This window comes from Spodoptera frugiperda, chromosome 27 (genome assembly GCF_023101765.2).
Source record: "Spodoptera frugiperda isolate SF20-4 chromosome 27, AGI-APGP_CSIRO_Sfru_2.0, whole genome shotgun sequence".
Lineage (NCBI taxonomy): Eukaryota > Metazoa > Arthropoda > Insecta > Lepidoptera > Noctuidae > Spodoptera > Spodoptera frugiperda.
The window spans coordinates 11,837,930-11,944,577 of NC_064238.1; the positions used below are offsets into that span (position 1 = coordinate 11,837,930).

At 34.2% G+C, this 106,648-nt stretch overlaps 3 protein-coding genes across 54 annotated transcripts in view; all 3 read left to right on the plus strand.

The window, feature by feature from the left end:
- LOC118263930 (mucin-17) overlaps positions 1–13,357 on the plus strand; it is a 135,261-nt gene extending 121,904 nt beyond the window's left edge. For 12 of the 45 annotated variants that reach the window (XM_050705517.1, XM_050705549.1, XM_050705540.1 and 9 more), the window contains 2 exons: positions 9,792–9,911; positions 10,711–13,357. In XM_050705517.1, the coding sequence (XP_050561474.1) occupies positions 9,792–9,911; positions 10,711–10,800 (210 nt within the window). In that variant the 3' untranslated portion in view covers positions 10,801–13,357. Of the gene's footprint in view, positions 1–233; positions 345–768; positions 916–1,493; positions 3,630–4,230; positions 4,465–4,759; positions 6,407–6,585; positions 7,027–7,269; positions 7,316–7,539; positions 7,740–7,987; positions 8,648–9,791; positions 9,912–10,710 lie in introns of those variants that run through there. The other 33 variants (XM_050705555.1, XM_050705559.1, XM_050705545.1 and 30 more) reach the window with 21 other exon arrangements.
- A 15,401-nt stretch (positions 13,358–28,758) lies between these two features.
- Positions 28,759–71,047, plus strand: LOC118263273 (DNA-binding protein D-ETS-4). 8 transcript variants are annotated; one of them, XM_035575159.2, is made up of 7 exons: positions 28,759–29,027; positions 59,192–59,975; positions 60,643–60,797; positions 63,543–63,669; positions 63,819–63,857; positions 66,479–66,628; positions 69,847–71,047. In XM_035575159.2, exons 1-7 carry the CDS (start codon positions 28,989–28,991, stop codon positions 70,035–70,037), a joined length of 1,485 nt encoding a protein of 494 aa, XP_035431052.1. In that variant the 5' UTR covers positions 28,759–28,988; the 3' UTR covers positions 70,038–71,047. The 8 variants fall into 8 exon arrangements, with proteins under 8 accessions (XP_035431052.1, XP_050561537.1, XP_035431051.1 ...); XM_035575158.2 differs by lacking the exon at positions 28,759–29,027 and adding an exon at positions 47,937–48,231; XM_035575160.2 differs by lacking the exon at positions 28,759–29,027 and adding an exon at positions 50,378–50,630.
- A 7,621-nt stretch (positions 71,048–78,668) lies between these two features.
- Positions 78,669–86,443, plus strand: LOC118263863 (uncharacterized). The gene is made up of 6 exons (XM_035576060.2): positions 78,669–79,519; positions 79,981–80,215; positions 80,590–80,836; positions 81,100–81,333; positions 81,856–82,036; positions 82,671–86,443. The coding sequence occupies exons 1-6, from the start codon at positions 79,013–79,015 to the stop codon at positions 82,836–82,838; spliced, it is 1,572 nt and encodes a 523-aa protein (XP_035431953.1). The 5' UTR covers positions 78,669–79,012; the 3' UTR covers positions 82,839–86,443.
- Positions 86,444–106,648: the final 20,205 nt, after the last annotated feature.

Sequence of the window (106,648 nt, forward strand, 5' to 3'; positions counted from 1 at the left end):
TGTGAGAAATCTACAAACAAGAAAGTATGGACGTAGTCGAGTCAAATCTAAAGATGGTAAATCAGATGTTGTTGTTACTTCTCCGAAACCTAGAGAAAGAAGTATAAGAAAGTTCAGCGAATCCTTCTCTAAGACGACTGAGGCTTCAACCAACGGGGTAAGTAGCACTATTCTATTTTACGTAGACAGAAAATGTTACAGATGATTTTCATTATTGTTACCAAACTTTACAGATAACGCCTGAACCTGATAAATCTAAGAGTAGGTTCAGTTCTAAATACAGAGCTTCGTATCTTGATAAACCATTTTACAAACCCACTGTACCTACCATTACATCATCAACTGTAAGTAACACATTACAAAGATTAACATATTAACTACAGTATGTTTTCAAAATTATCTCAATAAAATTTATCCAGAACCCTCAGAGTAAAAAAGTTATTTCTAACAAAGCCCCTTTATCGAATTGGCGTTAAGATATCAAAATTTTAATTCGTTTTCATATTAATATTCATCATGGCACTTGATAATACTACCATCATCACCGTTTGGAACTAAAAAGCGTTATTTCTGATTGTTTAGATTTTCATGATCATTATTCTGAGCACCATTTTGAGTTAACAATAACCTAACTTGTTCTGAAATCTAAAATACTTCTACAATCAGAAATGACTCTTATCTGATTGTCATACAATTTAAAACTCAATGTTAAGCATCAGCGTGATATGTGTCATTTTAACATTAATGAGAAATTTCTTATTGCTAAAGGCTTGGCTGAAATTCTACGTCACTGACCACCTGTTGACAAAGTCTGTAGAAGAGCCTAATTGGTTCGAAGGAGACATATACACTACCGAGTCGATATCAAGACAGAACAACACAACGCCATACTTTCATGAATCATCCATTGAACTGGTTAATGGAATCATATAGTTAACATATACATCATTGTCACGATCATTGCTCATTTCATTCACCCTGTTGTAAATGGATTTGATTTAGTTTTAAAGAGATGTAGATTTTAAGACAATCAATTTGTAATGTTAAGTTCATAATAGATATTTTCACTATTTTTACCTAAAATCTCTTTAAAGCAAAATTTTACTTACAAGTTTTTGCGTTAAAATCATCAATATATCGCACAATTAATGACTTAAAGCATTTAAACAGACGCAAAAACTTAACAAACTAATGTACGTATGTGTAGAATAGCATTCACTAACATACTATTAATATAAGACATTAAATAATGTATACATGTGACATCTTGTTTTAATACATAACATCATCTATGGCTAACTTTCATCTAACACTAACCTCTAAACATCTGACTTTTATCTTAATTCCAAAATACGTAAAGAGGCTTTGGTCTTTGCACGAGTTTCTACTCGGGTTACCACTACATGCAAAATTTTCTTTTCAATATCAAGCATTCTTATTACACCAAAATTCTACTTTTCTGTTTTTATGGGTGAGATTACTTCTTATTTCAGGTTGAGGGAGAAGAAATACAATTAGGGCCAGACCTGAACGCTATTTCCTTTACTCAAACACGAAGGACACTGTCCTCGGCAGACCTAAGATTGTCCGAGAGTCTGGTGAAGCCGCCACTCGTGATGAACGTTGAGGCGTCACACCACTCGCCGTCAGTTACAGTATCTATATTTGATGCTTTAGCTGAAATACTCACGTCAACACCCAAACCACGAATCTCGACAACAACCGAAGTACCGAAAATACAAAAACTTAATACTGACGTTAAACAAGTACTCGACGGCGTGAGTAGCAACAATAATGTAAATAGTGTCCAAGACTTAGCGGGTCAGGACACATTTATGTCAACCAACGCCGATGTAAGCACTAGTACTAAATCTGTACAGCCCACTGTTCAAGGCACACCAAATGTGATTAACAGTATTTTGGTCGGGGGAACTGTTACACAGTCACTAAACACAGAAGACGGAAGTAAAATTCCTGTGAATACACCACCACCCACTACTCCCATTCCCACTCCCACAACTCCCATTTCCGCAAGGAAACCATTTGCCATTAGAGTGTTGTACTCTGAAACAGAACCGCCAAAAGACAAAACCACGACTGCATCCACACCAACTCAGGGATCGACTGACCGTCCGAAAATGGTATATAACACTGTGTCTGATCTTTTGTTGTCCAATAACAATTTAGTATCTTCTGAACTAACTAGCATGTTGTCAAATAACATTATAAATATTATAGAAAACATGGATGAAGATAGTAGATCGAAACTAAAGAGTTTAGATATGGCTAAAGTATTAAAAAGTTTGATTCCCAGAGCTTTAGATGGACTTGCGACTGTACTTGACAATGCCGATTCAATCCCAAACACAACGCCTTACAGTTTGGAGGATATTAGGGATACCGCGAAAATTGTTATTGATGGTGTAGAATATGATAATTCCCTCCAAAGTGTAAGCACTGGCGGTAATGTAAATATCACTGTAGATAATAGAAATGTACCCATTAGTGTCACACAAAATCCTACTACTGTAAATAGTCCTGTTACACCGGCAACTGTAGAAAGCACAAGGCCTGTATCTAGTAGCCAGGGGACTACAGCTGCTTCAACTTCTACGACAACTGCTAATGCAATAAGAGCTACGGCTGCTGCAACACCAACCACAGCGGCTGCTACGTCTCCTGTCTCCTCAGAAACGGCCTCATTAAATGTAGATATTGTAAGTGATACACCAAGTGACTTTACTAACAAGAATGTTCCTTTACCTTTTCTCACAAACTTCCAAAGCAATGACTTCACTGTTGATGAATCCGATAAACTATTCGGTGCTGCAACTACAGCTATTCTAAAACCCTTAAGTCTATCCATTGTATCTTCTTCTGTATCACCACCACAGCGTGATATTGAAGAAATACAGGATCCTAGTCAAGTATCGCGGTTACAGTTATGGGTACTATCAAAGAAAGCTAGAGTATTGAAAATGATTGAAGACATTATAAGACAACACAATGATGAGTTAGCAACACTACCGCCTTTGACTGATTTTGTTAGCCCTTCTGGCAATATCAACTTGTCGGAACGTTTGACAAACATTATGAATACCATGATAGCCTCGACTGAAACTGTGACGACTCGTGATACCGAAACTACTTCTCCTATGACTACCCCATCCTTTGTAATTAATCCTCTTTCCACCAATGTATTCGAAGCAACTACGACAGCCAGCCCCCCAACTGTCCTTACGACCACGACGGAGGCAGTATCATCAAGTAGTGTGCCATCTACTAATGAGACTGTCTCTATATCTTCACGTTCGGGTCGCACCCAAGCAATCGATGGCACAACGGGTTCGTCTTCTGTCACTACTACAGTTACAACTGATACTACTGAAATGATCAATGATGTTACAAGTACCATGCCGGCACCGACTACTGATCAAAAGGTCGAAATATTAAGTCGACTTCAAGAAGCTCCTATCACAACTACAACGATTGCTAGTTCAGAAACAATGGAAACTACAACAGTAGTAGCTGACACCGAGACAACGACACAAAATGTAGAAACGACTACATTCAACATAGACACCACTACTTCTACCGACGCTTCAGACAACAACACTTCACAAACAACAGTTAGTACTTTGAGTGTTGGAACACCAGCTATTCCGAAAAAGACTATGTCATATTCGGAATATTACCTAACAATACAGTGGTACGTAAAAATCCTAACGAAGACATATTGGAACAATTAACAGAGGCGAGCCCATATATCGTTTACGGTGTACTACCCAATAACACAGTAATACGTAAATTCCCGAACGGGACCAGAGTGCCACGAGTTATGCAAAAAATTGACATTCTGCCAATCAGCCCGTGGAGTTTAAGAAATCCATACAGCCCCATCCATAATAATCCGGCCATTGTCAGACCGCAGCCTAACCCCATCCGAGAATCCACTAATACTGCGACATCCACAGACACATCAAATAACGGAACGGAAAGATTAACCAACGACACTGTAAATAACCAACAACGGATGGTATTGACTTTATGTTATTTAGCTTAACGCTCGGCTTGGTGCTTTCTTTCTCACTAGCAGGCGCAATGTCTCTGGAGCGGTCGGCGCATGCGGAACGGACGACGGGTCTTGAGGTGTTCGTAAGCTGTGCATGCCTGTAGCACGATAACCGCTTCTAATAACTTCGGCGGTAACATTTTATTTCGATATTGCAGATTACTCCATCGGCACTTAATATTAAAAGCAGTAACGGTATAACTACCACCATTATGCCAGAAAAAAGCACTGCCTCGCATGTATTGAGTTTACGCACAACTACAATGCTACCTTCTATTGATGAGATTCTGCTTAATAGTATATCTTCGGCCGCTATACAGGAGATGGTCATATCGGAAATGACGAGCTCTACTCGCGAACCAAGAATATTAACACTGGATATTGATCCGGAGGTATAATTATATTATTTATATACGTTAGACGTTTCCTTATTTATATATTTTTTTTTTTATTACTGTGGTCACTAATCTTCACTATAATTTATCACACATTTTCATATGCAATCATAACCCTTGGACTTGGTATATTAATATAATCTAGTAGTAATAAGTTGATTTTTAAAAAGGTAAGTGGTGAAGGTTCACCTTATAAGTAGTTTGGCAATTACCTGTGTAAATACAACTGCTGTTAAAACTTTTATAAGACAAAGTGATGATACCAAATTAACCTCAAACAAAACAATTACAGACGAAACAAATACGTACGGAAAAGCCAGGGGAAGGTGATGGAAGTGCGGTATTTAAATTCATACCAATTGATGAAGTTACGGTCGCACCGCAAAACTCGAACGTATTGAAACTGGCTTCGACTAAAACACCACCATCGACAAATTCCGTACAAACTGAGACACAAACTATGTCGACATCGTCTGTTACTGAGATGAGTACGCAGACACCACAAGTACAAACACAAGAAACAACAATGAACGAGGCAACAACGACTCAGAGAACAACTATTATGCCTGAAATAACGGTTATGTCGTCTGCATTCACTAATGCTCCCGGAACTGTGCCAACCACCACGAGCCAGCCGACTACTCTACCTCCTACGACTACTACTACGCCTGCACCTATCACTACGACAACGGAGCCAACAACGACTACGACAACGACAACGACAACAACACCAGCGCCAACAACAACAACAACAACAACTACTACTACTACAACCACGACTACTCCAGCTCCAACAACAACTACTCCAGCTCCAACAACTACTACAGCGGCTCCAACGACAACACAGGCAACAACGGTAGTTCAATCCACTACTATTAGCGTAGAAGAAGAGTTAAGGAGATATAGAGAAGACGTCCAATTGTTACAAACATTACTGCAAGCTACGGGTCGTGATCCAAAGAATCTTAATTTAAATGCATTGTCACTAGGTGATCTAACCACTACAGCAAGACCTACCACCACAACTACAGCACCTACTACAACTAGGCCACCTACAACTACTAGAGCACCAACGACAACTCAGACCACTGACCCTGTAAAGTTATTGCAGGCATTGTTTACTAATCCTACTACATTATCTATTCCAAATCTGGGTGGCAACTTACGGGTATCAACTGGTCAACAAGCAACAACAACAACACGATCCATAGAAGATGATATTAAACAATTCGAGGAAGACACGAAATTATTACAAGCGCTTTTACAGGCTACTGGACAAAACCCTGCTTCTCTAAACATACCCGCATTAGATAGTCTAACAACTGTAAGAATCCCAATTACACAAACAACTAATATTCCAACTACAACAGCTATACCAACCACAACAACAACAACAACTACTACTACAGTTAGACCAACAACAACAACAACTAGGCCGACAACAACTAGGCCGACAACAACCAGTAGGCCAACAACAACACAAAACATTGAAGACGACATCAAACAATTCCAAGAAGACACGAAACTTTTACAGGCTCTGTTACAGGCGACTGGTCAAAACCCAAGTACTTTAAATATTCCAGTAATATCTGGTATAACATCCAATGTGAGGATAGCTTCTAATCCTCAAACAACATCGTTGGGATCAAACCCAACAACACCGTTGAATATTAGACCCGTGTTTGCAACAACTAATGGTCCAGTATTCCAAACATTCGCACCTAGAACTGTTTCAACTACGTTACAGCCTGTGACTGATGTTGGGATTTCCACGACTTTCACGCCTTTCAACCGAGAAAGGTTGACGACAACAATAAGGAGTGCTCCAACTACATTGACTGGTCGACGTGCTCCATTCACTGGATTCACTTCAACTACAGAAATGCCCAGTTCTTCTACGTTCTCCGTTGAAGAGGATTTGGCTTTCTTGAAGAATTTGGTAAGTAGTTGATTTTTTTATTGAAAAGATAAAAAATTATCGTAATTTTAGTTAGCTTTTTAATTGCCTCTACAAAATATAATTGTTCAATGATGTTACTTGTGACATTTCAAAGACAAACTGAAAATTTAAATGTATAGGATTTTTATGCATTAATTGTGCCGAATTTCTGTTTACAGAAAACAGTGCTGAAAACAAACCCTAATAATGAAGATCCTGAAGCAGCTCTAGCGAATCGTATCATAGCACTAGCTGTAGAAAGGAGTCTCAATGAAATACAAACGGGCACGGGCGAAACAGTCCGCTCAGGGAAAAATATAGCTGTCAGTGGAAACAATTTGATACCTTCCACAAATAGACCTGCACCCACAACTACCACACCTTTACCAACAACAACAACAACAACTACTACTACTACGACAACTACAACAACACCACGTCCAACAACAACGACACAAAGGCCAACAACCACACAGAGACCAACAACAACTGTCAATGGACCGTCTATCGAAGATGATATCAGACAATTCCAAGAAGACACTAAGCTACTTCAAGCACTACTTAAAGCCACTGGACAAGATCCATCCAAACTCAATTTGCCTACACTACCAAACTTAAATGTGAGTCCCAATCTACCAAATGGTGTCAGTGATGATCTGAAACTGCTCTCAAATCTACTAGCTTCGCCATCACCATTGAACGAACCGTTCGATTCGCTAACGCCGAAGCCAACTATTAACTCTAATGTTAAGGAAGTAAAGCCTAAAACGGCTTTGCCGTACGGAGCAAAAATAGCTGTTAAGGATAGTTTGAAAAGTGATCAGGATGATGAGAAGTTGTTACAAACTTTGATCAAATTACAGGGCGCACAGGAGACTACGACTCAAAGGAGTAAACTCACTATCACTGGTAAGTTGGTTTGTTAACATATTTTGAAGTAAGTATCTATGTATATATCTAATTTCATTAAACTACGGCAATAATAGTCAATACGTTTGACATATTATTACGATTAAAATTTAAGTTATTTTATTACAGTGATTTAAAATTTAAAATGTGACAATTTGTCCTTGAAAGCAACATGCATGTTGGTCCTAAAAGTCGCTTCAAATAATCCGTTTATAATGTTCCAGGACAATCTTCCGACGAAGCCCTTAAGAAACTGATTCAGCAGACTCAACCGACAGGAATGGTGTCCGAAGCAACGCGAGCGCCTATCTCTCTTAGCACCGAGTATGGCAAGAGCAACGACGCGTTGCTGGCAGCTTTGCTGAAGGAGCAAGGTTTCGGTCCAACCACGGCAAGTTCTTTGGATGAGCAACTTCGACTCGCTGTTAGTCCTAACTTTTCTTACTTCACCTAATACATTGGAAGAACATTAGTTCTTCCAAAGCCCATTCATTATACATTTAAAATTTAAACTTTCATAATATCACTGATGCAAACAACTCGTAACTTCACTTCGCTTCCTGCACCATTATCTCGATATCTCTCATCTGTCTCTTCATATATTTCATTGGCTCTATTTCAGTATTTATATCTAATTCATTAGGAACTCTAGAATTAACTGTAACCTCGTAGGCTTTACTCAACCAAGTGGTAGTGACGCCGAAGGCAAGACGGACAACGACGCCGCCACCTCCACCGCCAGCACCTCGAAGGCCAATCTTAGACGGATTGGCCTGGCTCTGGCAGCAGTGGAGGGAGACTGCTCCGGGACCAGGAGCGCCGAGGCCGAACAGAAGGCCTGAGCCTGCGCCCTCAGCCAGGCCCGCCCCAACAGTATCGTCAGCACCGACGAGCAATAGGGGCAACTGGTTTGGCTCTGGACCCTTCGTTGGCAACGCTGATGATAGACCAGCAAATAGAGTGGGTTTTGCATCGTTACTACTTAAACTATGTGATTGGGGATGAGGTGTTGGGTACAGACTTTAGATTAAATATGCAGATTTAACTACGAATTTATTTTTTAATTTTTCGCGATCTTTTTAGTGAGTTGTTCCTATTTAATCTAAGTCTGGTGTTGTATAGATATTTGTATAGTAATGGAGATTTGGTGGGATGTACATAGTGAGAAATGAATTAAGATAATTTTAATATTTTTCTTAGATCTTTTTTTGTAATATTTGTGTTTTTATTAGTTAAATTATTTATTAAACATTGGCTTCATTGGCTTGTACATACAACATTGTGCCGTTACGCAGCGCGTTTATTTTTTGTATAATAAAATGTTTTAATTTACTGTTGTGTTTGTGTGTTGTATTAAATGTTAATAATAATTTACCCTTCCACATTCCATCCATTTGTACACCTACTGTAAATAACGTATTCGTAGAAAAGTGAACTGGACTTTTGTACAGTGATATCAGAAATATATCAGAAATAACATAGCTTGTGAAGGTCCAAGAACATTATACAATTTTACCAATAATAAATGTACCAAAGTCCAGTTCAATTACTCCCATTCCTGAACCAGGAGAATCCACTGTGATCAAAACCCATACCACATTTCCAAAAGATTGACTAACGACCTTAGTTGTGATCCTTTCTTGACATGAATGCGTAGAACTTGATGTAACTAATTTAGTTGATGTAGTGTTAATAACTATTAATAATAGAACCTTATTATTAATGTCCTTTGAATGTGTGTAGATTGAACATTAATTCTAAGAGTGTTTCCTAAATCTATAAAAGTGTTTGTGAAGTGTAACATAATTGTTCGGTGAGTAAATAAAAAGGATTGGCCTTAATAATAACAAAATTATAATTTGTCTAAATTAAAATAATTCTGCTGAATGCTTGCCTATTAAAATTACTGATGATTTTAATATCTTACTAAAGAAATACCATTTGTACCTTGTGAAATTAATGTGATTGACGAATTTGACCCTTATTAAAATGTTAATACAGGTTACCTATAAAATGTACCTACAGCATGTTTTGACTAACCTTCAGCACTCTTCCTTTCCCTTTGTATTATATTACCTATTCTCTGTACCTATATACTTATCTGTAAATATCTGTGTATACGTATTTGTACATTTCTGTATAGTATTTGTTTTCTATTTTCATACTTTTGTCCTACACTTTTATACTTTACTATATTTTCCATATCATTTCCACTTTCAAACATTGCACCGTCACGATTCACATTCTATCAAAAAATTACAATAAATATGAAGATTTTTACACATGTTTTTATAATTTAAATATTACAATACATTAACTAAATGAATATTAATTAAAAAACTAATATTTCTAATCACATTTTAATAAAAAAAAATCTTCATACAAATCGCACAGCTCACTGCCTAAGCATTACCATACATGCTATAACCATTTTCATTTTTAGTTCTAATACCTAACAGTAATACTTAATACCTAGATACCCCTGGAGCCTCCTAGAGCCGTGACGGCCCAGCAAGAACCTGGACGAGGTCAGCTCGTGTCAGCAGCCATTAATGTGACCAGAGCATTCTCACAGTTCTTAGGAGCTGCGATACAGGTAATTTTAATCGTAATAATGTGTTTGTTCAGTCAGAAGTGTAATTAATCAGTTGTCATATTACTGTCATGTTCAATATGACATTTGATAAAAACCTTAAAGAAAAGTTTCTTGTACGTTTCTGTATCGTTATCACGATGTTATATCAAAGTTTAAAATTTTAGTAAAGTTTTATTTTTGTATTTAATTTGTTGTTAAAAAGTTTTTGGTCATTTTGAACTGTGTTCAAACACTGAATTGAAAAACTGAGTTTATTTTTCAGGGCAACAATTATTTTGAAGAAGTTTCGCAAGTTTGTAACTAACTTAGTTAACGCATAATCAATTAACTTGATCTCTTATCATACTCGTATTCACAAATTTGCATTTTTAAAATTATTTTGTTAACACGAAATTGAATTATCATAACAATGTTCGTATTAACTACGTCATGTTTTCAAATATTTTAATTCAACCATGTTTTACTTACATTTTATCAGTAACTCTCATGATTAATGATTAACAATAATTGATCCAGCGTATATTAAAATCACTGGATGCCAATTTTATCTTTGATATACTTTTTTTTCATTGATGATACCTACGTATTTGAATTAAGTTATTTATTAGATAAATGTTTATTACAATTTATAAGATTATGTCCAGATTTGGTATTTGTAAAGTTCATTAAGTAAAATGTAATTGTCCATAATTTTATCAATCTTCTTGTACCTTCGTATCAAAAGCCAAAATATTAAGTTAACTTAATTATTCTACCTTGATTATACCAAATACTAAAACTTTATTTCGTCTCATTCCAGGGTGCTGCCCAAACCGTCCAGAGTGTGATCCGGGCCGGTCAGCGAGCCGCAACAGACGTCTACATGAACGGATCCGGTGGTTCCGGATAACCGTACCTCAAATGAGACTCCAATGCGGACTCAAAACTTTTGCGAAAGTGTCATAGTACGCACTATGTGTTGCAAGTGCTCAAATGTATATAGTCGGTTGTAATATTTTTTTATAGTTATTTCGTAGCGTTGATTTGAAAATGTAATTAAATAGTTCGATAAAGTCCTCTCGTAGTTAGGGATTCAAATGTATCAAGTTACTTTGTCATATTATATTGTTTAATTTACAAAACAGGGTCTAGAGATGTTGTAAATTTTAACACATTAACGCCATGAAGGACAAAAGTAGCGGAAGATTTGCCTTCAACATAATATTTTTGCTGGCAGTCAAAGTCTTAAAATTGTTATATTATAATATTTTTCATGATGTATGAGTACCTTCATACGTTTCAATACAGCTTGATCCCTTAAAAGTTCCTAAGCAGAGGTATTGAACGTTTTCAATCAATGTCTACGAATCAAAATCATAAGGACTTTTTGTAAAATACCTAAATAAATATGTAATGTTAAGTTAATGACAAATCAAGCATAACATCTGTTAGGTTTGTAACCTAAACGTCTGAATCTAGACTTAGGCAAACAATGTGATGTTAGCACTACTTTAGATTGTATTATTTAATTTTATAATAATTATCTCTTCAACTTTCTACCTGCGATTTCACTACATGACAAACGATTTTTAATGTAAGAAGCCTTAATGGTTTGTGATACAAATGTATGACTAGGTTTCTATGACATTCACTTTTTGTCATTTACGCTGAGATAATAATATACAATGAATTAATCTCTTCAATTTATTACGCTTAGCAATTTATAGGGTTTGAACTTTGGTAGCTTTTATATGCTATAATTATATTTTTTAATTGGAAAGGTAATTCTTAATAAGTACTTAAATTCATTTAATATGAAATCATTGAATTTATTCCCAAGTAATACTCAAGAATTGATTAAGTTACGAATTATTTAATTTCTCGTTATTTGCGTTTACAAATGAATTAAAAATTAATATTTTTTCTGATTTATAAAACTGTTCCAGTTCACTAAAAACTATCAATCACAAAAGTTTAATCCTTTGTCATATTTTAGACAATGTAATATAATAAGCATAATTAATCTTCTGTCATATTGAATATGACAGTTGATTTTATTTAGACGTGTTTAGTTTGTAAGTGTCTTTGTAATCTTAAGCCTAACATGTGCCATTTGCACGTGCTTGATGTACTCGCTTCTACAATCTTCAGCTTTTATTTATTTATTTAAGAAAAATCTTTGTTCTACATTCGTGGAAGAATGTTACACAGATTTGGGTTTCATAGTCAGGCGAATAGTAGTTTGGTTACTACTAAATACAATAACTTATAAGGAACGAAAATTTGAATTTCGATGTCGGTCGTTGATATTGAAAAGGGCTCTCTCAAGCAGCATTTAATCGAAATAAAATGAAAAGTAATGAAATAAAATGTTTAGTCTTTTTATTCTCTATTTGTAAATATATTTTGAGCTATTGTAATAAACTGCTTCCAGCAATGATATATTGATTATAAATGTAGTAGAGCTTATATCTTATGTAGTTGCTGTAACTAAACTTACTAACAAACCTGACTTGTAAAACTGAGGATGTTTTAATTCGCGATAACCAAGCCGTTTAGCTTTCACTGCCTTTAGTTGTAAAATTTATATATATTAAGTAAGGATCGGGTACTGTAGAATTAATGCTGCTAGATCATTTTACAATTGATTTATCTAATGTAGATTGAAAAACCATTTATAATTGTGGTTTTGGTAAAACAATGCTCTGTATTTTATATTTATATTGCAGTCTCATTTTATTGAAGGTAAAATGATAAAGACAGGCAAGATTTACTGAGCGTTTATTAATCATTAATTATAAGTAATCAAATCAATCGTTATTGATAGAAATCAATTGTAAAATTGGTAAAGCATTGAATTTTTTTGTACCAGTAAATTTATCGGTCACTGCCAAGTTTTGGACTTATTAATTTTAAATTTGGAGGATTTTTTATACTTTTATAATAAAAAAAATATGGGTGTAAATTAATGGCTGATTAAAAAGTAGCCATGAAATCTCTGGGCACTTACTCTTGAAATCAATGTCAATGCAATTTCATTTCTCTTTAATATCAATAATTGTTCAATGTCAAAACTATACAACCACAATCGTAGCTGTTAAAATTACATTCGAGGACGGAATATAAAGCCAAACTCAATATCAGTTAGTTCATTCAATACTAACGCAATACGGATGCAATGGACGCTATTGTTGCAATTCAAGAGTACGATATATTACAATATCAATGTCGATCGATCGGGATTAGATTCAAGAGTAAGCCCCCAGGTGAACTTATGTATTGTTTATGTAGTAAAATGCTATTGTAACTAATAGACTTATTCCTAAAATTATTAGCTTGATGCTAACTACCTACTATTTAATTTTAACAAATCGAATTTATAATGCCTTTACTAGAATCTGGGCTTCGTAATCAAATGTATAGTATCTTTGGGAGGATAATAGGAAAATAAATTATTTTGTAAATTATTTTATTGTTTCATTTTATCTAGTATACTAATCTCTTGTACGTATCCCCTGCTGAACACAGGCCTTTTTTGAGGGGAAAAAATCATCCAATCACTTCTCCCGCCTTGGGTGGGGCGAGATGTAGTGTCAGACTTCTACTGACTAAAAACCATCCCGTTCCTGCTCCTTGCTTACTATTTTACTTGTTTTATAAATCCCTGATCGCCGGTAGGGAGGAAATTTAGAAAATTTACTTTATTATTACATTTTTTTCATGAATGATCTCGCACTAAAATTTTCTCTAAAGTCAATGGATTGGTTCCTATAAAATAGTAACTTGGATTAATTGAAATCGGTTGTACCTTGTGTCATAAGTTTAATTCTAGTTTTAATTTTGGTATTTATTGAACGGAGATATTGCCTTATGGATTTGTTTTTCATTTCTCGGGCCATTTATTTTGTCCTCTACGGACCACTGGTGGCCCACGAACCACCGGTTGGAAACCACTGATCGAGCGAAAGCGTATTATTAGAACAGCTCTTTATTGCACAGCAACGTACAAGTTTGAAAAATATGACTCAGGTTTTTATAGTAGGCGTTCAATGACGTTTATGTTTTTATGTCCAACAAAGAATATAGGGGACAATTTAGAGATAAATGGTTTTACGTGTTTTTCAAGGCACTAGACTGAAACATGTCAATTACTTTTGTTATGTCATAGAGGAGGAGGGGGGAGGGCTTTATGCTATAGTATTGGGCACAGTTTGAAACTCTGTACTGCAACTGAGAATTTTACTATAGAAGATCTGAAAGTATATATTAAAAGGGTACTAAGTACCGTGTTTTATTAATTATAAATTTATTGTCATGGAAGCGCTTCATGCCCACTTGCATGAGGCCGTGGTTTTGAAACCTACCAACGGCAAGTACTATTGTGACTATTTCTGAGTTACATGTACTTTTTAAGATTATTTAGACACCACTGATAAACTGTGAGGAAAAACATCGTGAAGATACCTGAACTTAAATTTTTAACTAAAAGTTTGAAATCGCCAACCCGCATCGAGCAAGCGTAGTGATCAATGTTCAAACCATTTCCGTATGAAAAATGTCCTATGGTCAGCAGTGGCCACTTATAGGCTGTTGATTTCGATATTGATGTATTAATTTAAACACATATTTAATGATTTGTCATTATGATTAAGGAATAATACAATATCTACATTGTACTAAATACGTACCAAAGTGATAATGTTGATAAGTAGTAGAAGTGGGTACATACTTAGTACTATTTGTCACACTTGCGAGAAATTGGATTGTAATAGTGACTATTAAAATTCAATTTTGATTGAACAATAACATTTTATTACTTGTAAATTGAATGATTAGGCGATAAGTACTTCCTTAAAAATACAATACAAGTTGCTAAGTCTAAATATGGCCTGAGGACGAAAGAATATTTGAGTCAGAATTTAGTTTTGAGTACATACTTTACATTGCTATAATAAAATTATAGGTTCAAGCCTGCATTGGATTTCAGATTTTTGCTGCAATTTCCATATCAAATTAAAATGGGATTAAAGTAGCTTAAAAGCGGAGTTCATTATAACAGTAGAGTGAGACGTGGGCGTAACGCACTAGCACATATTAAACAGCAAAATGAGCAGAAAATCATAAACGTAAATTCTCTATTGCAACGTCACGCCTTTTATCCCCGAAGGGGTAGGCAGAGGTGTAATACAGCAGTATTACACCTCTCTATACAATGTACACCCACTTTTCACCATGTGTTACAAGTCCCATGTAATAGGGGGTGAGCCTGTTGCCATATACTGGACACAATTCCAGTCTCCGTGCTACTACTGAGAAATTGTTGAAAACCCAGTAATAAGGCCAGTAATACTTTTCCCGACCCGAGAATCTAACTCGAAACCCCTTCTGTTAGGCAGTCTATAATTTTAATCAAAGCCTCAAACTCCAACGAACAAAGTCCCTAAGCAACAATCCATACTTAAAATATAAACACAAGAAAACGCAAATAAATTACAATATAAATATAGCTAATCAATTCGAACGCACAAACGAAAACACGTTTGTATAATCACGATTAGACTTTAGTGTTTTTCGACCTTGGTCTGAGTGACAGATGACTTTATAGTAGCTTTTTGTGAGCACCTGGTAGCTATGTGGCTAATAATAACTAAAGGCTTGTTCAGAGGATGTTTGGTAAACCTTTTAAGGGTTTTATGTATGACTATTGTGTTTTAAAAACTAAAGTAGAAAATAAATAAAAATTTTTTTTATGGGATAAACCGGTAAACGAGCACATGGATCATCTGATGGTAAGCAATCGGCGCCGTCTATGGACATCTGAAACACCAGAGGAACTAAACTAAAAGTTTTGGAGGTTGGGAATTTGAGAAATGTTCGGTATTTCGAATTTTGGTTATTGAACCTACGGTAACCTCGCTCAAATGATGAAATACAATGCGAGTTAATATTTTATTCTCATCAACTTAGCGTAGTAAGTTCATCTCAGGTAAAAAAGCAACCTCAGGGTTGTGAATGTCTTATATAGTGCATGCAAATAGATAGCTGAAGGAAGCTTACTTTTTATGTACGTGAATGCATACTGCATACTACGAGTATAGTTCCCTGAATACATCACATTTTCGATTAAGCTCATTTTTTGTCCACTGTAAGTATTAAGACAGTATTTATAACGGTAAAATTAAGTATCAATTGATATAATTGAGCTCAATGTGTCTCAGACCATGAACATTGGACATTGGACAACCTTGGAAGTTGGAATTTTCAAAACGAAATGATTTCCGTGATATCATGGCCAAAGAATGTTGTTACTCTCTCACTTTCGCTAGAAAATTTATTATTTCGATTGCAATATTGGCGAATTTATTGATAAATATTGGACTAGACTGTCATGTAAATAAGTACCTATTGAGCAAATATTGTTCGGATCTGAATTTTTAGAGTAATGCTAATGCGTAATAAAGATTTTTTTTTATTACCGGTAAACAAGTTGACGGTTTACCTGATGGTAAGCAATCGCCGCCGCCCATAGTGCGTTGCCGGCTTTTTGGGGATTAGGAATTTAAGGGTTGTTGGGGAATTGGGCCTCCGGTAACCTCACTTACACAACGAAACAAAACGTAAGCGTGGTTCTACGTCAGTTTTTTGGCCGTGGTATAACTCCGGTTGGGCTGGCCCATTCGTACCAAAGCATGGCTTTTTCTCACTTAATTTTTATATTAGTGAAATGTATTACCTGGAATACCTGACTGGAACGTCTTATGTGTATCACACTCTGACTTTATATTATTACTTTAGTTTCGTCCCTTCTGTATAAGCTCTTAGATTAGTTAGGCTTAGAAAATATACGGTAAAGTAATGTGAGCCGGCCCGAGCGTCCTGCATATTGATGAACTTAAATGTTAATGCTAGATATAGTCGAACATTTGTATGTTTAGAACTTCTTATTCAAATAAATCAGTAGAAGGAGCAATGAACTGGGAGGGTGGCTTTTTGATTGAATATAGTAGCGATAGACAAAAATACTAAGTTGTAAAAACAACTTAAGTAGTACTGTTAAGACGAACTGGTTAATTAAAATTTAATCGTTAAATTATTCCTTAGTATCAATTTTGTTCTTTTTTCATACCACGCCGGACCAAGAAAGCACACGGCCCACGGTAAGTGGTTACCATTGCCTATGAACGCTTGCAAAACATGCGTTTTGCCGAGCCTTTTTTCTAAATGCTAATGAGGAGATCCAGAAAGAGAAGAACCAAATTTATAAATGCAATTAGGATATGTAAGCTGGAATGATAATAAGTTACTATCATTAACTAATGTGTTGCAAAGAACGTTTATAACTATGTAATACTTAGATACAACTTCTCATTTTTTCTAGTCAAAGTAAATAAGCGAGAGCGTATCCTTTATTATAGATTGTTTGATGATATATCATAGTAAAATTATAGTATGTGTTTACTCTTCGACGTGTAAAATCATCCTTGAAAATGAGCCTTATGTTTTCATTCTCTAAGTATACTATTAAATTACTCGATTATTACAAACTAAATTGATACCTATTTGTTACAAAGGGACACCCTTTATATTATAATATGAATTTGATAGAGGCGGTAATTATTCCTTTGTATATTAAGTTCGTAGATAATTAAATTTGTATGATTGTGCATAATTTTGAAATCTACCAAGGTTGATCAAGGTTGACAATAAATTAAAAAGTATTTTAGTTTAAGAACGTTTTCTTAAATGATAAATGACATTTAAGGCTTGTTTCACAAAGCCTGGATAGCTGTTATGTACCTGAAAATACATAGAACGTAATTGATATGTAACTATTCTCTCTAAACTTTTTAGAGACATCTATTTATTTATTTCCTCTTTTACAATATCCTTACATATTATGAGTAGGTGGTAAAACAGCCACTTCGTTTGAAACAGACATAAACTTGGCTTAAATTTGTAACAGTATCTTTAAGATAGTTTTGAAGGTCAAATCAAGGAAAAAAACGCTATAATTTCTAAAGCCATTATGAAACCACATTCGGCCGGTCGGTGCCAGTCTCCCCCATGGACCAATGCATTTTCCTGAAGCGATTCTTGTTATTTTATTATCACAACACTTTTGTATAAATATTGGGTTTTTTGTACAATATTGCAATCACATCCTAGTTCTATAATTGTTTTCTTCAAGGTAGGAAAACATTTTATTTGGACTAACAGTTTTTTAGTGTATACGTTCTGATTTTCCTTGTTAGATCGGAAGTTGGATATAACTCTGAAGTCGCCCGGAGGTGAAGGCGTACGTACAACGTACAGTCCACATCTTTATAATAATAATATTATCTAGTGAAGTAATCGCTTAAAGTTTCAGTTCTATGGTAAATTATGTAATTAAGTATTGTTTAAAGATTTCGTTCACTATCAAGTAAGTTAAGGGATTTTAATTTCACTTGTTTTTTCTGTTAAAAAGCATAATTATGTACCGCTCATCAGATTTGTTGCAATTATAACTGATAGTTCACAACAGATTAACTTAAAAGTATCTAAAGGTATTTAAAATTCCCTTGCACTAAACTTATTTCGTATTCTATCTATTATTTTTCTTTTGCATTATCGTAACAAAATCAAAGCATTTTCAAAGTACCTAGTTTATGTAATACTAGCTTCTGCCAGCGGCTTCACTCGCGTTCCCGTGAGATAAAATTATATCACTCAAGTCAGCTATCCTGTCCTATACCATGTCTGTATACCAAATTTCATCAAAATCCGTTCAGTAGTTTCAGCATGATTGTCGGAAAACATACAAACACATTAACATTTATTAATATCAGTGTGATAGAATGTGCCTGTTGTTGACGTCGAGTGTACCAAGAGAATATTACCCCCAATGATCTGGTCTAGACGTGATATTGATGGCTCCCATTAGATCATACTTAGGTGACATTAGTCGCTAGTAGCTAACTGATATTTTTGTATGTCTATCACTTATCATGGTAAAATGTGACTCTCAGGGTTTTTTTAAATGACATTTCTGTATTCCTCGAAGGCTTATTTAGAAGTTCGCATACACAATGCTTAATTATAGGGAAAAATTAGGAGTAACTTGTTGACGATCACTTTACCGAAGAGTGCCCGTTGAATTTGATAGATACTATAAGTTAGGTAGATAGATACTTTAATCGCGTGGCACGAGATTCTTTGAACGTAGCTGTTTTTTTTTAATTGAGAAATCCTCTTATATTTTATTATTTTAAAAGTGTTGTAGGTACTTTAAAGCTATAGTGTATCTTTAGGCAATAACGGTGAATATGTCATTCATTTTATCCTTCTCAAAGCATTTAGTTTTTTACTAATATCAATTGCTGTTCTTTGGTCTCGCTTAAAACTCGAGAACGTCTGGACCGATACCAAATTTTGGTCTTGAATTATATGTGGAAGTCCAGAGCAGGTCAAAATTTGTCAGTCAACATTTTTTTTTGTGGTGTTACTAAGTTTGCCTAGTCAGCTAGTTCTCCTATAGAAATATACAACAGTTTAATCAAAAGAGCTGGTTTTATTTTGGCCACCTGCATCAGATAATTAGATATTTAAATGTCTGTTTTGTTATAAACACATTATAGATGCGCATAATTATATCTTATATTTAATTTATAACATGTTTTGGTTCGTATAAAAAAATGCTATCTGTAAAAGTAGTCAGTTCTGTCTGGTTTTTACATTAGGTAGGTATAAGGAAAGATTATTTGTTAAAAAACGACATGTTTTAAAACCAATTTCGTTAACAGATTTGTATTTTTATATCTTTTTCGAAATTCTAGAAGAATTTTTGTTTCGACATTTTCCTTTGGTCAATTGAGATTTTCTGTTGAAGAGATTGGGAAGGGGGGTAATTGTACCTCCTCACACAACGAAACACAACGTAAGCATTGTTTCACGTCGGTTTTTGTGAGACTGTGGTATCACTCCGGTCGAACCGGCTCATTTGTAACGAAGCAAGGCAGAGTGTGGGGACACTCTGTATAGGGGTAGTGACATATTGTATTCTGTCCTACTCTAACTACCTATTGAACTCAAGTACAAGACAATGGTTCTGGTTAGAAACTAATCTCCTGATTTACAATCTCACAAGTTCACCATGATTAGTTCGTTCCACGTACTGCTTATTTCAATACGGATGTCTTGGCATTAACTACTTAATTCGGCAAAATGACTGTTACCATTGTATGTATGTATTTATTTATTTACAAAAATGAACCTTAAACACACGTGATTAGGTATGTTTGTAGCATCCTCGTTGATAGGGTTGGGCTGGTGGCTGTTGCTATGGCAACGAAATAACATGCTGCGTAATGTCATGGGTTTTGGTCGGCTCTTGGTCACCTCTGCTTATTATCCTTGGTTTCAAAGAGTAACTTTGAATTAATCACATCCATTTATTGTTCTGGTTCTAGAAGAGTAACTTTAAATTTAGAAATTTTAATGACGTAATATAAAAATATAATATTATGACGTAATATAATCCGCTTCATTTCTCTGCACTACCCTATGGTTGACTGTTAGAGTAAGTTAAGTTAAGTCCGCCATTCACTGTATTTGTGATGAAGTTTAAAATAAATAAATAAATAAATAATACAAGGTTATACGATCGATATACTACCAATTTCAATATCCATAATCCAAAATCCTTGGATCGATCTTGATTGTTGACAGAAACTCTATAGAACTAATAACAAAAATCTATCACAATCTAAATATCAAGATTAATTATTGATATTGGCAGATAATTATATACTTTTATAAAAACATTGTCACATTAAATTATTTTATTTTATTAATATTAATAGGTAACATACTGCCTACCTTTTCTAGGAATAATGACGATAGATCCATTAAAACTTTACGCTACACAGGGTTGAACCTTCAGATACTTCACACTTTCAAACTGATATGATTCACAAGGAGTAAATACCGTTAAAGTTGACATGCCAACCCTATGACTATTAAAGAGACTGTATAAAGATGACTAAATAAGTATTCTATAAATAGCACCTCTCCATACAGTTTGGGGATTTCCAACTGTAGTCTATAAAAGATACCAATATTATATGCGAGTGACTGGGCCTATATATTATTGTAGTTAGGGTTTCTGTGTGCAAAAGTGTAGGGTAGGGTTTTATGCTGGTTTTGGTATAAACCGGTGGTATTTACTCAACCACTGCAACTGCGCCACTTGACTGTATGTTTGTTGCAGTGGTTGAGCAAGAGCAACTAGTTGCCGTGCAATGGGTATCAATTCGTATCGTCACGTCTTTTATTCTCGAAGAGGTAGATATCTCACACATTACATGCAAAGAGTATGAATTGTGATCTACAAAATTGTTTTTTTTTTTTGGTCTGGGTATGATGTGTATGGCAAATGATGTGCCATGAAATATGAGAAAATTTAATTCGAACAGGTTTCCAAGATTTACAGTAATTAAACAACAAAGCAGTAATGTCCAATCCCTTTACTTTTTTAACCTTACTTGTAGAAATACTTACTATACCTATATATGCAACAATGCTACGGAACCTTCAGTGTGTGAGTCACTCTACATCATGTTTTTGTTTACTTTTTAGTAGATTGTACTAAATGTTTACTGAACTGGTTCTGAGGGAAAAACATGCAACGATACATGCATTAATAATTGATTATTAATTCCGTAGGTATAAGGTTCAATATGACCTTTTCACGGACTATTTTTTGTTACAGCTTTATTAATAGTGAGTTTTATACAGACATGCAGTCTGATTTTTTCCTTAAACATTTTTTTTATGTAAAACGTTTCTATATAAAACTTATGCATTTGGAAAAAAATATGAAATCTTATAAGTCAAACAAAATTAAAAGTGTGGGAGAGCCATGCTTCGGCACGAATGGGCCAGCCCGACTGGAATCACCACGGCCTCGCAGAAAACCGACGTAAAACTACGTTTGTGTCGTGTTACGTTGTGTGAGTTAGGTTACCGGAGGTCTAATTACCCTAATTTACTCAATCTTCAAAGAGCCGGCAACTCACTTGTAACGCCTCTGATGTTTCGGGTGTCCATGAGTGGCGCCGATTGCTTTCCATCAGGTGTTCCGTCTGCTTGTTTACCGGCTATACTCATAAGAACATATGACGTTTCTTAGTAACCTACTCAGTATCCTATACATAGTCTTATGTCATAATTAGCAAATAACACTTTACCCGACCCGGACATCGAGTCCGTTACCAGCTCAGCCTAGTGCATCTTAACCACCGTTTCGAGTAAAACAAGTGTTATATAATGATTTATGTAATACATATGTAAGATATTTATATCTGTATAACACCTATTCCAAGTATAATTTTAAAATAAATTTATGATGTCTATAAAATGTTAAAAATTACTTTTTGATTTAGATTTAATTTGATTCTGTTAACAGCTTCGGGACAGTTCTGAGGGTAACTAGTTTGTTGTTTTATGTATAGGTATCATATACATGAAATATTGTTCGGATTCACTTAGTAGTTTTTCGTGAAAGAGTATAAAATATACACACGGAGATACATCCTCACAAAATTTCCTATATATATTAGTCCGATTGAATTATTACTCAGTAACAGTTGAAAAAGATCGAGTTTTGGAAATTAGGTTTATCCCTCATTGCACGGAGTAATAACATAATATTTTGACTAACTGACTGACTGACTGCGTGACTGACTGGATTACTGACTAACTGACTGACTGACTGACTGACTGACTGACTGACTGACTGACCAACTGACTGACTGACTGACTGACTGGATTACTGACAAAGCACAGCCAAAATTACTGCACCTAGGAAGCCGAAATCTTGGCATATACGTATGTTACTTAAAGCTTATTTTCTGCCTATCAATAAATTGATTCTCACAGACTTCATCGATAGTCTAACTTGTAACTCCGCCATCAATAACACAGGCATATTTGTAGCTAATTTTAGAAAATATTATGCATTATGCTAGCACTGGTCCATAAATATGTTATATCTAAGTTCTACGCACGTTCAATACAAGACTATGCACTACGTGAGCCGACTTCTGGTTCGATGGAGAAAACTAAGTATTATTGTATGTGGAACTTATTTGTCCATTAAGTTGCAATCTTAGGAGAAAATTCTTTGAATATGTATGTATGTATGTAGTTGTAGAAATTCTAGTACTAGATAGATTCTGTAAATAGATAGGACTCGTATTCAAAGTACTCACTTGCTTAAGTAATTTTTCTAAAAATAACATTATATTAATAGATGGACATATTTTTTAGTTCCAGAGGGCTTAGTACGAGTTTGTTTTACGTTTGACGAGATTGAAACGTTACCGCGTTTAACCCTCTGATTGGTTGGTTCATTGGAGCAGGCCAATCAGACCGCCAAAACCTCGCTAAATGTAAAATAAACTCGTACTAAGCCTTTTGATGTGTTTTAAGTTTATTTGAAGAAAATGAATTGTGTTCATCATAATTTATTCACAGCCCGCGATAATCCACTCACTTATTATGAGGCTACTTTATATAACAAGGTATCTCAGTTTAAAAAGTTCTGATTACTTAAAATACGGTTCCTGGCTAGTCTTTTTCAAATGTGTAGGTAGTAGTCCGGTAGTATAGAATTAGCACCCTTAGCTACAGATTGCCTAGCGGGTTACCGGGGCTGGGCTGGCTCGAAAAGCAGGAGTAGGAACTGAGTAGTTTTTAGTCAGTAAAACTCTGACACTATCGCCCGCATTACCCAAGGCTAAAGAAGACTTAGGATGATTTTCCTCCCTGAAAAAAAAGTAGAATTAGCATGGAATTGTTTCTAAGTATCTTAAATCGAACTGGAGCCTATGTATTCCACAGTGAAACTAACCACGAGTTAGTCTATCCAGAAAAGTAGTATGTGCGTGCGTGTGTGACGTCAAAACGGAAAAGAAAAAAAAGAGATATCACGATCCTAACTTCATGCGTTGTGATACAAATCTTGATCTATAAGATAAAATGGTTCGCATCACATTGTGTCCTGCGTGTTAGTTACTACTTGACATATCGTGACAAAGGAAAAAACTAATTCGAGTATCGTTTATTAGGCGCACCACACATGAAAACTATTGTGTATAAGTTGGACTATTTGTTTGTCCGGTCTAAAGGAGTTCAACATTTGAATAAGTAATAAGAATGTTAAAGATACTTATTTATTTTATTTTCTGCCATAATCGTCTCACTAGAGGGCAAAGGCCTCCCTACACTTCTTCCACCCTTCTCTGTGCAGAGCATTCTGCATCCAATCCTTATCATACATAGATGTCAAGTTCGTCCCACCATCTCCTTCTTGGGATGCCGTGATGACTCTTGACTGTAACAAAACATTTTTATTCAAATGCTCTAAAAAGCTAGAATGTTCCATTATATACCAGGTATAATAAACCTGGTCACTACCAGCCTCCAAAAAGTTTAAATTTTTACCTGGAGTTTACCAGGTTTATACTTGGTTTTTACCTAGTAATCTCTCTGAAGTACCTTGAAAACTGAGGTAATGAATAAACCTCTATAATATTTTACTTAACCCGAAGATAGAACTCGTAACTTTATAAGTATACTCAGCAGCTATACCAGAACTTCTTGATACAAGATCATAATGAACTTAATTAATACAAGGTAATTATTGTCCAATTAAATTAAGATCCGTTACCGCACTGTATTGGAAAAATGCGAGTGATTTTTAAAACGGTTCATATACAATGAAATGATAAATATTCATTGTGGTGGGCTTTTCCTATGAAGTACATGAGTTTTTTAGTATCAAGGATCAAGTTGCGGATGTTTAGAATTTGATTTTGATTTCGTAGGTGGGTACCTACTGTTGGAACTCGAATGAAAATTTAATATGCGAGTTAGTTGTAATATTCATTAGACATTAGACCTTAAGTTGGGTTGGTACTTAATTGTTACCCACATTTTATTAAAGAACTAAGTGTATCATATTAAGGAAAGCAATAAATTATTTGAATTTATTTTAGTCTTACAATCTGCCAAATAATCGAGCTTATACGATGATAGTAGTTACTCAGATTTAGTGTGGTGAATGTAGCATTTATTTAGGTTTGTTACTCAGAGACAAACATATTTTTCTCCAAATCTCAACATTTTCTATTGGAATTTGGTTTAGTTTTGTTTGTTTTATTGATTCAATAGAAATAAACTTTCCTGTTGTTACCATAATGGGTGTAAATGTCATGAATAGAATATTTTTCCTTTAACAAAATTGGATAACATTGAAAAAATGGTAAAAAACCTAGTTCAAACTTTCCTCGTTCTTTCGTTATTTTATTTATACTTAAACTCCTATTATCGCCATCGTCGTCATCATAAGCTTATAACTGTCCCATTGTTAAACAAAAAGTATCTTCTTATAGAGCTCGAGGCGGATTGGCAATTAAAAACCTATAATTTGAAATTATAAGTCTAGTTTTCTTCACAATGTTTATTTTAATCGTATGCCAATGATTTCTAAACGAAGAAGGTACCTACTTACATATAATTAAAAAGTAGATTAGATTTTCATCGAGACAAGACGTTAATCGTTTACCATCTAGAGATGTGTCTGCTCATTTGCTCCCATTTCATAACCAAAGAGCGCGTCACCTTCGGGTCACTACGGCAACCTTACTCCGATCCAACAACAAATGACAATATAGTGACTTTTCATAGTACAACAGAGACTCTGTCGCTCATTGATACTATCTCGATCGATCACAGTTTTGACGTAAGGGGTCGGCGCCAGTTTCTCAGAACAGAATTAGTTACGACTCAGAACTGATGTTCCGTGAATTTTGGTTGCAAGTTCGTACGCAAACAAGTTGTTTCGTCACTGATTACATGATAATTCGGACACGAAACTATAAAGTAGGTGGTGGCTGATTGTTGTTTATTTTTGGACTGTGTGCCGCAATGCATGTATATTATGTATAGTTAACCAGATTGTGGGGTAAACCCAGCTGCAAGGCTGCAATTATATTGAACGCGTAACTAGATTCCGGTAATTATTTTTTGACTGTTTGCGGTTTTAGTCAAAAAATAACTATTAAAGTTGTGTTTGCGAATTCACTTTTAATGGTAAACGAACAGACGGATCATCTGATTGTAAGCAATCGCCCTGTATCACCATTAGCGTTACAAGCGTGCGTTGCCAGCCTTTTGGGGGTTAGGAATTGAAGTGTTGTTGGGGGAATCGGGATTAGGAAGATTGGGAAAGGGGGTAATTGGGCCTCCGGTAAACTCACTCACACAACGAAATAGTACAACGCAAGCGTTTTCACGTCGGCTTTCTATGAGACCGTGGTATCACTCCGGTCGAGCCGGCCCATTTGTGCTGAAGCATGACTCTCCCACACTTAAAACAACTCTGTTTAGATTCTATAGATTCCTTTTAGAGAGAGTTCTGCCGAAGCAATCTCTGCAATTATTTGGAATAGATTTGGGAAAATTTTGTATTTTTTTTCCTTGTACCATCATAATTTTATCGAGCATATCCAACGTAAATTTTTATGAGGTCATATCGATGTCAGATTTTGTAACAGGTAAAATACAAAAGGAATATTACGTCATTACATGACATTACGTCAAAGACACGGTAATTTTTATTTATTTTTTTTTAATATTATATTAGTTACAAATGTATCTAGTACACCTAATTTAGACAGATCACCTCATCATCACGACTATAAGAGCCCACTGCTGAGCAAAGGCCTCTTCTTACACGGACAAGGTGTGAGCATTTATCACCACGCTTGCTCAAAGCGGGTTGGCCAAACTTATAATTAGATATTATAACCCCAGGGTTCCTCACGATATTTTCCTTCACCGTTTTTCAGAGGATATATAACTCGGGAAAAGTCACATTGGTACTTGTCGTTGGTTGGTTTGAACCCGCACCCTCATGCATGAGAAGCGAATGTCTTATACCTCCAGGCCACTACAATATTGATGTGTAAAAGTGTTATTTTATAATCTATTTACAGAAATAAATATCATTTATCATTTATTTATCATTAGATTTAGACAGATCAGCCCATACTAATCACCCCAATTTTAAGAAATAGGGGAAGAACATCACTGGTTACATATCGGATCTCCCACAGAACCCGATTATAAAAACATATTCTGAAAGTCATTGTAATCTGAATCACGAGAGGGATCTAAGAAAACCACAACTGTGTGAAGTCAATATTACGTCACGCATTAAGTTTCCGAAGCCCTTTCAAATTAATTTGACGTAAGTATGTTCAGTAAGTTTGTATGCCCAAGGTCACAGGAGCATGCTGGATTGCAGATCACTTCCAACCGGCTGATCTGGAAGACATTCAGAAGACCTATTTTTGCAGTCTTGTTGGTAATGTGATGATGATGATGACGATGCTAAGTTTCAAGTTAATGTAATATCGAATTTTGGTCACTTAAGTTATGACTTCTCGGAGCCGCAGAAGACCACACGGGTACTGGGATTCCGGCTTGAAGAGCAGGACTAGGAACAGGGTGGTTTTTAGTCAGTAAGAGTCTGACTCTACCTTTCGCCTCACTCAAGGCGAGAGAAGTTATTGGAAGATTTGATCCCCGCAAAAAGAAGATATGAGTTCTACATTATAAGGGTGATATTGGCCCTGCCTTATACAGGGTACCTATTATGCTATTGTCGTACATAGGGCAGGTAATTTGTGTAGTTCTGTATTACATAGATAATTTCTAAACCAGATCAGCACACAATAATGACTGACACGTAACTTTATCAGCTATTATCGACAGAAGTACATACGAGCCATGTTTGATCGTGGGACAATGGTGTCAATTATCTTGTCAACCAAGTAAACAATAGTAAACATCATCTATTGCTATCTTTTACTAACAGTATAAGTAGGAAAGAGAGAGCAGTTACATTATTATAGTCATAGTCTTCTTCATAAAAAGTAATAACAACACATACTCATCATGTCTTTATTCCAGAAAAGGTTAATTTTTCACAAAAATATGACTGTTTGGAAGTTTGATCGTCAATCACGCCGAAACTACTGATCGGGTTTTGATGAAATTTTGTACACAGACAGGGTATGAGCTACCTTGGCTGATAGCATACTTCTTATACCACGGGAACGCGAGCGAAGTCGCTGGCAGAAGCTAGTTTTTACTATTTATACAATTGACCAAAAATTTGTATGTTGTTGGTCTTTTGTCCATTCGACAGACAGAAGTTTTAGTATATAATTCAAAAACGCAGGTAAATAAAGTGAACAAATGGAAATGTATATTATTACTATGTTGCAAAACGTTTTGTAATTAAGTAATTCTTACTCTCTTTGCATGACACATGATTTCGAAGATTTGAAAGTGTATCATACATTGTTGTGAAATTAACGCTCATACTTTTTTTACTTTTAGGGGTAAACGCCCATTGTCACTTAGTATCTTTTGGGTAGACTTAAAACTGTTTTGGCAACATCAAAATTAGCTAATTACATTTTAAATTTCCATGGAACCAGGTAAACCGGTTAGTATAAAAATAAAGTAAAAAGGACCAAAATATCACATCGAGCGTTTTGACCTCTAATAATTCTCTGAGTTCTTAATAGATAATAGAGATTAGAAGGAAAACGTCAATATCTTTTATACTTAAGAAAAAAGCATTATAACATTTTTTGCTAAGTTAACCAGACCACCTATGTACATAACAAGTACTACACGAGCAGCATTTCATCGGAAAATGCGAAAAAAATCGCCGTTCGACCACAACGTTTCGAAGTAGAACAAAGTAGGTCGGCTAACTTCGTCGTCACTCGGACAGCTTCGTGCGTCCTCGGAGATCGGTGCTCGCGCACACAGCATCGAGACACCGCCCCGGTCGCAGTCGCGCTCGTGCTTTGTAAAAGTTTCTCTAAATAATTACGTCACGGGATGCAAGCTTCCTTTACACAAGCTCATTGCACCGATGTGGACTGATATTTGACGACGAATAAACGTTTATTTGAAAAACTTTTTCTACGTTATACATTTTTTTGTGGCCGTGTTGAACTGTTTGTACGAATAAACATGTTGTGGGAGACTGGTTTTATCGAGGAGTCAGATACAGTGAGTATTATTTTATCGAATTTTTTTTTTTAATAATATTATTTGAACTGCATGCAATGTAATTTATTAATGTTTTAAATTATGAAACCGTGCCCGTTTGCACGCAAACACTGGCTGGCACGTACGTACACTGTGTTTGTGTATGTGTGCGTAAACTTTCTAGTTTTCGCTCGACGCTTGAATGTATTTACATAAAACGTGAACAGTTTTTCATAATATAATCCACATGGAAGCATTTAAGGTGTATTTTAGCGTGTAAATATTCATCGTGCACGTCCCAGCTGTGACGAGATTAGGAATAGCTTTATTTAATGCAAATAAAATGCTCATTTTGACGTTATGCTGGGTGCGGACTAAAATGACGCTTCTGAGAAGTTGTTGCGTTTCGGAATGCTGTGGCATTTTAGGTACCATTGTTAGTATGGGGAAAAATATTTTGTATTGTATACAAAATGTGGTCACCTGAACATGTGTTGTAATTGTTATACAATTTGCGTACAAATATTTTTGTTTACACAACAAAGATAAAGTAATCTTTAATGATAAAAGCAATTAACCCATTCACACGATATCTCAAAGAAAATAATTAGCGTACCCATCGCAGGTTTTTACAACAACATTTTAGCCAAAAACCTAAAGCTTTTCTTAATACAAAAAAGGACTCTATAGTCATACAAATACCTTTTCTTATTGTGTGGATCGAGGCGTTATTTAATTTAATCATGAGTTCTTTTTTACCTGAGGAATATCACGTCATCGCAATGAAGTCAATACATACCACATAAGTACATAAACACACAGAAGTCTTACATCAATACTATTTATATACCAATACATTTTCTAATGAAAATGTAAGGAAATACTTATTAGAATGCCCTTCGTAATTACATAAACAAATTTGCAAAGAGGCACCCATTTTTTCTTAGAAGAAAATTTGTATAAGTATTTAGTTGTCTTCTTGTATATAATCTATATAAGATTACTACCAACCAATTTCTCATACACGAGGGTTCGAAACCTACCGACGGAAAGTACCAATGTAACTTTTTCTGAGCTATATGTATGTATTTTCTAAGATTACTAGCGGACCCGACAGACGTTGTCCTGTCTACACGTCTTTAATTTGAAAATTTTAAACTTTTTTTAAAAAGCTAAAACATTCTGGACCATATTGATGAAAATTATTATTCAAATGTGACAATATCTAACGTCATTAATATTTGACACTGCGATGATAGCGCCGTCTGTCGGATCCTATGTAAAACATTCCAAAATCAACAACTACTAATAAATTAAAAATTAATTAAAAAATCATTGTCCAGCGGACAAAATTGTGAATCTAAACCATTCTCAAATCCCCTTGAGAATTTTATCATACACAAAAAAAATCATCAAAATCGGTCCAGTCGTTTGAGAAGTTCAGTGACATACACACTTACAGAAGAATTATATATATAAAGATTTAGACGCCACTGACAAACGGTCGAGAAAAACGACCGAATTATATGTTTGAAATCGCCAATTGAGTAAGCGTGGTGATTAATGCTCAAACCTTCTCCATGTGAGAAGTGGCCTTTGGTCAGCAGTGGCCACTTAATGGGTGTTAATGATGATGATTAATAAAAACTTTAGAGTAAAAGGACCAAAGCATAGTATACAAGTATCTATTAGGTTTCTACTCCTTCATAAGTAATCCTTCGTAAACTACTAGTTCTACTATCTAGCCCACATAAGGCAATAACCTAAGGGTTTATAGAGGCTCCAGCTCGAAAAGTAGGGATAGGAATTTTAGTCAGTAAGAGTCTGACACTCACCTCGCCCAAGGGGGAAGAAGTCAATGGATGATTTTCCCTCTAAAAAAGTTATTCATATTCCATCCACAAATATTGCTGTAATCCAATTATTTGGTCTATATCTTTATACTTGCTTTTAATCTCTAGATAGAGTAAATCCAGTTAATCTACCATAGAATCATAAATGAATAAAATAAAATGATGAAATACTATTCACACTTTAAGAAATTCACTACGCAGTAACAAAAATTAAAAAGCTATGTCTATCTAAAATGAGTAAAAAGGACAGAGCGATATGAATCTAGTATGCAACAAAGAGATAGAAGATATCAAACTTGTTCAACATCAAAGTTTATTGACTAATATCAAGTTATCGGAATTAAGGAGATTAGATCAAATAATCGGTTAATTAGTATTCAGAGGCCCTTGATCGACATTGATAATAAAAATGTAAATTGATGTCATTGATAATATAATTATAATATCTTAGTCTTAAGGCATGAGGTTCGAATCCCAGATAAAACACCTGAAACGTGGTGACGTGGAGTTAAAAAAGTTAAAATCCTTTTTTGAATCTTGTGTCAGTAGCAAAAATGTCGCCGAACAAGAAGAAAAAACACCGCATCAAAATCGGTTCAGCCAAACGCGAGATAATCGCGCACAAACATACATACATACATGTCAAACTGAGAACTCTTCTTTGGAGTCGGTTAAAATTACATTTTTAGAAGCCTAAGTAACGGGTTTAATCTACCGATAGATTTTTATACTGGTCATTAGAAACATGAAGTTTAAAAAATATTATTTGTTTAGAAAAAGTCTTTGCTTACTTATAGAAAGAAAATTAACGAAGACTTGTATGAGTTTATTGATACGAAATTACAGGATTTTGAACTTTAAATCAAGATATATAAAGTCTACAGCTTAGTAACACGTTAAATAATGTTTATATTAAATTCAGAACCAGTATGACAAGTTTTAGTCCTTACCTGACTTGATTTTAATCTTACAAAGGATTTTAGTTTCCTTAAACCGCGTTTATTTTAAAGGATTTGAAGGCTTTGCATTTTGATCTTGAAAAAGCATTAAAACTCTGCAAAGGATTTTATCTTTAATTCAGTTTGGACGTGTTTGTGATGGGAGGTTATAGTTATGGGCATTGTGGATCTTTTTGACCATTGTAAATGATAAAATGGTACTGCACGGTTGGTACGGTGCCTGGGCAACCGGCTACCGAGCAACGTATAGCGCACGGAGCAAATGCGGGAATCGAACCCTGACTATGTTATCCGTGAGGCAAAGAGCATATATTTTACTTGTGTGTTTGCAAGAGTGGTGATTACACAGCTGAAACCTAGTGCGAGGCAAAGAGCATAATTATACATTTACCCGTGTGAGAAAAGGCAGTGCCTTTTCTCACACGGAGGTTGTGAAAAGTATCAGCAATAGCCATTTATAGGCTGTTGATATGTGATATGAGAAAAATATCTTTTATTGCTTTATCTACAGCAAAATACTTTGTTCTTTTGATCATACATTTACGGCCATTTTGTCACTTAATTAAATTGTATTTAAAAGTTCTTGAACTTGCACAATGGGTAGCATAAAACTGAAAAAAGTAGACAGTGCAGTGACTAAATAGAAAGACGACAATAAAGTGTAATTGAAGAGTTATATATCTAGCAAAAGACGTAAACAATCTGATGATTCATTCACGATCAATCTGAATTCGGAGCGCGTTCGGTGCTCTGATTGGTTGGTTCATTCGAGCCGGCCAATCAGAGCGCCGAACACGCTCTCTTTTCGTTTTCGTTCAACGTAAACTCATACTAATGGTACAGATATTTAGAGGACAAAAAGAAGGTACTCAAGACAAAGGCGGAGCTATTATAGTAACAAAAGACTATCAAATAATGAGAGTATGACTAATGATTTAGTACCTACTACAAAATATGGATTAAGTACCTCCATACATAGATTAATATGATAACAACCGCGGTATGTTTGAATGTAGGTATGTCTGTCTAAAAATCATGTGATATCTGAATGAAAATCTTTGATAAAATTCATTAATCAAAGTCCGAGAAATTTCTGAATGATGATTTCATCATTGATTGAAATAAAGGTTTCAATAATGCATATCGAAATATTGGAATGCAAATTTTGTTAAGGGATTTACTTTAGATTACTGTCTTTGACTATTTTTGTTCACCCATTTTTTTAGTTTGATTTCTTTAGTGCTTTCTTCTCTGGCTCTAAAGAAATACTATTTCAATAGATTCTTTGAATTTTCAGTTAAAGTGCAGTACTTAATAAAACTGCGCAACAAAAACATTATCGTTTAGCAAATAGGTCGCATATGATGATGCAACGTCACGCCTTTTATCCTCGAAAGGGTAGGCAGAGTTGCAATTTACGGCACGTAAATAGGCGCGTAGGTTGCATTTCTAATACCAATTGCATAACACAAATGCAACGTTACTTTAGTCTGACTCTGAAAAATAAGAGTTTTGATAATCAAAGAGTCAAGTCAAAACAATACGCATTTTCATTAAAAGAAAATTAAAATAATGACCACACCCAAACAGTACTGCCTTTATTTAATACCTAGAACAAATCAGTTTATAACCCGTCGCGCGACGGCACGGGGCCTCATTGTCACAGTACAGTAAAAAAAGCATGCAAAAAGAATACACGTGTCAAGTCGATGTTGTTAAGTAACTCGATAGAAGAGCTTCAATGCTTCTAACTATTAAAATGTAATCTGCAGTTATGGGCGATAAAAGTTCACATCTTCAAAGATTGCAACCGAATCATTAGCTAAATTAGTACGTGTTAAGTATTTTTTTATTCTTTGACGCGTATTGAAAGACCGTTGGCGGTATAGTGTTACTGAACATTATGACTTGGGCTAGGTGCTCATGTCAGTTAGTTTTAAATTACAAAATTCATTAGTTAATTAAACGGTTGTAAGCACGCTTTATGATAGGATATACATTATCAAAATCTTCAGTAATTGTATGTTTTTTAGAATAATACCCCGCTTATAGCAGACAGAGAATGGATTGCAGGACTTTCTGTCAAACATAACACATTAAAATTACGATCTGCAACCAACCTCTCGAACGAGAAAGTTATTGCAAACCCTCTAAAGCAGAGGAGAGTAAAAGAGACGAGACTTTGAACTCAGCAGTGGATAGAGATGGGCGATTATTCGAATAAATACTCAAAGTGGTATACGAAAAATCACCATCATCTTTAGTAGTGGACTGTCACGGGCTAATAAATGATGGTAAAATGAGAATAAAGTCAAACATCATTACAGGCATGAGGCACAACACGTGACACGGTCACAACTACTTTCCAACTATACTTAACCCTATACAAGCACAATGTCTCTAGTTTTACAACGACCTTAACCAGCTTAAAGTCCAAATTTGACGGCCATTGTCAGCACGAGTGATCTCAGATCATGTTTTGGGCGAAGTCGGAAGTATAAGTGAATGATCTTATCGTAGTGCGTTGTAGTATGAGTATGTAGTAGCAATGACTTATTATAATTGCGTTATACATAATACATATATTAGTTATATGATCTGTTGTACCTTGTTCATTGATTAAATGAAGGTGAGAATATTGCCTTCATTTTTGTGAATCATTCAGTTATGTTGGTATATGTGGACGTTTTATTTTGTTTTTAAAAGGAAAATGAATGAGATGTAGGTATCTGTTATGACGTTAGTATCTATATGATTACGTAAACAAGAAGATTTTTAGGTATGCATAATGTATCTGCTCTATAACTATTAGGAAGGAAATATATTAGATTTTTGAACAAAAAGTTATTAATTCGTTTTAAAAAGCTTAAAATTGCAACTACATTTATAGTTCGCAGATAGATAGAAATGATACAAATTCAACTAAACTAATTAATGTAATTACATTCCATACAAGACAAATAAAACATGTAAATCCCAAGGACTATAGGCATATCAATAACTAATTAGCGAGATTGATGTAAACACTATTAACACGTAATTTTGTTTACTACACAACTTTGATAAAGAGGTCGGACTGACAGACAGATATATTAATATATTTATCATCTTACTATGCATACTCTTCCTAGTATCATGACGGATATTTTTTTTAACTTGTTAACAAATGTCGGAACTGTTTTGTTTGTAAGAAATCTTGATTATGAATAATGGAATGCACGATTGTCGGTCTAAAGTGTACATACGTGAGCGGCAGAAGGGTTGATTTTTATGCAGTATATTTTTTTATATTGTACTTTATTTTAATTGTGGATGTTAATAAAACATGAAGCCAATTTGATGGGCAAAATGTTGCGTATGAATATGAGCTCCTGGCGTGGTTCGAAACTAGTCCAGTTCGTCGTCATACAGTTACGTGGATTAAGCTAAAAACCATAATAATTAATTTGATGGGTATAATGGATAGGAGAGGCCTATGTCCAGCAGTGGACGAGATCAGGCTGATGATGATCATGTACTATGAATGCCTGACTAATAAAAAATATAATAGAAATACAAGTGCCTTTTAGATTAGTATCGTTTGTGCTTCTTGCGCAACTACGAGTATCTCAATGTTTTAGAAAAAAATGTGGTCTAAACATAAGAAGAAAAAAACCAGTCATAATAAAATTCGTCTACGAACACAAACTTGCTTTTAATCTGTCAGTAAAATCATTTACCCGTACAAAATAGATTAACATAATAAGTAAAATGTCTGCACAACACATTCTTGCAGCTTGTTTGGCCAGATTATACCAAGCTTTGATCTTTAAGAACTCGGAAGCATTCCCTGTGAAGGTCGATTGTGGCGCAATTTTAAAAGAAAATTACAAGCCACACTACCAACGTAAATTGCACTCTAATCGTCTAGATATACAGCACAATTCACATCACGAACCAACTGTTTATTTTTTACATATTTCATTAAATTGTACCAGTTTTCAACTCAGGTGCAAGTCTGGTTTCTTATGTTAGTCATGTTTTATTTTAAACTTTATTGCGTTTGGAAGAAGATAAAGAATTGAGTGTAGTTAGCTAGTAGGTACACTTGTTGAAAGTATAATTGGTGAACTAGGTACTTTTTAAAGTACTTTTTGACCTTAAATTTTGTCGGGACTATAATTTAATATTCATTATGTGAATAATTATTGTTGTTATTGCAATTATTTTCATTGAACGAATTATATTGATGATAATGAATTACTATCAATGACTTTTTAATACGGGTACATCTTACTGATATTATAAATGTAAATGTTTGTGAGTTTATGTGTTTTTGTGTATGTTTGTAACTCAATCACATCAAAACGGCTGAAGGGATCGGGATGGAATTTGGAACAGGGGTAGATTATGGTCTGGAATAACGCATAGAATACTTTTTATCCCACGTGAAAGCGGGCGAAGTCGCTGGCAGAAGCTAGTTAATAATAATCCCATTCTTTAGATATTTGTCAAGTTTGACAAAACAAATGGAATTTATGTAGCCCTTGAGGCTTTTTATGCCAACAAATGTTTGTTTAGGAATTTTCTTTGACTTAAAATATATTCATATAATTATACGATAACTTATATTATTAACTAAAGTTATACATATATTTTGAGTAAAAAATAAGTAGCTCATATACAGCGTCACGTGCCTCCCTATCGCAATATTTATTCGTTTCTTATATTTAAGTATATTTTATTTATATGAACAGAGATAAAAACAAGTGGAACTAATTTGACAGAGGCCTAAAGATATTAAAATAGAATAGTTTATTGTTATTTGTACTCTTTGACCGATTATATACGGTCTAAATTTGGACCACGCTTTGTTATTCGTAGCCACAGTATTGTTAGGCCGGTATATTAAATTGATGTTTTTATTTCTTAAAATAAAAATAATAAGTGATTGTATCACCACCTTCATATAAGTGCCCGATAAACTTATGTGACAGATAGTTCATACAAATTACGTTCTTAATTCAAAGTTATCTGATACTTAGCGGCTATCCAGATATTGTGAATACCCGCGCCTCAAAGAGCCATCAGACCACCACAGATTGGGCCCAGTAAGGGCTGATGCCTGATCCGGAGCTGCGGACTACCTAGCGGGTTTGCCGAGGCTCCGGCTCGAAAAGCAGGAGAAGGAACGGGGTGGTTTTTAGTCTGTAAGAGTCTGACACTCCCTCTCGCCTCGCCCAAGGCGGGAGAAGACAGTGAATGATATCCCCCCTCAAAAAAAAAAAAAAAAAGATATTGTGAATAAGCCCTAAAAGAACTATAATTTCATATTAGTTAGAGGTTTGAATGTGTTTTGGTGATGCGTTATCAGTTATTGGTAACTGTTTATATTGACTTGACCTATAACTATGTTTAAATTGGGTCTTTGTAAAGAAGTTCCAAGAATTCAATAAATATTATTGCTGAATATAAAGAAATCACTGTTTTTATAATAACTATCATGAGATATTAGTAAATTAACTAGATTCACGGAGCCTACGCTGCGCACGGTGCTTATAATCCCCAGAGTTAGGAATCCCTCTGTAACTCGAAATTAGTAGAGCATTCTTCATTAATTTATGTGAGTAAACTCTGATTTTTAGTTAAATCAGTAGTATAACTAGTCTAAAATTGTGGAATATAGCAATAAGATAACACAAATAATAAAAAGTGGGTGTACATTGTACAGTGGCATTACGTGCCATACAAGTACTCCTCTGTCTACCCCTTTTGGGAAAAAGGCGTGCTGTTACAAAACACCCCACTTATCACACATCAAACAACTAAGTCACATTCAAGAAAATTCTGGAAAACTTTCGAATTTTCCACGCACACACGCACACACATACACACACAGGTACACACTCACACATACAACGACCGTAATTAACCCTTGAATGATGAGAGGTGATTTAGATGTTTGGAAAACCATGAACATTGTATGGACATACCAGTCCACATAGGCTAAGGCAGTTCCATACTTTCTTCAAAGAATTATATCTATAGGAAAGATTGTATGTGTTTTTTTTTTAGTTTACTGTATTTTGTGACGTTGTAATGCAGCTGTATTTGCTAGTTTACTGTATTTTGTAACGTTTTAATGCAGCTGTATTTGGTGCAACGTTTTCTTGAATGAAGTTGAGTTTTTAAAATGTATTATTTTAGTAAAAGAAATGTGTTAGGGGAATCTGGATCTCAATATTTAAGTATTGGACATAAAATTATGTGTTTGTCCTTTTTATTAGGTACTTGAAAGTGTAACTGGAAAGTTTTTCATGATTTTTTTGTATTCATTAATAGCAGTCAACATTAAACTAATTCAAAAAAACTATTATAGAATATATTTTCTGTTTATATTTACAGCTGTCTTGAATTATTAAAATTAAAAAATTAATCGATACAACAAAAAAGTAATAAATAAACATTTTTTGCTATAATACTCGTAGACAAAAAAAAACTATGATCAAAAACCAGTTAAAACCAGATTTCCACACCTTATATACAAACTAAGAAAAAAAAGATACAACATTTATGTACCACACCGAATTTTGAATTTTATGACATATGACTAATAACTTAAAATGCATAACGTATGAATAATACTTTACAAACGTGCTTCTTTTAAAAATGACATAAACAAAGTATTTTGTAACTTAACATAATTGAACAAAAGGTACAATGTCCTCTAAAATAGACAATTTTAGTATACATTGCTATAGTTGAAGAATGGAAGTTCCATATTTGAATTGCGATTTTCACTTCTGCCAATTTTAGGTCGAGGGCACATTTGTGACGTCACTTTAGTTGACCATGCTTCACGTGTATCGAAATTTAAATAAAAGAAAATATTTTCTCATTCATTTCACGGGTTAATTGCCTTAGTTTTTGTTCTGTGTTCCGATTTTAGGTGATCGAAATTTTTTGCTCCAAATTGCGTGTTTTCGACAAAAAATGCTCGATTTTTTTACTTCTTATTACGTAGTCTAAAAACTGAATGAACGACTCGCCTAGTTGCTTCAATGAAGTTTTGCAATAAACATTCATTTCAAGCACGGAATTTCCAACATTATGTAAATGTTTAGCTACTGCATATTGCATCTTATTGCTACACAATACGGTTGATATTACAAATAGTGTTGTCTAGTTGGCTCACTTTAAATCCGTTTCGAACCCCAGTTTTCGCGGTAATTAATTTTAGAAATGATCATACTCGTTGTGATAATAATCTACTATAAAGTATCAATCATGATTATTTATTATCTTATCACACTTTTGCATTAAGGAAAAATTACATTAAATCGTTTTAATACTTAGGTAATTAGGTATATTTTTCTTTGAACAAAAAAAAACGATAGCTATTGATATTTTATTAAGAAGAGATAGTGAACGTGAAAAATATGTACCAATACATATTATAATAAAATTAAGTTTCGTCTGTTTGTCCAATAGTACTTATTTTTATGGAAATAAATGTTTAATAGTATTTTCAAGAAAATTATATTTTTTCTTAAAAGTAATGAAGCATAAATTATGCCAAGTTTCAATGGACACAAAAAACACACACAACTTTGCTTACTATAGAGACCTAAAAAAATCTAATGCGTAGTTTATAAATAAAATTGCATACTATTATTCTCAGTTACATGTCTTGCAAGAAACTAGGAAGTGCCTTTAGCGACTCTTGCGCAACACACGCGCGTAAGTGTGTACTGTTGTTATTTTAATCCTAGATCATTGAATCGATAACCTAGTAGCACTAGAATATTCTAATAAGTAGGGAAGTAAGCTCGTAAATGTATGTTTAAATCCTACTTAACATTTAAATGCAAAAGTTTGTATATTTGTTACGTCCTTCACGTCAAAATGGCTGAAAGAATCGGGATGAAATTTAGAACAGAGGTAGATTATCGTATCTGTGAGAAGCTAGTAAATAAATTGTAATCAACATTGGAAGACAGGATAGGATGTTGACATGTTTTATTGGCATGTACCTATTAGCTTAAAATGTGTTTTTGTGATAAATTATTCATCAACATCTTTATAGGCTATAATAGGAGACCGTGTCTTACAATGTCGCGATGGCTGATCGCAGTTTCTTCTGAATAATTAAGTATCCTCCACATCCATGCTTCTGTTTGAAACATTTAACCTATTTTTTTTATGACAATCAACAAGCCTTTGCCAGCCTTAAAAAACTAGGTTAAAATACACAATGTGGTGCAATAATAACAAAGTAGAAGAAGTATCTTGAACTATTTTAAAGTATGCAGTCTTTAAACAATTTTTAAAAACATCGACCCATTAATAATGGATGCAGTTGTATAAGCGATTACTCTATAAGTAAAAAAAAAACAAGTTTCATTAAAAAAGGAAAAAAAATAACTCAGAAACGTGTTAAAACGAAACTAGCTATTTAATATTGTAAGTCTATTTCCTAAAAATCTATTAAGTTATTTATATAATGACTTCGCCATATTTTCCACGAATGGTTCGCGTCTCGACAGATCAGTGAGTCGAATCACGGGCTCTGAATCATCGTGGTTGCGAAAGTTTAGAAGGAGGAAAATGAAAGAAGGCATTGTTGCCAAACGCATATTTTGGCGAAGGCTGTTGAGAAATGTGGTGACTCAAAGAGATAATTAGTTTGGACTATGGAAACCTTTTGCTCAATGATTTTCATAGCTTCGGCCTTAAACTACTTACGAAGTAATTATTATTTGTTGAAATCAATTGGCATATGACACTAATTTTCTTTTTATCTGATTAGGACATTTTAACAAATTATTTAACAATAGCTTCTGCAAACAGCTTCGCCTGCGTTCCCGTGATTTTTATTAAATTCAGATATTGGTTCAATTAGTAACTTAAGTACTATGTATCATGCGTGACGCTTTCCGAGCCTCAAAGTGCCATAAGACCACACAGATAGGGTTTGGTGCATTTTATTCAGTACGAGTCTGACACTATCATACATTACTGCTTTATTGTAGAGTTGCAACACTTCATTAGAATAACATTATTTGACACCTTCTTTTAGTATATAAGAACGTATTTCTAACGTATATACGTAGTATTGCTATTTATATTAAGCAGGTACATGCGAACTTAACACGTTTCTACAAAGAGGTGTTAGAAAAAACATGAAACAATTGATTTTGGTCCAATTAGCACTCTTGCTTTATTCGGGACAATCGAGTGATAATTTTATATCCACGGAAAATTACAGTGACCTCATGACCGCTTTTAATATTGGTATGTTTGGTCTATGAAATATTTCTTATTATTATAGCAATAAGCTTAACATAGTACATATTTGAAGTAACCGATTGAAAGTGTTTTTATTACAAGCCATTTCCGAAGAAAAGTCGGAGAGCAATTAGCAATATGTTTTAACTAGCATATACAATTTCTAGTTAAAACATAATTGCTCAAGCTTATAAAGTACTCGTAGAATATAAATTATTTAGCCATTCAATCACAAAAGCACAGTACAACAAAACGTGCACAATAAATTGTCGCCCTACGAACAAAACAAAGGGAATCGTGGCCAAATCGAATTTATCGTTACGAATAATCGAGTGGGCGGCGAGTACCAATTTTATGTATCGAGTGCGTATGCACAGCCCAATCGCAGCGGTGAAAGGGAAACTAGTTGGCGTCACAGGCTGTATAGTGTTACGTTTGTATACGACCTTGTTATAGTACATGTAATTATTACGCATAATTGTAGCCACTGCTTTTGCGACTCAATAAAGGACTCGAACAAAGAGTTAATTAATTTCGGCTTATTAATTCTATTTAATAGCCATACAAAAGACTTTAATGTATTTAGTTTAAAGGACATTTAAAGGTTAACTTTGACTACGTAACTTGGGAAATATTTTTAGAGCTGCGCACTTTACTCACTTGGCACACTAACGCCATCTAGTAGTGTTTGCTTGAACTGTTATGTGGTTTAAGCTTTTGAGGTTATTATTTTTTGTTTGACATTATAATTTAATTACGTTGTAGGTACAAGTAAATGTAGGTTTGCACGAGTAAGTGCTTAACAATGAAGTAGTTGTTGCTTTAAAATGTGTACCTACTACCTACAAAATAAAAACACATTGGTTAAACAGTTTGACGCACGTGATACGAAATCAAATGAAACTACCTACTTATACAGTTTTTGTTTTATTTTTGATAATTCGACCATACAATCATCATACGATGTTGGTACCTCGAGTTTAGAAGAATAGAGAATTTATATGACAGTCTAATTATAGCGATTAGTAAAACAAACTGAAATATTTATTCTAGGCAAAGATTAACTAATTAAGAAATAAAAATATATGTAAAATACCTTGAACAAAAAAAAAACAAAATTTAAAGAGAAATTAATACCTATACGAGAATATTTGTATAATATTAATGACAAGACAAAGCCTTAACGAAACAAAATCCTCTACAGAGAAACTTAAAACCCGCCATTTTATATTTTTTATATTATTAGAAAAAAAAACCAGTTGTCTACAATTTTATTGTCCACTAAATCCTTTTAAACTAAACACAAACCTACTTGGCAACAGACAAAACATATGCAATAATCGTAAGATCGAATCGGCCATTTTGAAACGGCAGGGAAAACCAGAGACCTTGACAACCGGTTCCTCTCACCGGCGCAGGCGCACGACGCCGTACAAACATTATCTTAATACTATATATATACTGTGTATATATGTTGATGGTTATATATTATATTTCAGTTGTATATTATTATGTTGTATACAGTTTTCGATGGGTTCTCGTTTTCTTTATAGGTTAGGTTGTTTTCATGGAAGTGTGATAAATGAAAGTACTTAATAATTCTTGGAAGGAAAAGGTGGAATTATATATAATATACTTATGTAATATGTAACTGTTTATCTACGGTTTATAGTGAACCGTATATAATATTTTTATTAGTTTTTTCACTTTGATGACGATTTTCGATCAATAAAAATCTATTTCTAAACTAATTTTTATACTTTTTTACAATAAAGCCATTTTTTTTAAATCAATTAGGAACTATTACATTTAAAAATAATAAAGAAAAGTCGTGACCATTCCATTGAAAGCTGGTTAACTGAAATAACACTAATCAATGTTACATAAGCTCACTTAGCTCAAACAAGTGCAAAGTGAAGCTACCTTCATACCAAACACTTGAACATGACTCTCAGAAACAAATTAAAACAACTTTTATTTTTACTCACACAGGTAACTAGAATGTGTGAGCAAAAGTGAATGGTCTTAAATATCTCTATTTATTTATTTTTGTTAATATAATTGTCGTTTTGTCAAACTAAGTTTTTAAGGAGTCACAATATGACAATCACTATTACTATGTAATATTATATCATGATATTCAACTAATCATGACTTGATAAAAAACTATCCGAATATTTTTTATTCAAATCAGAATAAAAAATTGTGACTATAGAACATTTTTAATGTTTCACTAATTACCTCTCTAATGCATTTACTTCTTTCACAATATTAATCTAATTCAACTCAACTCTAGTTAAATGCAATTGAAACTTTATTCACTTTCAATATTCGTGCTATTTCTGACAATATTTTAGAAACAATATTGGCACTCCCTAAAATTCAATATCAATTCACCCAAACCGGAGATTCACTAGCCTCAATTTAAAAAAAAAAACTGCATAAAATTAAACGTTTAGGTAAGTATTACCTGTCAGACAATACATTTGTCACATGATCAGATAGCACCTGTCATATTGATATTAATCGATTTATCTACACTTTAATACTTATTTTAAAAGCCGGAGATTTTGTTTTATTTGATGGCGATAATAATTATATAGGATTGGCAACGAATCCGGTAATTTCTTTTACATACAATCATGCTTGAAGAGAGTGATGATTGAAGATTAAAGAAAAGAGGTAGGTACAGGAAAGATAAAGAAAGGTACAGTTAATCCGCATTGAGCAAGAGTGGTGATTAATGCTCAAACCTTCTCTGTGCGAGGAGAGACCTTTGGTCAGCAGTGGCCACTTATAGGCTGTTGATGATGATGAAGATGATGATGACAGGAAAGGTACCATTCAGTGTTCTGTGATCCATAAATCAAAATCTTTGAGTTTTCTTCGTAAGATGAAAACATTTATCATCTTCTTAATTTTTGGAACATCTAGTGTAAGATTTAAGTGTATTCTACCTAATTTCTGGCAATATAACATAATAACATTTTAAAACAAAGAAATAAATATATCTCATTTGTAAAGATTTGTACATTAGGAAAATAAAATCAGAGCTTAATACTCAATTTTAATCAAAGAGGTAGGTACCTATATAGAGGTGATTAACAACGAAAAGAAGGTATCCAAATAGGTATAACGATGAAATCATTGTCTTTATGTGTTTTTATTTTATATCTATATAGTATAGATAATATATGAAGATAGATGTAGCTAAGGGGTGTGTACGTGACCTATCGCAGTTATCGCATCAATGCAAACAATCTCAGACAAATAGATGACGTTATCTACAAAATTCACACCTAATTGTGTCAATAGAATCGAACAGACTTCAAGAGAACGGATTTTTTATGGATCTTGTGTGAATGAATTTGAAAAATATGTTGGTATAAAGGAACTGGGATTTTTAGAAAAAAATGGAAAATATGTTATACTAGAGTGAAAAAAAAAGAAAGTCAAAGTAAAAATTATTTATTTCAAATAGACCGGGAAGGCACTTTTGAACGTCAAAGCTAATATTACAAAAAAAAAAAACACAATATATGTCTGTTTGTCAGTCCTCTAGTGAGTATTTGGTCCGATAAGTATAGGTTATCCTAGATCTATAATTTGTAGAAGTTTCAAAGGTTAATACTAAAAAACAATAACTCATACCTAATACAGCAACATTCAAAATTCAAAGAAATTATCTACGAAGAAACAAAATGACACTCGAAAGTCATATTTCAAGAAATTGACGTGAACAAAAGCGTATCGTTCGTTGCTCACTTAAATATATGATTGAAACACACATCATATCTACGTCTTCTGATTGTACGGGGGTTTTACAAAAGGTGTTTATCAATCTGTTATTCAGCCAGTAAGTAGATAATCTTATCATAATCTTATCATGAATACGTGGTTTTAATTCATAGATATTTTCCATTTGTTTTCAAGTGTGAGGCTAGTTACTTGATGAATAAGTACTAAGACTCATCAGCACTATCAAATGCCCTCAACATATTATCTATACTTCGACATACCCGATTCCCCAACAACTAAATTTATAACCTCCATGGGCGGCGTGTTTCGGGTGTCCATGGGCGGTGACGATTGCTTACCATCAGGTGATCCGTCTGCTTGTTTACTATACAGTAAATTAGTACCGGGATTACCCAATAACTGTAATAATTACTGACGCAGTTACTATTTGAGATAAAAATGCAAATCATTAAAAACATTAATTAGTATTCACATTACACCCTTTATTCTTAATCTATTTTTGAACCCATAATTGTTATAGTCCATTCATAAATCTAATAGTTATATTAAAAAACGATTAGGAATCTTACGTTACGTGAGTTAAATCATGAGTGTAATTAATTTGGGTTTAAAATATTTATTTGTAATATCTCATTGATGTCAATGAAAAATGGTTTATCTTACTCTCTACATGTTCGGGATTTTGACTTTAGAGAAAAAAAGAAATAGGTAATATTTTATTTTATTTTTTTAAATATGAACCATCTCAGTACTGCACATCAGTATCTATATAGAGTTGATAGTCCAAACAAAACCATAAATTTTTAATGGGTTATTTTCGAACACTGTAATTAATTTTTCCACTAGCATTAATGTACGATAGATACGTGAGAAACAACACGTTTTCTCTCAATAATAATTAGTTAAAGATTAACGAATAACCATTAGGGATTTCTTAATACCAGCATCTAAAGTATTAAAATAATTAATGTCAATTCTTGATGAGATTACATTTTCCCCAATATGCTATAACTTATAACGTTAGTTATTTAATAAATATAAATAAGTTTTACAATGAATTTCCATTGCTATGTGTAATGAAAATAGTGCTATAATATTTTATGACATAACATTTATTATGACTTGACCTCTTAACCAAAATTACACACATAAATAAATATTGCATTTGCACCTGCCACATATAAAGTTGGGAGTTCAATAACTTGGAAATGCGACTCTAAAGATAAGTTTTATATTTTGAGAATTCTCTGTATGTAGATAGTATCTGAAAGTATAGTTGTTATCAGCCTAAATGTGTGCAACGCTGAACAAAGGCCTCACCTATTGAGCTATAATGTTTCTGTTTGGCAATCGGCTTGAGGTTAGTAGCTGCCCGCTGTTCATCTTTTGGGTCTATTTTGGGTCTTTGGTTTGGTTATATGCTTAGATAACCTTTAATAGACGAAATGTTCATTATACTTGTGTTTAAATAGGTACTTGATGAATAAAATCAATCAAATAGATCTATTTATTCAGACCACCTAGCAGTATTTCCAATCTTACATTATTTTTAAATCAATTTACGACATAACTATAAAGCTATAATGTTTAAAACTTATTACATAGGTAGGTTAATATGCAGGCGTATACTTCGGATGAAATTGTCAATAGCATCCGTCTCCAATAGTGCATTAAAACCCACAGTTCGTGCAGTTGATAATGAGCTCACGACATATTCCTCAGCCATGCGGATCCTAGAACTGAGACGGGAAAACTAAATACGGTCAAGGTAATAATGGGATAGGATATTGAAGACTCTTGTCTATTTAAATATTTATTTACTTAATTCTTCTTGTGGGTGATGTATCATGGTGTAATTAGTATCATAAAACCTAACAGAGCAATTGCATATTAGAGAAATATCTGGTAGCAACTCTCTTTGAACTCTCTTTGAACCTTCTAGGACTATATTTCACTAAGACACTATGGTTACCAAAACAGTGTATACTGCACTATAGGGAGATACTCACCTGCAGTCCGGCCTCCAGTGCTATCTCCTTGAAGTTCATTTTGATACTCTTAAACTATGATGTGGATGTTGGTAGATCACGAACTCCATGAGTGCGCGACAAGTGGCACCGACATGGTGTGTTAAAATTCATTTCTTACACAATGGAGTTAAACGATTAAGTCCGAACAAATTGTATGTTTATTTGTCTTTACCTTAAAACCCGTCCCTAAACTATGTTAGCTAACTGTTGTATGTAAATGAGATAAACTATTTATATAGACATTTACACAAGCAGTTTTCAATTGTCAAGCTAAACATTTTAACGATGTATTTAAAAACCATTGATTTTTTTTTAAAGTATTAAGATTGCGCACTGATTACTTCTGTACATACTAGATTGCTTATGGGCCACCCGACGAGTTTTGGTCAAATGATAACCGATTAAATATAGGAAAGAAATTAATCATACAAATCAAACCCGGGATCTACATTTTAGTAATCGTTAACTAACAAATTAATACAGATTAAATAATAAGTAATATCTACATATACGCGGATATTTTTAAAAATAATTTATCTTTGTTATCTATTAGAAAATTGTTATCCCATCCAGGATCCAGATAATTGATAATGATCTCATTATGTCATATACTCATCACATCATTGGTAAAAAATAGACTATTTTTTTATTATTGACAGACTAAGCATTAAATTAATTATGATAATTTCATTTCGCTATCAGATAAGTGTGAAATCTATTGTTACGTGGTTAAAGCATGATATGGTTCGATTGCCTTTAAAATTGAATAATGATATGAAATATTGTATTTTTTTACAGTAAAACATTGTATAAATATATGATAACTTGTATTGCTGTTCATATAGAAATAGTTTTTTTTTTTCACAATAACATTTGAAATTTTTATTACCTACTTAAAACAATATACATTTAATGTTTCATATTATATTTTTCCTTAAATAGGCTCCCATATTTGAAAAAAGATTCACTATCTTATCAACAAGAGCGAACTTTGCTCCGCACGATAAAATGACGTGATAAAACAATATATATATTTATCGAAGTGTTATATGATAAAATATTAAAAAGATTTACGTCTTTGTATGTAGACTGGCACACGGAAAGCAGCTGCAGACAGCTTTAAAATATATTTTAAGAAAATAATATAGTGATATATCGCTGCGATTAAATAAAACGATATTTTTATATAACATTGATTAAAAAGTGATTTTTAATTTATATTTCTATATTGTTAGTATTTTCTTTGTTCGTTGGTTTATGGACTTTTTTTAAAAGAAATTTGGAAACTATGGTGTCTGTTGGGGATTATTATTGGAGAAACTACGGGGGATCTTACTATCTGGCTCAGGATTATCAGGTAATTAATTTTAATATTGCGTAATAATTAGAACTAAGAAAAATTAAGATAATTATTTCATTACTATTAGGTATATTATAACCCTATTACGATGTAGCCTATTGTGATTCTATAACATCGAATGTTGAAAAATAGTGACAAATAAATTCGTTTCAAAAATTATTTATTAAAAACGACAAACAAGAAACATGGCCGCCCTTTTACTTTGACACTGACATTTGGTCATGAAAAGGATGACGTCATTTAAAAAATGAATGTGTATGATTCAGGCTTTTTCATACATTTTCTACTTCGAATAACATACATGACATTGAAACAACTTAGTCACTGAAATACGAATGAATCGTTTCTTAATTGATCATTTTAAGGTTTAATTATGAATGATAATGAAAACCTATATTGTACATACATACATACATACATATCGTCACGCCTTTAATCCCCGAAGGGGTAGGCAGAGGTGCACATTATGGCACGTAATGCCACTGTGTACACCCACTTTTCACAATTTATGTTGTAAGTCCCATGTAATAGGTGGTGAGCCTATTACCATATATAACCTATATTGTATAGAAAAAGAATCTAGATATTTCTGAAATATGCATGAAAATGCTAATCTAACTTAGTCGTCAAGTCATAACTATGTATATATACTTTATAATACTAGTAATACAGATTTTCCCAAGATATGAATGCACATACATACATAACTATTTAAAAGAATTACACACGACGCAGTGGTGTGTGGGTGCTTTATGAATGGGTTTTTGCGGTGACATAAAACAAAACAGTGACTAGTAAAGCCGGCATTCCCTCTTATATAAGAATCACTTATAAATAGATTTTAAATACTTAACTTAAATCCTTTTTGCTCAACAAGGATTTAGTTATACTCATATATTTTATGAAAGATTTGAGCAAATCTTTATTTTAACCTTTGACTTTATAGTAATGCGAATAGTATTGGGATTGCATAATATTTTTAAAATTAGAAAATTGTTTCGCATCGCATATAAAATACATGCGGACATACGAATAAGTTTTTTTTTAAATGCTTTAGTATTTTTGGATTATCTAGTTTATATTTCGAAATGGAACTCCTAAGTTTTATAGATTCATTAAATTATAAAAAGGACATTTATAAAATAGAGAAGATCTTCAGATTCAAAAGAGTTCAAAAATCCAGTGCGAAAAATTTGCATCCCGTTGATGTCTTTTGTACTGGACTTCACAATTTTCAGTAATAACAATTTAATCAAAATAATAATACACAAATAGTAACACAACGTGTGAACAATGTATGTATTATTATTTTCTCACGTGTAGGATATTCTGACGTACTACTGTAAGTATGTGTGTGTGTGTGTGTGTATGGTATACGTGTTTTTTGCCTGTGTTCAGCTATTATTACTGAATGAATGAAGTGCGGAAGGCGCGGAACGATAACGTCATGTTGAGCACGACTCACGATTTATTTACCCATAATAATGAGGGTGGATTAACCCCAATTTTATGTAACATATAGATTATCATAACTGTCAAGGCAGTCAAGATTGTAGTTGAATTTATTTGCATTTATTATGTCATAGTACCTTTAGATGCAATCCGTTGTGTATTATTATCTTAGAGGTTGAAATGTGTATTATTATTAATAGCTGGTTGAGTTTTAATAACGCGACTTAAATTACAGTTGTACAGAAGTAATGCAAATGATACTTGAACAAAGTAATTCATGCTATCGATGACATTGACTAAATTAAACATTTTATTGGATCACAGGCAATTGAGATAAAGTTAAAAAGTATTTCGATTGTATTTAATAAACAATTGCATTTGATGGTCACAACTGACGTAGACTTTACTGTATTTTGTTTACGGAAAAAGACATAAGACTAATAGAATCCAATTAAAATAGGACGTGACAAAAAATAGAGAAGGAACTGAACAATGAAATGTAACTGAAACCAAATCACTTTTTAATTTCGTCTTTTCATTTTAAGACTTTTCATAAACGTCATAAAAATGTAATTAAGTGATCTATGACGTTAGACGACGTTATAACTATGTGAGAAGTATTTGTTATATTAGTTTAGTGGCAGCGTACTTCCCGTAGTGACGTAGCCACTCATTGAGGCAAAGCCTTCGTGCGCGGGCGCCGCGCTCAGTGGCTGTGTGATCTATCCGCCGTACACACGCACTCATGTTGCCAAAAAAATATATATGCCGGGAATATTTACATTTAAACTTAATTCTATAAGAAGTATATAAATAAAACAAGTGACGGACATTTTACTGGATTCTGTGAATTGTTCTTTCAACGTGCAGACACGCCGGCCGGCATTCTAACCTCTACGCTATGGATGCAGCGCAAGCGCACCCCTGTTCGGATATTTGACTGTGTGAGTGGATTTTGTACATTCAGTGAGTGGGGCTGAAAGCCTGCTGAAGCAAGTGAGTGAGGCATATAAGCTTAAGTTACCACGTGAACTTATATTAACTTAACTTCTTACTTGTTAAAAAGCGAATGTTATTGTTATTGTTTATACTTCTATCGAAGTGTTTTGAGTTTCAACAATCGTTTTGATTGTGGATTTGAATGTTTTACATTTAGAGGTTATACAGTAACGGTATCATAACAAAAAGCAGTGTCAAGGAACTAAAAGCCGGTTACATATTCATACATATAATATAACCTAGCTAGTTTGTATACTACCTACATAATACCATTTATATTGAAGTATTTGAAGTCAAGTATATTAAAACAACGGTGTTTTGTTCGTTAAGACTCGTTTTGTTAAGATTTATAGTTATTATAATTGTTCGAACAGAAGTTATGGTCCATCCACGCCAATGATCTTAAATATTACTTCAACAGTTGAACAATTAAACTAAAGCATCGTGCTAAGACTAAATGAAACAGTTTATACTTGTTTTCTAACCGTAAACTATAAATACTGAAGATCATAATCTAAAAAGGCTGTACTTAAACTCAATAAATGAGATTGACAAATCATTTACAAATGTAGGGTACTTAAACATCATTCCAATAGAAACTTCCAGGTCTTCTATCTAACAAAACTGAACCAAGAATCGAACCTGTAATCTAGAACCCTCTAAAAACACAAGCCATTCAGTAAAACTTGACATGACAATAAATTTAACAGTTTGATAACCGTTTAATTGACGAACAACGGTTGGGAAATACCAAATGTTTAGCTTAGTCTTAGATATATAAAAACTATATACTAGATATATATATACAGTGACTGGAATGACATGTTTTATATACTGAAGTGTATATAAAACTAATGTTCTTGTTCCTAATATGGTCGTGCCGCGGTATTTATGCTAATTTCATTACGTTTACTGTTTTCTGATCTGTTATGATTGTAAGTTTTATTTCTTTAGAGGTAGATAGTATTTTATGTTGTTATCTATATCTCTTCTATGGAGGTTAAAAGATGAAACTGAGCTTAGAGTATAATCTATTGTTTGACAATAAGAACTGTAATATATGTGATATATTGCCTAGTCATTGGAAGACAATGCAAAACAAAGTCTTATTGGATGATCTTCATTTTAAGATCGATGTGGAAAATGGCTTTTTAAGGGGGAAAAATCCAATGACTTCTTCTGCCTTGTGAGGCGAGAGGGAGTGTCAGACTCTTACTGACTAAAAACCACCCCGTTCCTACTTTTTGAGCCGGAGCCCCGGTAAATCCGTTAGTCCGGTAGTCCGCAGCTCCGGAGACTTTTTTAAGGCTAGATACATTATCATATGCTTGTTAGTTCTACCAGCTTCTTGGAAATACAATCGTGATATCAAGTTTTGGTTACAGTCCTGATAACATCTCATGAAGAAGGTGCTAGACAAAAAGGGGTAACCCCAAGCATTATAACTCATCGTAATGGCTCATTAAACTTAATCTCTCACAGACATCTCACTCAAAGTTAAACCATATTTACTTTAACATAGAATTACAAATTAAATGTCATTTTTTACTACAGTCACGCTTAAGTAGTTTTCTAAATTAGGATATTTTAACTTATTTGGTAGTGACATAAAAAAATGGAGCACTTAATTTTGACTTTGATTTATTTTTGTTGAGATAACCTTTATTTGGAATGTGCAAATGTAATTAAACTAGTTCATTTATAATAGATTTTAGTTTTATCATTTTAGTTTATGTATACATGTAACGAATGAGAAGTTATACATAAGGCAATGTATTGGATAAAGAATAATAGATTTTAATTAGATGCAATGTGATCCATTTTAAATCCATCTTTGTGCATCTGATAGTACTATTCTAAGTTTATACGCTTTCTGATTACTACGACGAAGTACGAAGAACATAGAACGAAGTATATATTTAACTGTATATTAACAACTTTTTCAATATAACGGAAACTTTTCCAATCAGTGAAAATGTTTAATAAGATATATCTGTGTTTATAAACATGAAGAGTTATTGGCTTGCTAACGGCTCGACTCTAAAAGCATTGCAATAATAAAATTTTAGTTTTCACATTACGGGTGGTCTGTTTTTGCGTAGCAACGATGTAGATTCATTACGTAGTCTAATTCTAATTTAAGTGGTGTGTGAATATACTTTGAGAATTGATATCATTGAGAACTAGCAACTTCTATAAATATATTGTCTTAGTATTTTTTATGTAACAAATGATGGAAGATAAAAAACCAATCTTGATACGGATGACAAAAGATTTAAAGTTCTTCAAACTAAACGAATTTACTGGTAGCTTCCAAAACTATGTCATTTAAAAATAAACCATTTAAAATTGTAACAAATTTGTATGCATTACAAGCATTTTTTTACTACTATAGACAGTTGAGCGAACTTTAGTGGGAAACCCAAGGTCTGAACCAACTGGCTCTGGTAGTCACGCTCACTCTCAACGCTGATTGGTCGACAATGCTATGACGTCAATAGACAATGTCGGCGAATTTTTTTTTTAAAACGGAACACATACTTCCTACAGATTTGGCGTTTGATATAAATGTTGGTATTGTTATTATTTGGAAGCTAGTTCGATTTTTAAATACAGGTTATCTAATTATTATTATTGCAATTAATTGTTTTAATAATATACATTTATAGTAATAATAGAACATTTAACACCATTAATAATATTACAAAAAATTGATAGTGATTTTTATACCGCGCAAATATGTATGATGTTCATAGATCAGTTACAACAACACTCTAATCATTGTAACCTAAAAATGAAAATGTAAACTTTAAGCTTGGGGTCAAAATGGTTGAACTCTGTATCACTTTTTACGTTGTATATTGTTATGCTGTAAACACACGGTCATTGGCACTGTTACCGAACAACCAGCATTGTGTTGTCATGGTAACTGGGGCCATAAAACATAAAGTCCAAATGAAAATCTTTGTAACAGACAAATAAGAAAATTGAGTTTACTATTGTTGTGTCAAGGCTATTTCTTCAATGTTATAGTGTATTATAATTATTGCAAATTTGTCATTTGGATGATGGATAAAACATAAATAATATAGTATGTTAGTGTTAGGGTGTACATACATATAAACCGGAGCATATTATAATATAATAAAATTATCTCTCTAGAAACGTCTAAACAAAATCATGACCAGATTTGTTATCTGTTATTAATACCTACGTAGAAATATGTTTAGACAATAAAGATAACATTTTTTTTTTCTAAAAGGAAATTATCTAGGTTAGTTTATGTTATAACATAAAATCTGATTTCAATTATCCCCTCAAGTCAGTCCTACGTAGTAACTTCAAGTGAACTAGTTACTCGTTAGCTGTTTACAATTATGACAAATACTTCACTATAAAATGGAAACCATATTAAACAGTAAATTCCCATTTTTTTTTTTTTTTTTTTACATTTAATGGGTCGACGTTTGACCGCTATCTCACCTGATGGTAAGTGATGATGCGGCCTACGGTGGAGCACGTCTGCCCATAAGCAACCTATTCACTCGGGCCTTGAAGACACCCAGGTTATACCCATCAGGGAACACAGACTCCGGCAAGGAGTTCCACTCCCTAGCAGTTCGCACAAGGAAGCTTGAAGCGAAACGCTTCGTGCGAGTGGGTGGGATATCTACCATGAAGCGGTGACGCCTCGCCGATTGTCTTGTGGTTCGATGATGAAAAGGACTAGGGGGAATCAAGTTGTGCAATTCCCCCGCACACTCTCCGAAATGTATCCGGTAAAAAACGGAAAGGCTTGCGACCTTGCGCCTGTGTTCAAGGCTTTGAAGCCGGGCCTCCACAAGCGCATCATCGTTGATGAGCTTCTTGGCACGCCTTTCAATGTGTTCGAGCGCATCTAGCTGGCATTTAGCCGAGCCGTCCCAAAGGTGAGAACAGTACTCCATACATGACCGAACCTGCGCTTGGTACAGGCTCAGCAGTTGTTTCGGTGTGAAGTACCGTCTCACCTTCGAGAGGATACCCAACTTCCTACCAGCCAGATGCGCCTTCGACTCTATATAAGAGCCGAAGTTTAGCGTTGGCGATAGAGTTACGCCCAGAAGCTCTAGATGATCCGATATTGGAACGGATACATTTCGGAAAGTAGGAGCCAGCGGAAATTGACTCCGTTTGGCAGAGAATAGACACGCCTGGGTTTTGGTAGCGTTGAACTTGACCAAGTTGGCGTCACCCCAATCGGAGACCGCCTTCAAGGACGAGTTCAACCGTTCGACCATGGATTCTCTTAGAGACTGGATCTGTGTTCCGCTAGTCCGCGCATCGGACACATACCTTTCAACAACTGTGCTGTCATCTGCATACCCAAAGATACCGGGCTTAAGCAGGTCGTTGATGTGCAGCAAAAAGAGCGTTGCTGAAAGTACTGACCCCTGAGGGACTCCGGCGTTGATACCAAATTGGTCAGACGAGCAGCCATCGATGACTACTCGAATTGACCGATCCCTCAGGAAGTCTGCAATCCATCTGCACAGATCAGCGGGAAGTCCATATGCAGGAAGCTTGCCGATAAGGCTGTCGTGCCAAACCCTGTCAAAGGCCTTCGATATATCGAGTGAGACCGCTATTGCCTCCCCGTGCTTCTCTATGGCCTCGCTCCAAATGTGGGTGGCATACGCAAGAAGGTCCCCAGTGGATCGGTTGTGGCGAAACCCATACTGCTGATCGCTGAGGAGGTCGTTACCTTCCATATCCGTTTAATTAATTCCTAGAAAAATCTAGGCATAAATTATAATCTAGATGGTAATCAGTAACAAACTTCGGAAGTCCGGATATATTCTGTGGTACGTTGCTTTTGACGCACTGAAGTGACTTGCAGTTAGGCATTTTTTGTCGCAAACTATTTTTAGTAGACTCCGTTTATTAATCTTTAAGGTTACTTTCAGTTTAAGAATAGAACAATGGGATAGGCAGACACAATGGAACGCAAATAGCTACGAATCTTTCACACCTATTTCGCTTTATCATCAGTCGTTAGTCTTTTCATGCATGCTCGTTGGTTAGAGGTACTTTTAATTTGGCCCTTCTTTAATCCCAAAGGCTAGGCTGGATATCCCAAAGTGGAGCATATAATTATAAAATGCAACATCCGCATCTACATTAGTAAGGGGATGAGAATAACAGAACTAATCAGAAGTTATAATTAATTATTACTTCCAAATTTTTTTAAGTTGTTTTGTTGAATAATTTGGTTGTCTACAAATCCATTTTTCTTTATAATTTACAACATCCAACTTTACAATTACATTGTACAAAAGTAAAAAGTCAAATGGTTTTAAGTTTAAAACTAAAAGTTCATGTCTGACAAATTTTGATCACATCATACGATAGATTGATTACGTTCACATTGACGTAATCGACCTGTTAATTCAATCACGATTTATATAACGCACTACATATTTACATGTAGTATATAAGCACATATTGACTCTAGACCAGACGTAATAGACGGCCAGTAAATATTGTCTCAACGTTTTTTTAAAGTCTAGGCGTTATTTGGCTTATGTTTTTTTTCTGAAATATTAGGTACGATTTATACGAGTTTTATTTTTATTAATCTCTCTATATATATAAAAATCTATTGGTTTTTGTTAGTCTCTCTAAAACTTGAGAACGGCTAACGGCGCATTCCAATAAACTACCGATCGGTAAATTTGCTTACGAGCCGTAGAATTTTGACACATTTTGTATGGAGCTTATGTCAAAATTCTACGGCTCGTAAGCAAATTTACCGATCGGTAGTTTATTGGAATGCGCCGTTAACCAATTTGAATTATTTGTGGAAGTCCAGGGTAGGTATAAAAGGAGTGGAAAAAAAATTGAGGTACGAAGTTTGGCGGGCTAACTATTGTGTATAAATAAAATGACATATTTTTAACTTGATGCTTAAAATAAGTAATGCATACATTTTTTCTGTTAAAACATAAATGATAAGTTTTATTCATTATTAAATATGAATAATACAATCGTCACTAATCCTATTCAACCACGGACAAAGTGCAAAGAATAAAAAGTGAAATATCACAAAAAGTTATAAACGAAACAATCTAAGATATTCAAAGGTCACATATTTTAAATTCTTAAACATCATACTTTGAATATTTGGCACATAATGCTTGACATAATGACATTATTATAATTATATGGGTTGATTAACACGATAATATAATTTAAACCAGACATTTCCGCATACTAAGTAACACTGGGTGTTAACAAATTAATATTATATTAATCTACAGATGTTTTCAACATTCCTTTAAAATAAAAAGATTTGCTTTAGATTGGACTTTATAACTATCAAATTAGGTAGATCGAATTATGACACTATACAGTATGCGGTATCCTAGCGGGCTTACCGTGCCTCCGGTTCGAAAAGCAGGAGTAGGAACGCGGTGATAGTCAGTAAGACTCTGACACTCCCGTTCACCTTACCTATGGCGGGAGAAGTCATTGGATATTGTTCCCGCTTAAAAAAAATACTATACAATATGTAATAAAAAAGGCATTGGTACGCAAAGACCGATTCAATTGCCATATACTAGAGACAATTCGACAAGATTTTACTGGCGTGAAATTCGAAGAATAAAAAAAAACTCAAGATTTTCGAGATCTAACATTAGATGAGATGTTGTTGTTTAAAAGATTAGGTTCACTAAACTATATATTAGGCTGTTTTTTGTATCATTAACATTTCTACAACAGTTGATTAAGATAAATATTAATAACTGTCGTCTCAAACAGATTTGTTGCCTATTTCATTAGCAAAAAAAACATTTTCCTTTGAATCTTAATTAACGGATCAACAAGCCGCCGCTCTAGTAAAATAGCAAAACAAATTAAATAATAATTCCTAATCATCAGCCGAAGATAGTGACATCATCGAGCTCTTAATAAAATCATAAACAAGACGAAGTCAATATTGAAAAAAATATTGCTAAACTAGATTTTTACGATAACATCACGAATTTTACTTAAATTGAACTCTAGGACTAATTAAGATACAATTCATTTTTGTTTGTGTCTATCAATTTAGAATTCTCGAATGAAAAAAATATTTCAAATTATATGGCGCCGCGTTTTTTCTTGCCTGTATGCTTATGTCTGTACAGCCAGTGTTAACTTGTCGAAAATAAAAAAATAGTGTTTGAAAAATCGAATGCGATTTTTTTTTTATAATGTATGTACTACAGTACGAGTATTATAACTGTAAAGCATCTTCGATATGATATAATAAACTATAGAGTAACTCATAGAAACCGTATCAATTGACTAAGAAGAACAATTATACTACAATGCAGATGAGAGACGTGAGAATTATGTAAATATATCCAACAATTGTTCGGAATTGTGGAAAAAATGAGAAAAATTGTGACACCGGTTGATTATCCGGATAGACCGGTTCGGAACGGACAGATTTTCGCAAAGCATAGGAAATGTCTCGAATAGAAGGCAGTCTTGTGTTCAGTGCGCATATGATGGGTCTGTCTTTACTGAGAGTGAGTTTTCTGTATATTTTTTTAATCAATCAATATGTTCTTTCTGTAGTATAGAAGTCATTGTTTTTATGAGGTAAAGAAATGTTATTTTTAGGTGTAGTTGTGGTAGGTTGAACTTTTTTTTACAAAACAACTTTAAATTCGACTTGATGTTTCAAGTACGGGTTTTCCATTAGCTATTAATAGGGATTTGTAATTAAAATATTGATTTATTATGTTAATTACGAAATCACGATACGCTCACGTTTTTTGTTCCATAGCAACAACGTTAAAAACATATGTTTTCATAACATACAAAAATGTTCTTTCCCGAGTGCCATCATCCGTAAATATAGTTCCGATTTTTTATCACATCTCAGCTTGAGTTATTAGCAAACAATCTACATATATTTACATATATTTTTCAAACACTCGTACGAATTCTCAGAACTGGACACTATATCGTATGATTATAATACACTCCTAAAATACGGAATGTTAACAAATTACATATTTCTAATCTTATTTGCTTATTACCACCTAAGTATTAGTTTTACAATTATTTTGTTACTTAAACCTACGCAGCTATGAATCATTACTAAGTTTAGACGTTTGACGTAACGATTAGAAAAATATACAACATGGATGCTAAACATCTGGTTGTTAACATGTTGTCCAATGACGTTAGCGAACGATGACCCACGGGACTCCACAAAGTTCTATAGATTACAGGGTCAAGTTCGTTACCAAGTTCATAGACCTCCCAACTCGTGTAGTTAATGCATGAAAATCATAGATAAACAACTACGAGACACTATCAAGACCGAATTAACAAACGCGTGTGAAATCCAAGAAATATCGACTAAAATCGTGACTGATCAAACAACACCATTTGTAGCTAATATACTTAAATCGTTTGATGACACGGAATCATTGATAAACATCTAAAGTTGGTTCTCTCTTGTCCACAGATGCCACAAACAGTGCCCCGGTCCGGGTGCAGCCCGCCGTCGGCTTCTCAGGGCGAGAGAGCGGTCCCCGGCTCCCCCGCTGATCTACAACATCTTCTGCGCCTGCTCGGCGCTGCATCCCCCCCAGAACCCATGCTTCACTCTCCTCCAAACCCTCACAACAAACCACCCCCACCCTATCCAGAAGATAACACAAACAACGTTTTCTTGGAACGCCTATACGACTTTGAGGGTTACCCTACTCCCTCGCCATCTTCAGACGAAGGATCTATCCCAGCAGTCACCTTGCAGCCTTCATCACCCTACAATTCTCTTCAGTACTCTCCACAAGTTTACATTAAAGAAGAACCTAACAGACTTGCCGTGCCCGGCTTTGCCTCCCCTTATCCCTTGTCTCCGTCAGGATCGTGCGTGTCGTACGGAAGCCACAATCAATATTCATCACCAGTCCCACAACACGAGGAATACATAGATATAGAAGAACTTCTAAAAGAAAATCAGATTTTACAAGAAAGTGTACAACAGAGCTACATCACACCTAAAATCGAAGTTGAAGAACCCAGAGATCACATTCTCCTGCGATCAGCACTAGAAGACACATCCTTCCAGAAGAGATTAAATCTCAGACCAATTCCTTTAGAATTGGGAAGTGTAAAAATGGAAGAGAGCAGTGGAGGTGACGATTCTCTAGTGGCACCAGACATCGATCGAGTTCTCAGCATGGCCATCGAACAGACCAAGAGAGACGTAGACAACACATGCACTGTACTTGGAATCTCACCAGGTGAGTTAAAAACGTGAACAGCATTATTCACTGAACTTTGCTTGTAAGTTGCATTACGTGCTCATACATTTATGAACAATCATATAAAGATTTACAATGACATATCATGGGAATGTTGTACTGTATACCGTACATGATTACTATTAGATTGCAATTAATAGTGACGTCACTTCGTTGGTGGCTAGGCAAAAAACGTATTAGTCCGTACAAAATATGTTAGCTACTGTCGAGTATAACGCTATTATAAACATAAATGATTTCTTAGAAGTAGCTCGCAGCCGATTACGTAAGCTGTTTATGTTGGCCCAGCGATGATCTCGTCTTATATTAGTGACGTGCTCGCTATATACACATTGATTGGATATGCAATGTGAACATGCGTAACTTGGTTCACATATTCTTAGAACGCATTTTCTTCCTTGACTCTGTTAATTAGTAAGTCAATGATTAATGATTACAAACAAAGTATAATAAGATTACGGTAGAATGGACGTGACGATGTAAACTGATTTAAAAGTCAATAAGATATGCAAGAAGTGAATTTAGAAGACATATGTGCTAGTAATGGGATAGCTATACCAGTCTTACTAGAGCATAAAAGACTAGAAGAAGCAAAAGTGACTGGAGGAAATGAAAGTGCAGTAGATGACAGATAATTTGTTTTCAGATCCAATGCAGTGGACCACCGGGGACGTAAAGGCATGGGTGATGTTCACATTGCAACATTACAACCTACCAATGGTACCCATGGAAAACTTCACAATGGATGGCGCAGCACTTGTAGCACTAACAGAAGAAGAATTCAACCACAGAGCACCCCAGGTACTATTTATAATCATTTGTATTTACTTAAGTTTATCGTATAACCCTGGGACGGATTGAGGGCGTTTGTAAGACCAAAGTCTATACTGATTCACATACTACTGATAATACAATGTTTACTTAAGTAGTATCAATTAAAATAGTCTATATAGGAGAAAATATCTACAATGCGTGTTATCTTGGTGTTATCATCATATAAATTCTTCTCGACACGTGTCAGTTGAGGTCAAGAGATACAGAATTATCGCCAGCTGTAACGTCAACGTAGGGGCTTGGGCGTTTTTATTTGATCTGCTTGTGTTACTCCATTCTAAGCAAATACGTGGTTCTGTCATCATATGAAAGATTTTTTAGCAATTTTTGTCAATTTCTTTAAGATGTATTTTTGTTATAATTATGTACCAACAATGGCCTAGTGTCTTCATCCATATTTAAGATCGTGTTACTGGTTAAATCATCGTCAAATATTACAATCTTTGTTTCTTAATTCTTCATTTTAAATGCTTACATCATAATTTAGTTAAGCGTGGCTTTTGCACATGCTCGTCGCATTACAAATTGATGAGCATAGATGATTCATATTTAATCTTATTTACTGACCAAAGAGCAAACTAATTTACATTTTTAATAGACACGTTTGGTGTCATACCAAGTTTATCCATTACTTTAATTAATTCTTCTATCGCTTTATTACGATTGTTATCTAATTTAAAATGTTTTATACATTCAAAATTATCGATTTCAATGGAACTAGAATAATTTTGAAATTTTGTATTAGATTTAATGATAATATCAGTCAATGATTTAATCACGTTGCTACTTCAGCCTCGAGAGTAAATGATAATACTATCAATACTTAAGAGGACGATGATAAGAAAACGAGTATTGTTTTAATAATAATGATGCAATGAAGTTTGTATGACAACTTACTATCAACAGTTTGAATAATTATTGGACAAAAAACTTTACTATGTATCGATAGTTTATTATTTCTGTTGTAACATTTATCATTATCAATAATACGTATAACGTAACTCAACATCTTGTTTAACCTAACAATGCCATTCATTTTATTGAATTCGACAAAAACTACTATTGAGTTTTTGTGGTTGTTCATTTCGAAGTAGCTATTATCAATCATATTTTTTTCTTTGTATAAAACATCTGCTTTTGGATACTCTGAGAATGCCTTAAAATGGTGTGTTTCATCCAAGTTACTTTCAATCCCTGTTACCGATGTGACATCTGTAGGCCGTTCTGTTTCCTCATTGCCCGTAGCGAAAAGTTCAACATTAATTGCATTTACGTAATTAGTAAGGACAACGAAAGTAAGGAAATCCGTTAATACTGACCCGTCTTATGTAACTTCATTGAAGACTAGTCCATTTTCAACGTTTAGTTTTGCAATCATTGTTATGTCATCCTTGTTATTTATTATAACATGTGCAGTAACAGCAACGGCTTCGGCAACATCGGTGTGTTATTATGTAAGCCTTAAATTCTCAAAAAGTCTAGATACAACTTAAACTTAAATTACATTTTTATAAAGTCTATTTTTATCTGACGATTATTTGCCGCTTAGTTCGTTTGTAGTTTTATTATTAAATTCAGTAAGTGATTTCTAATTGAGAGTAAAAACCATTACTAATACATTAACGATAAAAACACTATGTATGTGTGGTTTTGTTCTTTCCCTATGACGATATGAATATAAGGAAAATTTCCTTCGAATACGTAGCAATGATGAGGTCACGTCTTTTTACGGACACACATTTTAATGACGCCATACATGAGTTAACACTTCAACGCTAACAACTTGCAACTATTACGAAGAAACGAGCAAAAAATCAAATGATTTTGATCTTTAGAGTCGCACACTTAGCAGTTCAAAAATACTTAATCGATTCTTGGTGGGAAATTTAATTGAAATCTTATTTTGGATTGATTTGATCGGGTTTTTTGGAGATGGGGAGACAAAAATAAAGGTGATATAAATCTAAGCTATAACAAGATCCAAAACCGTATTAATAGAAGAGAATTTTAAAGACAAGAACAATATAAAAACAGCTAAATAAGTAGAAAAAATAGTGTAGCGTCGTATCGAGCACGGCTGTTCCAATGGGCAGGTATCTTTGTTATCGCACGCGTCGACGAGCCGACTTTCTCTAACCGATGAAAGTCAGCACCCTGGGACCCGTCTGCATACAAATTGCATCTGGTTTGCAGTATAGGATAGGTGTTAAATTAGTTAGGAATTCAGAGATGGAAGATAAAGGGTAGTCAAGTAGTAAATATAGACAAGGTAAATTTTGATATTGATTGCAAGAAGTTTTTTATCACTATCCTCGTTGAGATTAAGTGTTTTGTTGAATATTAGGAGGAAATAACAACATTTTGTAATAAAATCGTACGAAAATACATTTGGTTCGATCAATTCTGCAACTTGCAAAAGTTTTAAAACATTCCGATCGACCGCAAAACTATAAATATTTATCGTACGCTACGATTTGGACTTTAAGCGGATCAAATTCTGGTAGCTACGATCAAAACCCGTTTCTTAATTTACTAGCAGACTCGTTAGCTTCACGTTGCTTTGATATAAATTAAGATAAATCCAATAATTTTCTGCCAACTAAACAACTGGAATGATCAACTTCAAATGTTGCTTCTTGGAAATTATGCGCAGTTTCTTCGTAATGTGTGCATTTACAGTTCTGGTTTGATCATTGTTTATTTTTGTTTTAGGCGGGAAGCACGTTGTACGCTCAGTTGGAGATCTGGAGAACATCACAGGGGTCTGATCATCAACAGTTATCAGCTTCACCGATCCCAACGCCAGCAGGATTACCGTCAGCCGACGACATGAGTGATGGTGCGTATACTACTCCTGTTACAATGTAACTAATATTATGTGATATACAACCCAATTCTACACAAACAGTTATAGGTTTTTCTTCTTATGTGATGTGACCACCGTATATCATGTTTCTGACATATTGTATAATGCCAATTCCTTTGCAGGGTTGGCAAAGAATCAAGAGTTAGCAACGGATAAGATAGGTACTATAAAAATTATGTTATCGTCTAAATCAGCTTTGCAGCATGTCCTTATCAGCGGTTTAACTGTATTTAACCTGCAATCATTCTTTATTATAATAATATCCATCATCAATTTTCGTAAATTCATGCGACGATAGTGCAGTATCGACAACAGCATTGCACGTAAAAACGTCATTAATAAATTTTCTTTTAAATAAAGTTTAAGTTACTCAAGAACATTAATTGGAGTTAAACCATGTACGCCACAATTCCTAAGACTTTTATTGGACATAAATTCACCACGATGCTTAATGTTTTCTTGCATGATTGGACACATTTGATACCAATGTATCAGCATGCGTTAGTTGCCTATCAAATACTATCGTTATAATATTAAACTCATCATTTGATTCCACTCATAAAACCATAAAATCAACCATATTCGTCATACGATATGTCATCTTTTGAGTTAAGACCTGTAGATCCAGTCGTTAAAATGCGTGAAAATACAGACAGATGATTGAAAAGTAGATAGTGCAATACGTGGTCGAATGTAGCACGGCAATGCATCAGTCGCATGCATTGTGCATCCACCGTTACCAACCCACATACGGCCTGTGTTAGAGACAAACGAGCTAATGATGTATAGCCAACATCGTACGCAGTTGTAAACTGACTTTATGAGGGAATTGAAAGCCACGATGTATAGGACGTAATGGGGACAGGCGCGGTCTTTATTGGTGATAAACGATTAGCCAACGATAAGATACGTCTTGAACTGTTCTTTGCGAATTAAGTTTCTTTTGTTGTAGAAATCAATAAACATTTATCAGAATCCGTTTGGGAATTAGAAATTAGTGATTAATTTGACGACAATTTTACAATTTAAATTGCTATTTAGATTGACACGATAAATTATGAAAGCAGCTCTTATCTCAATTGCATAAAGATAAACCTTGATACAGTCCAACGGACGAGACTGACCGTCGCCCTTAATGGGTTGACAGTTAGCTTATAAATAAAAAAAGTGTCAGATAGTAGCACAGGAAATTGCGATCGACAATTATCTCCGAGTCAGTTGTCAGTACACACATGCTGTTTGACATAGAGATTTATATCAGAAAGGCCCTGGACAGTATAAAGTATATCAAAGAGGTTACTGGGGCAAATAGCGAATTCAAAATTCGAACACATTCTTTAAATTCAGAAGTTGTCCAAATAGAAGATTAAGGACAATCGCGTGTAGTGAAAAGAGTTCAGTCGGAGTAATAGGTAATATAACAGATATGTTCATCACACTAAAAGAGAAATAGAATACATTAAAGAAACGTTATAATAATCAAAGCATTTGATTATTTGATTACTTGATAAGTAATTGCTAAGATCAGGTTTCACGTTTTAGCATACGAATGCAATTTGTAATGGTTAAGGATCATTCTGTAAAATATCTCCTTGCTTGGAAGCACTAAATTAACATTAAATCTTTAAATCGCTGACCGATAAAATGAATTGGATTCTAATGTAATATGGAGCCACGCCTCGTTACAGTTAACCCATCAATCAGCCGTTTGTCGTTCTATTGCAGTTCTGTCCCTTGCACGTCGGCTTCGAATCCATATACGTCAAGTCTTGTTTTTGTATCGTTTCCCGAAGGCCTAGTTCACGCCACCGGACCCGCAAGGTCGTATGCGACCAAGATAAAATTGCTGACTGCATCGTGATCATTTTCATTAGCACCTTCGCATACAGCTCAAAATACTTTGAATTTTACTTTACCACAGCCTGTGTCACTTGCCTCGTCTCTTTTAGTAAGTTTACTCTCATTTCTTTTACATTAGTAATTTGAGCTTTAACGTCTTGCGCACAGACGTGCGTATTGATTGGAGTAAATCATTGCAACAGTTCTCTCAGACTGTTTGCAATATTCTATTCAGAAATCGGTTTTCTTCTCTAAATAGCTTGTTGCTATTTAACTCTTTAGAGTGTGCGTAGTGCACCGTTTTGTTTATAAGAAGCGTTTGGTTGTCAGTCTGTTTACATGTCTATAACTGAAGGTCAGTTGCCGGTAATTTGGTCTATGTTTACATCACTACAGAAATAGCTGTTTTACTTCAAACATTTTTCTTGCAGAAAGTTTCTTGTTGCGTTAAATGTTTTTAGGTCTTTAATAAAGGCGTAGTTGTGTAGAGGCCAGTCGACTAAGCACATGGTTTCGAAGAAGCGATGAATTGAAACGACTATCTTCCTAGAAACTACAGAGTAGACGCGCTGGCTAGTGTTCAATCTTCCCCATTATCGCCCCTCTAATAGTTCTAAATTGATAAATTATGCACTTCTTTATGCATTTAGGACGCCTTAGACATACGCAAGGGCTCTTATTCTTGTTAATAATTAGCATTATAGTTTGAATATTAATTATTTTACCCAGTACGGTGGTTAGGAATGCAGTAAATTAGTCATTGACACGATTTTCTTTAGATCTCACAAACAGTGCCATACTTTTTCACCTATAATTTTATCTATTATCGCCCCTACATTTTGAATGCTCAAAAGTTTTAACACTACATCTCATTCCATTTGCAAGTTTAACTCCTAGTTCTTAAGATTGATATTCTTTTGCTAATGATTGTCTTCTTTCACAGATGAGGACTCAGAGTCAGCGGGAACGAGTGCGACTGTTGGAGGCGGTAAAGCAAAGACTGGAAGCACACATATACATCTGTGGCAGTTCTTGAAGGAACTCCTTGCATCTCCCCATGTGCACGGTTCAGCGATACGGTGGTTAGACCGAAGTGAGTATTAGAATACATATTTATTTACATTTACATATCATTTGTAAATGTAACGTTTTTGAGAGACATTATTTCGGTACTAAAAGATATAAAACCTTTTTGGTTTAGTTGAATTTCTTAGTATTTTCGATCGGTAGTCACACGACATTGCATAGTGATATTTTTTTTTATCAATATATAAGAATTATTTTCAACGAAAGTCGAGAATGTACATCGTACACCTATGTAGGTACATTGCATCATTTCTATTTATAACGATTACGTTTTAGTATTATTGATATTGTGACATTTTATCTTTTTGTTATCGAAGGAATCTTTATCTATTGACGTAAACGACAATCTTTTGTTTTTAAACTATTTAAGATTAGGAATTGATAAGCAAGATTACGATTAGAATTAAATTTAAAATGATATCATCCATATTCTTATGTGAAAAGGGCTCAATGAATTTTCTTAGAAAATTGTAGCTACTACACAATTTATCATAAAATTGAATGACGTAGTAAGTTTGGCTTTTCATCAATGAGTAACTAAGTCCTTAGTACGAGTTTATTTTACGTTAAACGCGAGCGCGTTTGACGCTCTGATTGGTTGGTTCATTCGCGACGGCTAATTAGAGCGCCGAACACGCTCTCGTTTCGTTTTCGTTTAACGTAAAGGAAACTCGTACGAAAACTACTGAAATGAAGATATCTTCAAAAATAGACTTACAATGGAAACTACCAGAAAAACATACTTAGCAGGACTATTGGAACTATTTCCAACGATTACAATGTACAATGCAATTCGAACTTTAAACTGTTGACAAATAAAAGCAATTATCTAATGAAACAAACAACTTAACCTAGTAAATTCAACTTTATTTTGTTAGTCGCCAAGTAAACAATAAAATTGTAATAAATATTGTCTGTTTATTACTTAATTAGTCTTGCCTTGTTAATTAATGATAAATTGCAACAACAACGTATTATATTGTTTATGCATATGTAATATTTAATATTACGCAGTATGTAATTGTCTTGGGAATTCTGATATCGTCATTGCCATTTTTGTTTTTATTTTATTGTTACTGATTTGGGGTGATTTTTTTATTCTCCTTTGAATATTTGGTGTTATATTTTCTCGTAGTTCGATTATTTTTTTCATAGTTCCATCTTTCTTCTCTTCGATAATCATTTCTATATGAGTTAGGACTATTTTTATTCTCATTTTATAACCTAACAGTTTTTTAATTTGGCTTATATTTTCCATATTATAGGTATTACTTTCCCATTCTTAAGTAATATATGAGCAAGAACTTTATTATTCTCATTTACAATCTACCTCCAGTACCTACATCAATGGCTACATTATGGCGGTCATTCAAGACTCATGAGTCTGATCTAAAAAACCATAGCAAACCTGTTTGGTTGGTCCAGTATGTGTACAATTAAATAAATGTACAAAACGACCCTTTGTTACAGACCTGTTCTCAGTACAATACATAGTTACTGTTGATAACATTATAATTGGTTCAAACACGGAATCAAGAAACTCCTTTGTCTTAAATCGTACTGCGCTATCGAAGGCGTGGTCAGCCATAGGCTGTTTTATTACAACAAGCGTTTCCCATTGGTCGTTTTTTTGAGGTCAAGACTTACGAATCATAAAATTAATATGGGGCAATAAATGATTATTGTTTTATTAATTTTATCTATAAACTATTTATTGTTGATTTTAATCAAGTTAGAGAACAATACATAAATGATAAATTAACATTTTTTTATGCAATACATTTTGTTTCTAGACTTTTATAGTGGGACACTACTTACCTTATTACATTTGAGTCTCAATCTATACTAATATTATAAAGCTGAAGAGTTTGTTTGATTGTTTGTTTGTTTGTTTGTTTGTTTGTTTGTTTGAACGCGCTAATCTCCGGAACTACTGGTTACTTATAGTCAGTAAAAAGTAATGTGGGTTTTAAATTCACTACATATTAGAACGTGTACTGAATTACTTAGGTACATTATAAGTAGTTACTATGTACTCGCAACTTTGTATTAAATCTAAAGCTTTTCTTGTTCTATTTCCATCGCTTGCAATAGTATGGCTAGCTAAAATAAAATATGTTTTTTAAATACAACAAGACAAAGAAACTTGAAACAGCACAGATGTTCCTAAATACAGGTTTACATGAATATTTTTCGATTCTAAATCGATTCATCCACATCTCGATCGTAATCGTAAATCGAATGCATCAGTTATCGAATCTAACGCATGGAAAATTCATTTGAGCGACATTCCTGATCCAAGGTGATCGAGCCATTTACCATCTGTTCAATAAAATCGTTTTAAATAAAGGTTATCTAGTTTCGTGACTTGTTCAGACGATAGCCCGCTATTGTTTGGATTTATACCATTATTTTGTCCTTTTCGGATCACGAATATTGTTCGTACATCCCCATTAGTTCGGGTTTCTGTATCACGACTTGTCGTAAGTGCTGTCTCTTTGCCGTCTAGTGACGTTTAAATCATATAAAGGTCTTGTAATAAATAGCGTCTATTTAATGATATTCTCGAAGAGTACTAATTAACCTTTTGTTTTTATTATAGTTGTAAGTTGTGACGCACGAAGAGATGACATTTCCATCGCTACAATTCTCTGATAACACATTGTTTACACTTATTTCATCATAACTACATTTCTTTAATATCAACGTAAGTTGAAGTAAAAATGGAACTTGGTTCTTGTATAGAGCTTTCTGATTTGCAACTACCTTTCACTATTTTATTTTTAAAGTAGAAATCAAAGAAAACGTTGTCGCTAAATACGTGCCATTGTCTTTTGTTACGATTCGTAATGAGTTTGTTAAACCTCGTATTTTGTCAGAAAATTAAATTTATATCAGATTAAAACAGGTCACGAACTCATCCTGCGACAAAAAGTCGAAGAAATAGCGGTCGCATGAGATTAAAATGCGTAGTACAATATCGTAGTGTGATATATATTTTAGATAGGTCGTTTACTACTTGCTTTACGTAGACTTTTAAGCTTAGTTTGTAAGTAAATCGAAACATTATGTAGATTTTTATACAACCAAAAATTAGTAGTAGCAACAAATTTATTACTTGTCAAACATTGATTCAAAAACTAGCGACTATAATGTCTCTCAAAAACAAAAAAGTCACGACTCCGTTTTATTGAACAAATGTTTAATTCAACTCGTGTTCCACAGGTAACGGTGTATTCAAGATTGAGGATTCAGTGCGTGTTGCCAGACTGTGGGGCAAAAGAAAGAACAGGCCTGCGATGAACTACGACAAACTGTCCAGGAGTATCAGACAATACTACAAGAAGGGAATCATGAAGAAAACTGAGAGGAGCCAAAGACTCGTCTACCAGTTCTGTCATCCGTATTGCTTATAAATACTCTTTAGTTTATAAGTAATGTAAATAATTTATTAACGTTGTATATAAGGGTGTGTGAGAGCCGCGGTAATGCGGACGGTACGATGACTGGCTTCGTTTTGCGGCTAAATCGCAAATCGCAGCGCAGTCGCCGAGTTTGTTGACAGCCGAATTTTCTACGGTCCTTTGTATCGACGTGTGTCGTGAGGCCGGGAATTAATAGGCGTCTTGTACACTATCCCTCCATAAAATTCGGGAAAGGTAATTTTCTCTGGAATTCTATTGGACGGGACTATTTGCTGTGTTATGTATTAGTTTTACCAGCGACTAGACTTTCGATCTGATAGTTCTCGAGTTAACGTAAGATCGTTTTCGTCGAAAGTTGGTAATGTTTATCCCATATATCTATGATATATTTCTAGTACGTTCTATGAACTTTTAGTTAGTTAAGTATTCTGTAAATATAAGAAAAAATGTGCCCTCTATTGTTCGGTACTTATAGTGATTTAAAAGAGATTATTCTCATTCTAAGGTTTATGAAAATGTTGAATATTTTTGTATGAAATATTAAAACAAAGAAAAAATAAATGTCAATGTATTTTTTATATTAAAAATAATTAAAAAATGACGAGTTACGTCGTGTATTGCAATAATAATTTAATTTAAGGTTTAATATTTAATCATGGCGGTGGATTCGTGCGATAAAACGTATTTGAAATTGAATAATTCGTAATTTTGTGCCAAATAGACGATTAGAATTTATTCGGGGCAAAATTGTATTGTATAATTGTTTGTAAATTTGGTGTCCCGCCGATCTGTAAATAGTTATTGTATAAATTATTTGCAATATTGGTGTCGGGATAGTACTAAGAAAATAATAAAATTTATTATCATGTATTACTTTATAAGTCAACGCAGTTAGCGTTATAAATTTTTATAATTATCATTATGATTATATTGGACCAAACTAATGTAGATTTTATGAATCAATTTTTATATGACATAATAAAATTAAATGGCCATTAAAATGTTATTTTATTTTCCTGATAACAAACCCATGTCTTAATCTTGAGTCTGATTGATTAAGTACCTGCATTACATTTATGACTGCAATTATTTACAAAAAGAAAAGCAAACTTGGTACCTAATATACAACCGAGAGAGTTTAGTTTCCATTGCAAACGAAACATTAGATATCAGCAGACCAAAAGCTCATTCTAAATTACATTTGTGGAATCAAACTGCTTTAAAAATAACAAAGATATTCACCTATTGATTGTAATCTATATATTAATACGTGAAGCAAAAACTTTGTAACAGTTTTTACGAAAATTGCGCGGACGTTGGAGCATAAAATTTGGTACACTTATAGTTTATGTGTAGGAGAATTGCGGAACGTTAATATTTTTCAAAAATAATGCTTATAAAGTACATTAAATCAATAAATAAAACATTACACACACATGCATAGTATCTGATTGTATTTGACAAAACGTCAAAATCGATAGACATTGCGATGGTATTCTCACGTCTCATATGAAAAGAGGTTTCTAATTGAAGGAGGTATGGTTATTCATGATGCGCCGGAATATATTAATTTGAATTTTACAAAACCAATAGCAAGCAATTCGTTAAATACAAATTATCCTTGAACGTATGTTAAGAGGTATTGTAAATTAAATCGTATATGGTCGAATTTCGACCACTAGGCGACCACTAGTAATGTATTAAATAGCAATTATCATACTATACATAAGAACATTATTATTTTACATAAACCAGTATCTGTAGTACAAGTTTTCTTTTTGTTTAAAATATGACAGCCCGTTCGGTGGTCTGATTGGTTGGTTTATTCGAGCCGGCCAATCAGAGCGCTGACCGCGCTCTCGTTTCAATTACTTTAAACGTAAAGCAAACTCATACTAAGTGTACAGTAGCAACACTCCTTCATCTATCTACTTAAAATTCACGTCACAACGCAACCAACCGACATCCAGATGTTTGACAATTGTTTACAAAAACTCCAAACATATTGTCTGAAACAAAAACATTTTCAAAATAACAATTAAAACACGTAAATCTGGACTACATTGCGTCAAATTGCGCAAATATGACGTCATAAGCTGCCAACCGCCAAATTCCAAGAGTGAAAGTGCCTTTCGCCGTCCTCGGAGAGGGGAGGACGACCTCCAGAGGGGCGAGGGAGGTGAGGGGGAGGGGTATTGTGTAAGAACACTTGATATTTGTCGTTATTATTTCGATATATGTTAGCTTTTTGATGATAATTAGGTTAAAGTTGATGACTATGCGTTCTCGAGGATAGCTTTTGAATTTGATTTGAGTTTAAGTGATAAGTATCAATCTGTCTGTCTGTTGTAATATAACATCACGCATATTTGTTGGTAAAGGTAGGCAGAAGAGAACACGTTAAAAGTAATCATAATGAAGCTAAAGAGACTGTTTGTTTGAACGTGCTAATCCCCTAAACTACTAGTTTACTAGTTTGATTTGAAAAGTTCTTGTAGTATTGGATAGTCCATTTATTGAGCAAGACTATATATAGGCCATAAAACATCACACTACGATTAATAAGAGCCGAGCAGAATGGATCTGTGGCGACACTCTGACAAGTGACAAGTGACAGATGACAGAAGTCGCACATAGACTATCGACAAGCAAATCAATGGATGACGTCACAAATATCCTGCATCGCACATATGAAGTTTACATGCGAATTAACACGGATAGAAAATCCCAACGAACAACAGTAGGGCAGAAAGCCCGCCTGGCTGATCACCTCGCCTGGTCGGAGGATCCTCCTTTGTTTAGGGAACTTTACTCGCTGTTCCCTAAAGTGGTGACCCCGACGTGATTGAAACCAACCTTCACGGAGCAGATCAGCACCGTCATCCTCATCACCACCTCCCTCACCCATCACTTCTCCGCTGAGCGGTAATCAAGTCGCAGCCAACCAGCATCCTCGGCCTAATCAGGGACCACCGATCAAATCACGAGTAGCTTATCTTTGTTATAAGTGCAACATATTACGATATGGTGTTGGCTATATTCGGGGTCTCTCAGAACGATTGAGAGGTGATTCGATGATTACAGGGATTAAAGACTGTAATTAGTTTAATGCAAAGAGAGTCCACTCCAGCAGAAACAAGTTGGTGATGAATACCACTGGACTACATTATTTTGGATCCATTTTTCTCACGAAAATTAAAAACATTGAGGCTTTATATAAACAGCAATGGAAAAAAACTCACAAAGCTACCTATGGATAAATATATTTAATGTAAATAGGTAAGTACTTGGGTAATTTACTTTCTGTTCAATTTACTCGGTGGTAAAATAGTTACCCTAATATACAAAAGTCCAATTTCAACATGCTTACTAACACCAGATGGAGATGACTCAGATTGTGTGAAATTTTAGGTACCGTTGCGTTGAATAGCTGCTGAATTCTAATCGTATGCGAAACCATACGATTAGAATATTTCTTCGCCAGCTCAATATTTAGAAATAGAATAATGAATAGAGTAGAATTTAGATTAGAATTAAAATTGCAATACTCTTACCAGAAGTAGAAAGATATCGAAAAAGTTGATCAAATGACAACTTTGATAGATCTGAACTTAATAACTAGTTTTTTTTGAGGCTAGAAAATCTTCCAGTGTCTTCTCCCACCTTGGGTGAAGCGAGAGGGAGTCTCAGACTTATACTGACTAAAAACCATCCCGTTCCCACTCCTGGTCCTCGAGCCGTAGTCCGCAGCTCCGAGATTTTTACCATCGCAAACTGGCTTACTAATCGTGGAGATTATGAATAACTCCTCTTGTGTAGAGTACCTTTACCCATCAGTGGACGGTCTCGGGTTTGTAAAAATGATGATGTATCCTGATTTTCTGGTTTAGGACATGGCTTTGTAGACATATCTTGGTATTTAGGTATCTGGTTTAGGACATGGCTTTGTAGACATATCTTGGTATTTAGGTATCAGGGTTGCACACAGTAAGAAAGCACCTCATCAAATTAGTCATTCAAAAGTTGTTTATCATAGAAAATACCCATACCGATATAGGTAAGTGTAACTAATTATCATGATTTCGATTTCCAGGATGGATAAAAGCATAAAACAAGTAAACAGTCTTTACTGTATTTTGGTTATCACATGATTAGGCCTTTAAATCATTAGTTACCTAAAGATTTTGTTTATGTATAACAGTTACTTGCCGGAAGGATTATATTTAGTTAATGAATAGTCGCGATAAGGACAGAAACCTAAATAATTTCATTACCTATCTTTTGGGAAATTTTGGAAGGCGTGGTCCTAAGGCTGCTTTTCCACCAGAAATGTGCTATGTAGCTATGTTATGAAGATGTAAAATAGCTGAGTTGTAAAACTAACTGACCACCAGCCAACCACAACTTTCCATATAAAATAAAAAATTAATTAAAAATTTAAAAAACCCCCGACCCAAAAACTTAATTTCCCTTTAAAAAGTAAAAAATAATAAAAGAAACTTAATCTTAAAGTACCTAAGAATGTACTAATAATTCTAAAAAAAAATACGTCGCGTTGGGGGACCGCTCCTAATTATTTCTTACTTATCTACGATTTGTTCATAAGTATCACATGCTTGATGTTAACATTAAAGTAAATTGATGTTTAAGTACTTAACTATAACGCAGAAAATAGAAATATAGCGGCGCGGGCGGCGGTGTGCAGTCCGTATTCATGCGGTCCCCCAACGAGACGTATTTTTTTTTAGAATTATTAGTACATTCTTAGGTACTTTAAGATTAAGTTTCTTTTATTATTTTTTACTTTTTAAAGGGAAATTAAGTTTTTGGGTCGGGGGTTTTTTAAATTTTTTATTTTATTTTTTATTTTTTTAATTTTTTTATTTTATTTTTATTTTTTTAATTTTTTTATTTAATTTTTTATTTTTGTTAATACGAAAAAATAATATCTTTCAATATATTCTTTCAGTGTGGTTTAATTTGAGACCCCATCCCAGTATATTTGCAGACCTTCGGCTAATCTCCCCACTTTCACCGCCCATAACTTTAAAACGGCTCAACCGATTTTCATCAAACATGTCTAAGAACACTCGCACATAAGTCCTCTTTCATACGAAAAAAACTAAATTGAAATCACTCCATCCGTTCGGGAGTTATGATGCCACAGACAGACAGACAGACAGACAGACAGACAGACACGTCAAACTTATAACACCCCTCTTTTTCCGTCGGGGGTTAAAAATAGCTTCGTTAAGTCTGTGGAAATGTGTATGTCAAGTGCTAAGCTATGTGTACCAATGAATAATATTGGTGGGAAGCCAAACGCATCCACAGCAACGTAGCATAGCATATCTCTGGTGAAAAAGCAACCTAATACTGTTATACCTAGGCATTACAATGATTCATCTACCTATATAGGTACTTAGATATAAAAAATTAAACCACAGGTGACTTATGTGTTATTGTAGTTTTAATAGATAGGTATCTACTTAGGTTTTCCATTGACAAACATTACAATTTTATTGATACCTTACCTGATTGGATGTGAATTCATTTTGTACCTACCTACTTAAATGCAAGATATCGGTGTAGGTGGCTACCTAATCTTGATTTGGAATCTAAAATCCAATCAAATGTAAGTATTTGGACAAATGGGTATCTATTAGTCATTGAAGCTTATGAAAAATTGTATTATTTTATTATCTACTAACTTCTGTCTGCGACTTCGCCTATGTGTTATTCCAGACCACAATATATCCCTGTTCCAAATTTCATCCCGACCCTTTCAGCCGTTTTGACGTGATTGAGTAACAAATATACATACAAACACACAATCTCACAAACTTTTGTATTTATAATATTAGTAAGATTTTCTGAGCAATCTTATAACACTAAATCAATACTTTTTGCCATCCATTTGGTCCATAGATTAGCTAAATTATCCTCAGACTAGCATGATTAAAATCTTAAACATTTTAATTTTCGGATTGCATAAATATGCAACATCAAATAAAAAGAGTAAGAAACAAAACAAACACGTTTTTTAGGTAGGTACCTACGAGTAAATTCATCAATTTCGAAGAATTCTTTCTGAATTACTATTATTAGACTTCATCACCAGGTGTTCATCTAATCTAGTTCTAACTTGATTTGTCTGTCTGTCTACGACAAAAGATTAGGCAGAGCTCAAACTGTATAATTAGTCCAGCCATAGGTCAGCCAATTTTGGACAAATTGATCATAAATAAGTTGTTTAATCGTTTGTAAGCGATATTTAAGCTCTTGTGTCTGGTTGTTGCGATTTGAATAATTTCCTATGTTTCTGTGCGTGGTCTAAGGTGAAAGCGTAAGCGTATATTTCTTCAAACAAAGTTAGTTGAAGTCAAATAATTTAAAGTTTCAATTAGACTATTAATACTTTTAACGTTTAAAAATTAAGATAAAAGTGTATGTCTATTAGTCAGTGCCCTAAAGCTGTTTGGTTGTTCCAATCAAGGAAATTTACGAAAATATTAACTAAGGCGTCAGAGGTCAGTCAAGCGTCAGGCGCAAAACTCACAGCATCGTAAATGATTCGTCTACTAGCGGATATTATGTTTTTGATATTAAAACTACTCTATCGGTAGTTTACTACGATTTTTACGTTATTATGCGCATTAACCTCATCCAATCTTTTTTTAACATGTTTTAAAAAACAATAAATTTTAAATGCATCACATAAACCGCATAACCGCGGCCAATTTATCACTTGGACCAATCCTAAGCTATAATCTGAAGGTCGGTTACATTCCGAATTTCTGAGTCCAGTCGAGTCGCCTGACGCCTGGTACGGCCGGCACCGTTGTAGGCGCTCCTAACTCCACAACTACCTATATCTAATGACTAACTATAGTATGACTAAAGCTTTCGATTTTAACTTTAGGTCAAAGTTGCATCGTAAAACTTTAAGTTGTGGTTTGACATTTAAGTTGGTACTATGTATGTATGTATGTATCTCAGAGTGTTGTGGTTTTTATCCATGCAAAATCATAATTGTAGTTACCCGCTGTTGGTAGCATAAATTATATTTTTTTTTGCTTTGTTTGTTACCTTTTGTTTCAACGTCATAAAAGGCATCTACGGTAAAGGCTAGTGGGCTACCTACTGATCATATATCATCTGATTTGGTGATCGCTTATCACCAGATAGCTACTTTAAGTAGGTATCTTTTCATTCAAATCTTTATTTAGGTACATAATAGGTAGGCACTAAGATACAGTGCCGTATACATAAGGCAAATCTTTTGTAGGGTACTTTATTTGCTCTTGAAGTGTTCTGGCTTGTTTAGGTAGGGTAAGCAATATCTGTAATGAGAATAAGGTACCTACTGAGGCTAAGACTGAGAGACGCTTTTTACGGTATTTGCCATAGGTCATTCTAAACTGACTATGATGTTTGTTAATGATATTAATCTAAGTAGGTACCTACTGGGCATGGACATGCGGAACTCCAGAAGAGTCCGATACAAGTGTGTCACCAGCTAACAACTTAATTTTCCATAGTCAAGTGCTTGTGTCAATATATTCGAGTTCATCCGGCAATAGGTGCTATGGTAAAGCCTACAAATTGGGAAATCTCACACTTACACAGTTAGTTAAGGAATTTCCTACACTTGATTTTATTATATAAGTCCTCTCACGAGTACTATTAAATAGTAAATACCTAGTGGGTTCATCAACCGCCTGTGAATACGGTGAAGTGTCTAACTTAGCCGATGCAAAAAAATATTGCTTTTAACTTACTTTACTTACCTCATGATTGTGGCAAAAAGTTTACGATATTTATGAGATTTAACCACTTGAGACAACTTTTTCGATAAAACGTGTATTTGTCTACCAGGTTTATAAGATACTTAGCGAGCTATCATGAAGTGGGTAATAAATAGTGTCGGGAAACCCTCACTGAAGGAATCAGCAATGATTAATTAGAACAGAACATTAAGTAATAGGTACCCACGTAAATGTTAGATGGGTCCAGTAGAGCTGATGCCTGATCTGCAGCTGCGGACTACCTAGCAGGTTTACTGGGGTTCGAAAAGCAGGAGTAGGAACGGAGTGGTTTTTAGTCAGTAAGAGTCTGCCACTTCCTTTTGCCTCGCCCATGACGAGAAAAGTCATGGAGTGCCCTTCAAAAAAAAAGTTACGTAACTATTTCTGCCGGAGTTGCGGGTAAGGAGGGTGGTCCCATTGGGGACCCAACCGCACCTATTGAGGTACTGCCGTCCTGGCATAAGTAAAACTTGGACCAGGCGTTGCGTCGTAGGTGGAACCATCTCTGACGATCTTCCATCCTTACAATTTTTTTTGAATGGAAGAATATTTTTTAGTAATCTATTCCAGTCTCCGGAAAAATCAATTGAAGTATGGCACCTATGTGGCTATGTAGTTGTACTTCATATTTTATTTAATTTTACTCTCAACCAAAACTTGCCATACTACGCCATCTGTTAGCCGTCTGATGTAACTTGACTATTGTTGACAAAATTAAACTAATACAAAATAAAATTATTCATGATTTAGAGGTCGGTTCCTATATTGATAATTCTACAGAAAAATAGTACAGCGTCATTAAAGGACCAAAACTAATTAATATAAAAGTCAATAAAATATTTTATGTTCGTATCATTTCATGCATACCGTGTGAAACGAAACGTAATAAATTGCGTAGGCCCGTTGACGTCACAATGACGTCATCAGTGTTGACATTTGACATTTTGGTGGAGAATCTTTGTTTTTAGTTTGTGAAATTAAATATTATTATAGCAACAATAAACACGACAATGTGTTAGGAATAAAGTTAGATACAAAGTTAGTGTTATTTTCTTTTATTTGCAGCAGTTTATGATGCTTGCCGTGCAATTGTTTTGTCAATAAAAATATTTAAAGTTTTCGCACGATTCGAGTGAGTTTTGGCAAAAATATTGGAAAATGAAGCCTGGAAAGAGTGTGGATGTTAAAGAGGAGATAGCAGAGGTACATACGTCTGCTCGTTCACCGTCTCCAATACAGAAAATTAAAAGATCACGAAGTCGGTCTGGTTCGCGAAAAATGTCAAACGGTCATGCCGCTCCTGACGAAACTCCTGTTTCTGAAGAACCTACAGGAGAGAAATCGAAACGAGACAGCTGGATTAAATCTGAACACGAATCCCTCGACACGGAACTGCCAATCCATGATCAAATAAAACAAGGAATCCTAGGTTTCGTTGAAAAAGAATTAAAAAATTCGGACAAGAACCCGTCATTTGTATTCTATTCCCATGATCCTAATCATTTGGATGAAAAGTTTATGAAGACTTTGTCTAGACCTTCGAGTGGTCATAAGGAAAAGCGGAGCCCTTCATATCGCAAGAAGAAACGGCATTCATCAAGACATAGGGACCGAGATCTGCATGATTTTGATATTCCTGGCTCTAGTCTCAGTGCCTTGGAAAGGGTAAGTTGTTGATTTAAATTTAATATTACTTTTTATATTTATTAAAATATGCAAACTGTTTCCTATTAACTTTAGTGTATATTTAAAAAGCTAAGTTATATTGACATATTTAGTAAATAAATTGCAGAACTAGAAAGTCTCATCTCATAAAATTGTTATTGAAATCAACGGAAAATAAGTTATTAATTTAAAATGCACATTAACTATCTCTGTTCTGCAAATTCTATCTCCATGTAATAATAGATAAAAGACAGTGTTTACTGTCGTACAGTACAGAATTATATTAGTTACCTAATTTCTAACAAGACCACATTTCTTTAGAATAGACATACTTTCAGTATGAAAAATCACCTTATAAAGATAAGAAACAACATTTAAATATACCTATTTATTCACTTATAACTTGTATTTATTTTTAATCATATTTTCATTTTCATCAGATATCATCTTTTTCATCGCAGGTCGATGACTACCTCAAAGAGTACAAAAAAGATGAAGTAGTAACTCTTAGCGGTGAACTAGAGATTGAGATGAACGATGTGGAGAACAATAACGGTATATCTAAGGAACTTCGGAACAAAACTCGGAAGACTAGAAGGAAAGTCAGGGACGAGAGACAGGAGAGCAGTGTCAACGGACGAGATGTCAGCCCTAAAGTGTTTAAGAGCACTAAGAATAAAACGGGGACGAAGCCAGGTGATTAAACATTTTTATTACTTCAGTAAAGCAGTCAACATTGATTATACGATCTGTTGTTCACTCTGGTGATTGTTATCTTTAGAACTTGAGATGGGATATAAATTAATATTGAAAACTCATCATAATAAACATTGTATCTTAAGTTCTAAAGATATTATTAGTCACTAGTTAAAAACTAGTGATTGTTGCTTGATACTTAATAGTAAACTGATTTGTAATAGCAATCCCAGAACATTTGTTTGTTGTTCTTTTCACTTGCTGAGAACATTTTATTTTGTTTTTTATTTATTAATAGAATTCAGGCGCTATTTACACAATTCATTAACTGAAAATAAAATAATGAAATATACTTATATTTTATGTATTTCCAGTTCGCCCAACAGACTTGACAACCATGTTGGAATCTCTAGAGTCCAGTATGCCTTACCATGACCAGTACATAGACAATCCATTCTCATCACCATCACCACTGACATCACCCAATGATGAGAGACTGGATCCATTCGGTTCACGTAGACCGGAGAAGATATACCTTCAGGGTGGTGGGACCTTCAGAGCGGTTTCCAGGGATAGGATATTGGAATCTCAGCAGTCTAGAGATGGGGATAAGTATTTAAGGTGGGTTTTAAATATTTATTTTGCGGTGGAGCCGGTTTTAATAAATAAAATAGTTTTGCAGATGAGCGGTCTTAAATTATACCCGGTTAACAACGGCTATAATATTATAGTTCTCACAAGCCATAACAGAACTAGCGAAAAGTCGCTGTTACAATGTATTATGTCTGTCAAGGAATAAAGCTGTGATGTTGTGTGATAAAGGATTATTTAATTTGCTCTGATTTTGTAACATTAATAATACCTACAATGTTTCTTTATTTCAGATTGGGCGACCTAACACCTTTAGACGTGGCATTGACCCTACAAAAAGCCTGGCGTTCCTCGGCTCCAGCTTGCCATGGAGTGCTGGGAGGTCTCTCTCTAATGCACCTGCTCCTCATCAGCTACTCCGATGGCTTAGATGCTGGACACCTCTCGTTCCATGCAGTGGTCACCATGCCTTATGTTGCCACTTATTATTTCTTCTGTGTTCTGTGTCTGCTGTCTGTGTTGGATAGGTAAGTTTATTTCATTTGAAAGATTTTAAAATGTAAGTAATTGCAAGGTAGGTTCGGGATTAACGAGGTACTAAAGGCAGGGCCAACACCGTCATTTAAAATTTGCCTTCAATAGAATTTCTATTTTAAACCAAAGTAATAGAGTTGAAAATATATTAACTGAATTACCAGTACACTGATTGGATAAGTGCCTGATGAATTAACTATAGCAACATAACACTTACTGAAGAAATAGCATCTTAGTTTTATCAGGAGTCATAACAAACTATGGACACTACATACCTTTATTATTATTATTTTTTAAACGTTGCCCCACATTAGAATTTTCTCCTGTGTCGTGGGTGCGTTTACAAACATACAAGTTCACATACACATGACACCCAGACCCGAAACAACAATTTGTGGATCACACAAAGAGTTGCTCCGTGCGGGAATCGAACCCGCTACCCGTTGCGCGGCAGCCAGTTGCCCCACCGCATCAACCGTGCAGTCTTGGTAAACATAGAATTTTCCACATTTCAGATTGGATGTAACAAGCCTAGACCTAACCAGAGGTCTGCAGCCGTACTTCCAGCCTATCGTCCTGGTGATGCTATACACAGCATGTCTGCTCGTCTGCACGGCAGCCAGGATGTATGATGAGCTGATGGTCTACCAGTACGCGCCTCTAGTCAATAATATTACTAGCAACAACGTTACTACTGTGAGTTTCTATTTGTTTATAGTAGTTTTAAAATAATCATAGTTCACATTATCACTATATGAGTTTTTAAACTGACTTAGTCACTAACACTATCATTAGAACTTGAGACGGGATATTTACCATGTTTATCGAGATTTTTATGTGTCGAAATATTGGAAACTCATAAACAAAATAAATATCCCGTCTCAAGTTCAAATTATCACTGATACTAGCGAGAAAAGCTATATAACTAAGGGTCAATGCATATTAATCGTTTCGAAATCGAAAAGCCCAATATTTGAGGAATTTCCTCCCACGGATCCTCCGATTGTGAAATAAACTCCCTGCGGAAGTTTTTCCAGTAGGCTACAATATGGGATATTACGTGAAGGGAGTAAATAGGTTTCTTAAGGGTCGACAAAGCGCATGTAATGTCCCAAGTTTTGCAAGCGTTCATAGGCCACGGTAATCACTTACTATCTGGTGAGCATTGTGCAGTCTTGCCACCGTCGTGGTATAAAAAACAGTTATAATTACAATAATCATTATTTAAGAAACTATATAGCTTTGCTTGTCTTCGGGCCAAAAATGATATTCCGATATTAAGTAAAGATGGATAACTGTCAACTAAATCTTATTTTTAATTTATTTACAGCCAACAATACCAACATTCTACCACACTTGGACGCATTTTTCAATATGGCGCGCGGTTCTATCAATACTAGGCCTGGTATACTTCATCATATCAAACCCTCAGGATCTGGTCTTCACTAATCTAAGCAAGTTATTACAATTTAAGCATTCCCTTCAAAGCATTGGATGATTCTCTTTGAGGTTTAGTTTAAGGTAGGTGCTTAAGTTGAATGTCTTGCCATGGATTTATAATCAACATTACTCATAAAATATATGTTTTATGCTTTATGCACGTAACTCTTGCTATAACAGTTTCAAACTACACCTGGGGCTCATAATTGTGAAACTCGAGTTAATTCGAGTAATGCACGTAAAGTGCGTAAAGTAAACAGTTGAACTGTACAGTTTTAACTGAATCAAATCAAGAATGGATAAATTTAAAGAATGGTTAAATTGTAAGGAGTGTAATGTGCATTACTCGAGGTAACTCGACTAGTTTCACAACTATGAGCCCCAGGTGTGGCTTGAAACTATTCGAGCTACCTTGTCAAACAGCTACGTGAATAAACCATAAAACAAGTCAATATTTGGCAACTTGAACCTACTTAGTTAGATATTGAGTGATCTGCCATTCTTATTTTTGTTATGATTCTTTTGATAAAGATAGGTCAATTTTTGCGTGTTAATTAATTCTTTTTATTCACAAAAATGCACACGTGTGTTGTAAGTTAAGTTTCAATGAATATTAAGTATTGCTGGAAAAGGAAGGAATTTGAGTATGATTTTATTTTCTGTAATTATTAATACTGATAGCATTTTAGTCGAATTTATGTAATAAAACCCCTTGAATCTCGTTTTAAACCAAAGATAAATTTTGTAGTCATAAAAGTATTATAATTTGAAGAAATGCAAGAAATATAATTTCGAATGCAAGTAAAATTTTTGTCTAGTCACAATTGCATTTATTTTAAAGAAGTACATAAGTATTTTTTTTATTTAAGTCGCATTTCACACATGCTAGCAATGCTTGATAAGTTAGACCATTACAAATGTGCGAACTGTCATACCCTTAGTACGTGTCTGCTTTACGTTTAATGTAATCGAAACGAAAGTACGTTCGGTGCTTTGTACTCTTAGTAAGAGTTTGCTTTACGTCGAACGAAAACGAAACGAGTGCGCGTTCGGCGTTCTGATTGGCCGCCGCGAAAGCATCACCCAATGACAGCACTGAACGCGCTCTCGTTTCGTTTTCGTTCAATGTAAAGCAAAGTCGTACTAACGCTACTGATTGGCCGGATCAAATAAACTAACGAACCAGAGCGCTGAACGTGCTCTCGTTTCGATTACTTTAAAGGTAAAGCAAACTCGTCTCTATCTCTCGCTAACACTTGTATTGTCACATTCCTTTGACGTATCATTGTAATGGCCCACCTATAGTTTTATAAAATAGAAATACACATCCCAGTAAAATTCTTTAATGAGATGCAAAATAAAGCTTATTATTTATTATATTCATTATTTATTTATTATATTATCATAATAATAGTGTCAACCTTTACAATAAATACATGCCAAATATCCAGAAGAAAAAAACCTATATTTTTTTAAAACCCAGTAGAATTCCTTAAACCTCTATAAAATTAAGGTTCAAATCAGCTTTCTTCCTATATCATATAATTATGTATAGTATTACTATAACTCAAAATAACATTTATATGTAAAGCTAACTGTTTATAAATGTTTTATAATAAGTATAATATGATAAAGCCTCGTCTCCACTAGGATCATAAATATGTCGAACGATATGTGTCCCCAGAGACATCGGACGATGTCGGGCGACGTCGGACGACATCGCCACGACATTGTTGACTGTGCGACAAGGAACAGGGAACAAGTTTAACTGTATCAATTGAAGAGTTTTATGCACACATGCAATTATTACATTTTAGTTCCTTGAATCATAATTCTCTCTTGCTATTCCAATTTACTTTCGATATTGGCAGAATAGTCGACATCGGTTCAATTTGCTATTAAAAAAAAGGAACAGTTTCGACAATGTCGCGGCATCGCCCGATGTCTCCGGGCACTTATGTTGCTTAATAAATGTTCCTAGTAGGGACGAGGCTTAATAATAATAACATGACTACATTTACTATTACAATCATTTAAAGAAGTCATATAAGATAACTTTATTATTTTTGCTATTATATAGTAGGTTCCACTCGTATAATAAGTCATTTAAAAATATAATATATTTATGAAAATTCGGCAGAATAGGTTATAATAATTATTAAAAAAAATATCTAGTCTATTATTTTAAGGGACCATTGCTATAAGTAATTGTTTGCGGCAGCTACTCGTTTTAATTAAATAAAATTATATAAGTGTATATCAAATTTATTAGCTACATTACAATTATAATTTATAAACACGTGAAAGGAATTGTATAATTTTTGTATCCAATTAGAATTTCGTATTTAATTTTATATATTCTCACTTATCATTATGTAAAATTGGACTGAGTGTAATTGGAAAGAAATATATAGAAGATAATCCATATATGTAATGATAGTAATGCCTAATTCTATAAATTCTTGTAATATAAATATATAAATGAAATGTAAACAATATATTCAATTAATAATGTTACTGTTCTAGTCTTAAGTCGTTTCCTAATGTACGCGCCAGTATTTAAAATAATTTTAATGATAGGTTTTCTATGTTCATTCATTTCAATTCTGGTAAGTATTGATACCAAAGGTTATTTATGCTTTTGCTTTAAGAAAACTTTCTGTTTTGGTTCGTAAGAAGAAATGTATTTATTTTAAACATATCATATATTTTTAAGCAACAATTTTACATTATTAACTAAAAATTGAGAAAAGCTCTACTAATTTCGAGTCACAGAGGACATTCGTAGACGCGGTGAAGTCGCGTGGCCTACGTGCGCGAATCTAGTAGACTTTTCTCCATTAATGTACGTGAGTGAACCGTGATTTTTAGTTAATTTAGTATGTTCCACGATAGTTATTATAAAAATAATTTACATTATTTGTCAGTTTTTTTAGGTATGAATGTGATTTGAATATAAATAGTATAATTATTTATATTTACCTGTTATATATTTATTCTTATAGAGCATATTACATTATGTATCATACATTATAATACAAATTATTAAATACTGTTCGTAGAAAAATGTGGATGTGTGACTGTATATTCTGTATGTGTATTGTATTGGTGACTAGCTAGGTACTGTCGCGCGGTTGCACCCGCTCTGCTCGTTGAGGTAACAGGAAGGTTATATAACCTTGCCCGATTATTGGACTATCCAACATAAAATGTATTATTCAATTCGGACCAGTAGTTCTGGAGATTAGCGCATTCAAACAAATAAACTGTTCAGCTTTATGTGATAAGTATAAGATTGATGTATGTATGTATCGTGACTGTTTGTATGTTGTGTGTATGGTATATACTATATGTTTTTATAGCACAAATTGTGATTTACTTTTTTGTTCCTATGAATTTATCATTTCAATAACTTAAGTTCGTATTTTATTTGCATTGGAAATGGTACCAAATTTTATATTATACTCACTTTATTGTTATTGTCAGAAGTAATAGAATAATAATACAATTATTTATTTATTATAATATTCTCAGTTAATATTAATATAAATTGAAATACATTTAAATTAAGCAAATTATATCAAAATAAAATGACTATAATACATGTTTGTTGTAAAATAATATCTTCTAGCTTATAATATGTAAAACACATATAATATTGACTGTTGACCATGTAATTCAAATATAAATAAATAATTGATTTGTGATAAAATATTTTCTTAGTTTTATTATACTAGTTCCTGCCAGCGGCTTCGCCCGCGGTCCCGTGGGGTAAAAAGTGTCCTATGTGTTATTCCAGAACATAAACTACCCCTGTTCCAAATTTCATTCCAATCCCTTCAGCCATTTTGATATGATTGAGTAACAAACATACACACAAACTCACAAACATTCGCATTTATAATATAAAGTAAGATGAGTTTACAACAGCCATAATATACACCTCTGCCTACCCCTTCGGGGATAAAAGGCGTGACGATGACGATGAATTCACATTGCCACAGTTTCTGGCTGGGTAAATAATAATGACTGTATTATAAAATGTTGGGAAACATAAGGTCTGTTCTAATAAAAAGTCAAAGTCAAAATTATTTATTTCAATTAGACCAGGAAGGCACTTTTAAACGTCAAAGCAACGAACGTCAAAATTAGTACAAGAATTGCAACGTAGCTATGACATAACTGACACACATATTAAAGAAATCTACAACCAAGGATGCGTTCATAGGGAACCCGTTCCATATTGTGTACTTAGTTGATGCAAGGTCAATATATTCCAAGGCGTCGTATACTGCTGCGCGTAGTTTTTTATCTGTAAAATTAAATATTATTATATATTATAACATAACAAGGCCGGGTACGCACTTGTAACGCCTCTGTTGTTTCGGGTGTCCATGGGTGGTGGCGATTGCTTTCCATCCGTTTGCTCGTTTACTGGCTTATACCATAAAAAAATATATGCTAGTTTCGCGTACCCCCATGGGAAACAGGCGTGAGGTTATATATGTATGTACTAGTTTCGGGTCACAGAGGGACTTTTCATCATGAGCAGCGTGCCCAGACGTGGCGATGTCGCGCAGGGTACTTTTCTCAATATATTTACTGTTATTTTTAGTTAATTTAGTATATCTCACGATAGTTACGGTATTATAAAAAGCTAGAAATAGTAAATAAATCACCTTTATATGTCAACAACTCGTCCACTAACAATCTTTTTGTCGCGTCTAAATCGTTTGACATGAATTCCATCAGTATCATTGGTACAAATGCAACAGATACCAAGAATGCTAGTTGCATCATCCAAATAATGTTCCGTGCCGCCATCTGTAATCATATAAGGAGGCCAGTAAGTTGGGAGAAACATAGTGCAACGTTACGCCTTTTATCCCCGAAGGGGTAAACAGAGGTGGTACGAGACTTAACAATCGATTAGAATTGGATAAAAGAATAAAAGCTTAGTTAAAATTGAAGCTGAGTAAAAATTCAAGATTTTTAAGGAGGGTCCTTAGTCAACAGTTCCTTATAAGAGTTTTCTTTACGTTTAAAGTAATCGAAATGAGAGCGCGTTCGGCGCTCTGATTGGTCGGCTCACATAAACGAACAAAACCTCGTTTCGATTAGTTAAAAACGTGAAGCAAATTTGTACTAAGGGTACTGTATAGGACCATTTAAAAACCCATTACGACATACACTCATTAATTTACATTACATTCATTAAACTTACTTAATTACCAACTATGGACCTAAGGGCTTAAGCAATAAAGTTGAGATTAATTATTACGTTCAGTATTCTTACCAGAATTGGCAGTAAATTCATGAAAAACACCGCAATTATTATATTAACGAATTCACACACATAAGCTAGGATCATCTGAAACAATGGAAACGTATTTTGAGAAAAAGTTGCCTCGTTCGTTTCGATTAGATAATAAGATAAAAAAATTAAGTAATGCTTATTATGGACCCTGGTGTGGCTTGAAACTAATCGAGAAGCGTCGAAAAGTTACGTATTTAAGCTGTACAATCTAATAAACTTATGCCTAGAAGAGACGCCATATTTTCTGTATATTTTTTATAAATTAATAAGCATAATTAATTATGACTTTATTTCCTTAAAGTAGAATATTACCTACCTTCTTTTTGTCATTCTTTGCCGTAATGTCAAAATACTTAGTCAATTTTATGTATTCAGAAATATAATCTTCAACATGTTTGTTTCTTTCAGCGTCCCTTATAGTTACATCTTCCAACTTGTCCCTCAATGATTCGCATAGATCTTTAACAGTTTTGTAATAATGCTCTGCTATACACACTAAAGTTATTCGACCGTAACATATGGTTGTTAGTGTGTATGTAGACCAAACATTGGCTACTAAACGTGAAGTGGGGAAAAATATCACGAACGTGGCCATATTTAAAAGAGCAGAAATACTAATAACGAAAAAAGTTGTACAGAAACAAAATTTCGTTTGCTTTGAAAGAGAAAAGTATTCTATCAAATCTTTTTCCTCAGTGACAAGCGATAGAATTATGTTAACGTTTATTTCTAAAATAAACATCATGCTGTATATTAATGCGAGTATTGATAGAGTGTCGTAACCAAAGGAACTGGAAAGTTCCAAATAGCTGTACATAAAACAGATTATACAATACAATTTGAGTAATATAGATATTATACAAGAATTACTGCATTTGTAATATAAACCCATTGCTAGTCTTAAAGACAATATTATACGCAAAGAAAATAACATTCTCTTGTGCGTTCTCGTTCGTTCTCTTGTTTCAGTTGAACTGTTATTGGAAAGATATAAACCTACCTATAGGTATAATTATGGTTTGTAATAAAACTAAAAGCAATTTGAAAAAGTGCATTCTCTTTATTTTAAAACTTGGTGATCCTTAAAAAAGATATTGATACCTAAATATATCCCATACATCAAGGGGCTTACTCTTGAATCCAATTCCGATCGATCGACTTTCATATTGAGAAATTTCGTACTCTTGAGTTTAGAAGCTACTATGCTACGAAGATGTAATAGATAAGCTGTAAACTATGTGACCTTTTCCACTGATACTCAGCTATGTAGCTATGCGAGGAAGATGTATCAATAGTAGGGAAGCCATTCATAGCACACATCTATAGCACGCATCCATATCATATAGCTTAGCAGAGTCCGTATTCACCATTGCTAAGCTATGTGTACCAATGAACATGATTGGTGAAAGCCAAACACATCCACACATAGCACACCTCTGGTGAAAAACCACCCTTAGTCTTGATTGACATAATATTTTATTTCATCAATAAGGCAATTCGAACTATACTTTAAAAATCAAGAGAGTTAATACAGCTAGAGTAGGTAATACTAAACACAAAATTTAATACAAGAATTGCAACGTAGCTATGATATATTGAATACACAGATTTAAGAATCCCACAACAAAGGACATGTTCGCAGGGTAGCCGTTCCATAACGTGTATTTAGTTGATGCAACGTCAATATATCGCAGAGCATCATAGACAGCGATACGCAGTCTTTTATCTGCAAAATAAACATAGAATTAATAAATGTTAGGTTCGTTCTTGGATGTATATCCTCCATATAGGATGGCTCATTAGTTTATCTGATATATGGTGAGAGTAGGATGTATTTGTCACCAGGCTATGGGACTACGCATGCGAAAGAGACAGGGCAGCAGTTCTCTTTGATAAACCTGAATCTATTTTAAGCTATGATCTATTATCCGCCTACCAAACGTAGACTATTGCAAATTCTCATGTAAAGAAGGCCCATAACCTAGCAATGGACAGTCATGAATTGTTGATGTAACATGAATCTTACACTATTATAAAAAGCTGAAGAGTTTGTTTGTTTGAACGCGCTAATCTCCGATACTACTCATCCGAATTGAATCAGTATGTTTGTGTTGGATAGTCCATTTATCAAGAAAGGTTATAGGAAATATCATGACACGATTAATAGGAGTTGAGCATAGCGGGCAAAATCGCGCCGGAGTCGCTAGTCTTTAAAAAAAAAATATTTGGATACCTTTATATTTCAACAACTGCTCTGTCAAAAGTTTTTTTACTTCATCTAGTTCATTGTCAGTGAGTTCCATCAACAACATAGGAGCTGATATAATTGCCATGGAGTTCGTAAGGTCAAGTATCCAAATTGATTTCTGATCTGCATTCTGAAATGTTATCTTAGTTATAATATTTTATTACGTAGTTTACAGACCGCGTAAAGGTAATGCGTCACCGTGGGCTATGTACATCTGCTAATTTTTAAATATGAAGCCATGTGTGCCACCGATTATGTGGAAAACTGTTTCATTGCGATGCCATTTTTGGAGAGTTGGAAGTGGAAAATTCTCAGTCACTGACTGAGCTTTTACAACAACTTTATCATTAAAATATTATTTTATACAGATTATTAAACTCCAGTAAGCTTAATTTTTTATATACATGGTGTTTTATATTTTTATAACAACTATCGTGGGACATGCTAAATTTACTAAAAATCACGGTTTTCTCACTCATTAATGGAGAAAAGCTCTACAAGTTTCGTCCTAGGTTGCGCGACGAAGCCGCGTCTGCGCACGCTTTGCCCTCTGTGACTTGAAACTAGTAGAGCTTTTCTCCATAAATGTACGTGAGTAAACCGCGATTTTCAGTGTTTTATATTATTTAATTTTTTATTTTTGTTATATATATTGTTCTTACCACTGATACATAATTTACGTACAGCACTGATGTTATTATTTTAACGAATTCACATGCACACGCTGTGGCCATCTGAAACAATCGAATTTTTTGTATGTTAAAACCTAATTAATATAAAAGTTATGAAAGTATTATTCAGCTTAGCTATATTCAGGTAGGTATCGTAGTACCTTTTTCCTCATTGACACCATCGTTCCATCCAAATTTTGTACCATTTTCATATAGTCAATAATAAAATCTTGAACATGTCTGTGTTTCGCAGCATCACTTAAATATACGTCTTCAAATTTATGCTCTAGTTCTTTGCACAAATCTTTAACAGTTTTGTGATGATGTTCAGCAATACAAACTGTTGTAAGCCAACCAAAGCTAGCAGCTATCATTTGGTAAGCACACCAGAAATTTGTAACGACATCCAAATATTTTGTATAGATTATAAAACTTACTAAGTTCAAAAGTAAAGTATTGGTAATAATAACATAAGTTATCCAAAAATGAAATTTCTTTGAACAACAACTGAAATATTTTAAAACATCTTCTTCTTCAGCGACCAACGAAATATAAATGTTAACAGTTATTTCTAGTGCTGTAATCAGGTCAAACAAAACTACAAAAATTAGTGAAATATCGGTAGTAAATATTCCGAAAAGGTAAAGATTTGTGTAGTAAAATACACAGTAGCTGATACAGTAAAGTTTTAATAGTACAGAGACAGTAATGGAGTTACTGCACTTGTAATATAACCCGAATATTAATCTTAACAACAATATTCCGCGCAAAGTAAGCGGTAGTGGCATTTTGAACATTTGACTAGTTCGTCCAAATGATTAGTACTAGATGTAGAAAAACTACATGTAGGCTATATCGATTCCGAGTTTCACCTTGGTATTGAAATAGTTAAAAATAATACTGAAGTGTTATTAGGTACAGTCTGCATAATTCATTTAGGGACAGCTGTGTGTCGACTGTCTCTAAATATGTGATGTACACTGTACTTAATTAAATAGACAACCAAGAAGTCTTTCTCAAAGGGTTTTTCTTCTCCTCTAATAACATCTTGATCTGATTTGTTTCGTTGCGGGGTCCAAGACAGTAGACTTAATTCATTTCCTCATTGCTCCAGTGTTTTCATGTTTGTATCTACTCTAGATCCTGGCTGACGGGAGTTGCAGCGATATGGCAGCGGACTTGTCCCATTTATCAACCAATAAGTCAACTATTTCGGTATAAACAAAGTTATTTTATAAAAACTTTAAGCCACTATGTCATGGTCGTTGTTTTCATTGGCTCAATAGCCTGTCAGTGGTTTCCACTTTAGAACCGAATCTTTTTTTAATTTCATACATGTACATATACCAGTTCACCTGGCCTTAAGGGAGATGGTGGGACGATACATCTATGACAAGGATGGGCCGCAAAAAGGTTTATATAGAGAGGAGTGGAAGGAGGTTTGGGAAGCCTTTTCCTGGCAGTGAGGCGATCATGACTGAAAGTAAAATAAATACTTGCATACAACATTTTTGTGCTACAAATAAAACTATTTAGTAAATAACCACGTATTTTATTGAACACAATCTTGAATAGCAATAACTTTACAGTATTTAAATGAATTTAATACAAAAATTGTAGTGTAGCAATGACGTAATTTACGCAGAGGTTAATAAAATTTAATACTAGGGATATTTTCATAGGACATCCGTTCCATAATGTGTGTCTAGAAGATGCAGTATTGATATACTCCACTGCCTCGTGGATGGTGATACGCAATGTTTTATCTGCAAATAAATCAAATGTTTCTTTTTTATTATTTTATGGTATAAGCCAGTGAACGAGCAGGCGGATCACCTGATGGTAAGCAATTGCTGCCGCCCATGGACACCTGGAATATGAGAGGCGTTACAAGTGCGTTGTCGGCCTTTTGAGGGTTAGGAATTTAAGGGTTGTTGGGGAATCGGGGATTGGGAAGATAAGGAAGAGTGGTAATTGGGCCTTTGGTAACCTTACTCACACAACGAAACACGTCGCAAGCGTTGTTTCACGTCGGTTTTCGGTGAGGCCGTGGAATCACTTCGGTCGAGCCGGCTCATTCGTGGGAAAGCATGGCTCTCCCATACTTGAAACACACACAATTGAGACAAACCCGCCACATTATCAGTCACGGCAACGGCACGAAATGACGCTCATCAGATTTCACGTCTTAATATTCCTATCTGCTTTAACTATTTCACAGATCTTTTCATCAATATACCTTAAAGGTTCACGTGCACTTTTAGTGAAACCTATTTTGAGATCTACGAAAAATATCAGCAGATGTATACCATTGAAATTAAGGCACATAACCTGTTAACTGAATATTTAAATAGAATTAACTGAAATTAACTTAAGGGACAATTAAATAAATACCCGTATACGAGAGTAACTGCTCCGATATTACTTTCTTTGTCTCGTCGAGGTCGTTAGCAGAGAGTTCCATTAGTAACATTGGAGTAGACAAAATGACTGAAGAGTATGCTAGACTCAGTATCCAAGCGTATTCGTCGTTGAAATACTGAAACATCGCAAACATTATTAAATCGTTTTATAAACTTTTTTATTTCTTAACTACATAGCAGTTTTTTTTTAAGGTAAGGATTTATCCAATGACTTCTCCCGCCTTGGGCGAGGCGAGAGGGAGTGTCATTCTGTACTGACTAAAAACCACCCCGTTCCTACTTCTGCCCTTCGAGCCGGATCCCCGGTAAACCCGTTAGGTAGTCCGCAGCTCCGGATCAGGCATCAGCCCTACTGGGCCCTATCTGTGGTGGTCTGATGGCTATCTTCATAGCAGTTGGTGTATCATTTTAATCAATTAATTTCTCAATCAAATCAAATTCAATCAATAAATCATAAAATTTCATCAATAAATTTCTTACCACATGTGGCTTACCACATGTGGTAAGAAATTTATTCAGTGTTCAGATAGAATATTGCGGATAATATTTTTAAGAATTCGCATCCACAAGACGAAATCATCTGAAACAATAAAAATATTATTGGTATGCTTTTTATTAATGGTGTACAATAAATCTATCTATCTATTATGATATAGGTTGGTAACGCACGCCTCTAGTGTTTGAGAGTTCATGGGCGGCGCCGATTATTTACAATCAGTTGATCCGTCTGCTCATTTACCGGCTTATACCACAAAAAAGATAATTGAACTAATTAACCGAAAGCAAAAATAAGGAAGATAAATTTTGAAGCCTTTTTTTAAGGGAGATAATCATTTAATGACTTCTCCCGCCTTCGGCGAGGCGAGAGGGAGTGTCAAGCTCTTACTGACTTTATCCGCTAGGTAGTCCACAGCTATTAGATTGAGCAACCGATGAATCACCTGTTAAGTTACGCTAAACGAGTTTGGTATATCAAGAGCTGGAATCTCGGTATCATTGTTCCTCGAAACGCTCCATAGGTCATCGTTTTAGTTGTCATACGAATATTTGTGGCATTCAAGGGACTCGAACCCGAGACCCTTTGCCCAACAGTTGCATATGATACCACCCGTCTACGAGTCTCCTATTTCTTCTATTATTTTATAATTTTGTTTAACATTTTTTTACCTTTATCCTCAGATGCGTGGTTGTTTTATTCAATGCCTTATCTGTTTTCGTAAACCCATAAATGAAATCTTGTATGTGCCGGCTTTTCTCAGCGTCCGATCTATTTGTACGGGCATCTCCTAACTTGTCCTTCAGCGCTTTGCACAGATCTTTGACCGCTTTATTATAATGTTCTGCTATACAAATGACAGTAATTCTACCAAGGAATGAAACTGTCTGTATATAATTGTACCAAAAATTCGTGACAAAATCGAAGGCATTAATATACGATATGAACATTGTAATATTTAAAATAACTGTGATAAAAGTACTAAAATAGCAAACATAGAAATGCAAATTCTTCTCTATAGTTGAAGACAAAGGAGTAAAATACTTGATTATGGGTTTTTCTCCAGTGGCCAACGATAGCAAAATGTTAATAGTAATTTCTACGACTACCATTAAGATGAAGATGATTTTAACTAATAATGAAACGTCATCACCGAATTGACTGAGTACGTAAAATTGCGGATAGAGCAACACACAGGAGGTTATACAGTAAATTTGTAATATTACAGAAACGGCGATAGAGTTACTGCATTTGTAATATAACCCGAATATTAGTCTCAACAGTAATATTCCGCGCAAAGTGAATGGTAGTGATGGCATGTCGACTTGTTCGTCCAATTGATAGATCCAAACTGTACGGGCTGACGATACAACTAAGTAGACCTACACTACTAATGACTGTATTGATTCTCAGTTTCACCTTGGTACTTTAATCGTGTGGGGTTTTAAAAGTAATGTTGAACTGTGATGTCATTTCGTATAATTACTAGTTTCTGCTAGCGACGTCGTTTGTTTTATTCTGATAAAAAGTAGTCCGTGGGTTTTCCAGTTCACTAATCTTTGTGCGAAATTTTGTTTAAATTCACCCCACAGATTTTATATGAAGAAATATTAAACATACAGGGTGACTGGTAATTAGTAAAGGATATTTAAACACGTGATTGTAATCATGATTACAAACAACTTTCCCATTTTGATTTTCCCAGATTCATAAAAATAGAACTAATGAGGATACAAAAAAAAACTATCTTTGGGAAAGTTGTTTGTAATCATGAGTCCAATCACGTGTTAAAATATCGGTCACTAATTACCAGTCACAGTGTCGGTATTGATGTAAATGTCAGTGTCAGTATGTGTAACTATGTATTTATGTATAAATTAACCTTGGAATTATAAAAAAGACACAATTGTAATATTTCTCTAAAGTAATTATGAATTTATAATTATTAGTCAGTACAAGAATTGCAACATAGCTATGATATAATTGGTACACAGATTTATAAAATTCACAATTAAGGAGGCGTTTGCCGGGAACCCGTACCATATTGTGTATCTTGAGGATGCGGTGTCAATGTATTCCAGTGCGTCGTCTACAGCATTATGTAATGTTTCATCTGCAAAAGATGTAGCATAATAATATACATATTCTTTACTAAATAAATATGAAATTTACTAATGCTTCATCAATAACCAATTAATGGCCATTGCTGACCAAAAGCCTCTCTTTCATACGGAGAAGGTTTGAGCATCACCACGCTTGCTCATTGGGTTAGCGATTTCAAACATATAATCAGAAATTATAAGGCCAGGTTTCCGGACATGACGTTTTCTTTCACCGTTTGTCAGTGGTGTCTAAATCATCTTAGAAGGTACATGTAACTCGGAAAAAGTCACATTGGTATGCCGTGGGTTGGTTTCGAACCCACACCCTCATGCATAAGGAACGAGTATCTTAAACCACAACAATACTTAATTATGCTTAATGTATGTTTCATTTGTTATTTGCATCAATAGATTTGTATAGTATAGTCTTTGTAGTGTACCTGTATAGGTCAGGTACTCATTAGCTAATAGTTTCTTCATCTCCTCTAAATCGTTTGCAGTGAGCTCCATTATCAACAAAGGTTGAAACATAACTGCGCAATAAACTGATAATTCTAGCAACCCAAATAAAAGTTCTTGGTAATCCTGAAATACCACAGAATAGAACATAAATCAATCTTAAAATAAACTAAAATTAAAAGAGAGAAAGAAAAAAGCTAAAATTCCGTCCATCCGGTGCTGCGGACTACCCCGGAGCTGCGGACTACCTAGCGGGTTTACCGGGGCTCCGGCTCGAAAAGCAGGAGAAGGAACGGGGTGGTTTTTAGTCAGTAAGAGTCTGACACTGCCTCTCGCCTCGCCCAAGGCGGGAGAAGTCATTAGATGATTTTGTCCCCTCAAAAAAAAAAAGGCGTCAGAGTACTCGTCCGCTATCACTGTCAATCGACACAACGTCTCTAGGAGACTGGCAGCATTGCCACGTTGAATGCCATAGAATTGTATTTGTATATTAAATCAAAATGTTATTCATTTCAATGACTATTCTACCAAAAAAGTGTATGTATAATAGACGAAAAATATTTGGTACACTACTTCTTAAATAATTTTCCAGGTGACTTGCAAATGCTGTATGAGACCGGTTCTAAATCTTTTAAGTGCAATACAAAACTTTCCTGAGTCATCGCCCTTTTTAAAAGATAAGCAAACGAGCAGACGGATCACCTGATGCTAAGCAATCAGCGTCGCCCATGGACATCCGAAACAGGGAGTAACAAGTACGTTGTAAGCTTGGGAGTTAAGAATTTGAGGATTGAGAATTTGGTAATTGTACATCCCTCAAAATGTATTATAAATTATGTATTAAGATTAATGTACTCTCGTGCAATGCGGTTTGAACTGATATTGGTGAGAAATCGAATTACTTCATTTATTCATAATCACCGCATCTTACCACATATAAATGATTGTTCAAGTAATATACTGAAAATATTACTTTAATGAAATCACTTGCACATGCCATGATCATCTGAAACATTACAATGTACTTTAACATACATAGGTAATCTCTACGTTGACTATAATGATAGTAACGACTTCGACGAGATTTTTTTATTATTTCCACACTTTCATAATTTTACACAAAAGAGACCGGGTTCGCGGATGAAACACCAATTTCATTTTCTTTGTATTTTCTGACTGTATTTTCTTCTAGCAAAAAATGTTTCCATCAGTTAGAGTACGAGTCCTTTACGTTTAAAATAATCAAAACCAGAGCGCGTTCGGCGCTCTGATTGGTTGGTTTATTCTAGCCGGTCAATCAGAGCGCCGAACGCATTCTCGTTTCGGTTACTAAACGTAAAGCAAACTCGTTCTAAGGGCACTGAACTGTCGACTTTTTAATTGGTCACAGTCTTAAGTCTCTTGTTCTTTGTAACATAATTATCAACTTACAAGACGGTCGTTATCATTGGGTAAAAATAAGTTATAAGGTTTAATAGGTGCTTCATATCATTTTATTATTTTTATTACAAAAAAATCTAAATACCTTTGGTTTACTTGATATCAGAGCTTCATCCAAATTATTATGTAATGTTATATATTCAATCGTAAAATCTTTTATATGCCTGCTTTTCTCATCATCACTTATAGGATTTGATGTTTCTAATTTACATTTTAGTATAACGCACAAATCTTTGACTTCTTTATAAAAATGTGCTGTTATGTGTATTGTAATAATTCTACCGATATTAACGGAATAATATTGTAAAAGGTATACCAAATAAATTAGTATACCATATCGGTTTAAATATGTATTGCCTTCAGAAATAACTAGAATGATATTGCACCCAATGATTGCAAATGGCAGGTTTGACGAAGAAGCAGAAAAATACTTTAACACTGGTTCCTCTTTATTGGTTAATGAAATATAAATATTAATTGTGGCTTCAATAGCACACATTAGGGTGTATATCGACTCAATTAAATATAAAAGGTAATTTTCGGGAGTATGAATGAAAAAGGGGACAAAAAGTAACCCGTTGAAGAGAATACAATACAGTTTTAATAAGAAAGAGATGGTAATGGAGTCACTGCATTTGAAATACATGCCGAATATTAGTCTTAATAACAAAAATCTGTGTAAAGTAATATAAGGCATTTTTAACTTGTTTTAAACTCGTTCGTTCACTGGATGTGATAGTTTTAGACTAGTGCTAGGGCGTATAATTATATTGATCGCAGCGTTGTAGAAGTTTTCATTGAAACTTTTATTTTAATATGTAGTTTGAACGTGTTTGAGCGTTGTTAGCTACAATTTGTGTCAGTGGATATAATTATGTTATTATACTTGAACTAAAATAGGATTATTCTAATGAATCTTTGATGCCTCGTGCATCATTTGGTAGTTACTTTTTCAGTATCGATCTATTGATGTATTTATTCTGTCTATATAATATTTATTTTATAATTTCAATGTTCTTACGTTAATTAACAATAAAATCCAAAATAAACATTTAACATAATTATTATTCTTTATTTCTTTGAAACATGAACACGAAATCTGAACATCCAACAGCTTTTTAACAAAACTATCATTAAATACCATGTACCAAACCACTGACGTAAATATGAGAACTAATTAATACAAAAACTGCAACGTAGCTATGATATAAGTCATGGTTAGATTGAGGAAACAAACGATGAACGATAAGTTTGTAGGGAACCCGCTCCAAATTGTGTATCTTGAGGAAGTATTATCGATGTACTCTAGAGCATCGTATACGGTATCGCGCAGTATGTTGTCTGCAAAAGAAATGTAGCTTAAGTATGATTGAAGGAACTTTGTCATAATGAAGAACAAACTCGATTTTCTCGTTGCTTTCTCACATTTTGCAATTTGGATAGATTCCAGATTATACTGATTCGATATCTAGGATTGATAGTTTGGCTGTGACCTCGATTAGATTTCAAATAAAATATGATTGCGACACCAAAAGCTTATGCCAAAACTGAGAATAGTTCATACTTCAGCTTCAAAGCCACGAACACAGGCGCAAAGTTGCAAGCCTTTCGGTTTTTTACCGGATACATTTCGGAGAGTGTGCGGGGGAATTGCACAACTTGATTCCTCCTAGTCCTTTCCATCACCGAACCACAAGACAATCGGCAAAGCACCCCCACATCATGGTAGATATCCCATCCACTAGCACAAAGCGCTTCGCTTCAAGCTTCCTTGTGCGAACTGTTAAGAAGTGGAATTCTTTGCCGGAGTCTGTGGTTCCTGATGTGTATAACCTGTGTGTCTTCAAGGCCCAAGTGAATAGGTTGCTCATTTCATTCAACTTGATTCCCCCTAGTCTTTTCCATCACCGAACCACAAGACAATCGGCAAAGCACCACCACATCATGGTAGATATTTCATCCACTAGCACGAAGCGTTACGCTTCAAGCTTCCTTGTGTGAACTGTTAAGAAGTGGAATTCTTTGCCGGAGTCTATGGTTCCTGATGTGTATAACCTGTGTGTCTTCAAGGCCCAAGTGAATAAGTTGCTCATTTCATTCAACTTGATTCCCCCTAGTCCTTTTCATCATCGAACCACAAGACAGTCAGCAAAGCACCACCACATTATGGTAGATATTCCATCCACTAGCACGAAGCGCTTCGCTTCAAGCTTTCTTGTGCGAACTGTTAAGAAGTGGAATTATTTGCCGGAGTCTATGGTTCCTGATGTGTATAACCTGTGTGTCTTCAAGGCCCAAGTGAATAGGTTGCTCATAGATAGACGTGCTCCATCGTAGGCCGCATCATCACTTACCACCAGGCTAAATAGCAACCAGACGTCAAATAAAAAAAAACTACATGCCTGTGATAATTTCAATTTTAAAATTAAAATTTATAATTAAACTAGCTACTTCCGTGCGGTTTCACCCGCCCTGCTCGGTCCCTATCAATCATGGCGTGATGATTTATAGCCTATAACCTTCCTCGATAAAAACGCTATCCAACAAAAAGAATTATTCAAATCAGACCAGTAAGTAATTGCTGAGATTAGCGCGTTCAAACAAACAAACAAACAAACTCTTCAGCTTTATAATATTAGTATAGATGTTTAATTAATGAATACCTTTGTACGTTAACAATTCATCAGCCAGTAATATTTTTATCTCGTCTAAATATTTGGCTGTGGATTCCATAAGCAACATTGGTGCAGCCATAGCGAATACAGAAAGTGATAGTTCCATAATCCAAATTACATTTTTCTTTGAGTTCTGAAATACAAATGAAAAAAGTATTACTACTTTGCATAGCATTAATTTGTAATTACGATTATCACGCGTGCTCAAAAATTATAATCCAGGCTTTCTTACGATATTTTTCTTCACCGTATGTCAGTGGTGTCTAAATACTCTTAGAAAGTACATAATTATAACTCGGAAAAAGTCACATTTTGCTGTTGGTAGGGCCTGTCTCGTTCATCAGAAGCGGGAGCGTATTAAACCTCCAGGACACTACGACAACGCCACAAATAGGTACAATAAAATAGATTAAGGCAAAATATCTTACCGGTATCAGTGAGTAATTAGTATAGAATACTGCAATTATAATTTTACAGAACTCACAGAAACCAGCGGCAATCATCTAAAACAATTATAAGTCGTTATTGTAATCATCAAAGTCAGTCAAAGTCGTTTATTAATTACTTATTAATTGTGACTTACTGCCGTATTTAGATACATTTGCTGATTACTTATACTATTACTTAGTAATAATTTTGTTTTAAAAACAATTGCTAAGGACTGGGTAAAGTAATCGTTAAATGTCTCTGAGTACGGCAGAAAATCATTGTGTTTAAAATCATTTATTTCAATACAAAGAATAAGTTTTATAACCTTGATCCTCATAAAATTGGCCGTTTTATTCAAATTATTCGATGTTACCATATAGTCAACGATAAAATCTTCAATGTGCTTGTTTTTGTCAGCATCGTTTACATTTTCAGCTTTAAACTTATCCTTTAGTGCCTTGCATAGATCTTTCACAGCTTTCTCATAATGTTCTACCGTATATACCAAAGTTAATCGACCAAAATTATTTGTCAGAATTTCTAATTCATATATTAAACTTGATATGAAACCGAATGCCTTATAAAAGAGTATGAAGTTTATTTTCTCTATACAAATACTTGTGTAAATTATGAATCGAGTTACGTACAAGTTTAAACTCGATTCCAATGACGATGAAGAAGAAAAGTACTTTACTACAGAATCTTCATTAGTTATCAATGCTATGAAAGCATTAATAGTAATTTCTATAAGCATTACTAGACTGTATAATGTTTCAAGATATATCCGCAAGGTGGCACTAGAGCAATTCTGTATGAACGGTATATAGAATGCTAATCCAACGTAGATGAGACAGTAGAACTTTAAAATTCCAGATAAAACTGAACTACTACTGAAATAATATCCAAATATTAACCTAAACGTAAAAAGTCCTTTCAAAGTAGAAGGTGGTAAAGAAATTTTGAACATTTTACAATACGTCCGACCGACTTTAACGTTTTTTACGTTAGAAGTTTGGGAAAAGTTTTATATTTTCCGATTGTAATTACTATTGCTATGTCTGTATTTCAACTGATGAGGCTTCAAAAATATTCGTTTGATTAATACATTTTTTAGAGTGTTCTGTAACCTTGATGAGTAAATAAAATCTATTTATAAATGAGAATATGACCCTAATTTAAACGAACCATTCGATCTACGTGTATATGATCATAGAATAAACTATTGGCTGCACGTTTGATTAAAAAACATTAAGCTTTCAAACTACATTTTTAAAATGTCGTTTTTCTCTTTACGTGCAATACTTTGGTTCCGATTGTTGTTTGGGTTTTACTTCAAATGCAGTAACTCCATTATCCTCAGACTCATCTTAAAATTATATTGCATTATCTTTGGTGTCCTTGTTACTGTATACTCTTACGTAAACTTGCACGTAGACGATTTCATAGTCGATACCATTTTGTATATTTACAATACTTTAAACATTTCAGATGTTATACTTAATGTTTTGATATCATTGACGAATGAAGAGACACACGTGATGCAATTTTGGTGTGATGTGGTTTCTAGATTTCCTTCAACGATAGTTAAAAGAGTAAATTGTCGAGGGACTTATTATTTTACGTTTGGTTCAATCTTTATAAGAATCACATGTTTTCTTGTGTTCGTAAAACGTTTATCTTCATCATTCGGTATAACAGTTATTATGTACCTACTATTAAAAAGTTATGCTGGTCGAATTACTACAATTTATTTGGCAGAAGTATTTTCTAGAACGGTAAAAGTTTTGAATGAAACTCTTATAGATGAACTTAAAGCAGTAAATGGGAACACAGATGAAAAACGCGAAAATGTTAAAAAATATGTCGATGATATAACAAAACTAACCAAGAATTGGGATGCTGCGGTGTTTTACTTTAAAGTAAAGGTACTTTTAAATTATTCAAATAATACTTTGTCTATACTAATGGAACTATTTAGAAGTCTGTCTTGTTGTTCACTTATATCACGTAGCATGTATTTTATTTGCAGGTGATCTTTAGCTGCGGGTGCGAAATCTTCAAAATTGTATTGTCTTTATATTACATGAATTATCAACCAGTTGGAGTAAGTATTTTGCATTGCACTCAACTCCTAATTCTAAAATGTACAAAAGAAGATTATCATGCGTATATCAGAAACTCTAGCAATGCTATATTTGCTTAATTACAATATTCTGAGTTCCATTCAATTCCATCCATTCCAAGTTCCATCGATTTGAGGTAGACTAAACACAAATGTTAGAAAAGGAATTTACCAGATATTTGTTACCAAAACATGTAAATATTTTTTATATGCTAGTAGGCGTTTGGCCGCAATCTCGTTTGGTGGTAAGCAATGATGTAGCCTATAATAAAGCACATTTGCTCACAAGCAACCTACTCACTCGGGCCTTAAAAACACCAAGTTTCGACTCTGCGCAACTCTTAAATGTTACTTATGTCTTTCAGAATACTCCTCGTAGTTTTTCGTGGGTTATAGAACACATATTGTGTATGACAACATCCTATGTACCATTGCTTTTTATGGAATTGGCTTCTAATCATTTTGATGACATCAAGGTCGTTTTGTTGAAACAGTTGTTGGGGAACAAAGGTAATTTCGTACAATACTGATTTCTGTTTTTTTTGTTACTCCCTTGACTTTGACACTGAATTAGTATCAGCATAGTCATCGCTTATAACTTGATCCAAGAATTTTGGGAGAAAGTCGATATCAAAGACTTGTTAGAAGATTATAACTAGCAAACTGAGCTTTTGACATCATGCAAACATACATAGATAACCTCCTGTCTCCAATGGAAGAAGAAGAAGACAGATACTACTCGTATAACGCCAATAGCTACGATTCTCACAAACCTTTTTGGCTTCATCAACAGTCATCAGTGTTTTCGTACATGCTCATCGATAAAGGGTACTTTTAAGTTGACCCGTCTTTAATGTATGGCCAATCTAGTCGATATGTGTTCCTCATACGTCATCCAATCACAAAGTTCTTTACAAGTAAGATCTTATGTTTTTTTTTTTATATTTTCAGACAAACAACTACGCTTTGCCATACACGATGCCTTGCAGTGCATTGATGCCCATTCCTCGAAACACACGCTATGGAATGGCTTCCCTATGAATGCGAATTTAATTCTATCTTCCCTTAACTTATGTGCTACTTACATCGTAGCTTTGTTAGAGTTTTTGTATTAAAAGTGACGGTACCATTTTCCTATTAATTATCATTATACATCCTAAGATAACAATGGAAATTATAACAAGAATTATTGTTGACTTAATTTTGAACGTTAAACAAATTGAATTAAAGTTGCTCTCCTAAAAATATAATTTTTATCATCTTTTATTTTTTGGAAAACTTACGTAACTAGGTAAAAATATGTAAATGCAAGTAACTTGTTCCATTACAAGTTTTTACAATTTTATTTGGCTCTCGCTTTACTTACAAATGTTAGTTTAAAATTAAAAAAAAAAAAACTATTTGGCAACAATGTTTAAAGTAAATCACAGTTATGAGGTGTTTGTAATCTGAAACAATGGCTCGTAAAATTAAATAATTTATCTAGAAATTGCCAACGAAAGGTACAAATGTGTTTATTCACAGTAAAAAATATTATTTATACAATAAATCGTATGCCAACTGTATCCAAACTAAAAGCTATAAAACCTTTTGGAAACATCTTATGTTGTTTTTCTTATCATTTCTCTCGAGACTATGAGTCCCTGGCGTGGCTTGACACTACCTAGCCCGTAAATATAAAATATAAAATAAGTACATAAAATTAATTTTATGTATCTCCTAAGAGTTTTATGTAATATTTTCTTAACTTATATTTAGTTAACGTAAACTCAATCAAATGACTAAGGTACTATGACTTACTTTCTGATATCAACTAATTAGTTTTAGTTGTAGAACAGACTACAACTAAAACTTAATTTGCTGGCAGTTGACACCAGTGTTGACTACATACGTGCTTTGTTTATTTAAGTTAATTTAACACTACCTAGCCCGTGGTTTCGCATACGCAAGTTAAAAGGAATGCACGTACAAATTTTTAGGTTGCTATCTTGAAAATTGTGGAATTTTTCCAACAAACTTCCACCCACCATTTTAGTGAAGTTGAGGGCTTAGAAAGATACAAGAAGCCTATGTCGCTCTCCAATTAACTTTACACAAAAAATCATATCATAAACTCGCTCCGTTGCGACATGAAGAAAGGACAAACAAACAAACACACTTTCCCATTTACAGTATTAGTATGGATGATATTGTATATAGTCAAACGGAATGCGTACCATTTAACCCAAATCAGCATCCCATGACAATCCATTGCTGGACTTCTATACATACACGGGATTGTACTAATCTCCAAGTTTCGGTGTCTCAGAGTGCTAATTGTCCTGTATCTGTCAAACAGTCACATCTAATCAACTAGTCCTCAATAATTCCGAGACGACGAAAGACACCTTCGGGAAAGAGTAAAGTATAGTGATGGTTGAGTGATGCAGAGAAAAACTTTAATTTCGACCATTTTTTTTCGAAAATTTCTCAGTAGTAGTACGGACTTTGGAGTTATGCCCAGTATATGGCAATAAACTGACCCCCTATTAAGGGACTTATAAGACAAACGGTAAAAAATGGATGTACAGTGGCATTGAGTGCCGTAATGTGCAGCTGCACACCTGCCCACCCCTTCAGAAGTAAAAGGCGTGAAGTTGGTATAATTTTGAAGCCAAAATATTACATACTTTCTCTTGATTTACACCAGGACTTGACAACGAGGACCAAGCTTACAAGGTTGTCCATATCTTTTTACATTGTATATTTGAGTAGACGATTCCACACGTACACCGTAGTATTAAAACTGGTCGAGTGCCCAAAATGTTTCATAAACCACGTGTCACACGAAATGTCGTGCAAATAAAATTTTTATATTACTTGAGCAACATTTTAGCCTAGAAATTGTGTTTCAATATGTCAAGGAGGTTTCAAGAAGACAGGTATCAAAAAGCATTAGTAACTTTTTCTTAGTAAGAAAAGGAAAGTCCATTATTCATTTCTTATACTTAGCGTAGCCTATTTTTTCTTTCGAAGAAATTATTGAAGTAACGTGCCTTGTATTTATGTGACACTAAGTTAATTTGTTCATTATGTTTTAAGTTATAAAGTCCAATTTCGAAGAACGATTAATGATGTTTTTCAAGACATCAATATCATACTTAATTTTATTCGAATGGTTAAAAAAGTTTAAAGATATTGGATTCTTTGTTATTTTATTTTGTAACCGTATATCACTACATAGTATAAAACAAAGTCGCTTTTTCTGTCATGTTGTATGTCCCTATGAACGCTTAAATCTTTAAAACTACGCAACGGATTTTGATGCGGTTTTTTTTAATAGATAGAGTAACTCATGAGGAAGGTTTTTATGTATAATACAGGTATAATATATCACCATTGCACCCATGCGAAGCTGGGGTGGGTCGCTAGTTTGAAATAAAAAACTCAACTGCCATCAATTATGCTTAAGATTTTTTTTCATATTCTCATTTACAAGCCTAGTTT

Bases quoted from the DNA above. Each gene is read 5' to 3' on its own strand.
- LOC118263273 (XM_035575158.2), top strand. From the start codon at position 48,163: ATGGTGTCTGTTGGGGATTATTATTGGAGAAACTACGGGGGATCTTAC. The intron at 48,232-59,191 runs GTAATTAATTTT...TCTTGTCCACAG, and splicing joins ATCTGGCTCAGGATTATCAG to ATGCCACAAACAGTGCCCCG. The intron at 59,976-60,642 runs GTGAGTTAAAAA...ATTTGTTTTCAG, and splicing joins TGTACTTGGAATCTCACCAG to ATCCAATGCAGTGGACCACC.
- LOC118263863 (XM_035576060.2), top strand. From the start codon at position 79,013: ATGAAGCCTGGAAAGAGTGTGGATGTTAAAGAGGAGATAGCAGAGGTA. The intron at 80,837-81,099 runs GTGGGTTTTAAA...TCTTTATTTCAG, and splicing joins GATGGGGATAAGTATTTAAG to ATTGGGCGACCTAACACCTT. The intron at 81,334-81,855 runs GTAAGTTTATTT...TCCACATTTCAG, and splicing joins CTGCTGTCTGTGTTGGATAG to ATTGGATGTAACAAGCCTAG.